The sequence below is a fragment of the Stegodyphus dumicola genome, chromosome 7 (assembly GCF_044657685.1).
Source record: "Stegodyphus dumicola isolate Sdum_Otavi_A_Nest chromosome 7, ASM4465768v1".
Taxonomy (NCBI): domain Eukaryota; kingdom Metazoa; phylum Arthropoda; class Arachnida; order Araneae; family Eresidae; genus Stegodyphus; species Stegodyphus dumicola.
The window spans coordinates 142,095,160-142,227,556 of record NC_140774.1 but is presented as its reverse complement, the minus strand read 5'-3'; the positions used below and the strand labels follow the sequence as shown (position 1 = coordinate 142,227,556).

The 132,397-nt window shown below is 32.3% G+C and overlaps 1 protein-coding gene across 1 annotated transcript; it reads left to right on the top strand.

The window, feature by feature from the left end:
• Positions 1 to 10,905: 10,905 nt before the first annotated feature.
• LOC118187662 (uncharacterized) lies at positions 10,906 to 100,948 on the top strand. The gene is made up of 2 exons (XM_085820873.1): positions 10,906 to 11,156; positions 97,511 to 100,948. Exons 1-2 carry the CDS (start codon positions 11,142 to 11,144, stop codon positions 97,691 to 97,693), a joined length of 198 nt encoding a protein of 65 aa, XP_085676999.1. The 5' UTR covers positions 10,906 to 11,141; the 3' UTR covers positions 97,694 to 100,948.
• The last annotated feature ends 31,449 nt before the right edge of the window (positions 100,949 to 132,397 follow it).

Here is a 132,397-nt window from a genome sequence, read left to right as displayed (position 1 = left end):
CATGTATGCGTCTATAAGAAACAAAAACGCCCCTTTTGGCGTAAATAAAGCCTGAAACTTTCAGATTTTTTCTCTCTGATAATTATTGCATAATTATATTGGTATTGCTTGAATATTTATTTGAAAGAGTATAACCATCACTCTTTTGCACTTGTAGCATCTGCAACTGCCATTCACACAAGAAAATAAGAACGCAAATCGACAAAATAACGTATAGTAGGAATAAAAACAACCTGCCAGAGAAAAATTCACATAAATTTTCACTTCCATGATACATGAAGTAAAATACTTCCATGTTTACAGAAACTAGATAAACACTCTTTTATTCTGAGAAAGATCTCATTTAAGGTCCTAATAAAAAGAGTTGCTTTATTTACAATGACTCATTCAACTCTATTTGTAATGCTGACTTAATTGACAAAGCATTTTGTATAACGATTTGTTTTTTATTCTTTCTGCATTGCACAATTTGTCACGCTTGCAGTAAAAAAAGACAGATCCAATACTACTTTTATTAATGGATGTTCCGCGACAGTTGACAACTGCAGTTGTGACTGAGAATGCTCAAAAAGAACAAAAAGGTGCCGAGCTGGTGACCCACAGACCATGACAGTGTGGCAGGGATTTATTCAAAGGAAATTTCAATTTCGGCCAGAGTGGATCATAGTGGGTCAGTGACACTGCGGAAATGTCAAGTATCTTTGCGTGTGGCAATTTTATCACATGAACAAGCTGAAATGTCCGCTTCTAGAGTTTTTTTTCCTCTTTTTCATTGCTCGAGTGATGTGGAGTAATTAAGATGATAATAATAGGATTCAGAAGTAACGCAAAAGAATGAATGCTCAGTGTAGGGAGTTCAGAATTTTTGCATTCAAATAAACTGAAATAACCAGCCATTTTATAAATCCGGATTCTTTTTGCCACAGTGATGAATAGTTGGTACTATTTCCAAATACTTTTGTTATAAATATTATTTGACCATTAACTGTTTATGTTAGCAGGTAGGAAATAAGATAATCATATACTACAGTGTCATATAATTTTGAATTGAATATCCATATTCATATACTATAGTTTGTAGAGACATTAGGTTAACTGGAAGCAGGATAAATGAAAAATGAGCAACGCCCTCGCCGGGAATCGAACCACAGACCTCTGGAATACGCGCCTAGCGTGCAGACCACTACACTACGAAGACATGTTAAGAAGGCGGGAAAAATACCTTATATACTCCCCGTTTTAAAAGACTACTGGGGTTTTTAGGGGATCCAGTCGCCAAATCCTGGGTATGAAGAATCAGCACCCACCACCCCTTTACTTCGGGCGCCACTACAGAGACATTAACCCATGACCCTTTTGCACTAAGAAGATCAAGCGTTCGATCCCAGCCGAACGAGGGGGAAAAAATAGAATTTGGGACTTGTACATATTTTTTATTTTTGTGTTATTGCTTATATTTTTCTGTTATTATTGCAAGTTACAGTGTATTTTTACAAGCTTTTTTTATTTAATCTAGAAATTTTTGAATTTATGTACTTTTGAACCTTAGTGCAATTGACTCCAGATCGACCAATGATCTTTTACCGAGGTTTTTAATAAGAAACCTCAGAAACTTACGAACCCATGAAAGGCTTTCGAATTGATATATAGTAGCAAAAGCCGTTGGGGCTGAAGGCTACTTATACAACTGATGATCTGTGATCTGTGAGAGACATTAAATTATTTCAAAGCAGGAGAAATGAAAAATAAGCAATGCCTTCGCTGGGAATCGAACCACGGGCCTCTGGAATACGCGCCCAGCGTGCAGACCACTACACTACGAAGGCATGCTAAGAAGACGGGAGAAATACCTTATAAGTTTTCCATGATACTATAGTATGTGAAATAATCATATATAATAGTGTCATATAATGTCCGACTGAATACTGTAGAGTAGTGATCTCAAACTGGCTGGAAGCGAGCCCCGCGCGCCCCGAAATAATTTTTCATGAACCGCGAAAACTTTTCCTGCAAATTAATTAGCCTTATTATTTAAGGATCTAAAGAATATGCTTAAGATTTTAAAGATTTGGAGCCCAAGTTTTGCAATATTTTCCCTGCCATTAAAAATAAACATGAGTAACATCCTAAAAAATCTACAATCTAAATTTGTTTCGGGGATACAGACTTGAGTAATTTTTATTAGTACTTGTTAAAAGAAGCAAATTTTAAGTTAAGAATTTTTGAAATAAGTGCAAGTGCTTTGATTGGGAGTACATCTACATGTGAGCATTTTTTTCCGTAGTTCAAAATTAGTAAGTCTGAGAAACAAATTGATCGATGAGTACCTACAGTTTATGAAAGGATACTTCTAGTAATTTTTGTCCCAGGTTACAAACTTTATTCTCATGTTTTGTCCTACAGGAATGTTTAACGTAATATGCTTATTTTTAGTTTAGTGGTTAATTCAACGTATTAGAGTTATTTGAAATAAATGACAGTCCGAAAATTTCATATTTAGAAATCAATGCGTTTGAATTACAAAGCGTTTGTATCAAATTCAGTACGTTTGAATCAAATTCAAATAACCAATTGAGATTTCTTGAAGATACCAATATTTAGATTTCAGACAGAAAATAAATAAAAGTTGAAATTTTTCTTTGCTTTAATATTATTACATTTTATCTATGTTTTCATAAATATTTAGTAAATAAAAATTAAAATTTAGTTTAAAGAGTTTTGATTTATTAAAAGAATTTCATTTTGCTCAGAAAAATTTCGGCTTGTTGGCTGTTTTCTTAACATACGCCCACATGCAATTTGAGTTTGAGGCCACTACTGTACAATTTGCATTTTTTTTTTCAAATTCTGCAGCTTTACAATAGGAAAAAAAAAAAGAAAAGAAAAATTAAAGCCTTCAAAATTTTCAGAACTATGAAGTATCATTTAAGTCTGTATTAAGAACATTGCTTTCAAACTGAATATTGAACTAGATGCTTCACTTAAATAGTTTTATTTTGCTATTTTTTCTGAGCTTCGAAGACTGAAATCAAATCATGTTAGTCTTGCTACGTGAAAGTGTTTTTGTTCAATTAAATATAAAAGAACTCCGTATTATGTAATATTATCCACTAAAATCTTAGTAAGTGCAGATGATAAAATTGTCGTATTTAATGCTGTTTTCGTGATATCACATAAATATTAATCACAACTTTGCGTTAAAATTTCTGATAACCTAAAATTTTATTGACTAAATATAGTGTGAATTTCCAGTCGCATTGGCTTATACATGTCTATAGCCTAGTTTTATAATTTTTTTTCAAAAAATAATGCTATCAAACTTCTTTCCACTCACCACTTTCGTGCACTAAGGTTGTGTTCACACAACGGCACTTCGGTTATAAGAGCTATAAGTCGTGCTTCTTTGCTAGGCAACCAGATCTTCCTACTTCACAAAACCTAGTGAAAGGATTTTTCCTAGATGTTATAACTTTTCAACTTTATGCCGGCTTGGTATAACAACCGATCCGTCACAACGAAGCAGACACGAACTGACATTCGTTTGACATTACCTAAGTCAGTTACATTTACGCCGGATATCTTCCTTGATTGACTTAAACCCTGTTGCACAAATGTGAACGGATTTGATGATTTTTGCTCCTTAAACCACAAAGCCTTATGAACGAAAAGTCTTCGTCTGAAAACTTCCTTTAACCCTCCACGTACGGCACGCGCGATTTCCACGGGATACGAAATCCGTCTCGTAATACGGGTCTCGTGAAAATAGCATGCGTAAGTTTATTTCTCTTATTTTCAATAAGGATCCCGCTTTTCTCCGTGTAAGCTAAGCGTATTGTAATATTCATATTTTACATTTCGTTTTGCACCTAGATGGCACTACAGATTGATAGCATTGTAAGGGTGTACTATCGTTTACATTTTTATATTTTTATTCCACGCAAGCTAAAATCGCGTGAGCCGCACTGTATGTTTTTAAAATTAAAAACTACTAAAATTTCTGCATAAGACTAATTTTGCTTATAAAGATGTGAATATATAAAGATAGAGAATATAAAAAAAAATGCCCCCGTATCTCAGAACCATTGTCCTTCGCATCTTTATATTTTTATTACATGCACCCTAAAATCGCGAAATCGCGTGAGCCGTATTGTATGTTAAAAAAAAAAAAAAAAAAAAAAAAAAAAATCTACATTATTCTAATTTTGTTTATAAAGATGTGAATAGTAATATATGAAGATAGGGAATACAGGAAGAAAAAAATCATATTTCAGAACCAGAATGTGCCCGAATCGCGCCGTATGCGGAGGGTTAAGAAACCAACTGGCACGAAGGCCAGTAAACAGCTAATTCTGAGAATTATCAGTGCATACCGTCTTAGTATTTTACTTCTAAAATTATGATATTACATTTCTCTTCGGCGTATCAAACTTGGAGATTTAATAATGATATACGTAAGTCTTATTAACCCTTGTTGTTGCATCATGTCCACTCTAGTAGACAAAAGTTTAAATTTGTTTATTCTTCTGTAAATGTCTTAACAGATTCCATTCCTGTGTTTATTCATTCTATATTATTAGAACTTTCAACTGTTGATCATAGATGGCTGTATAGCATCACTAAGTAAAGCATTGCTATTTGGAAAATGGCTGCTACTTCTATTTCCAAGCTAAGTACAATTTCTCATAGTAAACATTATATAATATTGCTTACATTTTCTTATGCTGCCATTTTTTATTCATAATTAGTAATTTTAGACATTTTATTTTAAATGTCAGTTTGAGAAAACTGTGGAGTGAATAGATAAAGATCCAGAAAGTGAATTGAGACCCAAATGTACTGCTTATCAAGCCAAAACACCACTGGAAATGTTTATGTTTGGCAAGGAATTTCTAGAACATTTGACATTTGAATCCAATAGGTACATGTTACAGAATCGTAGCAAAATGAATTCAATCGCAATCGATGAAATGAAGGTATTTTGGGGGATCTGTACGTACATGTCAGTTGTAGATTTACCGTTTAGAAGATGGTGATGATCACTGCAAACAGGCAGGAAAGGATTTCAAATGCAATGACCATAAATCATTGGGAAGAGATTTATATGCATGCTGTCTGTCCACTGTAGTGAACAAACTGTAGCAATTATTTAAAACAAAATTTGAATAAAATTGATTTTTTTATTATTACTAAGGTTATTTTAAGTAGAAAAAATACAAACATTTTCGTTTAACTTCTCTAGATTATTTGTATGCAACAAAGGGTTAATAATGTTTGCACCTTTATAATTAGTTATATATTGTTACGAATTTGGTATTTAAAAAGCTAATGTTAGTTCAATTATAAATTAAATGGTTTTATTTTCCGCGCAGTGCAGCGCGTGACGAATATTAAAAGAAGAAAGCTAAGCCGGAGAATTAAAAATACAAGAGCACGTGCATTTAACATTAAATAAATAAATATGTCTTTTTGATTTCGAGAGAGTACCAGAAAATTCTAGCGCGTGATTTTAAAATCTTATAAAAGGAGGAAAACATCTCAGTTCGTAGTAGTTGCTTAGTTTGTTGTTGTTTAGAAAACTGCTCTTATTGATTGTAGCGAATTCGCGGATTAGCTTTCTTTAGCTGTTTTGAATTAAGTTCTATTGAACGTTTGAGTAGTTAGAAGATAACTACTGTTGTATATTGTGATACTGTACGATTATGTGAGGACATTTAATCATTTTTTATTGTGATAATAATAAAATTTTGTGCATTTTCCATCGGACTTGTGCATTCATTTCGTAACGAACCCGTACGCACGCAACAATTTTTGCTGTCAGAAGTGGGATTTTGAATGCTAATTACAAGAGCGATGGAAGAACAATTCAGGCAAATGATGACTGCATTTACTGCTTTCCAAGAAAAGATGGAAGGGGCCGTCAACTCCGTTAAGGAAGAAATGAAATTGGGCCAGGAATCCCTTAAAGAAGAAATAAAATTAGGCCAGGAATCCCTTAAGGAAGAAATGAAAGCGACACAGGAACAGATGAAATTGGGCCAGGAATCCGTTAAGGAAGAAATGAAAGCGGGACAAGAGGAATTAAAGAGAGAAATTACTTGCATAATAGAAAACAAGTTCGAAGCTATGGAAGGAAGAATAGATACAGTTGAAGACAAAGTTGAAGAAATTCAAGAAAGAGTTTCTGCGGTAGAACAACAAATTGAACAAAGAGTTTCTGCGGTAGAACAACAAATTGAACAAAGAGTTTCTGCCGTCCAACAACAAATTGAGGAAAGGGTTTCTGCTGCTGTTGCCAAAGAAGTTGACACTTTAAAGAAGAGCATAGCGACAGAAGGAAGCAATTCTGAGGGTTTTAAATTCTTACCGATGCCTGCTCGTCCATCTCTGAAGCTATCCACATATGTTGGTAAGACATCCTAGCAAGTGTATAAAACACAATTTTCTATAGTTGCGGATGTGAATGGATGGGATTCCCAAGCTAAGGACTGTCATCTCGCCGCTTCTCTGAGAGCAGACGCAACGGATATCCTGCAGACGCTTCCCGAAAACCAGAGACTAGACTTTGAAGCTCTATCCGGCGCATTGGAGCTGCGCTTTGGTGAAAAGTGTTTGAAAGACTACAGCAGGCTTCAACTAAAATCCCGTCAGCAGAAGCCCACCGAAACACTTCAGGAGCTCGCCACGGATGTTGAAAGGCTGTCACATCACGCCTTTTCGGAGTGCCCGACAGAAACAAGAGAAATCCTGTCGCTGCAATATTTCATCGACGGCATCCGGGATCCTGAAATACAGAAAGCTCTTCGAATGGCAGATGTAAAGGACATAAAAAGCGCTCTGTTGTATGCCATGAAGTTCGAGGCAGCCCAGCAAGCAACTAGTAGGGATCGCTACCCAGTTAAAGCTGTGCGAGTCCATGAGCCAGTGGATCAACTGATGGCTCGTTTAGATGATTTAGCCAGACAAGTCGACGCTTTGATACGGAGTAGGAGCGAGAAGAAAGTGGCTCTAAGGTGTTGGAGTTGTGGTAGTGAAGGTCACCTAAGACGGAATTGCAGAACACCCCAGGGTACGGAATATAAAGCAGATGATTTTACCAGACAAGTCAGTGGCTTGAGATGGAACAGAAGTGAAAAGAAACTAATTCTAAAGTGCCGGAACTGCGGAGTTGAAGGCCACATACGAAGAAATTGCAGAACACCCCGAGGTACGGAAAATAAGACCATTTCCCAGCAACGACGCAGTAAACGAATTAGTGACCATATCGAGGAACGGAGGTTGCCAGATAATGAAAAACCTTGTTTTAAAGCGCTTAAAATTTATACAGTGAGTGGCAACAGTAACGGAATGTCCATTAATGGGAATATCGATGGAGTTCCTTGCAATATGATCATTGACACAGGAGCTAATGTTACCATCATTAGGAAAGATTTAGCTGAACAGTTTAAAGATAAACTTATTTGGACGCCATCCTGTGTTACCCTTCAGACTGCGTCTGGTGATAAGATCGACATAACTGGGAAGTTAAACGTAAGCATCACGTTTGGAAGTGCCGCCTACCATCACACGGCTTATGTGGCGGATATCACAGATCTATGCATACTCGGATTGGACTTTTTAAGGAAATACAATTTTTCCTTAGACTTGAAAAACAACAAACTATCTTCGCCTGGAAATGTCGACGCCTTATCCGACAGATCCAGCTCGGGAAGCTGCAAAATCATACTAGGGTTGAAAAGAAACGCAAGACTACCAGCTATTCTCCATCTCAGATGCTCTTCGGTCGAGACCTTCGTCTGCCTTGTGACCGCCTGTTTGATCGCCATACGGATGCGCCTTCATCGCCTGAGGAACACATCCAAGATGTCCAGGCCCGTTTTGAAGTGATGCACCGTTCCTTACGAAAGCGAGTGAACTTGGTCAGGGAGAAAGTGAAGACCAGATACAACACGAGAGCAACTGGACATAGATCCAACAAAGGAGACAAGGTGTAGTTGTGGAACCCGATTCAACGAAAAGGACTCAGGCCTAAATTACAGTCACCTTGGGATGGTCACCACGCAGTCCTAAACAGGCTGAATGACCTCGTAGTTCGGATCCGTAAGTCTTCGAACTCTGATTCTAAAGTCGTTCTTTACGACAGGTTAGGTTAGCTCATTACTATGGCCATAGTACGTAATGTAAATAATTGTAGATAGTATAAGACCATGGTCCTTTTTGTTTTTAAATGTGTATTTGATTTGATTTGTATTTAGTATTTGATTTGCATTTAGTATTTGATTTGTTTTATTTATTGCATTTATTGTTCATATTGTTTATTATTGTAATGTAATGCTTATTAATGCATTCATGCCACAGTTGTAAGTTTAGCTTCCTGTCCAGGGATTGTACTGCCCGGGACGTGCAGTCCTTGGGAAGGAGGCAGTGTTACGAATTTGGTATTTAAAAAGCTAATGTTAGTTCAATTATAAATTAAATGGTTTTATTTCCCGCGCAGTGCAGCGCTTGACGAATATTAAAAGAAGAAAGCTAAGCCGGAGAATTAAAAATACAAGAGCACGTGCATTTAACATTAAATAAATAAATATGTCGTTTTGATTTCGAGAAAGTACCAGAAATTCTAGCGCGTGATTTTAAAATCTTATAAAAGGAGGAAAACATCTCAGTTCGTAGTAGTTGCTTAGTTTGTTGTTGTTTAGAAAACTGCTCTGGTTGATTGTAGCGAATTCGCGGATTAGCTTTCTTTAGCTGTTTTGAATTAAGTTCTATTGAACGTTTGAGTAGTTAGAAGATAACTACTATTGTATATTGTGATACTGCATGATTATTTGAGGACATTTAATCATTTTTTATTGTGATAATAATAAAATTTTGTGCATTTTTCATCGGACTTGTGCATTCATTTCGTAACGAACCCATACGCACGCAACAATATATTTATAAAATCGTGCATTATGTACTTCACAATAGACTTTTTTATTTTGAAATTTGTTCTTTCCCTAAAAGGTTTGTAAACTTAGATTTTGCCCCATGCACCCCTCTCACCATTGCTAGAAGATCATTCCTACTTCCTTTCCCAAACTTGAAAAATATAGGTAAACATTTATTTAGATTTAGTTATTTTCTAATGTGTTTTAAAAATTAAACAAAAGATAATATAGAAAGTGTTGATAAAGACTAAAATTTTAATAAATGTAGATTTATATTCATACACTAAAGCTAAATACTCAACAGCTAAATAAAAGTCTGACCGCATTCGTCCCTGAAAGTATGAAATTCCCCATTCCCGGTTGAGAATTCCTATTTTAACAATTTAGGGACTTTTATATTTTTTAACTCAAGTAGTTGCTTTCGCCATCAGCCACCTAATATAGCTATTATAATAAAATAAGAAATCATATAATTATTTCAATGAATCCAGCTAATGTTATTTCACGGGTTTAGCTACTAATGAATAACAACTGGAATAAATCTGCGTTTATTACTTTGAAATCACTGAGTTGTAACTTTATAACAGAATAAATTTGAAAAAAAAAATTAAATATTGTCTTTCGTTTTCCTGAATGACAGCATATTGCCGAGTAGAAGATAAAAATATTTTTATTCGGGCTATGGCAACACACTTCTTTTAAATCGATAATTTTTTTATTAAATTTGAAACTTAAATATTTTAGGCCTTGCCAAGTGGCAACAGAAAGCTTTATCGCTGACGTTTTAATTAAATGTTCCTTAACTTCGTGCAAAATACGAAATAAATAAAAGTCAAATTAAAAATCAAAATTCGGCTTTGCGTTATAAGCTGCATGCGTTCGTGTGGAAGACATGTGTGCTCACAATTTGGTGGTCTTCGATACCGCTGTTTTTCCACAATGCGAGGAACCTACATACAAATTATTCATTATGTAAATATAAGAAACTCAGTTTTAATAAATAATTTGCTAAGAAAACATTTTGGGATTATACAACAAGGTACGAAATCAGGAATGAAAAGCAGACTATTGTAATAACATTTATATCTCATGTTACGTGTTGCTATAAAAGAGAGAATGCTCTTTTTAATTGACTCAAAATGATAACTTATCTTTTAAATAAAGAAAGAAATTGGTTGCTTATCTTAAATAATGAAAGCTTTATACTGCACTGATAAAGAACTTTTTCTCTTATCTTTTGTCTGGAGATTTTATTTGTTAAGGTGTGAGTGATTTCGAATAAAAAAATAATTTTCTTGAAATATTTTTATCGATGTAGGAAATGATTCAGACATCGGATACTTTAGCCGTGCTCTATGGAATAAAGAAGATTAAATAGTGTTACAAAACATACGTGACTTGTAATTCAAGAAACACTAGAATAAGGAAGGAAATTAAATGGCATATTAACAAACTATACTTTCTTCTCGGAACTATTTCATCACTACAGTTAGCATCAGTTGATAAAGTAAATACTAGGGGGGGCAAGGAAAGAAAGAAACCAAAGTGTAAAGTCACTTTGTCGGCATCCAATAAGAAGGCGTGCCTTTCAGCTACGGGATATTTTAAGAGAAACTGAGATTGATGTCAGAGTCATAATTCAGGCCGTTTTTAGGATTGGGGCTGTTTCTAGTAGTGGCATAGCTCTCTCCTTCCCTCTTCACTCGCTTCCACTCCTTGCTTTCCGAAACCGATCCTGAATTTCGTTCTTTTGTTTAGAACGGCAATAAAATTTTTCATCTGCTTGAAACGATGTCAAAATGTTCTTTTTGGGTGCCCTCGTCTGGTTGAAAAATAAGAGTGGGTAGGATAGAATCGTCTGCAATAAGAGATGCGGGAGGCAAAACTGGCTGTTCTGCCACCTGGGCCATATCCAGAAATTCACATTGCAGTTTGAAAAAAAAAAAGAGTGAAAAAAAAAACTATATTGTTCATTCCTTTTCATGCATAGCAAAAGAAAAGGTGTTTTTACATTTTGGCACACCTCGGCGAATTTGTTTGATATTTAAAATGCTGCTTTGATAACGTTTAATAGTAACTCAATCCAAATTAGGCTCAAAAATCCAAAATTAGGCAACTGCAATTAAGGAATTAGTTATAAATTAATTTAGATTGATGGAATAGAAGGCAGAGTGAACATATATAGCGATAGAGGGCACTGACTACATTTTGTGAATGCTGAAAATGAAGGTAAGACTCCTTTTATTATTTAATGTAAGACCATCATAATTTGCGAAAAAAGCATTAAACGCATATTGCAGAACCTTCGGATGAAACTTCAGAAATCGTGGCCGTGATAAGAAAGGGGTAATATCCGTCACCAAGGCTAAATGTAAAATAGAACGTGGTGTTTATTTAAAAATAAAGACCTGTGGTGAAAAAAGTGGACCAACGATATTTGCTGATACGATAGCTCGAATTGTGCATCCGAAACGGAAAACTACAGCTAATTAAATAGCAATGGTTGAATTGCCAATACGAAAATTCCAATTTCATATCGGAGAGTTTGTTGGGAACTCGATTCATATGCAGAAGAGATTTCAGATGCATTGCCTGGTAGTGACTTCAAAATAAAGGCATCAGTATTTGCGAATTTATGGTTTGATCCGATGATGAAATTCAAGAGGGTTTATGAGTTTAGAAATCTTCCCACCCAAATTCTCATGCTAATTTAGTTCCTTTGTTCCAACGCTAAAACTTTGGCTGTTGAGGTCTGGTTGCCTGTGCAGTTTGAAAGATCATATTACAACCGCTTAACATTCCACAGAAGAATGTACAATCCACGGTGGAAACGACACAAATATTTTCCTTTCTTTGTTTTTGATTCTCGCTGGAATCTCCATATTGCCTATATTATTCCAACGGTTTAGTCAATATGAAGAAGTAATCTGGTATTTATTTTCTTTCTTTATTTACCAGACTTTAATATCATGCAGCAGCTAAAAGAATTCTTGAAGCATCGGCTAAGAACTCCATATTCGCTTATTTCATCGCGCTTGCATTTGGATGACATTTTTGAAAGGAAAAGGTAAAAGAAGATACCTCTATATCATGAATTATATCTTTATTCAACTAAATAATCCTATGTGGAAATTACATGACCTGAGAAAGCTACAGAAAAAGCTAAAGAAGAAAAAGTTACAGAAAACTCGCATATATTTGGATCGTACGTACCTCATTGGGATTTGATTATGAAAGCATCACATGTATCAAGACTTCTATCCATATGAAGTACAAATTATAAATGTCTATAAAATATGATGAGATTAACATTAACACTCAAAACTGTTAGTGAATTATCAATGAGTTAAGAATGTCATTCTGACGCTGAAGATCGCTCTGTGAGTATTTTTAGGAATTGAAAATGCCGCACTATTGAAATAATAAGGGTCAAAGGAAAAATCTGAAGCACGTGTATCTAATAATGATTAAACACGTAGACTACGCTGACGAATATAGAGTACAAAAAATACGATGCAAGAGAAAAGTTCAGAACCTGGTAGAGGGGCATCTTAAACAAAACAGCATTTTATTCACTGACAAACTATGTAAGATAGAACTGGAACATTCCGGCAGTTTTCAAATGCTATTAAAGCCATTCATATCTTCTGCCTTCTCGGCTACCATTATCTGTCGGACTGCATGGAGAATCCTCAGCTTGTCTTCCAGTTACTCCGTGTTATCGTGAATGTCTGAAGAGGTGCAAATAAAGACTCGGTTGGACAGAGGAATGGTAACGTGTCATCTTCATATTACATACGGTATCACACATGGCATATTCTATTTAAACCTTAGTAGTAGATGTGCATGCATGTAGAAATGTACTAGCAACAGAGAATTATTCAATATGCATCTCGAAGAACCTATCATACCTCGACGAATCCCTGGTTTCATAGCAAGGGAAGCCATTAGTTATAAACATAGATCATAATGGTAAAAAATTACGGTCGAATGCACCTTGATATTTTTGGCGATTTTTATGTTATTAAGAAGGGCGCCAAGAAGATGTGTGTCCAAGATAACAGTCGCCCAAAACAACGCCAAAAACTTACGTTACTAAAACAAAAAAGTACTCACCTCGTATGTTGTTGGCTATGTTTCATCTTCGGAGTCGGATAGCTGCTGTACACACATAATGTAAATCATAAAGTACGAAACTGATCCTCCTTTTCTTGATCCCAGCACTGGCGACGTCACTTTAACTACGCAAAGTACGAACAGAAAATGTCATCCGATGACAGCCGAGGACTCCTCTTATAAAACTCGAGCTTAATGTGACTCTAAATGCCCTCAATGGCGCCACTTTCGGTCGTCTTCCTCACTACAAACCCTTATGCTCGACCAGATGCATATCTTTCGTACAAACTTGACATTTATACCGCAAGCGGAATGATGCTCCGATTTTGCACCGTTATCCAGATTTTAATCCAATCCTTAAGTCCTATTTGAAGTCATCGTCAAACATTTTAATATATAGATTTACATATATTTCAGAAATTCTTGAATAAAAAACTCCTGTGTTTGGAAATATGTCTAAAAATATTTATTTTAAAGTGATGAGCAATATAAATTACAATTAAAATTTTTCTTTTAGAAAAGTTTATACAAATTACTTTAAAATTAAAAAATTACATAAATCAGGGGGAAAATATTGAATTTTATTTGTATCAAAAGTAAATTTCAGGTCATAAAAGAAGAAAGTAAAGAAGTGTAATTTTAAAAGCGATATTAACACATGTATGTACCAAATTCGATTAACATTACTAAACCAAAATTTTTAAATTTTAAGCGCTGGTTTAAAAAAAAAAAAGCACCCTTGCGATTTTTATAAAATTAGCGCCTTTGCATTATTTGAAGAGTAGAATCAAATGTTAGAAAAAAATTGGCATGCTTTTCTGAAGTCTAATCTTCTGTAAAACTATGTATGTCAGAAAAGTACTATATACAAATCTGCTATGTATCTAGTCACGCTTTCCAGAGATGAAAACGCGAATAGACTAATCGGCCAATTAAAACGGGAGATAAGGAGCCGTTCCTTTTTACCTCCCGCTAGCCTAGAAGCATGATTCAGTCCAAAAATCAGATAGCAAATTTTCAGTAAATAAACAAAATTAGGATCCCAACAACGCTTTTTTATTAGTTTTACAATGTTGTCTTTTTGTTAATATATCTGGATGCATGTAACTAACGATTTTTTTCATCAGAAGTTGTAGTAGTTGTAGAAGTTCATTTGTAGAAGTTCTTGTATCATACTTCCAAATACGTCCGTCTTCCGTATTTAGGAGTTCTGTATTTATATAAAGAGCAAGTAGATTTTGGATAAAATTGGACAACCGGAATGGTATCTGAAGCTCATAACAGTTTTCAATGGACAACCGGAAGTAGAAATTTACTTGAAATCCTTAACAATTTTACATCAATCAGCATAGTTGCATACATAAACCATAATATGTTGTTGCAATTGAAACAACATTGTTTATATATTTCTAAATATAGCGGAGCTGTACAGGCAGACCAAAATAAATTTAGATTTATTGATACTAAAGGAAATAATATAGAGGAAAATTAAATTATTCGTCTGAATATATTTATTTTAAATATATTATTATATATACTTAATTTTTCCTAAATTAAACACCAATTAAAGTATATGTTATTCAACTGCCCAATAGAATACAATTTTTAAATAAAAAAATAAAAAGGGGAGAACATTTGATTACATTCATTTAAATTTAGAGAAATTATTTTTTACGTACGATGAATTATACCTAATAAAATATCATCCAGAGTTTCGTATTACAGAACCTTCTATTTATAGGAACAGCCAATTAGATTTTGCTCCCATCGATCAATCGGAAGTACACTTAAGCTTATTTTCATTTAAAAAGTGGGGTTGGCGAGAGGTTATGCGCTGGCCACCTCAAATTTATTTTTTTGTTTCTCTTTCTTTCTTTCTTTATTTATTTTCTTTATTTTACTTTTTTTTTTTTTTTTTTTGTTGGGGATCTAATTGTACATAATGCATGGCAAAAAGAAGCTTTTTTTATTGAATTTTAAGAATATAAATTAAATTTATTGTTGTCGAGAAGGATCAAAATATTATCAGAAAGTATCAAATGTTTTAATATGTTTTATTACACAATAAGAAATGGCGTTTGGTTTTTAATTTTTTTGTAATATGGGAGATAAATGGAAGATTTTATATCAGGAGGAGTAACAGGTTGTCATTTTTATTTTTAAGATGATGATTTTCTTCACGCAACGCCCATTTCACTGAAAAAATGCTCAAGATATAAAATTTCATCCTTTCGAAATTCTTATTCGCATTTTTAATATGATGTTCATATTGAAAGCTGTAATTCAAAGTAAAGTTACATGAGAGTTTTATAAATGTATTTCGCTTTCAAACGACAATAACATTAATATAGATGGGTTTAAGGTTGACCTATCCACAAGCAACCGACATTTCTAGGACGTTCCAGATTGCTCACAGCTGGAGCTCTTGATCTTACGTTTTGCCCTTAGTGGGGAGCATCCTGTTGGGGGCCTGTCGACAGCATGCAGGAAGTTAAATTTTTTTTTTTTTTTTTTTTTTTTTTTTTTATTTGCTGACATTTTCGAGGGCGGTGAAATTATCTCCTTATATGGACGATAACATAGACATCATACGAAATTCTGTTTACAGCCGGCGATGAAGCTATTGAACTGAAAATAGTATCCAAGTCAAATATACTATTAGAAATATAGTTTAAACGTAATTTTTTTAAATTAGATATTTATTTGAAACACACTTACCCGAACTATGGACTCCTATTTATAAACTGAAATACAACTAAAAAAATTGTGCAATAAGTTTTATTTAAAATGAATATGATATTTAAACGAACACGAAACAGAAAAATGACTTAGATACTTTCGTATGGAAACACGAGATTAAACAATTTTCTATTTATAAACTAAAATACAACTAAAAAAAATTTGTGCAATAAGTTTTATTTAAAATGAATATGATATTTAAACGAACTCGAAACAGAAAAATAACTTAGATGCGTTCGTATGGAAACATGAGATTAAACAATTTTCTTTACATAATTCGTGTACAATTTCATATCATGAATAATAAAAGTGTGGGAGCCTTTGATAATAACGTATAAATAACTATATATTACAAATATATTTAAGAATTTATTGATTATTATCAAGGGCGCCCTAAGCTTTTATTATTCCTGATGTAAAATTGTGGATTAATTTCGTAAAGAGAATTATACAATCTTCTGTTTCCGTAAAAATGTAAGGTATTTATTTTTTTGCTTTAAGTTCATTAATTATTATATTCATTTTAAATAAATGTTTACTGCATAAAAACCTTTTTTAATTGTATACTATTTTCTGCTATTTAGTCTCAATTATTATATGTTATTACTAAAAACTAAATTAAGCGATAATTAGTCCTCTTGCTTTGAAATAGTAAATGCAAAATTATCTGTGCTTAAGCAATAAGGATTATGTGACGTAATGACATCATAACCTTGAAAGTAACGCGTCTGTCTGCAAGCGGTGGAACGATGGCCGGAAGAACCGATTTTTCCTCCGTCTGCTTGAAACTGCATTTCCCTCTCTTCTGTTTGAAATCGCAACATATTTCTTAAAAAAATGAGTAGAAAATCGCCTATTAGTATTTTTTTATTACTCTTGCTTTAAAAGAGGCCGAAGAATTTGTTTTATAATCTACGAAAATTTCAAATTTTTATATCCGATATAAATTTAGATGTTGAAATTTTAAAATCACGGACGTCAAACAATCGGAAAAAAAAAAAAAAAAAAATCAAGTGATTTTCGAAAATTTGCTAAAACTTCAGTAATTAAGTTACACAGTAATTAAGTTACAAGTTTCATTTAAAATATTTTTTTATTCCTTCTTGTTCGATGGTGCAAACAGTAAAATTGTGATGTTTTTAGTTTTTCATTATACGAATATATTTGCAAAAAACCATTCAAACATTAAATAAAAAAAATGAAAGCGAATTTTGAAAAAAAATCGCTTTATCACAGTGCATTTTCATCGATAATAAATGCGCATACAAAATTTGATCTCAGTAGCTTATGAGGAAGTACGTTGAAAATTGACAAAATTCCGAGTATAACAAAATACCAGAAATTTTATTAAGTGTTAAATCACAAATATCTTGTATTAGATTTTACCATAAAAAAAAAAAAAAAAAAACTGAAAGTTTTCAGATTTCGTTCAAATAGGCGTTTTTTAACATTTGTGTGTCACCTTTATTTATTAAATATAATGTTCTTCCAACTCAAGCCATAAAATTCAGTTCAAGAGCAATAAATTTGTGCTTCCAGATGCCCATATTCGCATTACGTTATTCAAAATTTAATGGCTCTAGGTACCGTTGTTTTCACAATGCGAGAAACATACATACATTTATGCAGATTCTTCATTATTCAATTTCTTTAAATGTAATACAGGGCAATAATATTTGGTGGCAACAATTTGAAAAATGAATTAGACATTTATAGTGAACCAACGCAAAATGCAAAAACAAAATTAATAGTTCTGGGCAAATTGCCCCTTTGGACTAAAAATCTTTAATATATCGATAAACGCTTCAAGATCTAGAAGTTATTTATGTTAACAGTTTAAATTATTACCTTTACTAGTTTTTTTTAGTTATTATTATTCTCCTTTCGCTTCTTAAAGATCTGTCTCTTGCTTCAGTATCTTATCCAACGTAAACCTTACGATGCGTTCTTTCGTTAAGCCGTTTTCTGAGGTAATTAATCTCTTCAAACTGTTGTTTTACAGTTGGCTTCAGTCCATTTGCTGTATACAAGGTTCGGAAATAAGAAAGGGGTTACAAGAGTAACAATAAAGCTAAAAACTCAAAACCTAGAAGGTCAGTTTAATTTAGAGGTTGAGATTGCTAACAGTTGAACTATTTCCAGCAGTTTTATATCAGTAAAAGCTAAATTTTTATTAAATTATATAAGCTTTTCTTCCTGAAAATTTAAGGCGTTTTACCGGTGATGTAATTTCTTTTCTTTTTTTTAATTCTCTAGTGTAAATTGATGTAAAAAATATTAATCACTACGACATCGATGTTCATAAACAAAAATTACACTTTTGCATGGAATCCTCAATTCAAGAAGCACATTTTTTTTTATTAACAATCTTCTTATCAGTGAGTATCAAAATACGCTCCTGCCCCCAAAGTAAGCAATAAGGGCAAAACATGAAATAAAGCAAAACCTATTTAATGGATATGCGTGAAATTGATCCAAGATGTTGGTGTGTCAGAACTAGACCACACAGCCAATTGTGCCAATTTATGACAAATGATCGAGAATACTCTCTGAGAAGATACATCTCTAATTGCGTGTGGAAATCATCTTCACAAGTAGTCTGTTGAGATGTCATATATTTCCGGCTCTGCATTTTCTTCACCTAAGTGGTCATTGCAGTGAGCGATCCAACTTAAATGATCAGCCCCGCATAAGAATAAATTATCTTAATAGTTCAACGAAAAATACAGTAAAATCCCTCGTTGACGGCACCCAGTTAACCGGTAATATCAAAATAACGGCACTTTGAATGTATAAATTTAAATCGGAAATTTGGGTTTATGTGATAAAAAATACTTAATGGGGTAAAAATTTGAATATTTAATTATGTTACGTTTCTGCTGCCCAGTGTATCAAGCCTTATTCATCCAAGAAATTAAGGACTTATCCAAAATATAAAGTTGAACTACCGAGCCCTTTTTATGCGTTGATGTGTAAATTGTGAAAGTAGTGTTCATGATATTTCAGCAAAACTTTACAGTAAAATATGCCATATTTACATTGTCTTTTGCTTGGGAAGAAGTAAAGAATATTACTTTATATTTTCTTTCCCTTTCCGCATGCCTTAGTGGTGTAATTGGAGGCATACTCGACACGTATTCGAGAAGTCCAGGGTTCGAGTCCCGTTGAGGGAATTGTACATTTTTCGCATATCCAGCTTCAAAATGACTCTACAAGTGACGCCCGAACTAAAAGGAGGGGGACCATAATTCGTCATTACCAGGATTTGGCAAGTGGGCCCCCTAAACCCGAGTCACCCTTTAAAAAGTGGAGTATATAAGGTATTTTCTCTCTCTTTTCCGCTATTTTCTCCCTCCTTTTCTTTTCCGTAATTGGAAGCATACTAGATTCACAATTCTTTGGTTGTACTATTATACAAAGAAAGATATGTAGGTATTAGGTATTTCCACCCTCCTTTCAGCATGCCTTCGCAGTATAACGGTAGCATACTTGACGCGCATTCGAGAAATTCAGGGTTTGAGTCCCGGCGAAGCTTCAAAAGTCCAGCTTAAATAATAATAATAATAATAATGACTCTACAATTTTACTTCGCTTTCGGCGTACATTGTGGCCAATGATTTTGTCCGTAGACGATGAGTCGAGCGACAAATTCTCCTGTTTGTTAAACTCCGGCGTTCGCGACTGAAATCTAGAATTATTTACATGTTCTGAGAAAGTTACATTGAAGACGATTTGCAGGCTGTTGGATGCAAATAATGCTGTTATCGTCACACTCTCCCAAGATGACGCGAAGTGATAGAAGAAAGATGATGGGAAGTAATGAGGAAGATGAAAATGAAGACGAGGAGACAGGTTTTCATAAGACTTGCACAGAAATGTTCATCTATATGAATATATGATGTTATGAAGCTTCATTGCATACACAGCGAATTTCTAAAACTACGATGATAAGCTCGTAAGCAAGCAGAGATTCGAAGTTACATAACACGATACTAAGAAATTCGTAACTTTCGTTTGATAATATATATGGTAATTTTAAAATGCTATTTAATTTTGTTTTTCTAAAATATAAAAATCCATGTATTTTAATTTTAAACAATCTGTATGATTTTCATTATTATGTAGCATATTGTGACCGAGAGATCAAAAAGCACGACTTCGTTTTCTGTAATTTATGTAGATGGCATCACAAAACAGGAACAGGTAAATTATAAATATATATATTCAATAATCCGGAAAAATATCTTATCTAGGATTGTTGAGATACTATTGATGCAGGTTAAAATAGATTCTGCTGTATACTTTTATTTAAATGTCGCTTGTAAGAAAAATTTATTGGCGTCTTTCAAAGAACGGCTCAATACGCGGCTGCTTTTGTCGCGGGTTTCCATTTAAATTCAATAAAAGTTATCTTGCTTTAAACTACAAAAAAATAAAATAGCCATTTGTGTTAAGAAAGAGAAGCGAAATGGTAAAACATTTATGTGCTCAGTGTCGAAATGTCCAGATGTTACTCTATTTACAGCGATACGCTGTTTGTAGTGCAGAGAAATGATGTTACGCTGTTTACACTGCTCAGAATTTTCAGTGCTCAGAATTTTTAGTGCTCAGAATTTCAGCGCTCAGAATAGTATTTTCAGCTAATGTTTTGCTACTTTTTTTCATCTTTATAAATACGCTTATTGTCTGTAATATTTAGGAGAGATTTAATTTGTTCGGTTTTTAATAAAATTTGCGTATTATTAGCAAATTTCAATTCGTATGAACTAATTCTTAATCTGTAATTTTTAATAAAATTTTAATTCGCTTAGTTTTGATTTTTATTATCACTTCGGGATAAATATTTCAGATGATTTATTTTCTTTCTTTTTACGGAGGGTGGAGGAGGGAAAAAAGTGACGTAATGATTTTTAGATAGATATTATTTAAATAGCGAATTAATAACAGTATGAGATTTTCTAAGTATAAATGTCAAGAGATATTAGACTCAGCAATTACATTTTTGAAAGTAAGCTCAGGAGTTTTTATAATAATATAGTGAAGTCTGGGATCACGTAAGACTTATTTTACGAAAAACATCCTTTTAGTAATTTATATTTTTTATCCTAATTAATGATGTCTGGTAGCTTTTAGGCCTATGAATTTGGTCTGAAGGAAATTATTATCAGATAGGTTTGCGGGAAGAGACTTTGAGCACTTTGACACTTTTTGTTATCTGTGAGTCTCTAGGCAAAATCACGAACTAGGAACTTAATAATGAAGACGTGGAGAAGTTACCAAAGAACAAAAATCAGCTCAAGTAAAAGAAAGCTCATGTAAAGAAGCATAAATGAGAAATATCTTCAGAAGAGAGAGAAAAAAAAGGAAAATAGTTTTCTGATCCGCAAAATTTACGAAAGGTTGGATAAGATGCAAAGTTTTCACGTACCGATACCAGAATGATGTAGCAGTAGCATGCTATAGCATAAGTATTTTCGATGACAATTCTATATCTTGCTTTAGAAATAATTAAAACGTACGCAGAAACAAATTACATTGGACAAATTTTGAGTGAAACAGAAACTTAGTAAATCTCAGGCATAGAGGAGTGTCACTTAGAGACAAAGGAACGATAAATAAGATGCTCTCTAAATACAGTTGCCTGATGTTTTTATGAAACAAGAATTTCGCTTTCGAACAAAAAATATCTTCTTATTATTTCCCACTTAATGCCAGGAACTGTTCTACTTACAGGAAAAGCAAAATTAAAGATTTTGTTTAGTTTATTTATGTAAATAAATTTGATTTCTTTTCTCTTTTATATTTAATTTTTTTTCAACGATGTTGGGTTATGAATTTGTGCAAAAAATTCAGTTGTAAAGTTTAAATAATCAGCTGTTTGTCGTTCAGGAAAGAATTCATTTATTTTAGATTAATTGCTTTGTAAAAAATTGTTTCGGTTTATGAATGTTTCGTTTAACGAACGGCACTCAGGAACAAATCAAATTCGTGAACCCCACAAATTCGTGAGTGTACTCACAGATGCATCATAATGCGTAACTGCATTATTTAAGTTATTGCGTTTGAAGCTGGATTTCACTGTCCTACTTCCGACTGAAGAAAAAAATTTCTTTTTCAAAATGTAAAACACAAATTGGCGAAAATGGGACAATAGATTATTGCGACATCTCGCAGATTCTTTATAACTATATAATTTATAATGCATATTACATCTGCCATTTCAGTGAAGGCTAATATTTTCGCGTGAAAGCTATTTTATCCCCCACGATAATTTTAAAATAAACGTATTTGACACTTTACAGAACTGGATGCTCCCCATCATCATTAGTGAAATGAGGCCTTCAAAAATTGGAGTAGCTTTCTAAACGTCTGATGAGAGTTGGGAGACTTCCAAGAGAAACTCTTCACTAATTTTCAAAAAATAAAGTTCGAGCAGGTCCGGATAAAAACAGAGTCTACCTTTTGAGGATGCCGATGGTAGTACAGTTTTTTCTTCATAAATTGCATTAGAACTTTACTTCATTAACGTTTTAGACAAGTAGCATATTTAGTAATGAAGTTATTTTTGACAAAAGGAAATGAAAAAGAGAACATAATTTTAAAAACATTTATTACTTTTATTTTCTTCATCCTTTAAACTATTTTTTTTTCACTATTAAAGCATTTTTCGCAACGCAGTATCAGTTCCTTTTTTTTTTTTTTCATGTCTGTCATAAAATTTGCATCATTTCCATTTACTCAGTACTGCATTTTCATTTCTTCATCATTCGAATCTTTGTCCAAAGAAGAATACCTTCACATGAAGAAAATGATAAAAATCATTTGGCGACAAAATTTAACTGTAGGGAGAATTATTCATTTGTTTCTAACTAAATGACTCAGTGGACTGTACTCTATTATTTTGTAACTGCTAAGTACTTCTATAAGAAGCACACTTTCTGGGAAGGCATTTTAACGTTAATTCGCCCACATCTACTCTACATATGAGAAAAATTTCATATATACAGATTGTTCAGCCGCGAGTTGTGGGAGCACCAGAGGCCGAGAGGTAAAGTCGCTTTGGTCGTTTTGACTTAAGCTCGATTCCGGATGAACAGCTGGTTGCATGGGTGCTTTCGTGGTTTTCCTCATGTGTAACGTATGTACGAACCAGTTTTCCTTAGAAAATCCTCCATGAAGGCATCCCTCACCTTAAGCAGATAGCCTTCGCTTGCTTTCCCATAATTGAATAAACCAAACCATGTTAAGCCGCGAGAACAGATATTAGTTGAACTATCAGTTGTTCACAAAGCTTTAACTATTTGGGTATTGCTCGATCCAAATCCATTTATGAGAACTCGAGTCTGAGTAGTGTTATGCGGCTATTGTAATACAGTAGTGTTACACTTTCAAACAGTTTCCGCGCTACTTGCTTTAAACGGATAGATAAAGGTTTCTTAATAAGTCACAGTAAAATTCAGACATTATCACTTTATCTTGAGAAAAACGTCCGTCCATAAGAAAAATTCTGTCTTTTTCAAAACTCGTCTTCTAAACCTTCTCGGTTAAAATCTTTAACACGAATTTTCGATTTTGGGAGAATTCGGGTTTCCCTCAATCAATAAACTGAAATTTCAGTTTTAGAGTCATGTAATTCATTTGTATTTCATCATTTGGAATGATATCAGCCCAGAATTCTTTGTGGCTTGGAGTGAAGAAGGTTAAAACAGCACCAGTCCTTTTTTCTTATATTTTTCATCTGTAATTTTTAGAACTCGGAGAGAGAGAAAAAGAGCTTAATTCAATCAATAACTTAATACAAAAGAGTTTTGAATGTTTCTGAAGCACTGATGGAGAACACTAGTTATGATTTTTTTTGGCCGACCATTATAATCATATCTTCGTTTTCAAGAGATGATGACCATAGCATTGTTCATCGATTATTGCTGTTTAATAATCTCATTTATCTTCTCATTATTAAAACATATTTGAAATTTGGCCCGTAAAATTCACAATTTTGCTAGTGATTATTTGCCAAAAGCAAGTTAGTTTGCTTTCAAAAATGAATGACTGAAGGTATTTAGTCCTCGATGGAATTTTTATTCCTCGAAAATGTTTCACAATCCTAGAAAAATATTAAAATATTTTTCATTTAAAAAAAAACTTTTTGTACCCAAAGTCTCAAAATATCATTATACAAGCACTGTTTAAAGCAAACTACTTTTCGTAAAAAATATTGCTAAGCGGAACTAAATTGCTTAAAATGACTCTTCATTTTTAATTATTTTTTGCAGCTGATAAATCCTTTCATTTTACCTCCTAAATGAAGACTTATTTTCATAAATTATTTACTTAGGAGGTAAAATGCAAAACGAGCCGAACGATTAGAAATAAATCTTGTGTAGCGATCAAAAATAATCAACTAATCAATCAATATATATGGGTTTGTCATTAAAGTATATGACTGTTTTGAAACTATTAAAACTTAATAAGCACTTCGAAAACTATTCTAGTTATTTCAGATTTATGCCTGGGTCGAACACTTTTTGAAATCCCGATTTTCTTGTAGTGGACGGATAATAATCCATTGGGGGAGAGGAAGTAGAATCTTGAATTCCATAGTGTTACCTTAAATTCGAAGCTTTTCAATTCGAATAATGCCGAAATAATTTTTTTATTCTTACTAAAGTTTGAATTCTTACTATGTATAAGGCAACTAGGTTCCTAAGAATATTTCTGATCTCAACTTTAAATAATAATGTTTCTCACAATGTATTTTATTCTTGGTATTGCTCTGAAGGAAAAGAAGTTTTAAACAGAAGGCAAATATTTAATTTTTAAACCAAAGGGCTATTAATTTGGTTTTGGAATTTTACGTTGAAAACTTTAAATGTCCGTTTCACGTTTCAAATTGTTGCCACCGAATATTATAGCCTCGTGTTATATTTAAAGAAATTAAATAAAGAATCTGCATAAATGTATGTATGTCTCTCGCTTATGATAAAACAACAGTACCTACAGCTAATAAAATTTGACTAACTTAATCCTCCACCGAATACGGGCATCTGGAAGCCCTAATTTGGAATTTGTTTTATTATTTATTTCATATTTTGTAAAGCATTTACGAGCTTTTGATTAAGAAACTCAACGATTTCAAAGCCAGCAGTGGCAACACTGTACGGGAAAAAAACATTTTTATCTCCAGAGCGCGAGACTGTGCGTCGGAAATTCTAAAGCATAATAATATTCTAAAGAAATAATTATTTTAAAATTATTTTGCGATATTGCTGTTGAATTGAATTTTATGGTTTAAGTGGAAAAACGTGATATTTAATAAATAAAGATAACACGCAAAAAGTTTAAAAAACACCCCTTTGGGCGTAGTGTAAAATCTGAAAGTTTTCAGATTCTTTTTATAGTATTACTGACAATTATTAAACTATAAGGTAAGTATCATGAGTTTTTACGACACAACTGTTTGATTTATGCGCTGATAATTTATAGAAGAATAATGAGGGAAATTATTCAACTAGGGTTAGTGTATATTAAAATACTAGCGATTAATTTAAAATTTATATTTCGATCTTTATAATTTTGGAAACAAATGCAAAATCTTACAAGCCTAAGATTGATTACAGTATCTTATTTAATTAACTCCTGAAAATTAATTTGAATTGTAAACATTCGTGGCTCCCAGGGATCAGTTTGAGAAGCTCAAAGTTATCAGCATTCTATATATTTATATAGAACCTTATAGTTGTATTATATTTTATGTACCACCAGACATGCACATTTATAGTATTATTTACATTTATGTGAATGTATAGGTTTGCATATAATCCGCCATGAAAATTTTCGAAAAAATTCTCGAGCGAGGAAAATCACTGTAAAAAATATATATAATACTTTTACTGTCTACATAATGCTTTTATTCTAAAAAATACCAGACTACTGATGAGAAGTAAAAATGGCTTTTAATTGTTTCATTTTGTTGCAATGAAAACTATCGTTTAGCAAAGATTGGCAAGAGGTTCACTTATGGCCTCGGACGTGATCTAAACAAAATGAAAACAATGACATCTGAAAGAGCCTTAAGATTAAAAAAAATGGTTTCATGCTTAGAATATTTAATTACTTATTACACAGTACAAGGACCTATTTACAATGGAATTAGATTTCTATTTGGGAAGGAGAGAGACAATTCATTCGTATGCAACGCTCGTGCTTAAATAGAAACTATTTTTAGATACATACTGTGAAGCTTTCGGTTCAGATTTGAGTATTGTGGTTTTAGAAGAAATTAGTTCGCGTCCTACTAGTTTGCATATTTCTTCGAACACCTGTTGGGTGCAGCTTTTAGATTTAGAAATTGTGTTAAACAGAGTGATGACTAGAAATGTCATTAATGACATCATTTCTCAACAGACTCTTCTCGTTAGGCATTAACGCAGCGTGATGCCATTTGAGGATTCCAAAGCTATGAATTTATAAACATTTCAGTGCAGGTTTACATTTTTGTTAGTTTATATTAGAGGCTAAAATGAAATGAAGTTTTTAAAACTTTTTTTATTGAGTTAACAGCTTTGAATAGTTACTTGGCTAGTTGAAAAATAGTACTTTGAGTTTTGAAGTGTTTAGATTCTTGGCTGCCTTTATATTTTGCTGAAGAGGATAGGCTTTAACTTGTTTCTGCTTTACTTACTTCTGCATTTTATTTAAAAGCTATATAGTTTTTTTTGGAAGAATAATTACTAAATATTTCTTTTACACCAGAGCATTCTGTTCTTAGGCTAAATTACTTAATAGTTAGGGATTTTGTCACTGGAGATTAATTAATAGAAAAATCTCTTCACTGAAATTTAACGAAAATGATTTTTGATTTCGGGTATAATTTTTTGCGTTGAAGTTGAGGTAAAGTTTTCCCATGTAATTAATAACGTATTTTAATAATCAAATGTTGATTTTCTAATGTCAGTGCTACGACGTTCTATATTTTTAAGTCTCTGCACTATTTCTAAAATTTATCTTTTTACGGCTCTTTTTATTTTTTATATTAATACTCTCTTTCCAAAGCAAATATTTCTGTTTTTCTCCTCTCTATACTTGATTTGAAACTCACTTCAATACAGCAAAATACTGAACTTTTTCGTAATCTGTAAAGGATTTATTGGTTAATCCACATTCTATATGTTTATTGCAAAAAAGCATATAATTTTAATAATTTTTAAAAAATACAGGGAAAGATATCATTATGAAATTTTAAGAAGTATGTTCACATAATTACGACGGTTTTCCTAGGTTTCCGTTCAATGATGTAGCGATCATCATATATCACGTGACTGAGTTGGCAAAATAGCCACATCTACAGTAGAGAAAAACGTGTTTTCCTTCATAAAGCTCATTTAAGTGCTGCAAAAGTTGCAGTATACATTTAGCAGCTTCTACAAAATTGTCCAAATTTCAGTTTGTAGAATCTGAAGCTTAAGACTCTCCGTTGTTGTTGATTACTTTGGAATTTATTGGTAAGCGCTGAGAGTACGACCAATTTTTTTTCAGATATGCGAAGTCGTTCAGGACAAACAAACCAATATCTTTTGCTAGTTGCAGATAAATTTCTTGTTTTGATGCCTTGATCTACATGTTGATCGAAATATGCATTGTACCACCAAGTCGCATGCGGTGATCGCCTGCGTTTTCAAACGGTAGACGGAATGCTTGGTAAAACATTGTATTTTAATGCACACCTGCTTCAAGTTTCATTCCGATATCATTCACGTAGAACTTTTTACTAAGTTATTGGAGTCTACTTTTTTTCATATAATGCTAAATATTTTTGGCTATTCTGGTAAGTATTTTCTTTTGATGCAATTTCGTTTTCTGAACCCATCTTTTTTTTTCTTGTTTGGTTTTCGTTACGAGGAAGGAAAACTTTTTTATTTTTCACTAATTTGCTTTTTTTGGAAAATTTGCTGTGTTTCGGTTACTCAAGCACATTATACATTTAATGAGAGTTTAAGAAAAATTTCTTCACATGATATACTAGACCCAGATCCGGATAAAATGGTAGATTCTGTCAAAACAGAAAGTTTCTGTGACGTTGTTAATAATTTTTGGCGTTTCATTTTGTTACAATTTTATTGTTGATATCCTATTACAGTATTATTTTAAGCTATTTCTGTGCTAATTCGTGAAAAACTGCTACCAGATTTCACTATACTTCAAGATAAAAGAATGGATGTTTTTATTACATCCTTAGAAATATAGATGCTGCCGTATATAGACATACATAGTTGGACTCTCAACAAATCTTAGATTGTCAGATGATTAGCTTTCATAACTTGGTATCACCGTCTTTAATCTGGCCATAAAAACTGTTTTTTCAACAATTTATTAAATTGTATGCCTTAAAATTTCCTCCTTGAAGAAAATATGAGGAAAGTAGAAAGGAATAAAGGTGACCCTGTCACACATAATTACAGGTAGAAAAATGAGCTGTAATTCCTTGATCTTTTGAAGGATTAGTTATAAGTCATAATTCTCAAGTTTAGTCTTTCTGAAATTTACTTTAACTGTGACTCTTGTCTCATGTCCAAATTAGGCTTATATAGTCACACAAGTATTAGTTTTGTTTCCTAACTAACAATGTGAAGAGAATATGTGACCAATGCTTTAGCGCATTGTTTCTTAAACTATGGGTCGCGAAGAATGCGAAATCGAAATTTTGGGGTCTCGAAAATTCAATTTGATAGTTGAATTTAAAGAAACTGCATTCATAAGACTTTTAAAGAAATTACATTACTAAGATTAGATTTATAAAAACATTACATTAATTGTTATTAATGAGATTAATTACCTGTTACATAAAATGCAAAAGGGATTTGTAAAGCTATCTAGAGAATCAAATCTAAAACTTGGATGAATTCTGGATCGGATTTAGAACTAGATTTCTCATTATTTCTGAAATGGCATTAAGTGTTCTTCTGTCATTCAGCACCACATATTTTTACAAAACTACTTATTCAGCTTTAACGCTAATTAAGACCAAATTTCGTTCAGTGTTGAAATATGCTGAAGATGCTTTATGTCCAGCACTGTCAAGTATCGCCCCAACATTTAATTTGTTATGCAGCAGAAAACGAGCACATCTGTCTCATTAGAATTTTCTTTAATTTTTGTTCGGTTTGTTTACCAAAGAAGTAAATTATTTACGGGAAGATATTTTTTTATATCCTTATTTTATATTTAATCTTATTTTATATTTAATATATAATAACATTTCAGTGATAAAAAGGGGTCGCGATTGAAAAAGTTTAAAGAAGCCCTGCTACTTCCAGATTTCCGAACGCGGTATAGTTTTCATTTTGTTTCAAGAGGGGAGTACATTGTGCCAATGGCATTAGAAAATTCTTAAAGTGCTGCAAATGACAATCTTTTCTCTGCAAATATATTAGTCTTTTTTATATTTATATTTTTATATTTATATAGTCTTTTTTATATATATATTATTTATATTATATATCTCTTTTTTCTAACTTGAAGTTTCTGAACATTTCCATGTAAAATAATGAAATAAAAATCAATGCATTCTTTAATAACAAAAATAATGTAATTTCTTTACTTGTATAAGCTAAATATATAATGCAGTAAAACAATAAACAATTTTACTACTCTTTTTCCCCCTCTTTTCGAAGAAGATAGTTCTTATTTTTATTTCCAAGTGTAGTAAATTAGTCATAGGTCAAAGTTTCTTCTGAGCATCATCTAAAAAAGTAAAACTAAAACTGACGTTAATTTAACACAATCTTAGAACATTTCTTTTTGTATGAAATAAGATAAATTTTTACTGCAGCAAAAAGATGGAAATACTTGAGCTCGAAAGAATCATTTCATAACTATTGTCATAAGCATAATAAGAAAGTTACTGTGGTCGCATGCATAATGAAAAATATGTATATATATATATACAATTAAAATATGCATTTGCACTCGAATAGTATTGTATTTTGATTGAGATTAGTAGCAGCTGCGGAAACATTTACTGACAGAACACGAATTTAAATAACTGGTGTTAAAAAAAAAAAAAAAAAAGACACGCATTTGCAGAAGAGAAAAATCCGGATTATGACTTCTAAGTAAGAATTCTTATATATTCATACCTTTTTTTATCATAATAATATATTCATTTCTTAGTTAAAAATGGCTGCTTTACTAATATATATCTAATTGTAATTAGATTCAGATATACGTATTTTGAACATGCCTGCAGTTCATTATTCTGCTTAGAATAAGTTTTCTAAACGAAATATTCAATAAATATTAGAAATTGAAGGCGAAGCTAGGTCAAAGCCGTAATGGGCCACGGCTAAACGTCTTTTAATTGACGAAAATAGGCGTTTGCTGTATCAGTAAACAGTTTTTTAAGAAAAGGATGCATGGGGAAGAAAAAACAGTGAAGGGAGGTAGTGAGGTAGTGGACGAATCAGCACAATTTTGAGCTGAGAATGAATCGGGAAAGGACGAACTGGCTCTAAGCCTGAAAAATAGCTTACGAAACATATAGCTTCAATACAAGTGATAACAGGCTTATTTGTTGTCTAAAGTAAACATGATTCAACAACTTGTTTGCCTTACCAGAAAAGTGTGATACTAAAAATATATAACGTTGATAATCATTATATTACGAAACATAAAACATTTAGTGACACGATTCCTCACGAGTGTTTAATGAGAAGAAAAAAATTAGCTTTCTTCAAGAAATATTTGCAAAAACAAAAAAATATGAAGTTGGCAACAATTTCACAAGATACAGTGCTGACAACAGCAGTATATGAAATTTGTTACATCCTTGGCACACATGAAACCATTTATTGATGTAAAAATTTTTAAAGAATGCTTCATGAATGTTTTTAATGTATTATTTGAGAAATTTAGGAATAAAATTTACAAACTAATTCCGCAAATTAAAAATATGTAAATCCCAGATTCTACTTGCATTAGAGACATTGAAAATGTTGCAAAACACATTTCCGATCACATTATAGAAGATTAAAAAAGACTGTACATATTTTTCTTAGCTTAACCTTTGATTCTAGTACTGATATTTCAGCAATATCCCAATGTTTCATGTTCATTCGATACTGTAGTAAGCAGAATTCAATTCAAGAAAAAATCTTTTAAATTAATTTTTATGAAAAGTCAAAATGCAGGCAAGTATTGTCTCGGTATTGCTATTATATTGCTGGAAAAGAATTATATTGATATACAGAAATTATTTTATATGTGCAAAAATGGATGTTTCTTAATGATGGATTTCAAAATAAATTTATTTCTTTATTAAAACAGAAACATAATTAATAATTATCTTATCATTTCACTGTATTATTCATCAGCAAAACTTGGCAGCACATGTTTGACTGAACTAGACTCCTCAAAGGAATTGGAAACTATAATTAATATAGTGAATTTTATCCTTCATATAAACTGCACCATACCAAAATGCTAAATTCGTTGGAAGAAATTAATACACTGGCTATCATAAATTAAGGAAAAATTACAAAAATAGCGATATCTCCCTAAAAAATGAGCCAAACCGTGTAAAATTTGAATATGTTGCCAAGTAAGAGTAGCTGAGTAAAACTCCAACATGCAAATTAGTGGCGCTGCACTCGGAATACGTCATCTGCGAGGAGCATAAAAGTCCATGTTTGAGAGCAAGCCCACATATTTCACTGTGATAGTGGCATCAGAAATCTGAGATAGCTAATTCGTAACAATGATCTCCAGGCATCATTTGCCTGCAGAACTACGACAGAAAGCCATTGGGAGACTAGAGGCAGGACAAAGTCAAACAGAAGTGGCAGATGGCTAAATGTTAGGGGAGTCCTTCTGTGGTTCATAGACTTTGGAGGCAATTTCAAATCGCAAATTCGGCACCTAGGAGGTTCAGCCAAGGACGGCCAACTGCTACGACGAGCGCCGATGACCGATATTTGACATTATGTGCACTCAGGAATAGAACCGCTACTCCGATAAAGAATTATTGAAGCTTATAGGAAATCTCTGGAATGCAGAAAGAACAGTTGTTACAAAGTTATACGAGTTTGGATGCGATTAGGCAACGCTATTTAACGAATTTATCGATCTCGAAAAATGATAAGAATGTAGACACATAATTTACAAAAAGAGAAGTTTGCTTAGTTTTGTAACTCAGTACCTAAAATGTATAAAACTAGAACAAAAGTGTACACAAAGTTTTTTCACCCATATATCTCGGTGAATCATTCTATTTTAAAATGAAATACATCAAGAGCTTATATAGAAATCAACACTAATTCTCACTCAATACTGATACTAAAGGAATTAGGAGTAGAATATAGCAAATATGAAACTGATTTGTCAAAAATTGTAAAAATATGTGCCATGTCAAAAACATAGTAGTTTATAAATGAAAGTTTGAATATATTAGATTTAACTTTATATCCTTAAATTATTACCTGTAAGGTATTTTGTATAATGTGCTAGCCCACATAATGTAGCAAATATGTGATACAAAATAAAAAAAAATGACTTTCAGGCCTTCTTTAATACTGCATTAAATTTAATTTAAGTATTTTTTATTTTATCTGTTAGCTAAAATGACTAGATTTATCAATTGAGGTATTTAACTGTAAACTGAAATATTTTTGAATTGTATAGTGAACGATCTTATAAATTGATAAAAGTGTTCTTTGGCTTAAATTTAATCACGTTGGAAAGGATTAAAATGTTTACGAAGCTAAAGCATACTTTAAAAAATTCAGTATGTTGAAAATGAAAAGAGGATTTTAATTGAATTTTGAGCTGTACAGAAATAAATACTGATTCGTTGTACATTTCTGCCGAAAAATATTTTTTATTAATTTTTTTGGGAAGGAAATAAAGGTATTTCTCATTTTTTGTTTTTTAATTATGTAATCTTTTTAGAAATAAAATACTGTAGTTATAGGAAGATTTAAACTCGAATTTCCAGGTACACGTATTTCACCGTTCATTTATCCCGTAAAAATTCGATGACAAGTGCTTATTCTTGCTCAGAAAGTCTATGATAATTAATGAAGCAAAACATGTGCGGGGGAAGAACAAATGAAATTACCAGAAATTAGATATTTTATAAAGGAAATTCAAAATCCTTACTTACTTACATACGCAGTTTTGAACTGGTTTCTTCAAAATATGCAAAATGCAAAAGCTCATGAATTCAATAGAAGTTTAATATTAGTTTTAAAGCCATTACTTTAAGCTTATTTTACTAGACACGTAATCGCGAATGTTCACACGTGTGCACATGTACGATTAAACATAGAAATTGGAAAACAAAAATGCTTATACAGGGAATTACACAAAACAATATTTTTCCTTTTACTTCATGAAAATTAATGCATGAATATAATATCTGTATATTTAAAATTTGTACAATTTGTATAACTTTACAGTTATCCGTACATTTAAAATATGTTTCTTGTTATAGTAAATATGGATTTGAACAGAAAAACAGACAACTCAGTTATTTCGATTTCTCTGCTATCCGAATGATTCGTGATCTCAGATAATTGAAATATTTGAAGTGGTAAAGTCAATTTAACTTAAAAAGAGATAACAATATGGTTTCTTGATTTTATTATTAATATTATTATTTAAACTACAAGTAAAATTTCACTTATTACCAACATATAAAATTTCATCGAACTGAGTTGAAACAAAAGTTGCAAAAGTCCTCTTAGAACGTAGTATACTAAATATAGTAAGTTTAGTAAATAAAGAAACTGAAACCTTCAAAATTTTTTTGAGTGAAGAAAAGCAAAACTGTCAATGTTTTTTCAAGTATAAAAAAAGTTTAGAATTTTTTCTCTCGTCAAACAACAGTAATACTTCCTCATTCCAATTTAGCGTCATTAAGAAAACAGCCGGAAAGTGTAACTAAAAAACGAGGAAAAATTTAATGAGACATACCGTCATCGTTTAAAGAAAGTACATGTACTTATGCATTCTATAAGTTACTTTATTCGTCCTATAGGGTGAACGCTTTTTTGGAGGGGGGGGGAGTTTGCTCTGTACTAAAAATACAGGTAAATAAATAAAAAAAATAGGTCAGATGTTAAAAACACTTTTTAGAAAAATTTTAGCATATTAAGCTTAAGGCAAGACCGAAAATAAATATTTGAGCATAATTCGCTGCTTTATGAGATGATGAAAAATACGCTGGCGAAATCGTAAGAATGTAAGGCGCATGCATTAAACACTTACTAAACGCGGGGGTTAGGTCATTAATTCATTCCGCGCACGGGAAAATCGCATTCCGCTAAGTTAACTTGTTATGGGAAAAATGTGTTAGGTGTAGTTCAAATTAAGAAAGTATGTATAATTCGAATAAACTTAAATATTGTCGTAACGAAAAGGGGGAAGATGAAAAAATGTTGACCGAAAGGATTTTTATTACTGCATAATATGCACGACACAATTATTGTTTTAAAAAAGCTAATGAATTTTACTTGGGACAGTGACAGATGCCTAGTCTCTAAAAATTTCGCGGTAGGAAACGCGGAATTTTTCAATGCCTCTGTATCTTTTTTTTTTTTTTTTTTTTTTTTTTAACCATTCGTTTAACTTCTTATAAGTTAAAAGTCGTTTTATCTTTTAAATTATCGCTTGCTTTCATTGTCGACTGATTTTATAAGATAATCCAATTTTTAGGATTATCTATTTCAAATATAAAATTCACTATTACTAATTTGACCAATTTTCAAACAAGATATTTATCAGTTTGGAAATCATTCAAAGCTAAATGTGATATTACAATTAATTTCAAAATCAAATCATGCACAATCAAAATATTTTCAATTCATTCAACTTGTAGAGACATTAGGATTTTTTTTTTTTTTTTTTTTTTTTTTTTAAGCAGAAGTCATGAAAACTGAGCAATGCCCTCGCCGGGACTCGAACCACGGACCTCTCGAATACGCGCCGAGCGTGTTGATCACTACCCCAAGAAGGCATGCGAAGAAGGCGGGATTTGTACAACGTAATGGAAGCAATTAAGATAACACTTACATGCAAAATCGCGTTCCGAAAATCTGCATTCGGTAGAGGTTTAGTGTATAAATTTAATAACATGTATCTCTTTAGAGGCACATGAAACTGGACTGTTTTCTCACAACAAGCAGACAAATATAATCTTCCCTTCGTTTTTCATTTTACATGAATTCCAATTTTAGTTAATTTACAGTGAAATATCAACTATTTTACTCTTTTGAAGTAGGCATATTAATAAGAGTTTAACATGAAAGAGTAATAACGGTTCCCAAATAAAAGACAGAATATCGTAGTTTTAAGTCTAAATCTTTGTTCACATGATGTTTTTAAAGTAATAAAAATGTCTAAGCCGATCTTTGTTGCTAAGCGCCCAGACCTTGCTACGTCACTGATTTAAAGATTTTGCATAACAGTTTTAACTTCTAAACTGTATGCCAACACCAGTCACAGCGAAGCAAACGTCGATTTCGCTCAGGTACACATTTACACATGCGCAACTTTCTCTTCCCTGATTGGCTACGGCTTAAGCCCTGTTAAACAGGTGTGAGTGAACTTAATAACTTTTATGCTTTAAACCACAAAGCATTACGATGACAAAAACCGTTGTCTGAATGAATCCCAAATGAAGACAATAGCGAAATGTAGTGCTAAAAGTGCGAAGATACAACTGGCAAACTTCATAAAGCAAGAAGAAACATCGCAATAAATAAGTAAATAAAAGCCGAATCATCTGCTATCAAATTTACAACACTCATATGCCGCTGCAAAGTCAATATCTCGAACATCGAACTTAAGATTAGACATTCGGTTATCGAGCTCTTGTTTTTGAGCTAACTAAAGTGTAACAATTTAGTCCAGTTGACTAATAAACTGGTTTTTAATTCGTATTTTTACTATCACTTAGTAACGCAGCTCGTTCCATTCAGGAAGTTATGTAGACTTTTATTAGACAAGCGTAGGAACATAAATAGGTTTTAACTGGAACCATACAAGCCTGTCTGAAAGAACGTCAGTCCCAGTCTATATCTAGGTGTGTCTGAGCGAGCGCAACAGTGGAGCCGCTAGAAAAAAGCAGTTGCTGTTTAATCAGGCCAATTAGGAAGATTCCATAGAAGTCCTGTCCAAAACAGTAGGCTGCAGTTGAAAGTTGAAAGCGTTAATACTTGACAAAGACCTGCAGTTTCTCTTAGCGTAAAGATTTAATTGTGAGTTACTCGATATCAAAAGTTTATCCTGAAACTAATACATAGTCAGTTAAAATCTGTATTACAATTTTAAGTTAAAACTCAAGTACAGACTTATCAATTTTAATTAAATTTTTATTCAGTGTTCTTGTTTGCATTAATTTTGATGGTTCACTCGCATCATAACAACTCGGGTTCGGAATTTATTGGCACATAGCAAGTAGAATCCATAGAGATAGCTGTAAGTTTAGAACCAAAGCAATTCCAAATTTAAAGGTATCATAAGGCAACTCCAAAATTTCAAGAGATTCCGTTCTTTTGTGCAGGTCTGCTTTTTCTATTCTGTTCCCGAAATATGAGGGATGGAGAGAAAAGAAAGTGATATTTTCTACTTAAATCTTTAAAAGGGCCGCTTACATAACAAGTTTTTGAAACAGCCTAAAAACGACCTCAACTTCTGCAAAATTATGAAAAATCTCACCAAACAGAATAAAATTTTTTACGTGGGCCCGTTAGGTATAGTGGGACGTATTTCAGCTATTGTATTGGGTAATGGGAAAATTTCAGCTGAAATTCAGTAAATAGAATTGGACAAAGTCAAATATGAAAACTATTTAAATACACAAAATACTAATGAATAATTACGCACAAGTTAAAAGGGAAGAAAATCAAAAGCGTGCCCAAATTACAATTGAACAAGATAGAACACAAATAAATAAATAATAGCAAAAATCTGAAGGGTTTCAGATTTTAAATTATGCCCATAGGAGCGTTTTTTTTAACACTTTGTGTTACCTTTATTTATTAAATATCATGTTCTTCGCACTTGAACCATAAAATTCAGTTCAAGAGCAATATCCCAAAATAATTTTAAATTGAGCGTATCTTTAGAATTTCCGATACACAGTCTTACGCGGTGGAGATAAAAAATGTTCTTTCTGTACAACGTTGCCATTGCTCGCTTTGAAATCCTTGAGTTTATTAACCAAAAATTCGTTACAGTTTTACAAAATATGAAATCGATAATAAAACAAATTCCAAATTTCAAATTTTGGATTTCAGATGCCCATATTCGCAGTTGAATCTTCGTCATTCAAAATTGGATGGTTCTAGGTACCGTTGTTTCATCACAATGCGAGAATACATTTATGCAGATTCTTCATTATTTAATTTCTTCAAATATAATACAGGGCGATAATATTTGGTGGCAGCAGTTTGAAAAGTAAAACGGACATTTAGAGTGATTCGACTCAGAATCGCAAAACGAAAACAATTGTCCCTCAGGGACAAAGCCCCTTTGGATTAATAAATAAAAAATATTGAATAAAATGCAAATGAAGAGTAGCATACATTTACAATAATGTTACTTGTTTTATAAACGTAATAATTTAGAGCTTTCATATTCAAACTGAATACATAGTTTGAAAATGAACTTTAAATATTTAAGATAAATATTCGTAATCGAAGTCGTGTTTTCTTACTCATCACTACCCTTAACTACTCACACATAAGTTAAAGATTAAGCAATTAGTTTGTAAATAATGATTAACGTGAGAAGTTAGTTCATTCATGAAAAGTGAGTTAATATAATCAATTTACTTACGTATTTAAAGTAATGAAAGAAAAATTTTATTTGAAATGAGAATGTGTATTTTGATTAGAATTAACTTTATAGGGTTCCTCACTTTGTAAAGGCTAAGTTGCTGTTGAACGTGAAGAATCTTAAGAACTGATAAACGAATAATCGCTTGAGCTCGTGTGACAGGAAACAACAAGATGGAAGGGTAAATAACCCTTTATTATTCAAATAAGATTTAACAGAACTCCGTCTTGGAGTGTACCATAAAAGCCGACACTTGGGCTTGAACTTAAGAGGCTAAGAAATAAACTAAAACTAATCTAAACTAAAGATATATAGCTGAAGCTATCAAGATTCTAACCCAGTTGGCCCTAATTGACTGCGAAGCTATCAAGGGCCTGAGTACGGCAGAGCGTAATAACAGCTTTGAGAGAGAGTAGCCAAAAAGGCAGACGCGCGCAAATCAAAAACGATTCTCTCTAACTCAGCAAGCAGAACTTCGCGGTTAAATACCGCTCTTCCTCATTATGTATTCCGAGTGATTCTAAAACTACGTTCTGGCCGGAAGTAGTAAGTTGAAAAATCGACAGGAAAAGAACTTTAACTCAAAATTTAACTGTTAATAAAATTAAAATAATCGTTATAACTTCAAGGATCTGATCCGTATCTTTACTAGCAAATAAAGAAGCTTTCAACTTACAACTTTAAGCTATTCATGTATGAAATTTGATTAAGAAATATTACATTCCGAAAACTGTTAGAATTCACTTATATAATACAGACGCTACTTACGACCAAATATTTTTTTTGTGGCGTTTTGGCTCCTAAAATGCATATTTTGAGCCAGAATAATTCCCCGTATGGAAACCTAATCAGCAATAACTTTACAAGATGCTTTTTCTGCGTTATTCTGTAAAGTTGGCGAAAACTTACAAATTTTTTTTGTTGTTGTTTTTCAAAGCTTAAATCTGCCAAAAATGAAGGGAATTTACAACAGAAAATAAAATAAAAATGACTTACCATGTACCTGATACATATGGAAAGGCATTTAAAATTTGCTTCATTCGGAATGCAGAGTGTTTGAAGAATAAAAATCTAATTAATAAAAATATACATGTAAATTGTATTATTTTGCGCAACGCTTTAATTAGTAAATTTGTGAATATCGAATTAGTGTCATAAATGAATTTTAATTGTTAAATTACCTGAATAATAATTTACTTTGTGTACGTTCTTGTATCCTTATAAATTTATAAAAACAAATTACATTAGAATTCCTCTTACCGGCAACAACCGGGCACAGCGTATTCCAGACAAGAGATTTTTTTCTCGATAATTGAATATATGTTACTATAACTTATTTGTTCATATTTTACGATGACGTATGTAGAAACTGCAGAATGTGAAATCGATCGGTCGTATTTTTTATCCAGTATTTGCCCTAATGAAATAAACAATATCGAAAATCATATAGATTATTTAAAATTAAAGTCCACAACATGATTTTATATTTAAAAAAAGAACAACTTTTTAAAATTACTATATTTATTATGACACGAAAATTTACGAATTTTCATATTTTCGAATTGCATGATGATATACATCTTCGAATGTCTACCTGCTTACAAGCCTGAACATAATTTTAAACATTCGCTGTGTATACAGTGAAGCTTCATAATATCATGTAATAATACAGATGAACATTTCTCAGAAAATCTTCTAAAGGTCTGTAGACGATGTCAGGACCACTAGATTATCCACACTACCTCTTTACTCTGCATGCCATCTTTATCTTCATCTTTCCCCTCCTAGCCTTCCCAGATGGTAAAGTGGTTAGAAGAAGTGACTACGATACTAAAGGGCCCGGGTTCGAATCCCAGAGGAGTCATGGTTGTAACTGTCCGTCACTTCATAGGAGGCCCACCTGTTAGGAACCTCCATAATTAAGTGACCATCGTTGCTGAACTTTTAATCCTCTTTTCCATCCTTTTTCTTTCCCAATATATGCTTGGTTATTTTATCGTCATCATGAGAAAGTGAGACGGGAAAAAGTTGTCTGTATCCATCCAAGCCTGCACCTCCTCTTCAGCAGAACGAATCTTTTCCGAACATGTAAGTAAATCCAGACATGTTTTAAAATCTTCGAATCTGTCACTCATAGCATCTTCTACAAGCATGATCATAAACCCCACAGTTTGCACTAACAGCGATGCAAAGCAATGTTCTTCACATCTTTCCATCAAGAACCGCCTAGATGGTATAGTGGTTAGGGAACCGCCTAGATGGTATAGTGGTTAGGGAACCGCCTAGATGGTATAGTGGTTAGGGAAGCTAACTGCGATACCAAAGGGGCCGTATTCGAATTACGGAGAAGGCATTGATGTAAATTTTCTGTCTCTTCGTAGGAGGTAACTGTGGCCTCCTGTTAGGTGCCTCCATAATAAAATGACCATCACTTCCAGCCTTTGACGAAAGCCTAAAAATGGCTAGTGCTGCGGTGAAGAAAAAAAAACTTTTCAGCAAATGTCAAAGGAAATATGGCGTTTTCGCACGTGAATTGTTTCTTTGTGTCATGACACTGTTTTAAATGTTCACTGATGGATGCATAAAAAGAGATTGGTAGTTAAGCTTTAAATTCGGGATAATTCATTGATTGGATAAGGGTTGCTACGTTGGGAGGCAAAAAGATAATGCAAGTGGTTTACTCATTTAAACATCCAGATTGTTAGACCCTCAAAAATTTTTTTAAAATCTCATAGGCCTAAATTTCAGTTTTAAATTAAAATTAATTTTCAAACGTGCAGTTATTTCGATATTGCCGGTTAACCGAGTGTCAGTTACGAGAGATTTTACTGTTTATTAAGATTTAATTAAATAATTTTACATTATTTGTTTGAAAATAATTAATTTTTCTTCCGGATTCTTACGTCAAGAAGTAATCTTTAAAATTTTGAATGCACAATGTTTTCTTGGGTTCGTACTTTCGTATTATTTTAATATTTAGAGCGGCAGAGTAGCAACAGCTGCAGTCTTTTATGCTCCAATGAAAGCGATGAGGATATTTGAGTATATAATACACATGGAAGTAATATTTTGATGATACACGATGAAAGTAAAATTTTATGCATAGAATATCAATTCCCTACTTCTTAAAGCAAAAAGGCAAAATTATCTTTCTTTACCATATATATAGTACTGCACCTATTTACATACAATTAGCCCTAATATATGATAATGGAAACATAAAAAGCAGAAATGCTTTTGCATTGAGAAAAAGTATGTCTCTTTACGAAAAATGGCATTTGCGAAAATTGTGCTTCTTTTGTAAGATAATATTCTCTAAAATAACAATAACGCGTTTTCCATTTTCCTAAATAAAGAGAGGGGAATAAAGACATGAACATCTGTTCAACCATCGTCAAACTAGCATAAATGTCTCTATTTGGTAACAGATAACGACCCCGAAGCGTTATTACGGTTTCTTGTTCCTTATTGTCCCCCTTCCAAGCGATCGTAGGTGTGATAATTCTGGGCTCCAATTCCTCCAGCCTGACGTAGGTGTGGCTCTGATTTTTCAAATGCAGCGGTTTCGAAATCTTGCGATTTTCACGACAAAACACAACATCGGAATTAGAAATTCGTAGGGGGTACTCTTTTCGTCGTAAATCAATCGTTTGTGTGGTATAGGTGACCAACGGTACTAGCGATCAGTCCCCTTTGCCGCTATGATACATCAGGTGGATACGGAAACAAAAACGCACTCTGCGCCCACGCTGTTATGTTGGAGGACACGTGACATGACATCGGTAATGACGAAATCTTATTCAGACATCCCTAAAAATGGGATTATTGTGGATGGAGGCCACTTACTTGTCTGCACAGATTACATGTGAAGTGGAATAGCGTGGATAAAAATTTGTGAGGGCACATTCACATATTGAATTCGTGCTAAATAAGTTTTGAATTTGGAATAATATTTATTTAAACTCTGTATCAATACTGAATTTAGACGAAGTCTCATTACTGATACTGCTCTACTCTTTATTTTATTTCATTGATTTTATCAACTATGATACTATTCAATTTCTGTATGAATTTAATACTGGGCTTATATCGATGCCTCATATGTATACATATATTGGGAAGACAAACCCCCAGCAAGAATTTATAAAAGTGATTCTATTTTTAGTAATTAATATATCGTGTCTTTCAAATCAAACTAATTTCTATCATTAATTTTTTTGTCTTCAAATTAATGCCATCTGTAATTCCAAAGCAAATTTTGAGAACATTTCATCTTATCTTTAATTTCCGTTCGTATTGCTTCTTTCTTATTCTGCATTTTTCTGTCCCTATTATGGGGAAAATTAAATTTGAAAATTGTTTTTACTTTGACTTAAGGTTAACTGACAATTCTACCCGAATTTCTCCCGTCACAACCCAATGCAAACGACAACTTTATCAGCAAACCGATCTCAAGTAGTACTATTTGACTATGATAGAGAAAAGAAACATAATTGGCACAGAAGGTGCTTTGAATTAGAAAATTGTCTTATATACAAAGTGCATAAACAAAATCCAAAATATGACCAAAATGATACCAAAATGTTTAAAACCTGACCAGTAGCATTTATCAACAAACTCAGAAATCTTTTTCTAATTTTCCACTATTTACCCGGATATTTACCCATGAAAAAGAGGCATTCTAAAAGTTTCATCGTTAAATCAATTTAAGAACTTTATTTTAAAAGAAAATTTAAAACCTGAAAATTAAGATATAGGAATCTGTTGTTTTATGTGGTTATTAAATACGTATGCAAAACAATTTTACATTAATTGTATTATTATCAGTAACCATACAACGGCACTCTAATAATTTTATGTAATTTTAATTTAATTAATTAATTTTTATGTAAATTTTTTTGTCTAATTTTTTACAAACACTAAACATTTTTTTGAGTTAATGTGAACATTGATTTCCTTGAAGTGTTTTCTTCTGTTAACAGATTTGAAAATTTGTATTAAAAGTAATTGTTTTGGCATAATTTTGCGTAATGTAAAGTTTCTGAGCATTGCAGTTTAACCTCTTTTGCAGAATTACTGCTTTTAATCCAATTTTTCTCAGGTATATGCAGTAGATTTAAAAGATTTTGATAATGGAATTGTATTCTCAAGTTTGGTGATGCGAAAATGTGTTCAGTTACAGTACCATCAAAATCTTGACGAGTTTTTGGTGAATCATTGCATAACATCATTCGAAGCTGTTTCCCAGCGAATTCTTGCAGAAATTTTGCTTAAGGAGTGCCATAAATAAATTAATGCCTGTGGTTTCTTCCGAAAGATATAGTTCTGTGCGTACGGGTTCGCAATAAATTGAATGCACAGGTCCAATGATAGGTAATAACATTTATTTTATCAAAAGAAATATTTCAGAACTCTAAAATTTTCCACAGATATATTCGTACAAGTTTTCACAGTATCCCACAGTACAATCAGTATTTACACTTCATACTACTAAGAACGTTAAATACAACGCAATGTAAAGCGCATCTAAAGAGAAAGCTAACACGGATATATCTCAGTTCGCGCGAAACTACAACTCGCAGCAACAATAATTAAGCAATTGAGAACAGATGTTCTCTCTTCGGCCTTAAATAGTTTTCAACCGGCCACCTAGTATTCCCTTTAGAATTTCTAGTAGTTTCTGCTTCTCGAAATTACTGCAAAGATATACGAGGGTGGAATTACGATTACAGCTAACATAGTGGTCAATTAAGTTTATTCAGTTTCATTACATATTACGGTGATACAGGGACCGGACCAAAATGTCGCAAAATGGTCCTCAAATTTGGCGATTTACTGCCAAATTACAGAGATACCCATTTATTCAATGTTAAATGCATTTGCCCCTGTGTTCTTACTTTTCCGGTATAGCTTTCTCTTAAAATTCGTTTCGCCTTACATTACACAGAAAAATACAATAATTTCACATGTAATTGCGTTAATATCATCTATCTATGAACAAAATTCGTAACAATTTCAAACATTAAACTCTTCTTCAGAAAATTATTATTTTTTTTTTTCCCATGACTGTTGAGTAAATCGCTGATGTAGAAATTTCCATCGGCTTCGAAAAGAAAGAAATTCCAAATGAGCCGTTTCAAGTTTTTTGTAATGATGAAGATGTGTACCGAAGGAAAAACACATGCGTTATAAGTTCATTTTACACGGTGTATCAGTCAACGTGTTGTGTGAATGGGAAATGATTCCCATAAAGTATCCGAAATTAAGTAATAGAAGGTTGCATATTCTTTCATAATGAAGTCATAATTATTTCTTACTTATAACTTAACATGGTTGAAAAAGACACAGCAGTCTTTTCATATCTTTCTGTTTAACCATATATTCAAATCCGCGACTTCTCTAATGAAATGAAAGCACTGTTAGAGAAGCAATGCATTATTCTGAAAACAAGACAGACAAATACTGACATCAACGAAGTTTTCCAGAAATGTTTTATGCATTTGTATGAATGCTAACAGATGACTGTGATTGCAGAAGTACCGTAATTTGGAGATGATTATATTCACATTTTAATTTGGAGATGATTATATTCATTTCTTATTTCTAAAATTTGGCAATGCAGCATTGGACTCTTAAGACTGACTCTTAAGACATAAGAATTTTTGAAGCGACTATATGTTTGTATACGCCCTTTTAGTACTATAAAAACCATATATACCGTATTGTCTCATGTGCGAGCCGCACTTTGTTTCACAAAAATGTAAATGAAAATCAGGGGTGAGTCTTATACACGCTGGTGGGGGTCATTATAAATATGTATACATACAAATTTACTGCAATACAGTAGTACGTATTTAATGACTAAGTATAAAATTCATTGTTGTGTGAACACAACATAGAATTATACAAGTTTAGTTGCGGCTGCAGGTTTTATAAGGGAAATGCTGGGCAAACGATTTAGTTACGATGCGTATTTTATTCTGTAAGTTATCTGATTCTGTTAGGAAAACGGGAACCGAGTTGCAGCACATTATTTTGACGTAGAATTATTCTTGACTTGCAACGCAACTTGTAACATTGGGTTTAGACTATCCAGGCTTTGATGATGATATGCTATGGGATAACGGTACCAGAGATAGTGATACTGATAGTTCAGGTAACTACTCTGATGGTACCTACAATGATAATGAATAAGATGTGCTAAATACTGAAGCTATTCCTTTTGACCGATAATTTAAAAAATTTCGTCTCAGAGTGTGGTAAGTACTATTTTCATTTTAGTTGCTTTTGCAGTTTATCCTTGAGAATTTTTTTGGATGTAAAATGCCCTCATACTTCTTTTAATGGATAGTTTTGAAATAAGGAAGTAAGAAACCATTATAGTCACAAAATATAAGCTATTGTGACAGAGTAAACTATTTGTGACTGCTTGGTAATATATGGGACCTTTTATTGGCTGCGACTGTTTGCTCGATCGCTAAGTCGCTTACTAGAGCAACTTAATAGTATATGAATTAGGAGATAGAAGTTTTGGGTAATACATATTTCAGTTTTCAGGTGTTTGAGGAATATTTTCCATTAAAATAAATTTTTAATACATGAATATAAATATAATCATATAAATTGAAATTTGAAGAAATTTATTAGAATTTAATAGAAATGCAGAATTTCCTGTTTTATCTCTAAACTTATAAGTTGCGAATGATTCATGAAGACAGTTAAACTAAATATTGGAGGAAAATAATATTCAATTCAATGAAAGTGCCTTTCTTTTTCGGCAATTAGATAACATATTTAAGTTTCTTAGTTTTATGCCAGACTTCTTTATGGATTTTATTTAGCAATTTATAAGTACCAAATCTGAAAATTCCTGCAAATAGATGTGCTAAACGTTTTACTTGAATCGAACTTTCATCTGCAATTTAGAAAATGATTGTTAACTTTTCGTAACTATAAGCCAATAAACATCCGGTACTAAGAGTTGTATGGATTTTGATATAATCCTCACGCAGGGCTTACGAAAATAGACATTTAAAGCGATAAATAGGATTTCAATAAAAAAATTTCACTTTTCCACATGATATATGGATTAAAGAACCAGCTACCAGTTTCTAAAAATATGTAAGGAATGTAAGGATTTTTCTTCTCCCTTAAAGCGTGCCTTCATTGTGTAAGTGAAAGGGCACCTGCCAGCACCCCCTGGATGAGTTAAGCTCTAGGGGGTGTTGCACCTGAGATTAGCATCGGAAGAAGATCCGGAACTAGAATTGCGGTGAGGACAGTGCTGATTTGTCATGTTTCTGGCTTGAAAAATTCTAAAAGTCTCTACAAGTGGTGCTCGAACCAAATCTTAGTGCACGATAATTCGTAACTACCAAGATTTGGCGCCTGGTTTATCTCCTCTCCAATCGCCCAGAAGGAAAAAAAACGAAAGGAATTTTCTCCTTCCTTACCAAGTGCCTTCGTGGTGAAATTGGAAGCACAACGTTTTAGGATCAGAGGGTACGCAGTTCGAATCCTAGAGACGAAAGTCCTGATTTTCATGATTCTTGCTTCCAAAAACTTAGACTCTAGAACCTAAATTACTTGTACTACTTAATAGCCTAAATTACTTATGAAATTTAGGCGGTTCAATAACTGAATTTATTTACTGGTACAATTAATTTATTTACTGGTACATTTAGATGACGTTATGCATTTTAAAATTAGATATTCCCTTTATTTTTGTCATGCTTTACAAGTTTATTTTTACAGAAGGTACAAAGTATAGAAATGAACCACGGCAATAAACAACGTAAGGAAAGTTACACTTTATCGGGCTACATGACTAACTGCAATATTAACTAAGCCTTGCGAAGCTTCGAGGCTTGGTTCATACTAAGTAGCATTGCAGCATGAAATTAAAATGACGAATAGAACAGGTACTGATTATTGTGTTGAGAATGTTATTAGGCATTTTCTCCCTCCTTCTAGCATGCCTTCGTGGTGTGACGGTAGCACACTCGGTGCGTATTCGAGAGGTTCAGGTTCGAGACCCGCCGAGGGCATTTCTCATTTTTTAGTTCTTTTAAGTAACTTCATGACTCTATAAAGTAAACTAAATAATTCTTTAATCAATCTGAAACATTCAGATCCCTCTGAAAAATGTGTGACTCTCTTGTGTTATTTTTAACTCCTACTGAATAATTCTGTTATTATTGCAATTTTCAGCTATTTTATTCGGCATAACTAACTAAATAATAATACTGAGTTTATTTAAATCTACTCAGTTGTGCTCAGCTTGTGAGTCATTATGAAATTTCCCCATACCGGTATGGTAAAATGCATTTTAACAGGGTGAAAAAGCATGATTTTTGACTAAATAACCTTACAAAATGTGTAAAATGTTTTCTATTTTATTCGAAAAAGCTATCATTCAAACTCTGAAACAAAGCGGAAGGGCTTCAAAGCTGTTCCTTCTTTTTTTACCCTTATCTTAGTATTCAATCAAATGTCGTCACTCCCTTTACCTTGGAGATCCTGAACAAAACGCTAATTTCTCATTAGGCAAATTCAGAAGAATCAACACAGAAGGTCTCAGAGTAATCCCGTTCCAATTTAAGTCGAATAACAGGTATAGGGAGTTCAGTTTGAAAGAGTATCGGAAAAATAATAACCGTATGTATATGTCAAAAACTTTATATGAGACAAAACTGAAATAATATAGGAATTGCATATTATTTCAATTCACGAATTTCATCTGAACTCTTTTATTATCTGTGTTTTTAATTAGGTGACCTAGAACACAACTATTAATGTTTTATATTATGCACAAATTTAAATGGAGTAAGAGCATATTACATAAAAATAAAAGTTATTGATGTATGTTACGTCCTTTTATTCGATTTCTCCTCTAAGTGACAAAGATCGGTTTGGAAAAAGAAACGTATATAAGGTATTTCTCCCGCCTTCTTCTCATGCCTTCTTGGTGTGGTGTTCTGCATGCTGGCCGCATATTCCAGAGGTCCGTGATTCGATTCCTGGCGAAGGCATTGCATATTTTTCATCTCTCCTGCTTCCAAAAAATATCTAATAGCTCTACAAGTATAAAAGATAATGAGCTCAAAAAGGAATACTGTTAAGAAAAGAATGATATGAATACTAACTTAACAAAGCTTGACAATTGGTATGCATCTTAAATGATTAATTCTAGCATAGAAAATTGATCTCTGAAATTTTGGAGCATTTGATTCTCTTTAGTTTTAACTGACAAGACGGAATCTCCCAAACGGAAGATTAATTTTTATGCCTGGTATAAGAATATGATCCAATAATAGCAAAAGAAAGTGCTAGGAATATGATCTAATTATATACCTTTCAGATTATAAGATACGTAAGCTTCTTTCAAGTATAGAAATACAACATTTTTACAAGAAATGATAAAAATGATTAATAATAATGGAGGTATGGTAAGCATTGAGTGAGGCATGAGTGATAAATATCGGTTTAGTTTAACAACAATTATTTTCATTTCACATTATTTATTGATTTGTGTTTCAGATCTAAGGGGTAAAGACGCCATCGCATTATATGTATTTCGTGCATTGTTTTTTATTATTTTATTAAAAATTTTATTTGTTTCTCCCTTCTTAAGATTTTAAAATTATTAAGCTAGTTAAATTTAGAATGGTTAATATCCCTTAAACGTGTACCACTGTTGGTAAATTACTGTAAAGGAAGCGCGGCTGGTCCCAATATCATCTTATAATTAAACATTGATTTGGCCAAGAAAGTCGAGGCCTCTGTCTTAAATCAATGCAATTCCTCTTTAATGCTACTAAACAACTGAGAAAATATCCATATAACATTAGATCTCTAGAACTCAGTTTCTGTTTAACAGGAACTCACCACTAAATAAAATACATCATGGTTCTTTTTGTTTTACTCTTTATGCAGAGTTTAAAAATTTGTACAGTAAAGACATTTTTTAAAATATATTAATTTTATGTGTGAGGTATTTTATTTTTCTGGAGTAAAGAAGAAATGCATACACGAAAACCTGAAATTTAAATTAGGAAAAAAAAATAAATCTGCAAGTACATAAACAGAAATTCAGGTGACTTTCTACTGTATAACGTTTTATTTTCGGAATAAAGACTGCTTCTTCCTGAAAGCTAGTAGTACTGGAGCTGGAAAATGTTTTCAGAATTTGGAACGATGACAGCTTTTACATGTTATTAGTGCACTTTTGTTTTATTTGGGAGTTTAATTCATGCATTATTTCTTTGTTCAGTATAGCATTTATTCTTAGCTTCGGCACGGTTTCATAACGTGGCGTTTTCTAGGAATGCAATCACTGTGTCATATTGAGGATATATTTTAATGATAGGTGGAGGATATATTTTAATTTATACTAGCATATAATTCATGTTTATTAAAAATTCAAAACTTACAAATGAAATTAAAAAGCCGCCAATCATTAATTTTTAATCTTTAAAAGTTTCATCTTTAAAGTTGCTTTAAAGTTTCAGGCACTTACACATAAAGAAACAAAACTTACTGAATACATGTAACAATGAAAAAGAAGAATGTAACAAACTTTATTTAACTGAAAAACTCTTTTCTTCTTGCTTTTATTACGTAAAAAGCGAGAAAAAAGAGATAACTCAAGTGAAAAGAATTGTTAGGAAATTAAGTGAGGAAACAACCCCTACATGAGATTCCATTTCCGGAATTTCCTAATACATTTATTGCGTGACAGTCCGAGAGCACGTGGGTGTAGTTTTTACCTGTAGATTCACGAGATACACATTTATCAAAGAAATATGTGTCACTTACGAATGAAACAGATCCGTTAGATCACTCCCTCTTTTACAAGTCCTAGAACAGCCTTTCTCAAACTTGACTCGCGGAGCCCTTTTTAGAATCAGTTCCTTTACCGGAGCCCCCTTAGGCTCATCTTATGTCTTACAAGCTAATGATGTTTAAGAATAGCATTGCAAGGGTAGGAAAACCGTATAGATAGCAAAGGAATGTAAAGTCAGGAGGCATAAAAACAGTTGTGAAATGTCCATGAAATGAAATTATGTTTTAAAATTTTAAACTGATAATGTATATTTATTATTTATATCAAGGAAATAAAATATCTGTATTTATTATCAGTGTGATACTGTTAACCATACATACAAGGTCTTACAATGCTCAATATTTTTAATTAAATTAATTATTTAATTAATTTAATTAAAAAATTGTATATTTATTATTTATCCCAAGGAAATACAATATCTGTACTTATTCTTAGCGTGATACTGTTAGCAATATATGCAGGTTCTTACAAAGCTCAATAAATCAAACCAATTTGCGTTCAACGCATGTTTTACATTATTGTTGAAAGAATCATTAAAAATCGTTACATAAATTCGGCTCCTGTAAGTTAATCATTACTTGCAATACCATTCAAATACATACTCGATTATTACTTTTTATTAGAAATTTGTACACAAGACAAATTTATTTTTGCTGTTATGCAACTATAGTGCGATTTGTCTTAAATTACCAGGTAGTACAAAAAGGCGTGGAAACGTTTAATGACACACTTGCATTTTAGTAAACAGTTTTCTAATTTTATATTCAACTTTTGATAAGTGCAAACGAGTGCCATGTTCTGCATTGATGCGGATTTTGTATTCAGTAATCCCTTGCCAAATGTGGGGGTTATGTCGTAACGGCAAAATCGCATTCCGCAACGTTAACTCTCTATGGAAAAAACGGTTGGGTATAGTTTAAGTATGTATAATTTATTCAAGTATATATAAAGAATAAATAAATAAAATAATATTATAGTAATTAAAAGGGGGGAAATGAAACAAATGTTAATTGAAAGGATTTCTTTTACTGCTTAATAAATAAGTACATAATTCAGTTATTTTTAATAGTTCTGATTTTTGCTTTGGACAATGTCTAACGAACTTACTAAGCGTTTCGCGGTAAGGAGTGAAAAGTTTTTCAATACCTCTCATGATGAATCTTCTTTCTTCACATGGGTTAGTCTCCATTACAAAATTAGGGAGTTCCTGTGCCTTTCTGAACAATACGTTTAATTTCTCACACGTTAAAAGCTTTTTATGGTCTTCATTATCGCTTCTTTCAACGTCGACTGGTATTATAAGATCATCCACTTCTTCATTTGTCATTTGAAAATCGTCGTCATTCTCGATTAATTCTTTGATTTCTCTTTTTTCCATGTTTGAAATTCCTTCGGCGTCTACTGCTTTTGCATTCTGTACCATTTTTTTGGCCTAATTTTCAATCGATGGAAATCCTTTAAAATTATTTTCAACTTCTAGTCAGAACTGATGCAAGCAAGCATTCATTGTTGATGAATTCACTTTACAGATGGGTAAAACCGCTCCTTTAAGGGATCAGATCGCAACCGTTCACTCACTGAAGTGAATTAGTTCTTTTTTAACGATTCACTGCTCACTAACAATGACCCTGATGAATGCGTTCGGAACAGGCATGGATCAAGAGCGGTGTGCAAAGATGGGGAAAAAGGAAAAGGAATCGAACAAGAAGTGGGATTGCTGGAATCTACTCAATGAAGCCCATCACTCCCTGGACTGATTTCGTCAACTGTACTTTTGAGATTCTTTAAAAAAATTTTCTACATAGAACAACAATAAAATTATGTAATAAAAAACGCTAAAAGTTAAAATTAATCAAAACTAAACTCACTTTTGTTAACGATTACATTATTTTATTGCTACAATTGATATTTTGTTGCTAATACAAAGCACAGTGTAAAAATAAATTTTTAAATTGGAGGCAGATCCCAAAGAACAGGAAACTGTCTGCAGACAATTACGGCATTTTCCTTTTTTTTATTATCTAATTTGATAAAATGATACCAAATATCGTTCGACGTTCATCTGTTCGGTAAAATCCACAATTTGTTCTGCAACCTTAAAAAAATAAATTAGGTGGAAAAATTTATAATTATGTACAAATACTAATTCTAAAGAAGATTAAAGAGAAATTAACAGTTCTTGATTGCAAGACGTTAGTAAAATAAGTAAATGAATAAAAATATAATTTATTATTTTACATAAATGTTATAGTAATATTGTACAAAAAAAAAGTAATACCAAATATATATAGCTATACTATGGCACAGTATTCAAATAATCGAAATGAAACTCAAAGGAACAGCTCCAAGGAAGCGAAAAAAGTAAATAATCAAGACTCCATCGGAATCAGATCCACGACTAAGAGCAGAAGCGATGAAAGAGCGAGTAATCACGACTCCGAAGGACCCAGATCTGCGACTTGTGCCGGAGCACGGAACGCTATTAGCTGAGAATCCGAGGAACAATTTCCTGTAATATACAAACTTTAAATAGATCCTTGCACTGCCAGATGGTGTTGGGGGGAACTCCATCCATTTGCAAACAGGGATGGCTAGTTTCTCTGAGTTGCGTCGATTTAATATTTGTTTTTTAAATACTAGATGGAATACAAGCAAGACAAAAGCACATACATATACATTAATAACACACATAAAAATAGGTTCAGAAACATTTCCAGTAAATAATAAAGGAAAGAATGCTAGTGTTTACATTAAGAGGAATCAAATTTTTTGGCACTCTTCCCAACAACACCTCTCGGTGAACTGTTATACAACTGCCGTCCAGTTTCCATCGGAGCGCTGATCATTCGTTCAATAAAGTTAATCGATTCTTTGAATCAGTTCTGGAGCTGATCGTCCATCTCTAATTCCCTTGTTCCGAGACAAGCTTCATTATTTCTCTGCAATGACTTTGTAGAGACATTAGGTTAAAGCCGGAAGCAGGCAAAAATGCCTTCGCCGGGAATCGAATCACGGACCTCTGGAATAACCGACCCAGCCTGCAGAACCACTAGACCACGAAGGCACACTAGGAAGGCGGGAGAAATGCTTTATAACTTATATTGAATTGCTTTCAAAATGCCATTAATGTGTCATGCGTCGTGCTTTCCTTCATCTAGTGCTTTATTTACAGAGATGTTAACATGGCTTTCTTTGATCCATTGGCTGGATTAAGTAAATGGTGTTCGGTGGAAGGAAGAAAATGTGTATATTTGGATGCAGTGTTGCGAGAGCTTCAGCACCGTGCCCTGGAGCATCATTGAGAAATTGAAGAAATTTAAAGCTCGAGTTTTTCTGCTCTAATCATTGTTTGGCTCTTTTAATGAATGAACTTTCAAACCAGTCATTAAAAAGGACTATTGCAACTTGGCCAATCTTATATAGTATACCGTCTATAACTGAAATTTTCACTTTCGACAAATTAAATGGAGATATTTTAGATTTGTAAAATTGAGTTCCGCAAGTCCGTGTTCAGCAGGGGTCTGTATTGTTTTGGTATCTGTATACAAGAAGTTTCCTGCTTTAGAGGGATAATCAGTTGAGAAAGACAGAAGCAATAATTTTGCTTTTTAAACCAAGATTTTAAATTCAAATTGTATACAGTAGACTTGTTTGTAGTGATTTGGAAACGCGATTTTTAGTACGCTGTGGGATGTCAAATCTCTGACGACTTCATACTCCTTTAAGATGTATAGTTTTTATTCACAATCAACACATATAGTATGCATTCAAACTCTGCCAAGATTTGAAGTTCAAACAGTTCTTTCAAAGATTTGAGATGGGCCTGAATACTTTTCTGCATTTTGCTTTGAATCTTGATGTTATTATCTTCCACGAGAGTCGTTGTAAGGTAGATTATCTTTCTCTTCTACGCACTTGAATCAATACGAGTATATATACAAACAGTTAGTTTGCCCATCATAAAATAGTTAAATCCTTTTTTTCAGCTTTGTAAACCTTGAAGTCTGAAATAAATCTTCTGAATCGGTAAGCAAAGGCCTCAGTAAAACAGAAAGTAATAGAATCAGTAAAACAAAAGTAGTGAATTAAAGATGGTAGGCGCAGAACTGAAGTGAACCGTTAAATGTTCAACAATTAACTAGAGGGCCTAGAACTTTCAATTTTGGTTTTTAATAATTTATTAAAATAACTATATCTTTCGATGTTGAGACCTGAACAAGAGACTTTCTTTTCTAGGCCTTTAATAGTATTTAATAAAATTTAATTAACAATTTAATAAAATTTTTCTTCTGAAGATTTCATAGAGTCAACAAAGAAAATTTCAGATATGAAACTCATTCTCTTGAAATCAGTACCGATCGTGAAATATGAGAATAGTTATTTGAATAGAGTGATTTTATTTCGAAATTTAAATTCAATAAATATCATTTGAAGTTCAATATTTAAACGCAAGTTATAAGAATAAATTTTATATGAGATTTGCTTTTATGTAATTGTCTTGAACGAAGTTCATAATTTCTCTCAAACTGGAGTATACAAATGAGAAAAAGAATACAGGTTTTAAACTCAGAATGAAAGTATATACTTCATCCTGAGTTATTCTTACGAATGAGCATATATCTATATCTATACAAATGAGAAAAAGAATACATAGATTTTAAACTCAGTATGAAAGGTTTTATATATATTTTTCATTCTGAGTTTAAAATCTGTACACTTTCCTAATTTGTAGGATGTTTTGTAGAACCATTTAACGTTTTATGTGTCAAAAAATTGTTTCTACCTTGCAGTGTTTGCCAGGATAAATTTTTATTTACATTGTGTAACACAAAGCAAATAAAATTAGTGATAGCATTTGGAATATATGCAACAGCTACTTTTAATTAAAATAAATATCTTGAATAACTCTTACAATTTATTTTGCGGGGTATTTACCGTTTCCAGTTCAATGAGAAGAACAGTTAAATTTGTATAGAACATAAATTTTTATGCTTATCTGCCAAAAAGGTTTAGACATGGATAATAATACACAGCAGTAGACTGGCATCTAGCCGCCACTGTCGGCACAAGGAGCAATTAGCTCCCAGCTGTCCAAGAGGCTGATACATTTTGACAAATGCGAAATGTCCGACCTTCACCAAAGCCTCTTCGCCTCCAGGTTTCAAGTCGGAGTATAACACGCCTCGGGGTTAAAAAGGAACCCATTCTTTCCATCGAATGTGCGTGCCAAGTTCCAACCGTTGCTAATGAAGGCATGGAAATAGTCCATAAAAACAGACAACATCCATCAGGCGCATGAGGAGCAAAAAGGTTTACCTCATTTATGTCTTTGATCACAAAATTAGTCAGCTGCCATTTAGCAATACAGCATTCATAAGCAAACCAGAGAGACTTCAGATGCTCTGCCTCAGCTTTGTAACGAATCATATTAAATTGCACACGTGCGAAGAGTTAATTTTTCTGTAAAATTTAAGCAAGTTTTTATTACTTTCATTTCGAGAAAACAATAATATTTCTTCAGATAGAAAGTAATAACAAATATTTAGCTGGCATTATCATGTTTCACTTAACATTACAAACTGTAGCTATGCATTGCTTATTAATGGATCAAATTAAACCAATGTAATTTTTTTAATGTATTGAACTAAACGAGTGGTTAAGATAACAGGTAGAGGTAGTACGACCCTTATTCTTATTCCGGTAAATAGACTGATTACATGGATTTTCATGTCTTTCCTCCGTATGTTAAGTGAATGAAAGTTGTGTTCCTTAAAAAGTTTTCTCCGAATGCCTGCATTATCTTTGAGAGATATGACTTTTCATATTTTATTTTCAGAATTTTATTTTCATTGCCTTTTCACAGTCGGTTAAGCAATAACAACATAATGGCAGTTTTCGATTGGTGTTAATTTAAAATTTAATTTTATATGATATTTGTAATAATTATTTAACGATAAAATTTATGAATGTTTTTAACATCATTCGTGGTCCGTGTTATTTTTTACTTTTGAATAAAATTTTAGTACTACCATAATAAACTAATTCTAAAGTAATATTCTTAAAAACACTTTCAAGCTATAGACTAAGATAAACCGATTAATTAATTAAAATTTTAAAAAGGGGGAAAGCGACAGGTTTATATTTCTCTTTCTCCTCAGCCGATTGAGCAAACTCAATTTCACTTTTCATGTCTTGCAATTTAGAATATATATGTCCTAAAATTATAGTAGGATAGCGGATTATGTATAGCATAAGTATTAGGTTACATACAGTATTTTTCTAGCATACATATTTTGACTCAAAACCGGACTGTCTCTGAAATAATATTCCATTTTGTATCTCATATTTAGATTCTACACTTCAATTTTTACCTAAAAACCAGATTTTGTAAAATTTGGTTAGAAACTTACCAACAAAAGAATTTTGGAATTAAAGAAAGGAATTCCAAAATATAGTTTGCAATATTTTTCTGATTTCAAGCATGAGTAATTCATTTAGCGAACTTCTCAGTTTACGTTAATAATTTCGCTTTTCTTTTTATTCTGGAACATGAGGAAAAAATGCCTCGTTTCTTCCTTCTTGGAAATTTTTGTGTTATTATATTTTTTAATCCCGCTTACTATTTTTAGACTATTTTACTTTTTGAAGAATTTGATTTTCAGTTTTTGAGTTGTTTGGTTGAATTATAGTTCTTAAAATTAATTAATTAAAAAATTTCTGATTATTATTTCGCATTTTGTAATTTAAGCATGTTTGTTCATATAAATGTTCTTTTTAAATCCGATTTTATTTATTTGAATAGCATTTCTTTTGAAAACACTTTGTGACTCAGTATTCGTCATAAATTGAATTTTGAAAACTGCATTTTGTCTTTAAGCAGCAAATATCGTTTAAATAAAGCACGTTTAATACACCAATTAATGGGCCATTTAGAAGAGATATATAAATGTGAAAGATTTATAATCTACATTTCATTTTTTCTCCAATTTAATTACTGTGGTGTTGTTATACACAGTTTTATCACTCTATATTTAGTTTGGTGAAATATCATCCATATTTCCTAACACGTTCAAATTTTTCGTGTTTTAAATTGCAAAAATGAAATAGACTAAATTTTATGTAAAATAAATAAATAAATGAAAATAAAATAAAATAAAAAAATCAGTTAATCAAAAAAATATTTTATCTCTTTAATGACTTGAATTTTTCTTTTTAACGGCTTTTTGTCTCGAGAAAACCTTAATGTCCGAATGATTTTCTTGAATATATGCAGATATATCCACAATCATCTTCCCTTTTTTATTAACTATATACCATACACACTTTTGTAACAGCTTGTTTTCTGTGACAGTCTTATGATTAGAGTGTCGCCTTTCATTTTATGGGTATTTGGCCAGTAAAATAGTGAAACGATTTTATTCATGTTACTGGAAAGTTTTCAGAGGCTAGACATTTTGAAAGGAGATGAAAGAAAAGACTGGTTTCATGAACACTGAAAACAATTTTGTCTGATAGCCCTATATACGCCTTTGGATAAATTCTTGAATCTTCAACAAATTCGGTTAAGACATCTTTGGATTCTCCATTTACGGTATGATATAGCATTCTATGACGTAATTTAAATTTCTACAGCTCTCCAGGGAAAAAAAAAACCAGTTGCCCTTCGCGATGTTACTTCTTCCGTCTCTTTCGTTAGACTAGGACCATTTGCTGGCATATTTGAGGTACTAACACTGAGTGAAAAACCTCAGCAAAATATGGTTTGGAATTCTAAGCATTTCGCCTTGAATACGCAGTTTCTCTCAAGCTGTTTTCCTCAAACTGCTGTTCTTTTTTCTAATTGTCTTCTTTCAGAAAGCTTTGTTTCTAATGTCGACACAAGAATGCCCAGTTTTTCCAACAGTTATATTTCCCTAAATTTCGTATTTTTATCAAACTATTTTAAAAGTTTTGTTTATCATTCAGGGGGACAGCTTATCATTTTCTAGACATTTTAACTGCAAATTAAGCTTGAAATAAAATTCGGAGGACAAATAGCTGAGTTAAAAATGTGCTTGTGCTTATCAAATTATACAGGAATTAAGCATCTGCCAAAAAATTTTGGTCAACATAATTCAGCATTTATACTGTCCCGTCTAATGATCCTATATTAATATTGGATTGAACTATTCTAAACCATATAATTTTAATAATTTGTAAAACTAGTAAATGACATATTAAAAAGCATATTTTTAAGAAAATTATTATTTCAAATAATATAAGGAAAATCTAGTTTTTTAAAACAGTCTTTGTAAGATGGTTAATATCTGAAGTTAGCTCTGAAGTTTAGTTCATATTGTTAAATACGTAGTTTAAAATTATGCTCTTCAGTATTGGCATATCGCGTATAAGAATTTCGTTTTTGTGGAAAAAGGCGAAGAATGAATCCAAATATAGTCAAGTTCAGTAAGCCAAAATTGAAGGAATACATCCTTTAAAAAACAAATATAAAAACTCGGCTTTGAATCAGTATCAAATTCAAATAACATGTTTCAATATTCATTCTGACTTGGGGGCTTGTAGTTTGTTTTTGAAACAGCTCTATAAATAGACTGTCGTATTCTTATTATCTCTTCCATGCCAAGAAAGCTTTCCGTTGAAAGGTTATTATACTTCAGAAGCGAAAATAGTCGTAAAAAGACAAATCTGGAGAACGTGCATGATGATACTTATTTTCAGGACAAAATGGTTCTGCGAAATGGTTATTGACCAATGAAAAGATGCATTATCGTGCAATATAATTGTTTTTGAGTGAACCGCTTGCTTAATTCTCAGCTGTTTAAGTCAGCTACTCAGTGAAACATTGAACTTGCAGCATTATTTTGACTGCTCAGCCTGTAAAGTAAATGTCACTCAAACTAAATATAAGGTGAATAACACAGTGAGATAATCATCTCATCTTTAGCTTAGTTTCCAAGAATATCGTGCGAGTAAATAATAGCAAATGTAACTAATTCAGTGTTCATTTGCACTCCGGCTTGGTTGATTAAAAACTAACGCATTAACAAAATTCTTCTAATTGTGCCTGAGAATATAACAATAGCTTAAATTGCAAATCGAATAGTAAATTAGAATCTGATAACCTGGCGCCTAATTTAAGCGGTTCCACCAGCGGCTAAGTGATGAAAGATTGCTGAATACCGGTAGTTTGTCCCAAAGCCCAACGCAGGCGAACGAGCTGGCTGCGCAGTTTCTGTAATTTTTCAGATGTGCAAAATGAATACGAGCCACTTTTCCTTAACAAATTTTCCATGAAGGCATTCCTTAACTTAAGCAGCTATGCACCATATGCTTGGCCATATTTAATTATCCAACCAACCTAATTTATAAGATTAGTTTTAGACTGCGAAATTTCTAAAATAAGAAAACCAAAAACTCACCAAGAAACACTGGACATGCTTTCTCTGGGATTCGAACCCGAGCCCCTAGACACGGCAGTAAGCGTCGTTAAGCACTATCCCGGTTAGGTGGCACACATTCAGAATTCTTACCTTAAAATGTACTTCATTTGCATTTTGAAGAGATAACGGAAAGGAATAAGTTATAATAAATATTTAAATCATAAAAATCGGCTAATTAGCATAAAATGCATTGCCAAATGATTAAATTTAATTTTAGTCAGGTTATTTAAATCTGTTTACTCTAGTCATTATAATCAAATGAATATTTTAAACGCTTGTTTAAGAAAGTGCTTAACCTTTGTAAAATTTATAAAAAGTGTTATAAGGTATTTCTCTCTCCTTTCTGCATGCCTGTTGGTGTAATTGGAAGCATACTCGGCGCTTATATGAGAGGTCCAGGGTTCAAATCCCTGGCCAAAACTAGGTTCCGCATCGACACAACTTCATTTATTTACTTAAGACTTACTCAGTATTAATTACAGTTGTAAATGTATAACATAATTTCAGACAGAACCTAATTCTAAATATATACGATATTTTCTGACAGAGCAAGTATTCAAGTACTGTATAGTATAAACATCGTTAAAATAAATTCAAAAAGTTAAAAAAATTTTTTAAAATTTTGTTTTTTATTTTATTTCTATTTATTTATTTGTTTTACTTATTAAGCATATATATATGAAATTAAATCAGTAAAATCTATCATAAACACTGGAAAGTTAAATAGGCATTCATTGGTTATACAACATACATTCTTTACAAATTCTTAAAAATTAAAATTATAAATGACAAAAGAACAGTTCTTGTCAAACTTGATGAAAGATTATTTCAGCATACTACTCATTTTTGCATGGAAAAATTAACATAAATATTGCACAAATTATCGTAAATCAGTCCAATATCTGTTCACTTACTAACTTTATAAACTAAATAAATTAATAAAATTTCCTAAAAATACATATTATTCATATAAGAAAAATTTAACAGGCTGTGACTTTGTATCCGGAAACTATTAGTTTACCTCTAATGAGATTGAGTTTTATATCGAAATTTTAAAATGCAAATTCTTATTAAAGGCTTAATGGAACGGAATCTCACTTGATTTTACTATATCCATATTTTAGAATAATTACAGTACTGGGGCTGAGATGTTTTCGAATATTGGTTTTATATCCATATATGTTTTATAGTTTGTGCTACACATTGATTATATATCCACATTTTATAGTAATTACAGTATTGGAGCCAAGGCGTCCTCGAATAGAGAAAATATCAACATTATTAACGAAAGAATGATTTACAAACTTCTGAAAACTGCTGTGTGAAAAATAAAGCTAAAATAGTTTAAATATAAGAATAAAAAAATGCATAAAGTGCGCGGAATATACAACGATCAATGTTCTAGCAGTTAATATAATCGCAGTAAAACCATAAATATTTAATAAAAATAATAGCTTTGGGATGATTAATGAAGACATGGAACTCATTAAGAAAGAATTGTTTCATTTACATCATTCGAAAGAAAGCTTTAATTAAAATTATTAGAATTAATCAATGACGGCAGCCATTCATACTGCATTACGTAATAAAGTTAAGTTACGAATCTTATACTGCCGCCGGAGTGGGCGAAAGATCTGTTTCTCCGATGCATTTGACTCAGGTCTTGGTTCACACAGTAAACCTGCTTCTTTAATCTCATGTGTCCATTGTCAGCAATCCTGGTTCATTAATTATGTACAACGTCTCTCATAATCTCGTGTGGTATCTTTCAGCATCCACAGTTCTGTGCATTACTCCCGTGAGATGTCAGTACAATAGTTTGTTTCCCATTGACTTCAGCCGGTGAATACGCTTGGTGTGTACAGAGATACTCTCAATTTATGATATCTGATTTACGAATGTATGCGCGGTTTGTGTTCGTTGTTCCTATTTTAATACACCTTTCTTAATATGAAATAACAAATTTCTTCTTAATATATATCCAAGAGTTTTTTTTCTCCGCTAATAATTGAATATTCTATAATATACGAGCTTTTGTATAATGTATTATTTACTTACCTAACTATAAAATGTTACTTAACAGTTTATTGATCTGCCAGTTGAAAATGTTTCTTTTCTGCTTGAAGCCCGCCAGTCACAGAGCGATAAAGTCTCTGAACACGGGTAATTATTTCAGGATTCTAATCACTGCGAATGGGCTGGCTGCATATGTGCGTTCATAATTTTCCTTACGTGCAACATCTATACAAGCTATTTTCCTTAGGTAAGTCCTCCAGGAAGGCATCTATCCTTAGGCAAATATCCCTAGAGCAATTTCCCATGATCATCTAAACAAAATCAAACCTTTCCTATTCGTTATGAACATTTTATAATATGATACATTTTAATGTAAATTCAGAAAAAAGTAATGTTAAATATGCAAAAAATATATTTGTGATCAAATTTTTTTCCCCTCAAAAGCATTTAACATTTAAGCACATTTAAAAGTAGTGAGTATTTTAGAATTCTCAGAATTAATTTCTTTGGAAGTAAAATAAAACTTTGCACTATTAAAGAGCATTAAGTACATAGCAAGTGATACCGGCCACGCATGCGCAGTTTAACATTGAAGTATGTGGGTAACGAAAAAAAAAAAAAATCACTACATTTAATATAGGGAGTGGATTTCGAAATTATTTAAAAACATATTATATCCCGCAACGTGAAATAGATGAAAATGTAATGTCGCAAAATACTCAATTAAAAAAAAAATTATTTTGAGGCTTTGGGCCCACCAGCGGCCGAGCGGTAAAGGCGCTGAACACTGGTAGTTCGGTCTGAGGTTCGAATCCCGCGAACGGGCTGGCTGCATGGGCGTTTTCGTGGTTTTCCCCATGTGTAACGTGTATACGAGCCAGTTTCCCTTAGAAAGTCCTCCACGAAAGGCATCCCTCCCTTTAGGCAGATAGCCCTCGTGTGCTTTGCCATAATTAAATACACCAACACTATTTTGAGGCTTTTTGACTGCAACTGCTATATCTTTATTCAAGATGGTGCAATTTTCTAAGCTTTTATTTAGTTCACTCACAGTGTTTTATTGTGACTGAAATGTTGTCACCGATTTTCTACCTACTTCCAGATAAGTTATTGAGCTCAAATTTTTAACACACACAGTTTGTCAATGACAATGCAATGTGGTGAAGAGTTTATTTATTTTTTTTTTTAATACTCGAATAAAGTTTTTTCATTTAATGTTTAAACGATTTTTCGCACATATCTTCGTTTAACGAACAGATGAAGCACATCACAATTTCACTGCACCATCGAATGTAGTGAAAAAAATCTTTTCAATGAAGTTTGCATCAAAATTTTGATTTACATTCTGAATTCTTGGTGAATTTTTGAAATTCTCTCGATTTTTTAGTCTATTTGACGTTTATGATTTTAAAAATTTCAAGATCTGAAAATACATTGAAAATAAAGTTTTGAAATTTTCACAGATTATAAAATAAATTTTCGCTCTCTTTTAAAATAAAAATCACAAAAATTTTAACTGAGCAATTTTCTAATTAAAAAAAAATATGTTGCAGTCTGAAGCAGACGGAAGACGTTTCTCGCGGGAAATTTGCTTTTGAGCTTGCTATATTGGCACAACTAATGAGGAATTTTGCCTCATGGAGCTCTTAATAACGAAATGGCGATTTTTTTTTTTAAATTTGTTTCAATTAAAATGCTTGTTGCAACATTGCTATTGTATCCAATTTCCAAAAATGACTATTCAAAGTGATTTCTTCATTCTCTGAATGACGCTCCTCTACTTTTCTTTATTTCGTAATTTCCTTATAATTTATTGCTTGTGTTTTAATGACGAAATTTCATCATTGATAACATGTGAGACTTAAAAAAAAGTACAATTAAAGGATTTTATACCACAAGCTTCCATTCAAAATGGATATGATAATTAATGAACTAAAAGGGGAAACAGTTTATCTAATGGAAATAATAGATTAAATACGTCTCTTTACAGAATTCATCCATAATTTTATATCGCGAATAATAAAAACTTTGAGCTCTTAAATAACGAAATTTATTAAATTAATTGAATGTATAAACCATAATCTTTTTAAGGGTTTATCAATTTAATAACGTTCTCAAATGAATAAACCATTATATTTTACACATTTTCATTCAGCTAATTCAAGGATCCTGGTTTGTTGATTGTGATTCTTCAACATACATTTATCCTGCAAAAAGGATCTGCTGTGCGTAATCTGAGATTAGATCCTAGGACGATGATAATAGCGAAAGATGATGCACTAAGTGAGATAACAAATACTATATAGCAAAATTCGAGCAGGGAATAATAATGCGAGTTATTTAAGCGATCATATGAGAAACATAATTTTTATTAAACCACATTAGAATGTACTGATCCTGAGCGTGTGATATTCATGCGACCGTTGGATCATATTACCTGAATTTAAGGATTTTCTCTCACTGCAGCTCGGAGTAACGAAGTCTTTGCAGGGTAACAGAAGAAGTATTTATTTTTTTTTTAAAGTGCAAATATTTTATTTGCGCGTTTGCAAATTTATAGCAGAAATACATTGTTGCATATTTATATTTTAATACTAAACCTCTGCAAAACACATTCGCGAACAAGCATATAGACATGGTAAAGAGCTCTTTTCTATAGAATGAAACTTTGGGCTAAACTAAAAATAAGAATTTTTATTCTAAAACAATGGTAATATACTGCGTTATAGTAAAAAAGCATTTATTTTATTTTTAGTTAAAGGAGCAATTTGCCCAGAAGGACTATTAATTTCGTTTTGGCATTTTGCGTTGGTTCACTCTAAATGTCAGTTCACTTTTCACATTGTTGCCACCAAATATTGTCGCCCTGTATTATATTTAAAGAAATTAAGTAATGAAGAATTTGCATAAATGTGTATATGTTTCTCGCATTGTGATAAAACAACGGTACCTAGAACCATCAAATTTTGAATAACGTTCGTTTCCACCCGAATAAGTGCATTTAGCGCTTGCAATTTGTTTCATTATCTATTTCATATTTTGTAAAACTAATGAATTTTTGATTAATAAAATCAACGATTTCAAAGCGAGCAATGGCAAAACTGTACGAAAAGAAAATATTTTTATTGCCAGCGCGCGAGACTGTGTAGTACTGAAATTCTAAAGATATGCTCATTTTAAATTTATTTTACGATATTGCTGTTGAACTGAATTTTATGGTTTAAGTGCGAAGAAGGTGATAATTAATAAATAAAGGTAACACACAAAACGTTAAAAAAGTCCCTTTGGGATTAAAGTGGCGTCCTCTGAAAGCTTTCAGATTTTTATTATTTAATAACTTTATTGTAACCTATAGGTATAGTGATTTTTCATGTTAAAAGACCTACAATTATGTATATATATATATATTTTTAAAGGTATGGGCATTAGGTGTGCAATAAAAAACGAACCGTATAATTAAGTGTGACTGTGTATTTTGCTTATTTTTAATATTTTGCTTATTTTTAACATAAAATTAAATTTAATAATATAAAAAAAGCAATATTGCATTATATATATTTGCGAAAGCTTTTATATCTGTAATTTTTATCTTAAATTAGGTTTATTTCAATATTTCTTTTCTTTCTTCAACATATACTAAAGCAAAACAGAAGATTTTATCAAAAATATAGTAGAACTGTAATTTTTCTTAATTTTTATGATCATGAGATTACATTGTGAGAACAGAGCGTAAAAATTAGTTCTTTGGGGCAGCAGTTGTTGAATGCTCTTCTTCTTTTTTAGAAAATGTTTAAATATGCATAGTTTTTATCAGGATGGTAAGAAAAAGATACAAAGGTATTCATAAACATTAAAAGAAATGTGCATTGTTTCTCTGAAATTCTAAGTAAGCTCTTTCATAAAGAATTTTTCATTTATGATAACTTACTTGCTATTCAGTACATGCGATGCAAAAATTCTTTCGTGTTTTCATCATAAATACATCATAAATTAATCACAACTCTTTGTATGCAAATCACAATGTAATAAATTTTCTTTAAAAAATAAAAAAATAAGTAACCAAAAGTAAAGTAAAAGTGCTACAAGCTTTGAGATTAGAATTCACCCTTTCGTTTTTAACTATGTACATTCTAAGAAGATCATTTTAGACTCCTGACACAGAAGAGTGCAAAAATATGTTGTTATTTAGAACTTTCAACTCGATATTCCTGCGGAAATGAGAGAACTCGGTTGTGGCAAGTAGCCTCTAACTAAACATAGTTTGGTGAATTCGTGGAATTTTAGTTCTCTCTGCATGAACTAAATTTTCAGCTTTCCTTTGCATAGCATCTTGATTAAGAGACGCATGATCTTCTCCGTTGCAAAGGAGTTTCATGTTTGTTTAATTCAATAGAAGAAAAGTAAACTTACTTGGAAAAGAGTTTCTGTATAAATAAAAAACAACGCTTTTCTTGTATTTTAACCATTGGTTATGTTCTTCACATGCTACTAGCAATTATTGTCCACAGTAGTTTTGAATACGATACGCGAATATGATTTCTGTTCTCAGAACGATCTTCAATAATAATGATGTTTGCAAGTTGCTGAAATTAACTTTGTTTTACCTATAAAAGAAATATTTTGCGTTACAAGTTTCAAAGAACATCGATATCTGTTAAAGAAGTTAAGTCCTTGGAGTTTGAAAAGCACTATTTTTGCAGTTAATCCTTGAATGGTGGATTATTTTCCATCCATTATAATTTCTTTTGGAACGTTTTGTCGTTTTCTTTTGAAAGATTAAGCTCGCACCTGTTCATGGCACTTTTCCATCATAAAGAACACGCTTCGATGCTCATTGTCACTGTGGTTTATAAATAAAAATTAAACGATAACATGGCGTTCTAGTTTATGAAACGCCTAAGTGAACAATCGAAACCTCATTCGAATAAAGTAAATTTAATTTTAAATATTTTTTTTAAAAAATCTAACATACTGTCGATTTGAAAATATATAAGTGAACTGAAGTTATTTAACTTAGTATTTGATCTTAATACTTACTTATCAGCCATCTTCCCTTCTATCAAACCACACGAGAGGACTTTTGGCTCGCCGCATATTTAGAGTGCCGCCATGCCGCACCGACACTATACATTTACAAACTTCTCCAGGGTTCGAACCTGGGCCCTTCGGCACGACAGTCAGGGACGCCAACCACTATATCGGTTGGGCGGCTTATAGTCTCTATATGGTTACAATTGATTTTGTCCCATGTTATGTGTATATAACAGTGTAAAAGACAGAGCCGGGACAAGGCCACTTGCCTCAGGTGAATCATTAGAAGGGGAGCCAAACTGATTATAGGAATTCGAAAATTACTTTAATTATGTTTTTAAATTTGTTAGTATTATTAGGGTAAATAAACTTCGGCAAACTTAAATTAATAAAACAATAGGAATAATTGCAAGAAAACCTGGAAATTAATGCAGCATGCATTTCGATGTTATTTCTTATTTATCAAAAAAGAATTTTTTAGCATTTTCGTTTGAAAGTTATATATAATTGGCTGTGTAATTTTTCTCAATTTATAAAGCTACGATTAAAATATACTTTAAGAATTATGCTATAATTAGAATAAGGATTGGATTATTTAATTATGGCAAAGCACACGAGGGATATCTGCCTAGAGGGAGGGATGCCTTCGTGAAGAACTTTCTAAGGAAAACTGGCTCGTACACACGTTACATATGGGGAAAACCACGAAAAGGCCCATGCAGCCAGCCCGTTTGCGGGATTCGAACCTCAGACCGAACTACCAGTGTTCAACGTCTTTACCGCTCGGCCGCTGGTGGGCATAATTAGAATAAGAATTATGATATTTTGTTTTAATACATTTACTTTTGTTTAATACAAATATAGTTATTTTGATATATATATATATATATATATATATTTAGGGCGCGCATTTACTTTTTTGCCTAAGGTTGAAAAATATCTTGGCACCGCTCTTTTAAAAGATCTAGTGTAAATTGAACAGTATAAATAATAGCATTTTGTATTAAGTCATACATATCTATCACATTCATAGTGTATTTAAGGTAACCGTCAGTGTGATTGGACAGATCACAAATTTCATAGGAACGAAAATCCTAGAACACAAAGTTATGAAGAGTTTTATTAAAAGCGATATGAATGCCATATGAGATTTAATCACGGAAAGCCATTTTTTACACTATGCATTGGATTTAAGCGGTTTAAAAAAAACGAATTATACTCCCTTGAACAAAGCGTTTAAATGCCAAATCTGTTTGAAGTAAAACAGAAAGAAAAAAAGAAAGTAGCGATAAGGTGGCTTCAGATTACGCTTAATAGCAGAACAATCGCCGTTATTTTGGTCCTTGCGTTTCTCTTTATTTGAGCAGAGGAAAAAACAATAGGAAGTCTGATGAGTTTTTGATTGACTTTCTTTTTCCATTTTGGAAAATGAATTTTTGGGTGAATCTTTTTTTTTTTGTTTGTTTTGTTTGTTTTATCAATATTCTTTCTCTCTCTCTTTTTTTTTTTACTTGAGAGTAAAGAAATATTGAGTGATTGAGCTATTTTGATCCATTACGAATGATTTCTTAATGTCAGTGGCCTTATCCATTTCCCCATTGGTAGGCCACCAAAAGAACAGGGGTCTGAAGTTCAAAAGAAGGATGTGAATTTTATCGAGCAGACATTGGAATTTTTAGGCAATTATTCTGCTGACAAAAAGAGTTCATCAAGAACCTTTTACAATAAAGATCTTGCATTTCTGCATTTTTCACACAGTCGAAAGTGTTAAATTTATTCAAAGTGATGTGAGAGTACGCATCAATAATAATTACCAGATAAAAACCAGTTGATATAGCATTTCTACGCGGTGGTACTGCTAATGAAAAAATATCACGAAGAGATGCAGCACTGCTTAAATTAGATTTCAATGAATTCCATAACTAAAAAAATGCAACACCAGCTTTAGAAGAACTAGTATAAGTTAATTATTCTCATTATTTATGACAGCCGCCCAGACGGTATATTGGTTATTGAAGCCTACTGCGATACCGAAGAGCCCGGGTTTGAATCCTGCAGAAGGCATAGATGTTTGTAAATGTATAGTGTCCGTCCAGCATGGGGATACTCTAAATACGCGGCGAGCCGAAAGTCCTCCCCAGAGGTTGGTGGTAAGGAAAGAGGGGTGAGAGACCCTCGGACCCGTCCCCTGGGGTGCTCTTCACCAAAATTGGAGCCGCAACTAAGCGAAGTCGTACTGTCACCTGTATAGTGCTCAAGGCTGTTGGCAAAGACAGGCGCAATCTTGCTCTCCTCCCCACGATGAATTTCGTGGGCTTGTTTCGATGTTATTGTCAGATAAGTGAGATATGTCACAAAGACAACATTATTCATTACAATCTTTATATTTCTGTGCTTTATTCTACAGCAGGCGAGATCATTTTATCTGATGCATGGCAGTACCTTTTATCTTTCTGAAGTAATCTTTTTTTTTTTTTTCCGTCCAAAGGAGTCCAAAGGAGCTTCTTTGTCCGTTGAAGGACTATTGTTTTTGTTTTGCGATTTTGCGTTGGTTCACTATAAATGTCCATTTGACTTTTCAAACTGTTGCCACCAAATGTTAGAGCCCTGCATTATATTTGAAGAAATTAAATAATGAAAAATCTGCATAAATGTATGTATATTTCTGGGATTGTGATAAAACAACGGTACATAGAGCCATCGAATTTTGAATGACGTAATCCTACTGCGAATATGGGCATGTGGAGGCCCAAATTTGAAATTTGGAATTTGTTTTATTATCGGTTTCATATTTTGTAAAACGTTAACGAATTTTCGATTAACAAACTCAAGGATTTCAAAGCGTGCAATGGCAACGTTGTACAGAAAAAACCTTTTTATATATACAGCGCGTATGACTCTGTATCAGAAATTCTAAAGATATGCCCAATTTAAAACTATTTTGCGATATTGCTGTTGAACTGAATTTTTTTTGCGTTTAAGTGCGAAGAATGTGATATTTAATAAATAAAGGTAATACACAAAATGTTAAAAAAAAGCGCCTCTTTGAACGTAATTAAAAATCTGAAACCTTTCAAATTTTAATAGTTTTTACAACTTTTTTTGGGGGGGAGGAGGTTCCCCTGAATTAGATGTACTGTTAAGTAAGTATAAAGATGAGAAGTATCCTTTGAAAATAAATATGGAATCGATTATGAGTTGCGACGAAAAAAGCAGTAAATGTGAAGGGATGTATTTAACTTCTACGAAAATATGGAAATAAAAAAGTAATGTGATAACTTAAGAATAATTGAATATTTTATGAAGGCTGACGAATTCATATAAATATATTAATAAATTTACACCGATATTGTATGCATTATCGGATATAAGATCCAGTAGAATGATCTTGCAAGCCTTTAAGCTTAAGATCTTGCATGTTTCATGCAAACATTTGAAAATAGTAAAATAATCAAAATAACCAGGTATCACATCTGATATTATACAAATACAGGAACAAAAAATAACTTGCAATCCATCTGACTGAAAGTAACAGAAAGATGGTTTAACACAATCGTATGCAATGAAAGGGGGAAAAAAAGTGGTTTTACTTGATTCTACTCAATGAATGAAAATCGCATTAAGGAAGGAAAACTGAAATGAACTTAGCATTGAGTTATTTTAAGGGCTATAGATAACTTACAACCCTTGTTTTAAATCTCTCTTCTTTGCTCTTTCTTGAAATAAAAAAGAATATGACAAACTTCCAAAATTTTCAGTGCAAAGAGGCCTACCACAGACATAATTCTGAAAAAGATATATATGCTATTTCTCCTGTGATCTTGAAGGGATAAAAAAGGCCTGCTGAACAAAAGAACACTGTGACAATCCTTTCTCTTTCTCTTTCTTTTGATGAAAACGGCTTTTATATTTTTTTCTTACAACATTTTTTTCCTCCCTGAAACATCTTTAAAAATCATAGGTAACCATTCTCCCTCAGTGAAAACATCCTAATGTCATTTCTACTGTCTCAACTGGAAATAGAGTTTCTTTTTTTAGCATAAAAAGTTTCATGCTGTGAGATAATCAGTGTTTTGGTCTACAGTACCCCACCCCATTGAGGGGGGATAAATAAAAAAGTAAAAGAACTTCCCTTGAAAAGTATGGACTAGGTCCAAAGATTCTGCATCTTTCGTATTTATTAGGCAACTAGGTTTTTGTTTAGGTTCTGGTAAGGTAAAAATTATACCCTTCAGTTGAATTTGTTAGCTACTTAGTGTCAACGAAGTGATTTCAACGCCCGAAGACTCATGCATAACTCTGCTGTCTCTTTTGGAGCCTATATATACACTCACATATACATTCAACAGCAATGAAGAGTTATTTCAGACTTATTTGCGTGAAGACGTTTGGCCTATTTGTATCACATTGTGACTTAATTCTATAGTGCTGTTTATGTTCTGTTGGTTAAGAAAAGCTATCAGAATGCCTTCAAGTGTTGAATCAAGATTTTGAATACAGAATGAACAAAAACCGAAGCAAAATAACCTGGTTTAGTTATTATTATTAAACTTCAAGCTTTTATTATTAATATTACAAAGCGTGTCTCAGATAAATCACTGTTTTTTCGACTGGAATTTCATCCTGACGGTTACTGAAAAATGAAAACATTTTCTGCAAACTATGCGAAACTAATAGTATTCCCAGTGACATGAATACGAATAGGTTTCCCTTAAAACATAATTTTTTCTACAAGAAATGAGTCTTCCCGTGCTGCTTCTTTATAATCACTTAAACAACAGGTTTTCAACAAACGAACAAAAACTAAGATTTCGAAGCTTGCTCCTATATGACTGAATTGGTAAAAATGCATTTTGCGAACTTGAAACTCTAAGCTTTCTAATTTATTAGTAACCAACGTTCAGTTCGCTTTTTTTGTAAAGGATGGTAATCTAACATTTTAAATAATTGTTCTAGAGTAGGTAGCTATGATAAAGCTATGATACTCTGCACCGCAATGGGAAATCAACTAATAAAAATCTAAAATCTCTTAGCATACTATGTTCTTTTTCTTAATGACTGTGAAATAAATATCTGATTTATCAAGATTATAAAAATTAATAAACAAGCAGTTATATTTTGCTTCGAAATTTATTTAATGTTATGCATCTTAAGTAAAATAAATGTGATATGGGATACAGGACCAAACAGGATTAAGCATACGAGACACCAGAACGTTTCCATATGGTGATACAGGTACTATTTCGTGATGCCGTGATACTACTGATACTACAGATACTACAGAAGCATCATAAAGAAGCTCCATGCAAACTTTCCAAAGTATTTTCATACAGTTATTAGTTAGAAGAATTTGGATACTAATATAAAGATTTTGCGTAATAGTTATTTCTCACAAATATTTTGTTCTCGTTCTAAAAGGTGTTTTACAATATTATTTAATATATATCTTCGAAGCTCGACTTCGTTTGTAGTTGGTCTAACGCTGTGATGTGCTTGTGTTAATGAGTGAAAGAAAAGCAAATATTCTGAGGATCATCTTTTGCCCCAAACACAATTGTCTGAAGAAGAGATAATTTTCTCGTAGTAATAAGAGGAAAAGGATCTATGTACATCTCGAAGGCACGTGGAAAGGAAGGAGAAAATCCCTTACATTCTCCTCCTTAGAGGGAGACGGGGACCCAAGCGTCGAATCCTGGTGTGACAAATTATCATCTAATACATTTTAGTTAGAGAGCCACTGCAGAGTCATTAATTTTGTCTAAGCAGGAAAGAGGAAAAGTATTCAGTAGTCATTCAGATTCGAACTCCAGACCAGCCGGTTGTGAACCGGACGTGCTTCCATTTATACTACGAAGACATGCAATAAGCAGAAAAAACCCTTTACAGTATACTTGAAACAGTTTAATTTTAGAAAAACGTAGCGCAATTCAATTATAAATGTTAGATCCCCGATAGTGCTAATCCGGAATTATTGATATGCCTGAACTGCGAGAGACAGATTAGCGTCAAAAATGATAGAAGTGACAGTATTCACTAGCAGCAACCAGAATGTTATTTTCATTTTGCGTCGAATCTATCTAAAAGTTTAAATTACTTTTCAAAATGTTATCACCAAATATTATTACCCTGTTATTATGTTTCAAGAAAAAAAATAATGAAGAATCTGCATTAATATGTGTATGTTTCTCGCATTGTGAAAAAACAACGGTACCTAGAGCCATCAAATTTTGATAATGTAGTCCTCCACCCATGGAGGTAGGAAGTAAGAAGGAGTCGCCCTAAACAAGTTTCTCCGTACCCTGCTCTGAAGCACCGGCGATCCCTACGTGGTGACCAAAACATTGGGTCATTTACCATTGAGTTCTATGGGATTTGACGCGTTCGGGTGTAAATATTTTGTAATTACGTCGCAAATATACATATAAATGTATATATTTTCTTTTTCTACAACACTTCAGAGTCCTAAGTATGTGAAAACAACATATTTTTAAACAACATTTCATTCTGAACGGAATTAAATGCTATACTTTTCACAGGACAGTTTTCTCAGAATGGTTTAATTTGAATGAAATATTTTCACAAGTTTTCGTTAATTACATTAGAAAAAAAAATTAAGGTAATTCGATTTTATTCGGTTAAGGTACAAAAATTAAGATCAAAGTTTATTGAATTATTAATATTAAAATTATGCATTATTTCTTTTCTATTTATAGAGAGAGCTTCTTCCTAAAATACTTTCTTAAATATGACATGATTTTTTGGCTTCTTTTAAATCGAAAAATGTAAGTTAATTTATAATTAATTCTCTATTCGGTTCATTTTAAATTAGAGAATTATTAGGAAAATAGTATTTGACTTTCTCTGAACATTTCTGAAAGGGAATAAAATAAGGTTTTTTTTTTTTTTTTTTTTTTTTTTTTTTTTTTTTTTTTTTAAGTATTATTTAAAACTTGTAACTGAGTTATTATAAAATGTAAAGGGAATAATTCTTTTAATTATACTTATCAGTTTTTTTTTTTTTTTTTTTTTTTTTTTTTTACCCTTCATTTCAACAATACATATTCCAAAACTCTTTATTACGTTCTTAAGTGCGCATCTCATAGCATTTGCTTTACAATACCTTTTAACAGATTGCTTTCCAATACGAACAATTCTTGCTTAAATAGTTTTATAACGTATTTGTCAACAGGATTTCAATTTATGTTTACAATTCAATATTAAGGTTATTATATATTTAGATAACATTTATAATCATTATAAATTAGATACATTTAATCATTAGATTTCTTCATAGTACTATCACAGTTGTTTATAAGTGAATAAATTCTTCATTTCAAATACATTTATAAATAATTTAATGAATATTTAAGTATTTTGTCAAAGGCAGATACATGCTTTTTGCAAGCACATGCATAAATACCCATACATATTTCCTATTTATCATTTCCGGCATGTGCAAATCTTTAATTTCTGTGCATTCACTATATTTTTCGTGTAAAGTAATTTACACTAATTTAGCATACACCCGAAAGTTTTACATAAAAAATATATATGAATATAATTTGAATGAAAATTATAAGTATTATTTTTAATACCCACTCAAAGGTCAGTTTTTCTTCAAAATTCCCCCACGATGGCATCTCTCTCTTTAGGCAGATAGCCCTTGCATGCGTTACTCTATTTAATAAAAACTTAATCTGACCTATGTGCCTAATTACAAATATTTTAACATACATAATTTTATATTTACATTTAGCCATCAAGTTTCAAAATTTTCAAATCTTCTAGAAAATAAATTTTGGCAGATCTCTTTTAGAAATTTTCTTAAAATCTATATTTTTGTAGTGCAACGGCTTAGAATTTTATAAAACAAATTCATAATCAAAATCGCTGTTGTTAGTTATCGAAAAATAACCAAGATGTGATTTTTGCGTAAATGTCAGTAAACTATACAAATTGCTATTATCCATCACACTATGAATGTTTCTTTCATCGAGAGTGTCCCTTTTTCGATTTCTATGGAACTGTCGTGTGTCGAAATACTTTCAGAATCTTGTCAAGCGAGCTTCTGAATGTAAACAAAAAACACCCCGTCTGGTGACCCAAGCTTCAAAGCAATACTTCACTTCTAGCGCGGAATGGCCCCTCCTCCCTTTCCTACCTCCATGCCTCCACCCGAATCTAGGCACCCGAAAGCCCGAATCATGAACTTCGAATTCGTTTTATTATTTACTTCCCATTTTTTAAATTTTAACGCATTTTTGATTAACAAACTCAACGATTTCAAAGCGAGCAGCGGCAGCAGACAATATGGAACAAAATATTTTTATCTCCAGAGTGCGAGATTGTCTAATTCTAAATTCTAAAGATTATATCATTAAATATTATTAAATATTATCTGTTATTAAATATTTTTAGCCCAATGGGGCGTTAGTCCAAATGCTATCGCAACGTGTAGGTATGTGTAAATGGGGGAAAAAACGCACCTAATGGCGCAATATAATAGCTGAAGGCTTTCAGAATTTTTTAAATATTTATTACACGATAATTAAAATGCACGAAACCAATCAAGTCTAGCTTTGGTCACAGTTTACAAGGTAAGAGCTCCGAATGTACCTTCCACGAAAATCTATAGTTGATTATCATCTCAAATTTCGGTGTGAATTCAGCACAAAAGCAAAATCATTTATAATGCACTGTATATTTAGCAAATTTAATCATAGTTTATTATAAGGTCTCGCATAAGCCTGTCGTATTTTTTAAAGATTTTAGGAGCAATCTTTTAATCAAGAAGAAATTTTAAAACCCTGCGAACGATAATTAAAATTACGTCCTGCCTTTTCCTTTGTACCTATCTTCTTTGTCTTAAAGAAAGCGAATGGATCTCTATTAAATCTTGAAAGGAGCACTTGAAGATTAAAATTTCAGAAGTTGCGATTGAGGAGGAGCTTCCGCATTGTCTCCCAAATTGTACGTTGTACTCTAAATTACACGTTGTTGTTATTCTAAGTATTGCAGTCTTACGAGGTGCTCCTTGTAAGATTGCAACATTTAGAATAGTCACGAGTGTTTGTTTTCTGTTTGATGCTATCCGTTTTCAAACATTACGCATCACTGCGTCACAGAATCATTACAGTCAACGGAATCAGTTTCACTGAGAGTTGATCATAGCACGTGTGGCTGAAACTGCCTAACAACGTGAGAGAATAAGTGATCATAGATACCGGATTTTGGTTGGCAAATCCCCACAAAGCGGCACGTGTATTCCTCAAAGATTAATGAAAGCTGTAAGTGATTAAACCCGACAGCTTCTCTAAAAAGCTAAAAATAAATCCTGCAGTGAGTTGATGGATTTCATTGTTTTTTCTACATTTTCTCAATTTAGGGACAGCATGTTGTCATAAGAAAATAAAGGGCGAAAAATGGCTACTAGCCAAACTTTTGAGCTCTTGGGTTAATTTTTATCTTAAATAAAATCAAAATTATTTTTTGCTGTGTATAATTTAAATTTGTCTTGACTAGCGTAGCTACTGCATTTCGAATTTTGTCTTACCTGATGAGTTCCTATTTTGAAATGCTGTATCAAATATCACGGAAGTTTTGCTGTACATTGTTTATCGACTCAAACTCTGCGTGCTAACCAAATATCGCGAAAATGTCCTGAATTTAAGTTATTAAGTTGTGGAAATTATAAAGCTTAAATACAGTTAAAAACGTAAGAAATCTATCTGTCTTTTTTGTCAAGAAGTTGTTTAAATTGACACAGAAGCGCAACGTCATACTTAGAAGTCTGTTTTACTATGAAACAACTTTATTTCGTTATTTTCTTAAGTTAGATGCTTGAAAATCAATGCGGGTGATCTTTGGTTGTAATCGTTTACAAATGAAATTTAGCTAAGCTTGTGTTTATTCAATATGGTTACGAAATGTACAGGCGTGGTAAGATGGCTTCCCCGCAAAGCAGGCGTGGTAAGAAGGCTTAGGGTTGCCATAAAATTGCAAGAGAAGGGAGGGTTGCCACATTTGGCGAGAAATCGTGCATTTGGCGACAAAAATGGCGATATGCCATGAACGGGTGGAGAACCATCTGGAATGAATTCTTACAGGTTTAGCGCAGAATGTTCTCGAACGCAAGCCGAAAGCTATATAAACCCTGATGGTCCGCAGTCAGTTAGTGTGTATGCCTCGTCTAGAGTGCGAGTTAGTTAGTATCGAGTTGGTGTCTCGTCTAGCGAGTCAATCCCTGCGGAGTCGATCGAGTTGACAGCCGGGAAGCGAGTGCCGAGTGGGTCGTCGAGTGCACCGAAGGAGTCTGTTAGTATATCGCGGTTAGTGCATCGTCGAGAGAGCGTGTTGAGCTCCGGGAACGACCGAACCGAAGAGTCGGGAGCTGTGCTCGTGTGTCGTCGAGTGCATCGCGAGTTGTAGCGTGGAGAATCTCGAGAGTACGTGGAGTTCCGAGAACGACCAAGCAGAGTCGGGAGCTGTACTCCGGAAAGCAGAGTCGGGTGCTTTGCAGGAAGCTGTTTCCACCGTTATTGCCTGACAGGTGTGAAGGCTGTGTCGCTGATTGTTCCAGAGTGTTTATAGTAGATCTTTGACGACTGTAAAAAATGTTATTGGAGCTGTCCTGATTAATATTGGCCAAATAAAGTGTGTTTCGATACTTCATCAAGTGTCGTCGGTATTCACTCCAAATCTACGAACCCCGTACGAACTAGTGTCAGAAAAGAAAAACGCAACAATATATTAATTATGACTTAACTACAATGCGATTACTTACCTGTAAGCAGGCAAAGGGATTATATTTTACGGGTACTGAATTTAAAATTTATTTCACGCATGCTATTTGATGTGAAAGTTATCGGTCAATTTCTCTTCATAGAGATGCAGTAAAATGTAATTCTAGTTCTCCTATTTTTTATATGCTTAATATTGTGTTAAATATTGGGTATATATTAATTTCGTGCATGTGTTAGATTTAACTAACTTCATCAGTTTGCGTTACGAATTAACATATAAAGTATTATAAGGAATCATTTCGGGTGTAGGAACGGAATTCATTTTACATTAAATCCTATCGGAAAAACTGTTTCAGTTTACGAATATTTTGATGACGAACTGTTTTCAGAAAAGAATTAAGCTAGTGAATCAAGATTTCACAGTATTCTTGGATAAAGGATTCTAGAAATTTGAGATTCGAAAAATTCAAGAAGTATTCGGATTCCAGGAAAATTTCATCTTCTTCCTTTGCTTTTTTGGCGAATAAGAAAGTGATACTCAAAATGAATTACCTTTTATTATCATGGATTATGACCCCACTTTTTAAACTATAGCGGATAAAATAGTCTAGATATAAAAACCTATTCTTAAATCTCTGACATTTATATAGAAAATTGAAAAATTATCCACATATTTGCCTTTTAGTATGAGTGTATTACAAAAACATCTGAAATTCGGCAAAGAAAAGAAATTATTATTAATAAACAAAATTAATGAAAATTAATTACACAGTAGAATCTTTTTTAAATGGCAGCAATAGAACCTCACCGATTCCCGATAAGTGATTTTTCGGGATAACTGAATTTCTAAAATCTACTGCTTGTTTCGTGATGTCGTCTGTAGAAATTGCAGCATAAAAAGTCCTTCGGTGGAGTTCTTAGATCTTTCGACCACAATTACATGACAAAATGATTACATGAAATTTGTGAACATCTTAGTGGAATTGCATATAACTTCAACGATGCGCTTGCTTATTGTTGCAGTAGTCTTAACACTTCCTGTGTATACAGTGAAGCTTCATAACATCGTGTATTCACATAGATGAGCATTTCTCAGCAAGACTTATTAAAGTCTGCAATTCTTCCTCTACTTCCTTCCATACACTTGCTTTCCGTATTGTTTTCTTCACCATCCTGCATCCTTATTTCATCATCATCTCGAAAGAGAAATAAATTTAAATATTAATTAAGAAAAATAAATTTGTCTGTACACAACAAAACCTGCATTTCCTCGTCTTTAATACTAACCTTGTTTGGATGTGCAACTAAATCCAACAAGCTGCAACCAGCGCCTAACGAGTTTCAAAATCAAGAGAACTTTCGTCATTCGTTAGCCACGAACATGACCATAGGCTGCAATGTACGCCAACATTGCCGTGATATTCTTTTACATCTTTTTTCGAAACAGGAGACAAAGTGAATCTGTACCTTACATAAAATTACATTGTTTCTAAAAATCATGGGCATTACTTTTAAAGTTAATGTATTGACGTAATTGCTTCTCTATATTCTAGATAATTCCTTGCTGCATCGGTTTGATAACGCTTGCTAAATTCAGCGTCAGAAACATAACATAAATCGTTTCCTCATTTAAATATCCAAATTGTTAGCCCCTTATGTTTTTTTTATCTCAAACTAGATTTTGGATCAAAATTTAGATTAATCTAAAATCAAATGCGAATGAAATCTTCAAAAATGTGATCATTTTGATATTGCCACTAACTGGGTGTTGGTTACGAGAGATTTTACTGTAATTCTAATATTATTTAATATTATTATTGTGGGATGGCATCGTTCATTATAATCGGATAACGCGACAAGCTGTGAGAATAAATCTTTTACTTTCTCGATGATAGAAGGCAGACGATTCCGCCATTAAGACGATGACGCGATTAAAAGATGTTTGCATATTAAAGACTATTCCTTCTCTTCATTTGTAAATAATCTCATCTATTTCCTTCTACGTATGTAATTACTTTGTAGTTTGTAGCAACTATTCATGTTTCATTAAATATTCAAGTTTTACATAAATCGGACTAGTTTATTAGCCCCTAGACAGCCACATCGGAAGTAAGTTTACAAACATCATATTCCTAGACAGTAAGTACCGATCTTACATTATATTAAAGAATATGCTTGTGATTCCTGATTCTGATTTCGAGCTTCATGGCTGGGTGGAATGGTATGGAGTATATGACTAAATAATTTTTTGAATAAAAATTTCAATTAAAATCCCTTAAATTCATCTGAATAAAAATAAATTTAGAAACAGTATTTCGTGAAAAATCTTGAATTATTGTTATCGATTCTAAAATTCGTTTCGATAGTTCTTCAGTATTTAAGCAAATATGATTCGATGCAATTAGTCGAGAAATAGTCGTTGACTTAGTTACAAATTTAGAAAAACTGAGAAATGAAATGAAGCAACAGCTTTTTTATACATTTCAAGAGAACGAGTATAAAAAGGCAACAACATATCATTTTAACAATGTCTTCAAAATTTCGCTTACTGTCGAATCCCGCAATAACAAATCTCCGGATATAACGAAAGAAACCTTTGGTCCGATCCAGTTCCCTACTGTTTTATATTGCTATAGCGAAACCTCCAAAGGTATGAAAATAAGATAAAATGAGCTGCACGAATATCTTCGTTTGAAAGCTTTTTTTTTAATACTTTTCCAGAATTTCTGTAAGCGAAAAAACTATTAACCTTTAAAATCATCCACGTTCAAGAAATTAGGATCCATCCGAAAAGCCAAACATCTTTATGTTACCTTTCTTTTATCTTACCGCTACTTTCCTCTGTTCTAAACAAAGACTTTGCTAGACAGGGATAAAAACAGTTATAGGAGAACGATGACACAATAACGAACCTGTTATGACGCCATATAGCAGTGGTTCCCCAAAACTTTTAAGATTTCATTTTAGCTGCTCATGCCGTACAGCAACCACGTGTTCTCAGGAATTTGCATGTTATAATATGTTTAGATAATATGTTGTTATGTAGTTTTTCAGCAACCTTTCGACCCTAAATTGAGTCGCATCCCCTAATTTGAAAACCATTGCCATAAAGTGTCATCAACCTTTGAATCAAAGGATATGAATGGGTTCTCTGACTAAATTCATGTTTGACTGAATTATCAAATTTAGCTTTATTCAAGACTGATGCGATGATGGAAATTTTGAAATTTTCGCTATTCAGGGAAAGAGGAAGCAATGAATCATAATAGCTTGGATTACAGTTCAGAAAACGAATAATTCGTCTTTCAGAGAATGAAATTTTTATCCTTATAGATTTGTCTTGTGCGTGTTAATGTTCCTTCCAATAAGGGTTTTGCATTCTTTTGGTCTTTTGCAAGACATGGGATATTTCTATACCAAAGGGGCAATTTGCCCAGAAGTGCTATTAATTTCATTTTGGCATTTTGCGTTAGTTCATTATAAAAGTCTGAATCATATTTTAAATTGTTGCCACCAGATATTAGAGCCCTATATTATATGTAAAGAAATTAAATAATTAAGACTCTTCATGAGTGCATGTATTTTTATCGCACTGTGAAAAAACAACGGTACCGAGAGACATCAAATTTTGAATAACGTAGTCCTCCACTCGAATATGGGCACCTGAAAGCCCAAATTGAGAATTAGTTTTATTATCTGGTTCATATTTGGTAAAACTTTAACGAATTTTTAATTAACAAACTGAACGATTTCAAAGCGTTCCATTAACATTAGCATCGCGTATATTTTCCAAGCACCAAAATTTTATGCCCGAGGTCACTTTTTTTGTGATACTGCTGTTGGATTGAATTTTATGGTTTAAGTGGGAAGAAAATGATATTTAGTAAATAAAGGTAACACACAAAATGTTAAAAAAAAAAGTCGCTTTGGGCATAATACAAAATCTGAAATCTTTCAGATTTTTTTTTCATAAAGTTATTTAATCTTTGCTTTGCAACTATGGAAAAAATGCTCTTGCAATCCGCGTTCATGGCAGCGGAAGATTACAGATTATTTTTGAACTCAAATTAAGTAAAAGGTAAATTCGTCAATATTTTTGGTTATTCATTTTTTAAATTTTTATATTTTTATGGATAATCGATTATTCATAGTTATAAATGGAAGATTTAAGGGAAGGATCAGAACAATGATATTTATACTAATATTAACGTGTAGTGAAACTGGAAAAGAACAATCAACAAATTTTATAGCTGCGAGTAATGATAACCGTAATTAAATCTTAACATGCTTCTTTTTAAATTACATATACATTGTACTTCCTCGCGACTCTTCACCTTTTTAACTAATTTTATCATCCAAAAGTCAAAGGAGGAAACGTTATGCGAGTAATTTAATTTCGAAGAATGCGGTTGGAGTAAGAACATAACAAATGAAAAATAGTCATGGAGAAACTTCTGGTAACTATCACAATATTATTTCATCAAAATAAACTAAGAATTCGTTAAGAATGCATAGTTATATTAACACTACAGTATCTGACAGATATTGAGCCTATACTTAATGGTAACAGCCAGATGCGTCGCGCTCAGGCTCAGTTACCTTGTAATGCCCTAGGGGCCCCTCACATAAATAAGCCTTAACATCAGTTCAAAAGAGGGATATCCGTGGAACGAAGGAAAAGAGGGTTGAACAAAAGGCATGATTTGCAGCAAACATAGATAAGGCTGCAATCATTTGGATTGTAAATAATAGAAGCAAGATGGAATCCTATGTTTGGAAAGTTACTTAAGTGTGTGACAACACCTGCCACGTTCAGGCAGCTTAAAGGGGGATTTGCATAAAATGTGTTTCAAATAATAAATGCAAGGGAAAATAAAATAGATGAAACTCTAATACAAAAATACAAATAGAAATTTAAATAAAAATAAAAATAATTAAGAAAATATAATTTACCGTTAAACTAGTGTAACAATATTCACACCTCTGATAAACATTCGCTTAATTAGAGAACTTCGTGTTTGTCCAGAGACTAATTTTCAGTTAGAAATATCTGCGGAAATGAGTTAAGGAAATCCCCTGGGCAGTTTCCGGGCGAAACTGTCATTTTTATGTCCGCTAAATGGTCAAAGTGCTCAACATGTCAAAAACAAAGACGATGTCGTAAAAGACGCCCTCTGAAGCGTTCCTACAGACGTTTAACTTAAAAGGAAAGAAAAAGGTTTTTGTGTGTGATTTTATGCAGAGAGAGACTTGAGTGAAGTCGCGCCCGACGAGAAGCCACATCCAGCGGCCGGTTTTTGTATTATGGCTGTACCTTTTTTGATTATTTACTTTTTATTATTCAAGAAAACCTTATTAAGTTTCAAAATAAATATTTAAAAGGCCGATGTTATGTTTATTTATCCATCACGGATTAGCCCTCACAGAGAAAAAATTACGTATATAGGAAGGGCGAAATTAAAAAAATTTTCAGAACCTAGCGCTAAAACTTAAAAAGGAAAATATGGGAGTGGAAAAAATATGCGTGGAAATACAGCATTATTAACTTCTTTTAGTAGATGTAATAATATTAAACAGTTTTTTTTGTTGTTGTGTTTTTGTGATTCATCATTCAATTTTTATATTTTTGTGAAATAATCCTTTTCTCTTATCGGATCAGACACAGAGAACTAAATTTCTGGTCCCTTGAAGTTCGATTGTATACGTAGAGGAAAAGAAAATTAAGTTGCTTTCAAATACGAAATCTGCAAAATACGGAGAGAGAGAAACGCCAATTAGGCCTCTTCAAAGACAAGCTCCCTCCAAAAAAAAAAAAAAAAAAAAAAAAAAAAAAAAAAAAAAAAAAGTGAGAAAAAAAGGGGAAAAAAAGCCCACCCCCAAAAAAGAAAGGAAGAAGGGAAAAAAGAAAGGAAGAAAGAAGAAGATCAAAGTCTAATGCTGACGCAGCTTTTGTTCATCAGATTTTATTTAGTTCAAGAGGATTGTCCCTTCAAAGTCAATTAAATCTGTTTACAGCAGAAAACTTCGGAGAAGTGAATCTAACCTTCCCGGAACATATTGTAGTCTCCTGCCCTTACCCTAGAATTTGGTATTTTCCAAATGACTGGCAGGAGAGCAACAAACTAAGGATTATGTTGCCTATGGCTAAATCTGTTTAAACCACGATGACAAAATTTTCCTTAGTGCTAATAATGAAGCATCAAAACACAAATTTGACTCGTTAGTTTACTTTTAATTCATTACACTTTAAAAAAATAGCTTAAAATAAGCATTATATTTTTCAGATATTATATTTATGAGTGTAATAAACTTAAATTAAAAATATTTAAATTTTTATCCGTTTAAAAACATTAAAGCTAAGTAAATATGAATAAATTTTTGAAATTTTCTTAATTACTAATTTTTATATCTTTGATAATTATACGAGTTGAAAATTAAAAAAAAAAAAAAAACATTTCTACAATTAGCGCCTTCATTTAAATACTCATAACAATCTGCAAACAATTTTTCGAGTAAAAATAAATGAAAAGAAATTTAAAAGAAGAAACTGTTTTCTGATTATGTTAATATTCATTTACGACAAACATAAATACATATAAATGAATATGTATAAGGTTTACTTAAAAAAGATTTGATTTCTTTAAAAATTATCTTATCCGAAGAAAAATGTGTTGGGCCAATTAATGGTGATAGTACTTAAAAGTGGAAAGATATTTTAGGCTTAAGATGAAAATCAAACTTTTGTTATGAAAGCGAAAAAAAGAAGGTAAAAGGGGATGTAAACAAGGAAATTAAAAGATGATAAAAATAAAAAATATCAGTTACCTTTCTTAAATGCTTCAAAGAGACCTTTTCAAAGGTTTAGTATTTAAAACATTAAACTGGGATTATTAATGGGTGCCGAACAACATCTTTCGTTTCTCTCGACCCTATAAGACTACTATAATCGTTGTAAGTTAATTGTCTTCTTTGTAAAATTATTTTATTTAGTCTTTCGAATGGTCTTATAAAGCTATTTGAAAATATAAGACTTCTAATATATATAAATGAATATAAAAATATGCATATATAAACAATATTATCCCTTACTATTTTTGAAAATTTTTTATAACTTAAAGTGGATATACCAATCATATTAAAATTTATAATAATGCATAAATACACACACACACACACACACACACATATATATATATATATATATATTTATAAGGAATTAAGATAATTTTATATGTGCCATACCAAATAAAGGGGAATTTATGCTAAAGAAGCAAAATTAATTAATTATTAATGCAAAAAATTGTTAAAAAATCTAAAACCTCCTCGAAAGACTATAAATAAAAAAATAACTGACGAAGAGTAATTAACGGTTATTCTGCTAATTTTTTAACCTTGTAATATTTAAATAAAAAAATAAAATAAGTAAATAAAGAGCAAAGGAAATAAAGGTTAAAATAATAGAAGGATATTGTTTGTTTTAAACACTCTGTCATCAGAGAAGACATGTTTAAATTAAAATGCAGTTACAATAAATTTTTTTTATACAATAAGCTTTTATTTAAAACGGATGTAATAATTAATGAGCTAAAACGAGAAAAATAGCTTATCATATAGTTTAACGAAGATAATAGACTATTGTTTATTATACAATATATATTATTAATATTAAAACATGTATTATACAATATATATGCAACATTTTCTTTATTTTATATCATCTTGAAAACAGTCTTACATATTATATAACGCCTACTTATGTATAATTTATGAAAATAATGTTATGTAATTGTTCTTTTGTTGAAGAATAATCAATACATGAGAGAATATGAACCTCTCGTTGCCTCCAGGGCGATGGAATTAAGTGTATTAATTTTGTTCCCTGCTGGCATCAGTCAACGAGACCGTGGTTCACCTCAGAATACCCACCTAAAGAATCTATCAAAAGGATCTGCCGCAGCGAATGTAGACAAAGGGTGAAAGTGTCTTTCTTAATTAAGCGTAGACTTCGAAAAGGCATTCCCCCAGGTGAAACACCCCTTCGCTTCTACCCACCCATGTATCTTGGCAGAAGAACAATGATCTTCGTGTTCAGATTTCACCGAGGAATCGAAGGAGATTGCGCAGAGCAGAAAGAGGTTGTTCACCTGCGGTCGAAGTTAAGGTTAACTCTGAAGGAAAACCAAGAGAAGAACGCAGACACTTTCGAATTAAAAAGATTCGGAAAAGGTAACTGTATTTTATGTGAAGTAATCTTCTAGAATGACATGGCCCGAAAATACATTTATAGTCCTAAAGGAGTCTTCCTGTTCCCGTCTGAATTAAGCAAGAGGCCGTAGAAAGTTTCTTTCAGATGTTGCTCAAGAGGTGAATAACACACACTTGGAATTGTTCAAAAGACATGGTATCGGAAAACTCGGATTATAATTCGCTAATGATTCCAAAGTTATTTGAAGATATTGAATCTTCGTTCATTTGGTTTACGCGGAAAGTTCCATTTTTCATTATCAAACAATCATGTAAGAAAAAGGTAGCATCTATTTTACTTTAAACAGTTTTAAAGTTTCTTTTTTAATAATGAGAGCGCGATTAACTTCTTCTAAGAAACTAAATTTTACTTAACGTATGTTTTTTAGTTGTTAGTAAAGAAACGTATTTAATAAATTTATTTAAATACTTCATTAATAAATTTGAAGGTTAGAATTTATCCTTTCCATTAAAATACTGAAGTGGAAGAAATAATTATTGTTTACACTTAAATTTACACACTCCATACTACTACTTTTTCATATAGTTTAATGCCAATAAGAGATTAAATAATCCTCTTCACAAAATTCATTTACAATTTTATATCACGAATAATGAAAGGATGGGGCACCTTTGATAAGTTTATAAAGATAATGACTTCTGCTTTTGGCAATGCAATTGGATTAATATGTTTCTTTATTTGGACGAATTATTCATTATCGATATAAATTATAGAAGAATTTTTTAAGAGGAATTAATTTAATGGCTTGTTCCCATGAAACTATATGACAAATTATTTTTCTTGTTTTAGTTCATTAATTATTTTATGAGTTTTAAATAAAAGCTTATTTTATATAAACATTTTTTAGTTTTATCTGTTTAGACTCCATGACACATTGGCAATTAAAACCATTTTGTATTTCCAACAATTCATTTATGAAAAATGGTCGGAAAAAATCCAGTGATACTTTAAATTTCGCCAAAAATTCGGAAACTACATTAAAATTTTTATGCAAACTTCATTTAAAAGGTTTCCCCCCCTTCTGTTTGAATCAGAACAAGCCAACGAAATTCGTCTTGGCAAGGAGTATAAGATAATGCATGTCGTTGGCAAAGGCCTTGAGCACCATGCAATGGGAATACTTTGACCGTAGCAACAAATGGGTATAGCAGACGGAAAAAAGCTTATAAAAATGCGGTTCGTTTTAAAAAATTATAAAAAGATGTCTAATTAATATTTTTTTTATATAATTCTTGTTTTTAAGGTGTTTTATAAAAGGGTGAAGAGTTTTTTTTAGAACTGTCGAATATTTAAAATTTTTTAACCGATACATTTTTTGATGTTAGAATTTTAAAGTCCGTAAAAGAAAATTACAAAAGGACCAGTTAAAATTTATTCCCTTTATAATACTAATTTTTTCTAAGGGAAAAAAAGATTAATAATTGCATACATTATTAATTAAATCAGCAATCTAAATTAAAGTAATATCTGTATTGTTGATGGCTAATATTTGTAGCTAAGCTGCGCATTGTTTTAATTTTTAATACTTGAAAAATTTATGCTCTAAAATTATCATTTTTACTTACTTGTACGAAGTAAAAAGGGAGTATTGTAATCGCGAAAAGCTTCAAGTAGCATATTTCAACGAAAATATCCACTTTGACTGCTTTCGAATGCAATTTAACGATGGTTTTGCGTGATATCTGTACGTTAGGACAGAATAAAAGACTCTTTTCCTCCAAAAAAACTAAAAAACTGCTTTAAAATGAATTCTGAAGAGAATTTTTCGTGGCGTCTGTACAAACGTATGTACGTACGTGCGTACGAATGTACGTACGTACTTACGTATCTAGCATAACTCAAAAACGAGTAGCCTCAGAACTTTGAAATTTTGTATATAAGACTACTATAACATGTAGATGTGCACCTCGTATTTTGGTTTCAATCGGCCGCGCCAAACGTATATAAATATATTTATAAATATATCCACTCTGTAACCCGGCTCAGTGATCTCAGTTTCTTTACTCTTATATGTTTGTAAATTGTACATTTTTTGCTTTAAAAATGATTGAATTATGTTGTTTTTAATCTTCCGGTTAAGGGTTTTATGCCTGTAAAGTAAATCTGTATGCAATATTTTTAGAATTATGAACAATTTTAAAATTGTTTAAGTGCCGCTAAGCCTAATTTGATGGCGGCCATTGCTCTTGTTTACATTTGAAACAGCTGAGTAGCGGATTTGTTGCCAATCTAGAGAAACTTAGCTTCGCAACAACAAAGATAACGCCTTCATTTATTATTTAAATCATGCTTAATACTTTCTGGAATTTTTTCGAGGAAATAAGCGTTTAAGATTTACTTCGTAATTTTTAATACAGATATTTTGAGTTTTTATGTATTTTTGCCTTGTCGCGAAGTGAAAACTGAATTAATTGAATGAGAAATACTTAATCGTCTGTGAAAACTGTTTCTTTTTTGTTTTGTTTGCTTAATTTGTTTTATACATAGTTCTACCTTTATTATAGTATTTGAATAGAACATGTGGCAACGATTAGATAATTCTTTAAATGATATAAATTTGGTGCATTCTGAGTTATAATATGAACGAAATATAATACTGTTAGGTAAACCTAGCGCTAGAGTGTCGCTATGGTAAGCAAAGTGAATTTTAAAGAATGCATTTATTCTATTCTGGTTTATGCACTGTCGGCGAAGTAGGTTTAATTCAATCTAATAAGTTTAAATGAAATGCAAGAAAAATGCGTATAATTTAATATTTCGTACAAATAAGTCATATGGTGTACACATCAGATTTTTTTAATATCATTTCCGAGTTCAGGTTCCAAAACCAAGATCGAAATTTTTATCAATCCACGCATCATAATCGTTTTCATTTATTTTCATTATGATAAAAATAGGTTGCTTATCAGTACAACAAACACAGAGAGAGAATTCACTGAGTTCCTCATTATCCGTGCATCGTGCTCTGCCTCTTGCCACTCCCCCCCAAAAAAGAATATTCTCCATCTACTACTTAAGAGAGATAATTTGAGTTATTTCAAAAGAAACTCCCCATTTTTTATGAAGTGAATCTTTTTGAAAAGGTTTGAAATTAAATATAAACAAAACATAAATAAAAATACAAATAAAAACAAAGGTGTAAATGATAAAAGACACACACACAAAAAAAAAAAAAAAAAAAAAAAAAAAAAAAAAAATTGTGATTGCTGTAGGATTTTATACATCTAAAATACTCTCTGTGCAACCGCAGGAATAGAAAACTAGGCAAAAAATAAGCAAAGACGAAATAAAGGCAGTGATAAAATAGTCACGATGGCCTCGATGAAACAATGGAATCTGTTCTAATTTTTAGACTGACTGTACGAGTGACTTAGTGGATGATATAGCTGGCTAGAATTGAATGATACGAGTATAGCTTTGCGCGTTGTTTATTTGAAAAATACAACAAGATGTCTGTTACAAGATGCAACAAGATTTGTCTGGCAAAAAAGACAGGGGAAGAAATCTTTCAATTTCATTTTTTACATTTAAATTAAAATAATATCTTCGCTTTCCACTTCATAAAACAATTATATCTTTAATATTATCTTACTTATAACAAAAGAAATCCCTGCTCGAAAAGCATTTCAATTTTTTGAAACTCCTCCGTTTCTTTTTTTTCTTTTTTAAATGTTAAAAACATCGATAAGTCTTGCCAAACTTTTGGGACGGTACGTTACCACATCATCCCCTGTCATGAACAGTGTTACCATTTCACAAAACACTGCACTATACCAACACTCCTCAATCTGTGACAAGTACCACAAGTAGTCCTCGAAGTCCTCCATCTGGTTGTAATTGCTTTGGTAAAACTTAAAGAATATTATTTATACGTATTTTTAATGGCATATCTGTAGTATTTTTTATGACCATAATTGCTCATTTATAATTTTGTATGATTTTAAAACATAAATTTGCATAAAATGCTATATAAGGAGCAATTATTCTTTCGTACAATGATGAAAAAATTTAAATAAATGCTGGCAAAATTAGAAATTTAACTGGTAGCCAATTTAGGTATTATATTTTTAGAAATACGTTTTTACTCGTTTATAGTTCGTTGATATTTAAAACAAGGAACTGGCGGGAGATCATGAGTTGGCCGCATCAGATTTTTTAACTATAGCATTACTTTTGTTCATATTTATTGTTGCTTTCCCGACATGAGGGATTTATGAGCTTACTTGCCCAGTGCAAGGGAAATCATCATGTAAAAATACATTTTTGTGCAAAGTCAAGATGTCTTTCAATTGTGTAAAAGGACTTACAAATTCTGATATGTGGGGTGAATTAGCTTTCGAAATACAGAGTCACATATAACTGTTTTAGATTTTAGTTTAGAATGCTTATTAGTTTCTGCACATAATGAATCAGAATCAGCAGCGGTATTTACATCCATAATGCTTCATGTGTAACATTACTGACTGCATGGATGAGTGGAATTCGTCGTATACCTTTTGCAATTTCGATGCAGTGGAGGAACTTAACGATCATTTAAATGATTACTATTGTTTATTTAATATACCTGAAATATAACCTCAAAGTCTGAATCATGAATTATATGTACTTGTCACCAGCAACTAGACCAATGGCTCCAAATTTTCCATACCTGGTCTAATAGATTCCTGCGGCAAAGAAATGGAGGTGAAAATGATGAATTAAATCTGTGTACTCAAAGCTCACATTGCATGCGAGCCGAAATGCACAGTCTAAAAACAGGTGACGCGCCGAATTTCTTTTATTTTAGATTTTATTTACTAAAATATCCATAAACAATGAAACAATGATACAAAAAAAAAAAAAAAATTCCAATTTATAGTAACATTCTGTGTGAATTGTAAAGGTTGAGATCTGCAAGAAATTTTTTTGGTTACGCTTTGTAATTCAAACGGATTGAAAGATAAATATTAAATTTTTATGCTGTCATTTATTTAAAATTATTCTAACGTGTTGAATTAACCATTAAATAGCAATTGGCATTATACTTAAACTACAAATAAACAAATTAAGATTAACCTTTTCTGTCGGACAAAATTTGGGAAAAATGAATATTAATAAAATTAAATAATAACTTATTAATTATTTTCTTTTATTTATTACATTTTTGTTCGACGCATGCGGAAAATATATATGGAAAAAATATCTGTATACATATATATGGAAAAAATACTTATATGTATTATGTTTGCATGTAAATTATAATCTTCTTTTTTTATAGCAGCTTTTATGTACAACATTTCATGGCGTTTCAATTTCGATGAAATTTCTAACTTTGGAGAAACGTTGCTAAAATCTATCTTTATCATGAATTACAGATGCTCTGATCAGCCTGGGTTTTATCCTAGACTTAAAAATTTTCAGTAGCGGAGGGAAAAAAAATCTGTTCATATTTAAATGTATTCCCAAACAAAGCGATTAATTATTCTTGCTGCAAAACTTCATAACTGAAGGTTTTTACAAATACGAAAATCGGTTGATTAAATCTATGTTTACAAATATGTGAATAAGATTTATATCATAGTGTGTAGAGACATTAGGTATTTTTTGAAAGCAGGCAAGATAAAAAATATGCAACGCCTTCGCCGGGAATCGAACCGCGGACCTCTCAATTATGCGCTGAGCGTGCAGACCACTACACCACGAAGGCTCACTAAGAAGGCGGGTGAAATACCTTACAAGTGTAAATTAATTAGCCTCATATGTATATTTTCTGACGCATTATGTACATTCATTTTTTATGATAATGAAAGTAATGTAAAACTAAATTTAAAATCATTACAATCTGAAATCTTTTATCAAATTCTTGTCGTAATAAATAATGTTATAATAACTAGTCGATTTACGGGAAATGTATTCGCGGACTACATAAAATTGCTTCGGGAGCTACATGCGGCCCAAATTTGAGACGTGGGGCTATCTCAAACGGGCTGCCAGCTTGAGTTCACATAATTAAGTGACCTAATAGTTGTAGAAAATGCTTTTTACTTTTAAAACGCTTTTGGTTTCTTTGTTTCACTTATGATCGCAGTTAAATTTTGTGGAAATTTAACCAGAATGTGGAGGTGAACCGCAGGAATGTGGTTCATCATTAAATAATTTGGCTCGTCATCTTGGTTTATCTAAAAGAAAAATTATTCGCTTCAAGTCTGAAAAGTTAGAATCTGCTACACAGGGAGATGAAAGTCTGTTTCTTCTATCAACAGAAAATGTTTAAACAAAGGAGAGGGAACGTTTTCTGCAATAATATCGAAAGCCGATTGGAGTTCCTGAGCTACAGCATAAATCCGAAACATCTAGTCTCATTGATTCCTCAAAAACAAGCTTGGATAAGGTATTTTCTCCCTCTTTTCAGCATGCCTTCGTGGTGTAATTAGAAACATACTCGACGCGTGTTAGAGAGTCCCGGGTTCGAGTCCCAACGAGAGCAATGCACATTTTTCAGTCTCCTGCTTCAAAATAACCTAATGACTCTACAAGTGGTGCCGGAACTAAAAGGTGGCAGACGATAATTCGTCACCACCAGGATTTGGCGATCCCCAATCGCCTTTTAAAACGGAAGAATATAATGTATTTTCTCCCACCTTTCAGCATGTTTCCGTGGTGTAATTGGTATTCGAGAGATCAAGGGTTCAAGTCTCGGCAATGACACTGCACTTTTTTCACGTCTCCTGTTTCAAAATAACCTAACGACGCTACACTTGAAAGTGTTATTTCAAGTGTAGCGTCGTTATTACACACTGCTATTTTATACTTGAAAACAGAGTTCTTATTCAAAGAGAACCAATACCCATCAGCTTCTGTAGCCTCTGCGAGTAACTTGGAAGAAATCATACGAAAACATGAATTATTTTCCAATCTACTGTCCAATGTGAGCAATATTCTTGATATATTTATGATGATTTGAAAGTGTAACCCTTTTACTAGTATTACAGTTAGAGTAAACTAAATCTTGTTACTTCATATATTCGTACAGTAGCTTAGATAAAAAATTATATTAAATAGAAAAATAAAATGAGAGTCACTTACTCAGGGCAGGAATATCGTTCATCTTTTGCTTGTCTGTTCTAAAAATATCTTACTGCCTTCATTTCGTTATACAATTAAGTTTGTTTAAGAGTTTTATGAAAGCAGTGGGTTGTAATGATATGCACTTATATTTACAAGAATGAACTTCTAAAAATCAGTAAAATTAAAATTAAAGAAGACGTATTTGTATTAATTAAATTATGGAATTTCTTAGACAGGTCAGGAGTAGGGAATTTGCAAACAACTGAGAAAAACAGAATTCCTCAATCGCAATGCTGCTCCGAAAACAAATCACCGAAGAGAGTGACTGCAATGATAAAAGAAACGCAGAACTCGAAACTTCCAGGGGTTGAAGACATACTATTGCAGTAATTAAAATTCCCGAGGCTGAAAACGTGTTAATTTTTTTAAAAGCAATCCTTGAAGAAAAGCATGTTAAGAGCGTATCTTTAAAGTAAGAATATGGAAATCTTCAAGGAGTACAATATGCACTGCATGTAATGTTTGCGCAGATTATTTTAAGATTTTTTAAAATAAAATTTAAGAGTAGAAAAGAAACAAGTTGCAGGAGTAGCAACCAGCTGCTACAGGGAATCATATACTTCTTCATGTTTAGTATGAAGTAACGCCTGGAAGGACTATATGACTACTGGGAAGACTATACGACTGATTATAAACCGATGTTTACCTAATTTTTTGTTTGCAATCTGTGTTTCAGATCTGTCTGCGTACACGATTCTTTTGCACGCATGATCTTGCTTGTGTGATGTGATTGTTTTACAGGGTGTATCAGTACAGCGGTGACAAAATTTCTGTACGAAGAAAAAGCACTGTACGAACTGCAACACTGTACGAAAGAAAAACATTTTTAACTCCAGCGCGCGAGACTATCTATCGGAAATTCTAAAGAAAGGGTGTTTTTATATATTTTTAGCCCAAAGGAACATTAGCATTCTCTCGAAACGTTTATATATAAATAAAAAAAAAAAAAAAAAAAAAATGCCCCTTCGACGTAATATAAAATCTGAAAGCTTTCAGATTAATTTTTTAAAATTATTTTTATGCTTTATGCTAGATTTACTGTTTTTGCTGATTTACTGTTTACTTTATGCTCAATTTACGCAAGAAATGTTGTTCCCAGAACGTGATTTACAAACGATTAGTATAGTAAGACGATAGTCTGAGGGGTGTCAGCCGAAAACATCGCGGAGAAAACATCGCAATGGAAAAATGTCGTGGAAGGAAAAAAATGCGTGACGACATCGCAATTCTACACTATCGTTGTAGAAAGTAATGCGGCTCAAAACTTCGTGATTTTAAAACATCGTGGTAAAAAATATCGTGATGAAAAACGAAGCATCTACAATTCATTGCACGACGATAACACTGCAGAAATACGTTTCTGACTACAAATTTTAAGCGAATTTTCGTCTAGTGATTTTTGAGCGCAAGAAGTTGTATTTTTACAATTACAACTACCATTTACTCTATATTTCGTATTTTTATATCAAATAATAAACGTTTACTTAAAAAAAAAAAAAAAAAAAAAAGACAGAAAACTTAAGCATTAATAATCTGGAAAAAATTACAGCTACACGTAGCAGTTAAAAGAATTTTAAACTTATGTTTCTCAAAGTTATTTAATTAACCTCTTTTATTTAGACGAATTAGTAGATTGTTTATAAAAATGCATAATATTAAAAGTATTAGAAAGAGGAAAATACAAAAGTTTAAAAGTTTATCAACTGCTATATGTAGCATAATGTTTTGCTAATTTTCAGTGCTTAAATTTTCTTTTTGCTTTTTCAGTAAAAGTGTATTAGTTAATATAAAAATGTGAAATACAGAAGTAAAAATGTAACCTATTTCTTCATGCGCTCAAAACTCATTACTCGAAAATTCACTTAAAATGTTTTCTGTCATAAAAAGCATATCTGAGATGATTTTGTAAGTTTTTTTATTTCCACTTGCGTTGTTTTCTCAGCGAGTTTTCGTTCGCGATGTTTCCACTTGTAATCGTTTGGGGAACGATGGATGCGGAATAAATAATATTTGTTAGATAAAAATCTGTCATGCGGGAAAACGATCGTTGCGGGAATGACATATCGAGTTTCTACTACATCCAGTTAGTCGACATTACCATAGAGAAACTATTGCTGAATTCTTCTAAATCGACCGGTGGCAAACCACTGCAGTTCCACCACTGCATCTAGGTATGTTGATATGTATTTTTTTTTTTTTTTATATATTTAAGAGCATAAGGTCGCAATTGATTATAAAGACAACAATAATATTGTTTTCAGAGAGAGATGACTTTTGTTTATTGCAGAGATACGTAACAGTGTTTCCAGGGAGGTATTTGCAAAATGTTACCCAGTCAGTCATGATGTAAGGCCCATTGTTTTAAAACTAAATTTGTTATTTATAAAGTTTCAACAAAATGTTTTTTTGGAATAGCGAATTTACGAACTGTTCTTTTCACAGTTCTATTTGCGTTTGGAGGGATGTCAGATGTTAAAAGGTCTTTCGCACTTAGTGTCTAGCTAAGGGTGATTTATGGTTTGCCACCGGTCGATTTAGAAGAATTCGTTTCGACGCTGGTGAAATCCTCCCAGACCATCACCTCTTAAAACTCTGCATAGGAAAGCGATAATTCTGTGTTGAAACGATCGAAAAAAGTGTTTTTCTTTCGTTCAGTTTGTCCGCAAATTTTGAAGATAGAAAAAGGGGGCAGGAATAAGGGAAGGGAAAAAAAAATACTAACGTCACAGGAGAGAGGGTTACATGAGCGCGTACGTCTCCAGATCAGCAGACGTTTGCTATTTTGAGATTCAACTCAGCTTGAGGTTTTTCGCCGGCTATAAGTAGATTCTCTCTTTGCAACTGTATATACCTCAACAGAAAGTTTCGACTTCTCGCCGTGGACGAAATAAAATAAATATAGTTTATTAGAGTTTTGATGACGCGGTGGCCCTCCCGCTTGAGAATGTTTACTTTTCGCTTCTATATTCGCAACAAGGAAACAAATGCGCGCAGAACGTGAGGCTCGGAACTTCATACAAATAAAAAAAAAATGGAAGAAGTCGGTTTGAAACAACTTGGCCCTTCATTTCAAACCGAATTTACGCAACGTTTCACGCAAACTTTAAACCCTTGTAAATCTCGTTCTGAGCAGATGGAAGAGATACGATGGTTCATATGATAAGTATTTTTTATTGGTTTTTCCTCCTACTTAAAAACATAAATACATAAATGTCAATTAATATAAACAAAAAAGAAGATTGAATGCATTTGCAGAATGTACTAACTGTAGATGTATCTTCCCCAAATATTTTACTTACTAAAAAAAAATGTAATCAAACATTATATATTATTATTATATTATAAACATTATATAACAAGATGAAGATATATATCTTTTATTAAACGATAACTGTCATTGTGATTGTAAGCGTCAACTGTTTCCTACAAAAAATAAATTACGCTGACAGTGGTAAAAATAAACTACTGGGATCATGACTTAGTATAGTACGAAATCAAAGAACACTGGACTTGCATTTTGAAGGATTTGTTTAATGTACACGAATTTTAAATCTACAACAATAAGAAAATCTTCAAGAAATGAAACGTGCTGTATATTTTCAATATTATCATTTTTGATATCTATCTGGTGTGAAAAAAATATTAATAGTGTAATGGGAGCATTGTCACTTCATAATTTTTAAACAATGGAAGTGTCAAATCTTTCGCTCCGAAGACAAATGACATGCAGAATGTTCAGTGGTCCCAGGCAGCATTCAGATCTGTGGTTTTAGACTTATATTGCATGTGGACCGAATGCACAACCTGGAAACAACTGAGGGGTCGAAAATGACTTTAACAAAACGGAAATATTTTTTTAAACAAAAAAAATTTTGTTTAAAAAAGTCGCTAAAAAAAGCCTAAATTAAAAATTTTATTTACTACATACTTTTCAAATTATACATATGAACAATACTGGTAGAAAGGAAAAGCAATCCAGTTTATATTTATTTTCTGTCCGAAATCTAAAGATTGGTATCTGAAAACATTTCTGATGTTTACAATTTTCATTTCATACATACTGATAGCTAAATATTAAATTTTTAGAATGGCATTTATTTTAAATAATTCTAATTTACTTAATAAATCTCTAAATAGCCACTTAAACTAAAAATAAACAAATCACGAAAATTTTCCAAGTGGGACAAAATTTGAGAAGAAAGAATAACGAAATATTTCTCTTCTTTTATTTATTAAACTTTTTTTCGACGCATACATAAAATAAAAATTTTTTTATATAAATAATTGCAAAATATTTTATTTCTTGTAACAACTTTCAGCTACAACACCTGACGGCGTTTCAAGTTTGATAAACGAATTGTTGATGTTCAACGATCATTCTGGTTCTTTTCTTAGACTTATTAATTTTCAACTACGAAAAAAATCTATTAACATATAATCGTTCTTCCAAGCAAAGCGATTATTCTTATTGAAAAATTCCGTAATGAAAGTATTTACTTTTCGTAAAATACGAAATAAAAAAGTAATCAGTCATATTTTGGAATAAAATTTATATCATGGTGCAAATTAATTTGCAGATTTTCTGGGTTATTACACTGGTTCGTTTTTAACGGTAATGAAAATAATATAGAATGGGATTCCAATAAATAAAATCATAAACAAGTAGAGTCAATAGGATTTTTGAAGTAGGAAGCGCGAAAAATGAGCAAAGCCCTCGCTGCGACCTCTCGAATACGCCTCTCGATACGCGTTACACCACGAGGGCATGCAGAAAGGAGCGAAAACACCTTATATACTCTCCCTTTGAAAGGGAGACTGGGGATTAGGGGACCCAGTCGCCAAATCTTGGTAGTGAAGAATCACCGTCCACCAACTCCTAGTACAGATGCCACTGCTAGTCATTAGGATTTTTTGAAGCAGAAGTACTCTAAAAATGGGCCATGCCCTCACCGGGATTCGAACCTGGACCTCTCGAATACCCGCCGAGTTTTCTACCGTTACTTCACGAAGGCATGCAGAAAGGAGGGAGAAATTGCCTTATAAAGCTTTCTCCAAATTTTTTACGTAGTAATTAATGTCATAATACTGCTATTTAATTTAGGGGAAATAGATTCGGGATCTGCGAAAAATAACTTCAAGCGACGCATGTGGCCTGCGTGTGTCCAGTTTGAGATCGTTGCTATATATATCTTAGAACCAACCGTGGGATTAAAACTGAGTATTTATCTTACGAAGAATGTGAGGTGACGGGAAGAAAATGCGTTCAACTCAGAGAAAGAGTTTGACTAATTAAATGTACATAAATTATTGGCTGTGAAAGATTCAAATTTTATTAAAAATATTAGGTTACTAAGAAAGTAATTTCGGTTTGCACAAACAGACACCGTTACATTCGTTTCGTTATTTTTCTGTCAATCTTATATATATATATATTTTTCTCTTTTCAGGTTTGGCAATCGACACTTTATTTTCATAAAGGCAAGAAAGCGGCTGAGGCTCACAAAGTGATATGTGAAGTTAATGGTGCTGATTACTTAACAGAACGAAAGTGTCAGAATTGGTTTAAAAAATTCGTTCTGGACATTTTTCACTTGAAGATGACCAACGTTCTGGCTGAGCTTCTGAGGTAGATGATGACAAAATTATAGCCAGAACTGAATCGAATCGTCTTCTAATTGTGTAAGAGATTGCAAAAAGGGTAATTGAAACACAACACACAACAATTGAAAACCACATAAGATGTCTTTGAACTCGTTAAGAAGCATGATATTTGAGTTCCGCGTGAATTAAAAGAAATTAAATTAACATGACGAATCAATATCTGAGATACGCATTTCAAACGTAATGCAACAGAGAGTTTTCTGAAATGAATTATCACTGGTAATAAAAAGTGGACCGTTTATAACAACATTAATCGAAAACGATTATATTCCAAGCATGATGAGTCAGCATAAATCATATCGAGCTAAACAGCACAGAAAAAGATCGTGCTGTCAATTGTGGGATTAGAAAGGTGCTGTGTATTTTGAGCTGCTTCCAAGCAAGCAAACGATCAACTCAGATGTTTACTGCAAAACAACTTTTAAAATTGGAGGAAGCAATAAAAAAGAAAAGGCCAGAATTGGCAAATCGCAAAGGAATCTTGTTCTATCAATGCGAGGCCTCAAGCATCTTTCAGTAACACGAAATTATTGGAGCTTCGTTAGGAAATGATGTCGCATTCCCCATATACCCCGGCCCTTGCGCTGTTGGGTTATCATTTATATCGAAGTTTACAAAAGAGCAAACCAAACCACAAAAAAGAGCTTCAATTACTTCTCTGGAAGCGATGCATTTACGTAAGCCTAACATTGCGGCCTACGAAAGCACTCACTTCGAACTTACGCTTTTGTCTGAACAATTGTTTAGAATACTTTCCTTGAAGTCTGATTAAAATTAATGGATTATCATTCACGATATTAAATAAAAATGTAGGGGTGTTTATCTTTTTTTTTTTTTTGGAGACTATTAAGAACAAATAATGGTAGACATATAACTTTTCTTACTTGAAATGGCGTTCACGGATACTTAGCCAAAACCCTCTTAACCAACAAGAATACTTAGCCGACAGGACATTTAATTAATAGCACATTTAAAGGACAACATTTAGCCACCACATGTTTAGCTGACAATGGCAATAGGACGTTGACAATGGCTTATGAAATTTAGCCAACATAAAGTCATTTTCTGACTGCACAATGAAGGGAGCACGTTTTTTGACAAGTACGATATTTTTTGTCTGTATTTAGTACTTGAAGAATAATATAAATATGAAATTAGGTAGAAAGTGATCTTAAGTTTCTGAATAAAATTTTAACCGTTTCGGAGACGTTCGTATATAGATCTCCTTTTCTTAGAAGCAAAAGTTTTCTGTGACGGTATAATTGATTTCTGAGAAATCAGTTATTCCTTTCGGCTCTGAAATACCTAATACGGCTACGCTCTTCCCATTAACATAAGTTTAAAAGAGATAGCCTAAAAATTACTAGTTTCAAACCAGCTTTATAATTCAGAGAGAAGAGTTTCTAGTCTGAGAAGAAGTTTGAATCTGAGAAGAGTTTTTAGTGGATCTTGTATATTATAAATACTGATTATGGCTAAATTAAATTATTAAGGAATTCATACTATCCCATCTTAAAAAGACATAAACTATTACATTGAAAGTTAGTTAAACATTAAGCAAAATAATTAAAAACAAATGTTTATAACTTAAATACTTTTTAAGTCTGCGTTTCTATTTTATGCTAATTCAACTTAGTAATCAAGTATTTAAAATTTCAGCATGCCATGTTAAAATCAAATAAGCTGATTTACACTGAAATTCAAATTAACAGAATTTTTACATCTGGTAAATCATCTCCGAAACTGAAGGATAAATGTTAATCAAACTCAGTATGGAGTTAGACTGATAAATGCAAAAACAATAAGCAACAATCATGGTACATATGCATGATTGGGCGTAAGACTCATCGGCGTAGGAGGGTCTGAAACAGTAGCAAGGTCGAACAATAAAAGAGGTAAATATGGGTTGGATTCTCTCTCTTGAAGTCATGCAGGTATCATAACGTTACTTCATGTTAGAAATAATCTGTTTATAAGTTCTTGTTTCCGTCGATCCCACACCTGCAACAACGCTATTTCAAGACCTTGGAAGTCTCTGGAACAATGTAGATATGTTGCAGCTGCTACCTCAGACGCGTGTCAGACGAATTCCGTAAGATCTTAGATCTTTAAATCTAGTTGATCAACCTATCCGGTTAATATCCTTGCTTTCCAGAAAATCATCTACTAGTAGCTCTATGTGGACAACCGTTGCCGTCCATAAAATTTTCTTATTTTCTTCTCTTGATTTAAAGCCCAAGTGAAGGCTTCCCTGTAAGCCCGAGAAGTGGCCATCTGTTATTATTGAGTCAATGAATAAAAGGGTATTTTAACCCTTCTCTGGACTTTGTCGTTATACACGTCAACTCAGCGATCATTCGCTTCACAGCTCGCTCATTAGGTTTGATAAAGGCGATTGTTGTAAGGTGCAGGAAGATATCTTAAGGCCTTTTCTACCTTTTTTTCAGCGGTAAAGTTGGCTCCAAGCTCATTTTTATGGACGACAAGGCTACTTTCCATAATGATAGCCTGGGGAATGATTTTGTGGAAACTCAGATATTAATTGAAGGGACTGACCAACCATATCTGAAGACACAAATACTTTAGAATATGTCTAGAGCATTCTTAAGTGGACAATTGTAACAAGTCTCTTCCTTCCCCAGAAACCTAAGAGACCCGAAAACAGCTTTGCTACAAGAGTAGGATTGATTGCCACAGGAATTTGTAAACTGCACCATTTCCAGTATGAAGTAAATTGTGAGAGTTGTGTGCCTGTTAGAAAGAACCATACCACTTATTATCCTCTTTTTTTTTTTCCTTGAAACCCTTGTTTTAGAACTTTTCTACATAAGATCGTGCTTGTGTATCATGATTCTTGTATGGTATGACTTTTCATAATACCCAATGTATGCCAAATTTAAAAAGAAACTATCCTTAAGTTCTGGAGATAATTAACCAAATGTGAAATTTTGTTTTATTTTGAACTCTAGTGCGTATTTAAAATCAGTTTCCTAAGATAACTGTCAAATCTAATAATTTAGATGGAACCGCGTGGAGGAATCTAATGATATATGTCTGTGATTATGATAAACTTTAGTTTCTAAGCTCAGAACATCAGTAATTAATTGCATATAAACTATTATTTGAGCTGGTAATTAATAGAGTCATAAAATTATGTGCATGTAAACATTGTTTCTGCTACTTATGATATTGTTGCATTTATTAAACGCCTGCTTTTGTATATGTATATGCATTTTGTATATTTTATGCAGAAGTCATTAGGAGTCATTCTGGATCATGTTTCTTCTGTTTAACATATATCGAATAGGATAAATAGAATGAATGTGATGGTTAAAGTTAACCATCACATTTTATTGTTAAGATAACAAACTATAACATTTATTTTCTGAAGGACAAATTATTGTTCCCACTAATTCACACTTCAGTTGTAATTTCTTAGAAGCTACTGAAATTTCCCAGCATAGCAACCTTATGGATCACAACTTTAGTAGTAGCTTCAACATTATACAACTTGATTCTTATCGAAAGCACCCTAAATATGTTCCGAATCCTAGAGCTCGTTTTTTTCCGGTCACACAAACTTTTGTATGTTTACAAGACAATTTCTACGAATATAACAACAGCACTTTGATAACAATGCAGTAATAACACTGCTTTGAACGCTACCGTAACAACAACGCTTTGATGACGTTGGGCTGAGTTCCAAAAAATCTGTTGTCAGCAACAAATTTCGGGATCATTTGTTCCAATTTTTACCTCTAAACATTTTAGCATTAATTAACAGAATTCTTCCTATAATAATGTCATATACGTTACATCCTATAAATTATATGAAGTTACGTAGCTAGGAGTATTTATATACGTTACGTTTATATTTATATACGTTACGTTACATTTATATAACTAGGAAACTTAAATGGTTTGAAAAAAACGTAACGAAAATTGACATTGCTGTGTTCTCACTGCAATTGACATAATATTCCAAATTTAATTAATGACAAAAAAAAGTTAACTTTCTTAAAAGAATAGTAAACCTCAGATTGTGTAACGAATCGAAAAAGAGAATGCGTAAAAACTGCCAAAATGCTAATGTCACTCTTAGCCGCAGAAATAATAACTTAAGTTGTAGAGACATTTGGAAGCAGGAAAGATGAAAAATGAGCAAACGCTTTTGCCGGGAATCGAACCGCGGACCTCTGGAATACACGCCCAGAGTGCAGTCCACCACACCACGAAAGCATGCTAGGAAGGCGGGAGAAACACCTTATATACTCCCCCTTTTAAAGGGCAATTGCGGTTTTAGGCGATCCAATCGCCAAATCCTGGGTGTGGAGAATCATCATCCAACACCCTTTTAGTTCGGGCGCCACTGTAGAGACATTAGGTGATTTGGAAGCAGGAAAGATGAAAAATGAGCAAATGCCTTCGCCGGTAGTCGAACCGCGGACCTCTGCGTTGTGTAATGCTTTGCTGCGCCCAGCGTGCAGACCACTACACCACGAAGGTATGCTAGGAAGGCGGGAGAAATACATTTTAAAGTAACAATAACTAATAACTTAATTAAATAATAACTAAAGTAGGCAATTGATGCCTTAGAGGTCAATCATCTCGTATCTTAAAATAACACCAGAAGAGTTCTCAGAATGCAAATCATAAAATTAGATCATAATAATAAGGCTTATAACATTTTAGTAGATGTATTATTGGAATCTTAAAATTCACAATTTGAAATATATAAAAATAACAACTTAGTGTTTCCCAAAATAAAAGCCTGAAACTTAGGATTCCATTTAAATTGCTTTACAAACCATTGCCATCCACAGCTTCATAACAAAGATTAATTAAACTACACACTTAGATATTTTCCAGTGTTTTCAAAAACCGAGTTTGTATTTTTGAGTGTTAACAGTTCGCATAACCTTTGTCAATAAACATACCAGAAGAGCTAAAAAAAATTAATAAAAAATTCGGTACCTTTTCTTACAACCCCAAGCAGTAACAATTTTGCAGGTGAAAATATCTGCAGCAAATCTGGATATCTTCATCAATTTGCATCCCCAAATTAAATGTTACAACGAATATAAAAAAATCTGATGTGTATACTACATGACTTCCTCGTACGGAATATTAAATTATACGCAATTTTTCTGCATTTCATTTAAACATATTGAATTAACAGTTAACGAGTTTTGAATTAAATCTACTTCGTCGACAGCGCATAAACCACAATAGAATAAATGCACTCTTTAAAGTTCACTATATTTATTTACCATAGCAACACTTTGGCTCTAGGTTCACTTAACAGCTCTAAATCTCAATTATTTTATAACTCATAGTGCATAAAAATTATATCATCTGAAGAATTACCGTATGTTCTATTCAAATACTATAATAAATCTAAAATGACATATAAAAGAAATTAAACAAATAAAAAAGAAACAGTTTTTCACAGACGATTCAGCACCGCTTACCGAATGCGCATGCGCTACAAATTAATTCAGTTCTCACTTCGCGGCAAGGCCAAAAATACATAAAAATTTAAAATATTTTCCTTAAAAATTGAAAGGTATAGAAAAACATAAAACATCAATTAACGTTAAAACTATTAAAAAAATTTTTACAATTGAAATTACAGTTTCTAGAAGAAAACAAGCAATTCTGCCAGCGGGCAAGATGGCAGATTTTTCAGTGCAAAATACTGAAAGTTTACTTTTGGTCTCACCCGGCAAAAACACGCCGAAGGCCTAGAAATTGCCTTAAATTGTTGTGGACGCTATGCTAAGTCAATACGTGGGATAATTTAGTAACTTAAATGATAACTCCAAAATGAATTAAACATAATTTGATTCGCAATAATAAAAGAAGACGTTTCTTTTTTGTTGAGAAGCTTAGTTTCTCTAGACTGGCAAAAAATAAACTATTCTGCTAAGTTTCAAATGCAAACAAATACGGCTGCTATGTAAACAAATTAGGCTTAGCCGCACTTAAACAATTTTGAAATTGTTGATAATTCTACATCTATAACATGCAAGTTAACTAAAATCATAAAACCCTTAACCGGAAGATAAGAACAACATAATTCAATCATTCTTAAAGCAGAAAATGCACAGTTTACAAACGTATAAGAATAAAGAAACTGAGCTCACTGAGCCGAGTAACAGAGTGGATATATATATATATATATATATATATATATATATACTTTTGGTGGGGCCGATTGCAACCAAAATGCGAGGTGCACATCTACATGTTATAACAGTCCTATACACAAAATTACAACGTTCTGAGGCTACTCGTTTTTGAGTTATGCGAGATACATACGTACGTACAAACACCACGAAAAAATCCCTTTAGAATCCATTTTAAATCAGTTTTATAATTTTTTGGAGGAAACACGAGTTTGCATTAATTCATTTTAAATGCCATACACTCTCAATGCTTTGTTTCATTTTTCTTTCGAGTCCGTTGCCATTCGGCAAAATGCAAGATATTTATCTTCCCAACTGTATTATTGATGAACAAGTTATAAATTATTTAAAAGCGATAGATGCAGTTCTTATGAACATTATTTTTGTACTTTTTTATATGATTGATTTATATGAAAATGCATTTAATTCATGATATATATAATTAAAAATATTAAATATTTTAATAGAGTATTATGGTACATATTTTTTCACGTTTTAAATCTGCAGAAGGTACACTGAGGGGAAAAAAGGGGGGGAGGGAGGGGATAGTTCTATATCTCTTGTTCTACTGGGCCGACTGACGAAATTCAACTTACGTGCGTTTTATATGTCTCGAAAGCGCGACTTAGGATATATATTAGATTTTTATATAGCATTGATCTAATATAGGAATTTTGACTCAAAATCGCACTTTTTCTGAAATAACATACCAATTTTTTTCCATATTTCAATTATACGACTTAAATTACTCCAAACTACCAAGTTTAGTAAAAATCGCACGAGTAGTTTTTAAAAAATCAGCTCTCAAAAGTTTAGTTCCTCAATGTTAATTGAGTTTGCTATATATTTATTAATCTCTCTTTTATTTATTAAACTTGTTTGATTCTTCCTTTCACATTCGGAAATTCAGCTTCATTCCAAATAAAATTCACCCATTTTTATGACTTATTTTTAAAATTGTATTTTTAAATAATTTTTATAAATTTTTCAAAAATAAATTTGAATTATAATCTATAAATTTTTTACCATCACCTACCTTAAAGTAGACGTAGTTCTAAGCATACCTGCCTAAAATTACAGTTTTTTATTCAAAATTTCCCAAAATATACGTGAATTTATATACTGGCGTGTTTTGAGATTTGGCATATTTGTTGAAAGCGATAAAACATCAAATGTGGTTTAGATGCTTTGCTAAAATTGTTTGATAGGAATGAAGCGACTTTTCCTCCGCTCCAGCATAATGGAAATTAAAGGAAAATTGGTTGCCATAATTTTAAGAAGTTCGCCAAGTGAATTAGTATTGTCGCAAACTGAAAAAAATTGCGCCAAGATAAATTTTTGTATTTCTCCGTAAATTTCGCATTAAATTTTAGAAAATTTAATATCTAGATATAATTTGAGTCGTAGAACCGAAATATGGAAAAACATTGGTATGTTATTTCAGAAAAATTCAGATTTTCTATCGAAATACCTATGTTAGAACAATGCTATACATAAATCTAATATATATTTTTAGTCGCGCTTTCGTGACATGAAAAACGCAATCTGAATTTTGTCAATCGGGCCAGTAGATCGGGAGATATAAAATTGTCCTCTCTCTCTCTTTTTTTTTTTTTTTTTTTCCGCAGTGTACTATAAGCGTTCTATGTTACATATCTTTATGTATCTTCATCTACATCCTATAAAATGTTCCGCTATTCCACCTGGGCCATCTCTATTAATAGTGTCTATTGATACACACACCATACTGAATTTTAAAAGAGGCCTATTAGTCAAAGACAGCTTTATACTTTCTCTTCAGATTTTTTTCTTTTTTTAAAAGAATTATTTTTTGGTTTTATATACTATGAATTAAATCTGTAGTGCTCGACAAGGATGGTTATTAAACTACCAAAAAAAAAAAAAACATAATATAAAATAAAATAAAATTTCAGATATTTTTTTACAAAAATTCGTGACAAGTATACTCATTACGTCATTAGCCCTGTGACGTCAATGATACGAATTGGCAATAATCCTCTGCATGCATTTTCTTTATCTTTATTGAGCTTTAGGTTAAAGAAGGTCAAGCACAACGAACGAGCTCCGTTTTATTAATTTACGTTCTTTTGCTCATTCAGCGTGCACTTTAAAGTCAATTACTTATTATGCTGGATCTATATTAATAAACTCGAGCTATAAACGGATCTAGAACTTGCTATTTTATGACACATGAGGACCTAGAAACGAACCAAAAATTATACATCAGAGTCAAAAAAAACAACCGGGAGAAATGACGGATGAAGAATTGTTCTTTTTGCTCGTTTTAGATAGCAATCCTTTGAGTCGTGGTTTCTTTGGGTCGATTCCAGAGCACCCGATGTTTCAACCGCGGAAGCGGAAACGTAAATGTTTCCTTTAAAACCATATGTTCAGCAGTCGGTGGCAGTTCATATTTACTGTAAACTAAACCTCAGTTTTTGGTTTTCTTTAAAATAAAAGAAATAAAAATTAAATAAATAAATATTTAAAATTTTTCATAAGCTTTGCTGGCTCTCAATTTACTAGAAATTAAGGTTTTAGAAGCCTTGAAATTCTACAAAAAACCTCGATTATCCGAACAGAATGATACCAGGAGGTCGTTCGGAAGATCCTTTCACATTTTTTAACAAGCAACCTCCTTTCAAACAATGTGGATGCAAGATGCTTTCAATAAAAGGAAACGTGGATTTTAGAAGCGTGGCACTGGTATAAAGAACTTAGGTAATCAGAAGCGAATGGTTCTAGGAGGAGTTCGGAACATCTTTTATCGAACACTGGTTAATCCGATTGGGATGGCTGCATGGAAGTTTTTGGTTTTCCCCATGTGTTGTACAAGGTGGACATGAGCCAGTTTACTTAAGAGCATCCTCTCCGAAGTCATTGCTTCACTTCGACAGAGCTCTCACGTATTTTGCCATACTCAAATATACCATTACAATTTTAATTACAATTTTCAGGGTGCAAAAGTTTTCCGAGGTGGTATGAGTACTTACCATATCACGTTTTATCCGTTTCATCATCTTTTCTTTGGTTTCTCTTCTATTTTCGCTCTGGAAAATAGTATTTATATCGTAAGAATCTGGGGCGTCGAAGACAAAAGTATTTTGTTTCAAACAATGTTGCCACTTGTCGCTTTCAAATCCATAATTTTATTAAACAAAAATTCATTAAATTTGTGTAAAATATAAAATAAATCAAAAACAAATTCAAAATTCGTGTTTCGAAGTGCCAATGTTCGGATGTGTATTAAAAAATCTACTTCCTAGGTGCCGTTGCTTTTCAATACATGCATACATACAGACTTTTCATTATTTAATTTTTTGAAACAGTATATCACAATAACATTTATTGGCAACAATTTGAAAAGTGATTCAGACACAGATGTGGAACGAGCAGCATGTGAATTTCGAGACTAATAGCCCTTCTGGTGCTGGCAAAATTGTCGTTAAATTTCATTATCAAGAAAAATATTATATGTCAAGAAATTTAATGAAATTAAAACTTTAATTTCAGAATAACATAAGCTTGCAGAATAAATTATTATCTGATAGTCCTTCGGAATTTCTTTCGATTAGAATAATCGTACCGAATTACATTTAAGCATTTACACGCAAAGAATGAACAGGAAAGACTATTAAGCAGTTTTTTCTTTTCTGTATAACTTATCGTTTATACAAAGAACTTTTTCTAGATGTTAGTTCTCTTTTATCCGTATATAATTAACTTTTTATAAGAAAATCTGTTTAAATTAAAATCGAAATTGCAAGAAATAGGTCGAAATTGATGTTTGCAAATATGCATCAAGATAAACAGCCATTTATTCTCTGTGGTCTTTCCTTAATGCAGGAAATATGAAAATATTTCTTTATGAACCTTACTTAATCATTATTTTTTGTGAACATCGCATTCACAAAGATTGATCAACATTATGCTCTTAACGTATGCTTTTATGTAACTGAACTTTTATCTGGTTTATTTGTTTTAAGCGAGCGTATTTGAAAAATAAAAAACTTCGATGTATGAAATAATAAATTATAGATTGAATGTTAATTAATTATATTTTAAGTGAAAGAAATAGTATCTAGCGTCTGTTATTTTCCATTTATGGGAAATTTTGACTATACATTTCATACATGGGACATCTTAGCATTAGAATCAATGTGAAATTTTGAGAAATTTATGTGATTTCTCATTTATGGGAAAAAACTGCGTTACTTAGCATTATAATCAATGTGGAAATTTTTGTTTGTATTTTGTAATTAGCCTTATTATATGTCATTATTATGATCGCAGACCTGATACTTATCTCAAGAAAACAGAATTCCCTGCAGTAAGCGAAAATATTTATACAGTTAACAATTTTACTGTGGTTAAAAAAAAAGAAAAAGGCCAGCTGTAATTATTCGATTTTGCGGTCTGTCCCACCAATACTTTAAATCTGATGAACTGGTAAGTTTATTGAGCCAGCTCATAAATGAATATTTAATTGTGTACTCTTCAACGATGGACCATGTTTAATTTAAATTGACTGTTCTTATTTTAATTTGCATTTCCAAAGCTGTGGTAATTTGCGGCAGGAAGTCGAGTCTGTGTTTCGAAGTTACGTTTAAGTAAAAAGACTGTTTTTATTGCCTTCCTAAGACTTTGTTTTTCTATCTCAAACATAGCGATAACTTGTTTTATGTGTGTTAGGGTTATACGAGTATTACTAAAGCAGTATTACCGGATCAAGTATAACCCTATTACCTCATAACAAATCCACAGTGTAATCTCTGCAAAGTTATTTAAAGATAGCAGAAGGGTAAATACACTGCCTTTAAACCATATGAATACAAATTTATTCGTACATGAGAATGTTACTCTGAGAGATTCCACCTGACGGCAAATTTCATCGCTAATATAGAATATATCATACATTCCGCAAATATGAACAAATTATTAGATTGGTACTTATCATTCATTATTCGTCTTCAAGAGCTTTGAGACATATCAATATGAAAATGTTTTGGCCAGTTCACTTACACTGAACTAACAACTGCACATTTCTTCACAGTCCTGTTTATCTGCTGTATAAATATGCAGGAGTGCTCTTCCTCCTCCACCTTTCCATGCCAGTTTAGATACAAAGGTCTCAGATATTAAGTACTTAAAATGTCGTTGCATTAAAATCACGTTTAACAGATAACAACTTCCGGAATCAAACTAATAAAAAAGAATCTTTTGTAAAAAGATGCAACATTGAAGATAGGTTATTTTTGGAGTCCTCGTACTTCTACTGATCACTGTTTCCGAAGATAATTATCACTGTGTTTCATTTGATGTTACGCGTAACTGGAGAAAGTATTAAAAATGCTGTGACCGTAACCATTATCAAGTCGAAAACGTTGTGACGTTCACAGCAAATATATTTTAATGACACTTTTACGCTATCTATTACTTACACATTTTCATGGTTGCTTGTAAGCTAAATATAGTTCTCTGCAACAGAGTAAGGGATACTGATAATGAAATGCTGGATTAAAAGTAAAGCTAAATTTCGTTATGATTAGAAGCATTTTATGTAAACTTAATTTTTACGGCAGTTTTTACGCCCGTAACATTTAGTTTTCATTATCTCATCATTACATGCAGGTATTTTTATATTAGACTTATAAATTATAAGCTCTCTTTGCGGGGTTATACATATTTTTTAATTAGGTGCATTGTTGATTATGCATCTAATTAAATTAAATTAAAGTAAGAAGGTGCATCTAATTAAATTAAATTAAAGTAAGAAGGTGCATCTAATTAAATTAAATTAAAGTTTTGGGAAGATGTTGTAAGTAAATCTTCCTGTCTTTTCTTCCTGCCATCGTTATGACCATGTCTCTTGGAATGTTGCCTTGAGGAGCCTTTTCGCAACTTCTGCGGAGAGCGAAACTTCCTTGTCAATTTCTGGTTTGAAAGCTGAGGTCTTAGCTCGTTCGCTGCCTTTCTGCCCGGAATGTCCTTTTATCCAGTTGATCTTTAAAGGGATGGAGGAGCCTAACCTCAAGAGGATGTCTCTAAGTGCTGCTGTGTGCAGATGTTTTGCGGAAAAAGAATTTCAGCGCATTCAGAACGCTCATGCTATCTGTGAAGAAGGAAGTATGAGTTGCTGGTTGTGTACCTAACCATAGCAGGAGTGATGAAAAATGAGATACGTGCCCAGCGTGCAGAACATCACAGCACGAAGGCACGCTGAGAAGGCGGGAGAAATATCTTATAAACTAGTTCCTTTTTTTTATAGCCCAAAAAGGCTATTAATCTGGAAATAGCATTTTGCATCGAATCCCTATAAATGTGTCATTTCACTTTTCATTGAGCCTGTTTTCATTCTGCAAAAGCCCACCAGCGGCCGAGCGGTAAAGTCGCTGAACACTGGTAGTTCGGTCCGAGGTTCGAATCCCGCAAACGGGCTGGCTGCATGGGCGTTTTCGTGGTTTTCCCCATGTGTAACGTGTATACGAGCCAGTTTCCCTTAGAAAGTCCTCCACGAAGGCATCCCTCCCCTTAGGCAGATAGCCGTGGAGGCTTTGCCATAATCACACACACACATTCTGCAAAATGTATGATATTTATCTTTCAAACTGAATTTGTCTATTGGGGATTAAAAAACTAGAAATTTTTGATAAGCTTTTTGAAAGCAACGGATTGAATTCTTAAGAATAGTTGTAGTCATTTCTTACTTTTGAACCAGGCTGTCTTAAATAGTAAAAATTCATTTAATTGATGATCTATCCAATTAAAAATATTCAGCATTTTCATAGAACGATGTTATATAATTTTTATTCTTTATTCCATATTCTGTAAAACTCTAATGAATTTTTGTTTAATAAACTCAAAAGATTTGAAAGGAAACAGTGGCAACACTATACGGAACAAAACACTTTTATCTTCACTTTTATCTTGCCTGTCAAAAATACTAAAGGTAGGCTCTTTTTTAAATGTTTTGTGATTTCGTTGTTGAATTGAATTTTATGTGGCGTGAGTGCGGAGAACACGATTTTTAATAAAAAAAGTTAACGCACAAAACGTTAATAATAAAAAGACAAAAAAAAAAAAAAAAAAAGGTTTTTGTAAGACATCTTACTGAAAAAATTGAACATTGATATGATAAATTGAGAACAGAAAAAATGCATGCCAACACTTAACACTGCATCGGGAGTTCTAAACATATCCTGCTATGCAGCTTTTATAATTTTTGTAATTTTGCTGTTGAATTATATACGGCGTAAGTGCAAAGAAAATAGTGCTCAATAATAAAGCTAAAAAAAGGAGAAGTTAGCAGGAGTGACTGCAACAGCAGACTGGTAGACTGTGAGCTCAGCGAGCATGTAAAAAACCTTAACAAACCCTTTTGTGCGATAGCTAAAATCTCAAAGCTTTCAGATTTTTTTTAATACTGAATAATAAATAACATTTGAAGAGAGGGGAATTCAATAAAGCATAGCCTTCATTTTAAATGTCATTAACTTTCTCTGTTTAAGTTATTTTTTTTAACTTTGATAATTTCTAATATGAAATTTAGCAAGTTTCCATTAATCTATTCAAATTGCAGAAAACTTCAGTTTTTCTGACGAGAAAGTTTACAGAAGGAAGATCCTTTGCACATACTGTATATCCAAGAAGCATTTTCGGAATCAATAGGCATCAGACACTGCCCGGAAAAGCCTTCATTTGACTACAGATTTTTTCAGCTATATTTTATCTCATGCTATGTATGTTATGTAAAACTTTTAAGATACTTACAAGCTAATTTTTAAACAATAACTTAAGCTATTCTATTCGCAAACAGTTATTCTCGCCAAACTCCAAAAATAGTTACTGTTAAGAACAGCGTTACTTCCGCAACGCATATGTACAGTTTTAGATAAATTTTCTCGCGATTCTGCCACTAAAATTAAACCGCAGCTGTCACAAGAAACAAGACTAGATCTAATTGACATCAAACTAAGTTCTTTTTTTTTTAACGTTTCCAATGAAAAAATGTCGGAAAAGAAGCATCGAATTTTTGAGCAGATGCCATCTTGCATTCGACGGATCATCACGCATGAGATTTAGAATAGAACTGAGGCTTGGAGCTCTGGAGAATTATTCTTCAAATCTCGGGGGAAAGGAAATAAAATGGCATGCTCACTGCAAAAGGCGTATTCTTAGCTGTTTAAAAAACACTAATGGGCAAGTGAAACACTACAAATCACCGAACGTAGTTTCAGATAAAACGGCATGGAATTCTTAGCGGTTATTTGAGCCGTCAGACATTTAAGCACGGAAAGATAAAGCCTCGAAATAGAGAAGATGACTGAAGTTTTATACTAAAAGTTTCCATATATTCCTAAAAAAAGTTCATTTATAAAATACGTCGAAATTACAATCAGCGATTATTATCCAAGTTTTATTATCAAATATGTCTTATTTTAGTATAGTCTTCAATCAATATAAAAAACGGAGAAATATTTTTAAGTCCATAAACCCCCGGCTGAAAAGCAGTGTGATTCGTTTTCAATCGCCAAACTCCAAGAAGGTCCCACGACCCCCTGCATTAGGCGCTTGGCAAAAAATTTAGCAGTTTTGATATTTCTTTAACCAATTATAATAATTTTACAATTACCAAATATTTTTACACAATGTATCTGAAAATAAATAATACAATACAGACAAAGAAAAAAGGAAAACGTTTTGACGCATTCTTTTTATACTATTCTTTTTCATTTCGTCTGTTACTTATTTAAAATTTTACAGTGTTCCATGTCTTAAAATTAGAAATTAAAGTTAATGACCTAAAACTACAGTAATATATTACAGTACAAGTGAAAAAATTGAGTTTCACATACGCGTGTGTCGGTTTTGCGCAATGCATATGGGGTCTCACAAAATTTTCGTAAATATTATGGGGTCCTGAGGGTTGCAAAAAACTCTCAGTCATAAAAAGGGGTCGAGATTGAAAAAATGTTTAGGAACCCCTGCTCTAAAGTAATCAAACGATCCCAGACTTACATCCTATTTGAGCATATTTGGCGAGAAATCGGATGTATAATACTATTGAAATTAGTAATACATCAGATAAGTGTTAAACAAAATTTGGACAGAAATCAGAAAACATTTAATTGCCGATGTCAGAAAGAGTAAATCGTGATTTAGAAGTTAATATTAATCGAAAAAATGTTAGGAAGAATTTAAGAAATGCGCTTCTTATTTTCGTTTGATAGTAAATAAGTATGTGATTCCTTTGTGTGAAAAAAGAGGCTCAAAAGAAAAGAAATTAATTTTGCAGATGAATATTTTTTGTTGGAGAAAGTGTTCTGTGACAAATGGCTTAGTAAGCTCACATTTTGAAGGAGGCCGAGTTTCACGTTTCAATTTTATATTTCAAATTTTCGCATTGTTTTTAAAAGTTTCCGGTTATTTCTGTTGTTGTTTCTTATATATTGTCGCGCACGTAAGGGTTCATAATAGATTGAATGCACACAGAACAGATGAAAGTATATAAGATTTATTTTACCAAGAATGAACGCTTTACAGCTGTGAAGTTTTTCTCAATAGTTACACTTTAAACTACTAAGAGCACAGCGCAGTTATAAACGCATCTAAAAGGTGTAGCTCTCACGGATCCGAAGTCGTGTTGAGCTAACGACTGAAAAACTGATGCTCTGCTCGGTCTCGTAGTTTACCCCGACTGCCGAGAAATTTGTAGTACCTTTCACTTCACGAAGCTACTAGAAGGCATATGAGGGCTGGATATGGTTACGATTACGTAAACGATCAAATGCAATTATTAAGTTACAATACTCATTACAGTTACGCAGGGACCGGAGCAAAATGTCGCCAAATGTGACGACCTTTTGCGCTTTTTCGCCAGATTTGGAGATAATAATAAACGTGTCGTAGCACACTGGAGCGAGTGTCTACCTACACCGGAGAGGAATTACTGTGTTACCAGGAAAGAGTTGCTCGCCATAAAAACATTTCCGCCATTACCTGTAGGGCAGAAGTCTCCTGCTCCGCACAGATCATGCGTCGTTAACCTAGCTGTTAAATTTCAACCATCCCGAAGGCCAAACAGCCAGATGGATGCTGAGACTCCAGGATTATGTCATGACTATCCGCGATCGGAAAGAATCGTCAGACGAAAACCCAAATTTGGCAATAAAAGTAGTCGCCCAAAGCATCGCCATCTTGGGGATATCTCATCAATTTAGCGAGACAGGCATTTACTCGCTGTTAAATACACTTGCCCCTGTATTCTTATCTTTTTGACAAAGCGTCTTCTCTTTCAATCATTTCATGTTACATTATACAATAAAATACTACAATTTCATTAAAATTTTTTACATATGTATAAAATTTCCTAACACTAATTTTAATCATTTTCAAGCAATTGCTGGAACATAATAGTTAAAAGTTTGATAAACAATTTTGATTGCTCAAATATTAATTTCTACATTTCTAAAGACAGCACGTGCTGCAAGTTATGCTGTGAAAAAGAGCGCTTTTCCTTAATAATTTCGGTCAATTCGAAACGTCATTTGTTTGGCTTATAAATTTTGTAACTGAGTATAGAAAAGCTAAGCAACTCACATTTCAAAGAAGTAGCATTTTATAGTTTCAGCTTAATATATCTAAATTTTTGATACTTTCATTATTTTAAATTATTTTCATTTTTAAAATTATTTTACATTCATTTTTGCACTACTTTTTTTACTATTTCTCCCATATTATAATTTATTTTAAGCATTCGCTAGAACATGATGTTTAAATATTTGATTTAAAAAATTTAATTGTTCAGACAATGATTTCTACATTTCTAAAGACAGCATGTGTTGTAAGTTATAGCATGCCAATAAATGCTTGCCCTATTTAAGCGTTATTGTCAAAAATTTGAAACAGCTATTGTCTGCGAATTTCGGGAGAAAATTAGTTTAGTAATTTTGCGTATCATCTATGGCATTAAGAGCATCTTTAAAAGATTAAACAGCTTTAAGATTAAGAGTAATATAAACCTATTCACGTCTGAAAATGTTCATAAAAATAAATATGAGCATTATTTACACTAAGTATTGAAGAATATGGTATTCAAAATTTGATAAAATGTAAGCATAAACCACATGATACAATAGACATGGTTGATCATCACATCACTAAGGGGCGATATGCTATTTTTATTAAGAAAGAACGCTCTTCAGTCTTCACCTCGAATGTCATTATAATCATATTATATTTGAATATAATTTCTAAAATTTAATCCTATAAGCCATAAATTGAAACCTTTGAAAGTTGTTTTTCACGTTAAAATTAGACTTTCAATTATCATTCTTTGCGAGCTTGAAAATCATTTTTCATATTTGAAGTTTCAGATTTTTTTACGCTTAATTTTATAGATACAGTAATTATTTGCGTATTTTTCCTGTTAGCTTTTTGGGAAAAAGTTCTGAAATATTTTAAGTGTTCACGTAATTTGCAACTTCTTCAAAAGCTTTCAGAAAACCAGCTTCCCTAAATTTTAAAATAGATTGGTCCATGTGACGGTTATTTTTATCTATCTAAAATGGATCCGTCCATGTAATGGTTATTTTTATCTTACTAATTGCTTTCACCTTACTGATAGGATTTTGGATGCATGGGCTCTGACTGACGAAGCAATAATAACGAAGAACTTGCATAAATATCTCTTGATGATTTTGAAGATCATTGCACGTTAGCAGAACAGACTGAATGATAACTAAGGCGATGGCAATGTTGACTATGGAGACGACTTGCAAGCTGTCGCAAACTGCAAAAACAGCAGATGCAGCAGCTGGATGATCTGAGGCTCAAGGAGTAACAACGGACAACAATAAAAGTGTGTAATATTCAGGATATAGGGAAGTAGAAATCATGATATCTTATTAAATATTGCAATGGTAGTATCACCATGTATTCTTACTGGAATGTAGGTTTCTCTAAATAAGTAATATTGTGATAGTTATCGAGAGTTTATCCGTGAATACATTTCATTTTTCACGTTTTTACTTTAATTATTCGCATTATTTTCCCCAATTATTGGGCGATAAAATAAATAAAAAATGCGCGAGTACATACAGTACTTTTATTTTTTAACGTGCACAATATCGTAATTAGCCCATACAGTTTATATCTCTAACTACTGTGTTCAAACTGATCATAGATAGCGGAAGTAATCATATTATTGTTGTTATTAAGTATGCATATATTCGATTAAGAATGCTTATTTTCAGCTCATTAGCGATTCCTATGTTGTATGTTAAATTATATTGTTGCTGACATTTGATTTTTTTATAATAATCCCTTTTCGCCTATGTACATGAAGAGGCATTATATGTTTTATATACAGTTGTAATTATTAAAAATGTAAGTTTTGATTAAGTATTCCGTGTATAATTTATTTGAATATATCTTAGCAGCAGCATGTTTCAGAAAATATGAATTCAAAGCAGTTAAACACTCTCCCATATTCATCTACTTCTTTTCCCACAGTAGAGTACCTAAAATAATCATATCAATATTAAAGGGTATGGTATATTTAATTAAGGGATGCCTTCATGGAGGACTTTCTAACGGAAACTGGGTAGTATACGGGTTACACATGAGGAAAACCACGAAAACGCTCATGCAGCCAGCCCGTTCGCCGGGGGCAGCTGCCAGTTGACAGTAACTTTGCCGCTAGGCCGTTAGTGGGCTCAATGAAAAAGCTATCAAAATTGCAACTTTGCTCATTTCATTGAGAAATTATGCTTAAAAGCTAAGGAGGCATTTAATTTTACAGAAATATTTTAATCACATGGTAGCTTATTTTCACATGAGAGTTTTATTACTCAGTCCTTTTCAATACAATCGTTTAGCGTATTTCAGAGCAGAGGATTCTTTGGTAATAACAATTAGAAAAATAATTTCCGGGCAGTGGTTTCTTTGGTAAATAGTAATTAAAAAAGTAACCTTTCTCCTTTTATCGACTACTCCTGACCTTACTGATGACGGTATCTCGGCCTTTGTTAATTTTTCTATGACCTGAAAATTTTGTTTTCAGAAAACTAAGGAGCCATCTGGTGCAGATATGAAGAATACGATGCAGTTTGAAGAATCATTTTAGAGTTTAGAACGTTATGAAGTTCTAGGGAGCATGGCTGTAATGAATAAGATAATCATGGTTGAGAGTATTACAAGCAACAGACGAAACGTGAGTATTCTGATAAAAAATATTAAATCTATGGTCAATTATTCTGAAAAATGCTGAATTGTAAATTAGCGATTGCATAATAAATTAGTTAATTTGGTATTTGGGCTATCTGTGTGAAATTAAACCGATACTCTAAGTGATATCCTCGTGTATTTATCACATAATAGTATATTGTTGTTATGCTGACTTTTCTACATATTTCAGAATTTAATTTGAATTAAAAAATAAAATTTCTTAATTGAAAACTTATTATGTTTTTTACTCTTTAGCAGCAAAAATAAAGCTTTTTAGATATATGTTCAAATACTGGAAAAACTTAATTTTTTAAATGTAATTGCATCTTAAAATTAACATATGATTGCCAACTTTCTGTTCTGTTCCGTCCAAAGCGAAGACAATATGACGCTGTCTCATTTTCTTTTCTTCTCCTTTTTTTCCTCCACCACTAGTAAATCACTGATACCTGATAGGAAGAAACCGAGGCTTTTTAAAAAAAGGAAACACAAGTGAGATATTGTACATCAGTCAGTTTCATATGGGGTGTAATTCTCAAGAAACTGAATATAACACAGTCGCACCTTTTACTTCTCCCCTACATGCAAAGTAGAATCGTGTTACTGAACCACGGAAACAACTTCAAAAATAGCAAATTCGGAGGGAAGCTAAAAATGAAAGAAATAAAAGGCAAAAGATAAACTGTCTAATTCTGTTTAATAACACGCCGATCAGATTAATTAATTTAAGAATAAGCCGAATGAAATTCATTTTGTTCCAGTTGTGTTTAAATGCCTACGTGTGATTTAACGATTTTTTGAAACCGTATTCAAATGTGTAAGAGTATTTGGAGATTTTTTGGAACTGTGATGTTTGAAACTGAGTTTTAATTGTGTCATCTTTCATTGTTAACTGAAATCTAAAATTTGCCAGTGGAGAAGTCTGGTCAGCGTAAAGGATCATAGTTTCTTGTAGAACCGCCTATAGTCTTCAACTTTCAGAACTGAAGTACAAGGGGGCATTCTTTTACACGACAGAGCTTTTTATAGCCTATCAACAGGACTAACCTTGTATTAATTGAAATGCACACTTAACTTGATCTTCATTTCTCTTTCTCATTCCATAAACGTCAGAAACACGAATGCTTATAATAAAACTATCATGAAAAGTTAACTTTCATATTTTGAGCTTGCTTATTTAACCTGAAACTATAAGGGTTAACCACAAAGATAATCGATGTTTAAATTCTTAATTACTGATACTTACATTATTATATTTATTATTAATTACCAATACTTAAATTATTAATACTTAAATTATCGATAGTTAATTTATTAATACTTAAATTATTAACCATAAAAATAATCTATCCTTAAATTTATCGATATTTAAATTTTTATAAATATTTATAATAATAATTCCTATTATAACTTAAATTATCATTACTGAAATTATCAGTACTTAAGTTATTAAATTATTATTTAAATTATCGATACGTAAATTATTATTGACGTTATCGATACATAAATCTGCTGGCGAGTATTTTACTGACTCTTCAATTTCAAATCAAAATACCATATTAAACTAATTAATCCATTGAAAGGTTGGTTTTGATTTATTCAGTTACGGCAAAGGATTCGAGGGCTATTTGCCTAACGGGAACAATGCTTTCGTGGAGCAGTTTCTAAAGGGAAACTGGCTAGTATACGCGTTACACATGAGGAAACCACAAAAACGCTCATGAAGCCAGTCCGTTCACCGGGATTCGAACCCTGGCCTGAACTACCAATGTTCAGTTTCTTTACCGCTCGGCCATTGGTGGACTGATCCATTGGAAGATGTTGATGAATAAAATACATGACAACGTGCATTCATCGGATGAGGTTTATACGGAAGTTGTATTAATCACTTATGGATTAAGCTTTGGCTACGCTGAAAAAAACTTAAAATTAATATCGCTATACAATTACGTAACAGCTAAAGATTCTCAATTTTACAGTTTATGAAAATTAGGCAGGTGAAAAAGTATGTACTACTCTGGTTTTTCTTACAGCTATATAAATCAGCAATCTGTTTGTGAAGTAAAAACCCAGTGCAGATATTTAAAAAGGAAAGTTTAAACTAATTTATTTAAAATTCTATCATTAGCAATCTAAAACGTCGTTTCTCTGAAAATAGTTATAACAATATTTTTTAAAATACGAATGAAGTCATATGTTTTTTTCCGCACATAGATTAGTTTTCTTCTGCTTAATTTGGGACTGTAGTAGTATTAGCAAACCGATTTACCCATAAATCGTGAAAAATAGTCTAAAATTTTCCGACAAATCGATTTTTTAAAATTTGCCAGTAAGTTCTATGTATTTTATTTTTCTGTCAATGTTGCGTGCTAGAAACGGCTTTTCACAACAGTAGCATGAATTTGAATTAAAAAAAGTAATTCATAATGCTCTTCATAAATGAAAAATCTGCAAATCCTTTTAATACCTATAAATTTTAGTGAATTTATTGACTAATTTATTCTGCAATTTTATTGTTTATTATATTTTAGCCACAATACTGTTTTATTATTTAGTATGTTTTCAATACTTCCTTTACATTCGTTTTACAAACGAATATTTCTTTGCGTTTTTAAGCATTTATGTTCATAAAAAAAGAACGCACAAAACTGATGCTATGTTATATTTAATCAATTGAACTTACTTTTGAAACAATTCGTTGTGAGAACCCTAATTTATACATCGTTAAAATTCATTTGAAATTAATATTCTTGCAAAAATTATGTACATTGGTAATTAATTATACATATTTAATTAAATTTTACAAATATGCTACATTTAATGGGAACTTTGAGCCTTTAGGGCAGCAGTCAGTAATTTAAAATTCGGATAAGAATTTTAAAAATGTAATCTCAAGTAAATTACATTGCATTAACTTATTCACAGGATCGACACTGAAAGCAATGACATTGCATAAAATAGACACTGCGTGGACAAGCCATAGAATCGACAGCGGCTTACAGTCGACATGATTTCAAATAAATTTTGACAATAGAACAATAAACAGTACGCAAATTAATGCCTATTTATTACTTGCACAGAATCTTCACAGGCATACGGTGGCTACTGTGTAAGATGGACTTTGTCATAACATTGACGCAGCCATAGATCAGACGCTACGCAGAATAGACACCGGCATGGAATGGACGCAGCATAAAATCGACACAGCATAGGATGATACCGTCATACAACGAGCTGCTTGGGGTTCGGAGTTAGTTTCCTCGGGGTAATTTATCCAGCTAAGAATAAAAGAATCTGATTCACATGAAGTTTTGGAACAAAATTTTTAATTAAATTTTAAACAAGACCTGGATTAGGTCTAGACCAGAATGACAGTTCCGGTTTGGTATTATGACCGGAATTTATATAGCTAGGATGTCTAGGGCCTATTATCATTATCATACAGTGTACATTGGCACTGCGTAAACAAGGCAATATCTAATGTATTAATCTTTAAGTAAAAATTAATTAAATTAGTTTTACAGTACTTTTTAAGGACAATTATTGTTGCAGGATCGACACCTTCAAAGAATCGCCATCGGATCGAAACCAGTTTTTTACCTTCATGTCAATCGCGTGCCAGCAGAAAAGGTGTTCATCCCATATTGTGTTGATCCTGTGCATTCACATTGCACGTTTCGTTCAAAACTCATAGAGTACCAAGAATATGTTTTAAGGCTCAGGGAAAACATTTTCGTGACTTCTAAACCGTGAATCAGGACATTTAGGCACCCTAAGCATATTTGAAACAAGAATAGTTTCTTGGGTTTTTTTTTCTTTTCTTAAGTAAACTAAGGGGCAAATGATAAGGAATTACCCAAAACGAACACAGGTGTTTAAGGAAGAGCGAATTCCGAGTAAATGGTAGCTGTTGTAACTTCGTGACACTGTATTTATTTAACCGCTCCTTTTGTTAAACCTAGAAACGCCCCGAAGAAAATATTTGTTCGCTACCGAGAAGGCCAGAAATGCCTTTTGTTTTTTATATTTGAAAGTGTAAGTAAAGCAGCAGGAGTTAAATATAGCTCATCTAAGACGCCCAATTCTATTTCCAGCCATTTTTTCCATCAATTCCAAAGAAATTTAAAATAAAAGGCACGATTTTAAATGTTAATTAAAGGGCCCTATTCTACCTTAAGGTAAGGTTGACTAGGCACCTCATATTTTGATCTAAAGTTGCTGTCGTATAATAATTGCTTATTTGTATGTAATTTTCACTTTAATTTGCCATTCTTAGTATGAATGACAGTATGTGATGGAGGGAGGCACAAACGCAGACATTTCATTTTCCCCAAATCAATGACGATGTAAATTTTGGAAAGCCTGTTGATATGGTATGCCATGCAGTTAAAACTAAGGAAGTTTGAAAATATCAACATCCCTTAGTTTTAGATATTATGAGGAAGAAAAGGAAATGATGCTAAGAAATCTCAAATGATGACGTTATATAACTCATCTAAGATCCGTATTTTATCCGTACAGTATCCGCATTTTTTTAACAATAAATTGAAGCACATAAAGACCTCGCCTGTAATGTTTCAGTCTTACCCAATTCAGCTTCTCAAGGAATCTGTAGTAGTTAATGAAAAGTTAAGAATATAAAACCAATATTTGCAATGTATTTCTTCTACGTAAAAAAATTAGTAAAATTCGCAGCGTTAACTAGCTTCCGACATCAGCAAGCAATGATATAGGGTTTTGCTCAGCTTTCTATACTGCTTATCATGAGAAAAATCGGAGTCTGACTAGCATAAAATCTCATTAAATTTGTTTTTATTTATATCAACATGATATATTGAACTGTTTTTTACTTTTATTTTCCTCAATATATATTTCTGTAGTATTTTTTACTAAGAAAAGACAGCAGAAAAAGAGATAGTAAAGACGTATTATTTATTGGCATTTCTTTATTATTTGATCCACCAAAGGCCCAATGATAATGTCGCTTGGTAGTTCGGTCCGAATCCGACCAACGACCTGGTTGCATGGACGTTTTCGTGGTTTTCCCCCATATGTAACGTATATACGAGTCAGTTTCCCTTAGAAGGTCCTCCACGAAGGCATCCCTCCCCTTAGATAGATAGCTCTCTTGCGCTTTGCCATAATAAAATAAACCAAACCAAACTTTATTACGAGCATTTACTAACAAACGTTATTTCTTTTTATTTAAAACCAAACTTTATACGTACCTCGGGTCCGGCGATTTAAACGGTGCCAAGTCTACCATCAAGTTCTAACTAAGAAAATTTTAAAAACTTACATTGTAAACATTTTTGCAACTCCTATAAAATTTGTGACTGCCATATTTCAGTGATTGCTATTAATATAACATGAAAAGCATTTTCATGTTTTAAGAATTTCCACCATGCATGCTCTATGCTAAAAAGCTCGTATTACTCCTCGTGTTCAAAACGGCAGCCCTTTCTCGTAACAGGCGATGTATAAGTGATTGTGATTTAGACTGCTGGCTATTTGGCGATGTTTGCAATATTCATCGGTGCCTTTTACATGACAAGTGCCGTAATTATAAGAAAGTATCTACTTATCTATAAAGCTGTTCTGTTTATTTCCACTATGGATAGGCATGCATCGCTGAACTAAACAAAATTTACCCGAAAATTTACTGTGATAATAATTATTGTAGTAAACTTTTATTTCAGTAGCAAATTACAGATAATTTTTACGATAATAATTAAGAATAAGATTCGCTATTTATTATAAGTACAGTTTCTGAAGACAAATTCTAAATTTATTCTATACGCTAACTATAGTAAATCTGAGATTTGTTCAATAACTGTGAAATGAGTCGTCTAGATAAAAAAAAAATTCAACATTTTATTTTATGGAATTTTTGCTCGATAGCATACAAAGTGAAACTCAATCTCTTCAGATTTCGTAGAATTTTGAAGAAAATTTCGTAGATAAAATATTGATGTAATGTTGCTTTTTAAGAATGCGATTTTAACTGTTTTACGACGCGTTTATGGTATTAATAATTGAGCCCTTACATTTGATAACATAAAGATGATGTATATGAAAATTTGCATAACTAATTATTTTACATAGCCAGTTATTGCGTAATTTAGATCTTTACTACCACTTCTTTTTCCATTTCCTCACCAGAATGCAAATATTTAGTATTTAAGCTTTGAAAGACAGATATGTTTCTGGTTTTTCTGCTGGTGTGAGTGCATGTTACGTTTCTTTCAGCTCTGATAACCTGAATTATTCAGCTTTGCACTATTTGCTACCAAATATCTCAATACTAACTCCAGTTAGATTCCTGAGCCAATTTCGCGTTAAACTGAATTGTGTTGTCTTTGACTACTAGCTAGTTAAATTTTAAATTGACTATTACTTTAAGTTATCTCGCCACAAGTGCTGGTTGAGTTTGTCAAGCACAAAACGTGCTCTTCTGTTACAATTTTCATTTTAATAAAAAAAAAGTTAGTAAATCCTTTGCAACCTCTGTATGTTAACTTCCAGATATAGATTAACGAGACGTTAAGCATAGACTTAGCCAGTCGTATGACGTTCAGCATAGACTTAGCCAGTCGTATGACGTTAAGCATAGACTTAGCCAGTCGTATGACGTGTTATTCACACAGAGTTCAGCACGGGAGTCTTTGGAATTTTCATTCCCATGGCAATATTTTCAAGTCAAAATTCTGTTAAGAAGTATGCTGAAGAATAGACAAGTGTCATCTGCACTGTGTAGTATCGCGCGATTCATAATCCTTCAAAAAATGGCAGAATTTTAGTATCCTGCATTAAGCATCTTGGAAGCCAGATTATGTTGATTTTCGAATCTACTTACCCAGCCACTGCATATATTAAAATTATTTATTTTTAGATGGGTGGCTATAATTCCCTTTTGTTTTTATCTCAGTGCTATCGAAATGTTGAGAATATTGAATGTCCGTGCTTGCTGAAATCAAACAAAGAACACCATTTCCATTTCAAATATTTCGACATCTTACAAATTTTTCACTTCTTGGGCTCTCTTTGCTACATTTTTTCTGTTGTTTGTAGATCTTAACTTTCACAGCGACTATGCAGGCTTATTGTTCTACTGGACAACTTCATTCATTTTGTGCTTGCATATTTCTCCTCGGGATTGTTCTTGACTTTGTAGAGACATTAGGATTTTTTTTAAGAAGGATACTTGAATAAAGAGCAACACCTTTGCCGGGAATCGAACCACGGAACTGGAATACCGGCCCAGAGTACAGACCACCACACCACGAAGACATGCCAAGAAGACGGGAGAAATGCCTTATATATTCCCTGTTTTAAAGGGCGACTGGGGTTTTTAGGGAATCCAATCGCCAAATCCTGGGTGGGGAGAATCAACATCCACCACCGTTTTAGTTCGGGCGCCACTGTAGAGACATCAGGTTATTTTGAAGCAGGAGAGTTGAAAAATGAGCAACGCGCTCGTCCGGAATCGAACCACGGACCTTTGAAATACGCGCGCAACGTGCAGATCACCACATTACAAAGGCATGCCAAGAAGGCGGATCACCACATTACAAAGGCATGCCAAGAATTCTTATAACTTTTATGTTATGTTTTGTCGATTAACTAAGAACTTCTCTCTGTTCTTCGTCTTAGACACGGTTTTATGAATTAACGGGAAAAAAATTAATAAAAATTAAGAAGCTAAGAAGAATAAACTATTTAGCACCCACATGAATAAACTAATGCAAACTGGAAGAAATAAACTTTTTAAAAGTTTCAAAGAAACAGCCTTTGATATTGACGCAGAAACGGAAACGGAACTGAGTGCAGCCTACGAAATGTTGCTACACTGTTATATAACCGATTTTTATCGTTTATAAGTAGGCAACACAAGTAATAAATACATACTTTGCGACATTCTGTTTGAGTTGCAGTAACAAATTTTATTTTAATTTGCAACCTTCTTACAGCCTCCTTTGGTCATGGACTTGGTCATCCCACACATTATTTAAATTTGAGTGAAAAGCTATTTAGTATAAAAATAGAATACTTCAGAACCATATGTGTCTTTAGATCAACATTTACTGATTCTCATCTCTTTTGCCTATTTGACATAACATCTTCTCGCAAAGACTTAAAATCTGACATTTGTTAGTAAGTTTAAGACTTTGAGTAGCTGTTAGTTTTCAGTTCGTGATTTTGTAATCTCTCTTAGAAAGTATTTAAATATTGTAACTACAACGTCTTTTTAAAAAGGCCAGCTTACTTTCACTATCAGGTTCAGGTGTCTTTGTAGAGACATTAGGATTGTTTCGAAGCAGGAAAGATAAAAAATGAGCAAAGCTTCCGCCGGGGCTCGAACCACGGACTTCTCGAATTTGCGCCGAGCGTTCTGACCACTACACCACGACGGCATGCTAAGGAGGCGGGAGAAATACCTTATAACTTATTTTAACTCATGCAAGTGGTGAGGTAAAGCAAATTTGAGTTAATTAGATACTTATACCTGTTTACTTTTCAGAAAGTAGTTAAGCTAGCAATGATAACTTACTGGAGAATCTTTACGTAACATATAAGGAAGAGGATTTGGACATGAGTTGTTTAAAAATAAATTAATCACCTAATTAGGTAGAAAAACTTCACTTCAAAATTTCGTTTTAAATAATTGGTGGGGGATTTGCTAGAAGGGAAAATGATTTATAAAAAAAAATAATGCAGTAAAACGATAACTCGGAAGAAGATGGCCACTGGAATAAATAACATTATTTATATAAAACTTCATTCGGTATCTAATACGGTGGGTAAGGATTGTTACGGTAGAAAGAACTGCTCTGGTAACAATAGACTGATGTTTTCTATTGTGTTTTCAGATTGAAGAATATTTTTCTGAAGCGAAAATAAAGGTTGCGCCTTTCAAAGCAACATACCGGTCGGAATTCTTTTAAAATAAATATTGACAATCATACATTTACTATCAGAAAACATGCGCTTATTTACTTTAGTAAACGTGCTGAGATGGTGGCATTTGAGATAGAATTATCAGATTACATTTTCTGATTTCCTACTTTTCAGTCATAACTAGCTTATCATGCGTAAGTTATAGTTGATATGTAGGTAAACCTAGATAGAGATAAGATTTTGATTTAGCTGTAACCTATATCTGGAAATCTTTTGTATATACATTTATAATTTTTTTTATTTATATCTCTGAATTCTTGTAATCTAATTGCACATACTATCTTGCGATATACGAGTATATTGCGTAATAGGGACAGTTTTTATCATCTGGAATTGAACAATTTTACAGAAAGCTGACGAAAGGAAGTACCATTTTTGCTTTCAGCATTTCTGAAAAGGAAATACTTAGAATCAGTTTAGTGGAACTCCATTTTTTAAAAAATAAGAAACGAAATGAAAAAACAAATCTTAATTTAGATTCCTGATTCTGTTGTTTTATATGCTAATTAAATTTAAGCTGCGGTTTTTAAGTATTTTCATTTATATGTAACACACATTTTGAGTAGAGGCTGAGACTGTTTATAACGGTAAGGCACACAAGAGAATCTGCTTCAGGTTAGGTTAGGCTATTTGAATTTAGCAAAGCCAAAAAAGGGCTGTCTGCCTAAGAGGAGAGATGCCTTCGAAGAAGACTTTCTACGGGTAACTACCTCCTATTTATATTTCACATGGAGAAAACTGCGAAAACCATCCATGTAGCCAGATCGTTCGCCTGGGTTCGAACCCAGAGCAGGTCAAACTACCTGTGTTCAGCGATCTTAAACAATCGGCCAACGGTGGGGGTGAATATGCATCAGAAAAATGCTTTCTGAAGTGATCTCTTACTGCCGTCTGCCAGAAAAGTATTACTGGAATAATTTTTAAGGGATGTTACGTCATTTTCATGTTATACATAGAGAAAAGAGTGAAAAATCTCAGCAGCTTGCCCATTGTTTGGCTACATTATGAATTGTTATAAATTCAACTTAATACTTAAATATAAGCTTATATAAATAAAAATAATAACAGTGTAATTAAATTCACATTATTATATCGAAATTAATTAATTGAAAATAATGTAATGAAATTTATCTGATTAATTGTTTTCTCTAATTATGGGATGATACTGGACTAAAATTAGCACTTTTATGGAGATTGTTTTAATTGTGAGTGATTAAAGTGCGGAGATTGAAATTTTTAATGAACATATAAAATTAACAGAAAAAATGGCTATAAAACAATGAAAAATACCTTACTGAAGGATTTATTTTCATTTCGATTGTTTGTATGGCACTGAAAACCTAATTAGATTTAAAACTGTTTAATGAGTGAAATATATATATATATAATTCAGATAAATACTTTTTTATAAAAATTAAAATTTAAGCAGAATTTCTGAACAAGAGGACATAAAAAAAAATTCCCACATATATTAGTCAAATATATTGCTTCGAGTTCTTAATGATTACCATACAGCAATTTAAAAGCAAACATGCTAAAAAGAGTTTATATTCTCAGTCCGAAGATAAAAAAGTTCCATATACCGTTTTAAAAACCTATAACTCCAAGAAAACACACAGTCACAGAAGGTGATTCAGAAGCATGGAGAGACAGAATCGTTGACTTCTCAGAGAGAAGTCGTAACTCCTGCAAGAGTCGCCGTAAATGGAGAAAGAAGGGATCACATTCTCTCCATTTTCTGTCGGCAGACTTTCGAGGGATATTACTTTAGCAGTTCCGGGCACATGCCCTAAATGCGTGGAGAAAGAAATATTAATAACTTCGCTGCTTTGTGCTTAGATAATGAGTAATTCGGGTTTATTAAAAACATCACCTATTTCGGTGGTTACTTCGGTGGTTACTTTGCGTCTTAAGTTTAACTATTTACTAGGGTCTAAAATGGAAGTTAAAATTGCAGCAGTTGTTTTTGGCTATGTAATGTTTGTTGTTTTGACAAATATTTAAAGGCCTAGTTAATTTTTCCATGACAAGTCATCATATGTCATGTTAAATTATTTAACTTAATCTCAAAAATTTGTTTTCTCTAAAACGTTTGCATTATGCTGCGTGTTATTTACCATAAAATGGATGTTAATCATTAATATTTGATGATTATTTAATCAAAATATCTTCTTATTTTTCAAATAGTGTAATCTGTAATATATCCAATGCAAATTAATTAAATAAAATCGATTTATACACATTCTTATTGCAGTTGATTTTGTAATATTTTTAAGTAATAATTTTGAAGTGCATCTTATTCTTCATCCATCTTTTTTGTAATTCCAATAGCACCCAGCTCTAAGAAATAGACAAATTAAACAGATCATTCCGGAATTTCTTTCAAATGTCAAGACAGCATTAAAGCATAATGGGAGCAAAAGGATTTCATTATATATTTAATATAGATATAAATAGAAATAGAAAGCCTTAAAATTTTCTTTATATCAGTAATATTCTTTTACTAAACGTTTATTAATTGCATATTGTAAGAAAATATTAAAATGCAATATTTACTTGCATCGTACAAGAAAGTTTTAATTACATATCCAAAACAAAATCTCAAAACCTTCATATTTCTCAAAAGGTATGTATATTTCATGCGATTCTCATTCAAAGCTTTATTTTTTAAATGAAGTATTCTAAACGTAATCAATCAGTCTTGGGAATATATTCATTGCAGTAGAAAATACAAAAATAAATTATGCAAACATGTAAAATGAAAAAAATCATAAATTTATATAAAATTATATTGCCCAACATGGATTGGATATATCTCAGAGAAAAAAGTAATATAATTAACATATTTCAATGCAAGTTACATAAAACTTTTCTGCATTACGGTATCATGAAATACTTGTAATTTTTTTTTAGAATTATTCATTTATTATGTTTTGTTGAATCATAAAATTAGCAACACATCAACCTTGAGTTTGGCGTAGATTTATGTCAAGATCTCAATCGATTTCGAGGGCAAACAAGTACAGGTCCCTCTTCGTAAGAAGTAAAGAAATCTGCAAGAATTACTGAATGTCTCGATATATATATATATATATATATATATACGGCACTATGCTAAAACTTTAGGAAGAAAATGAATAAATTTAATTTTTCTAGGATAAATCAGAAGAAATTGATTCTTCACACAAAAGTAATCGGATGATGAAAATTTTGTAAAAAACGCTTGAAAATTTCAATCCAAGCAGTTAACTAAAAAATTCTATATGGTTAAACAATAATGGTATTTAACGAAACTCAAATTGCGCGTGTAAGCATTGTTATTTGAGAAAGAATTTTCAGGATTTTCTGAATGCGTCACGTAGATAGAACAAGTTTCTCTTCGCAAGCCTTCTACGAAAACATCGCTCCTTTCAGGCTGATAGCCTTACAATGATTTGCCATAATTACAGGAAACCATTTGAGAACTGTAGTTATACTAAACCAAACCATTTGCAACTGTAGTCTTCTAACTACAGTTGCAATCAGAATTTCCCTGATTTCCCATATTTCCTATTTTCCTAAGAGTTACTTAGAGAAATACACAATTACGAGAAGGTGAAAAAATTCAAAGTGGTTTTTTAGCATATTCCAGATCGGGAGTACCCTTTCCTTGCTCACACATACTATTTCATAAATGAATTAATTTGTGCTCCCCTTTCTTAATCAAATGTCTAAAATGTCATTATGAAAGCGCTAAGCAATCATTTTAAATTTCAAACTTAATTACCTTTCTAATTTCTGTAATTTTTGCATCGTGTAAATGGCGGTAAAAATAGAAAGTCACCAAAACTTTTATTTGCAATAAAGCTATAAATTAATAGCATTTAATTTTTTAGTTGAAATTCATTATTTTAAAATCAGTTCATCATTTGTATCACACACTATATCAAATTATAATTATAATATAGTAATAATATTATGATAATTCTAATCAATAATCATTGTATAATATCCGAGAAATAATTCAATATTTTTATTAATCCGTTTGACTGGAAACGGTAACAAGTAAACTGTTAAATTCTTTTCTGTTGAAAAAATTAACTGTTTAATTAATATTAATAACCCTTTTAATAAATTTGATTCTTTATTCAATATAGCACAATGGTAGCCTCAGCATGTTATGAAATAAATTAAAAAGAAAGAGGCCATTTCTTAACGATTAGCGGTTATTGTTCTTAAGCTTTTAATTTTATTAAAAGATCTCGACACTAAATCATTAGAGCTCCAGTGAATACTATTACTGTCTGTCTAATAGTCAAAATCTCCATCAGAATCACAATAATACATTTACTGCTACTTCCAATCTGTAAAATATAGGAATATGATTCCAGAGTTTCATGAATACACCAGAATAGACCTAAATATAACTGTCCTCACTAATGATACGGACCCTCATGGTTAGATTCAGTATCTCTATAGGAGCGGAGGCCTAAGAGAGGGATGCCTAGTGCCACGGGAGGGAACAACCCTCCCCAAATATAGCTATCTCCTCTCGAGACGTTATTCTAGACATCCTACGTCCGTAGCATTACAGAAAAACGGGAGAAAACGGAGACAGAGATATTTTTAAATCTCAGCCTCTGATCTTGATGCTGTCTGAGAGACAAACGACAAGAACTTTCGTCGACAAACACAGGAATTTGCGTAATGATCCAAGCGTCCGACAAGCATCCAGTGATGGAAGCCTTCGACAAGCTAGGCTTCCGGCCTTTTCGCTGTCGTAATTTTCTTCAGAATGTGTTCCAATGATGGATGGAGGTTGAATTGTGGATGGGTATAGAAGTTTCGAGTGGATGACACGCGTGACGAAGATAGAGGAAAGGTGCTCATCTTGTTCTTGTCCTCAGGCTTGAAAACAGTTAGAGTTTCCGTGTTTTCGATGACGGAAAGAGATCTCGCTTTTCACATTGTTGCTCCACGTGCCGGTTTGCTTTTCTTCACTTCAAAACAAGAAGCATTGAAACAATTTTATCTTTAATTAAAATCTGTTTATTTAGATTTATCTCTTTGAATAAGAACGGGAAAAGTTTGAACCACATCAATACCAAGATGAGGACTACGCATACAACAAACCATTCTTCTTATGGTTGTATTATTAACTTAACATTAAAAGTGGCAGCCCTAGATAATCAGCTTTCTCGTGGATAATTTACAGCATCAGTTGACTGGTATTAGTATATTCTAACATTCATAAGTTTCTGTCAGATCAAGGTAGATTTGAAAAACCTGAATGTAGAAGCTAAATTAATTGGAAATATAAAGTACAACTATCATAAACTAAGACAAAAAATATTTCCTAGGAAAAAAAAAAAGAACATTCGATCATTGTTCTCAAAACAAAATTGAATCTTTTGTGCATGTGCTCACAAAACTTCACATTGAATAGATCTTTTTAAGAGTATTTCAAATTTTCATAAATTTCAAGTTAAAATCACAGTCATGGTTATTTGAAAGCAATATAAGAATAAAAGAAAAGTTCTAAAATCTAATGACTGAATTAAATTCATTGACGTGCTAGGTTTTTAAAATATTTTACAGAGGCAGGATATTTTGATTCCTCAAATTCCTCTAATCTGTAAAATGATTCAAGATTCGACAACTCGAATCTTCGTGCTTTGTTCATCATTTGAATCTTGGAATCTAACCTAAGAAACCGTAATATTTCTCGCTCAAAATTTTGAAAAGATCAGTTTTACTGACTTCTAATAGAACATAGATAAATTCAATGCCGTAATAGTAGAACAGATCATCTAAGAAAAATTCATTAAAATAGAATGTGTTTAAAAATTTTCTGAATTTTTTGGAATTAAAAATTAAGAATTTTATTAATGGATAAAAAGGAAAAAACTTCTGATTTTCTTAATTTCCCGACGAGAGCTCAGGACTTCAAGCTTAGTGTTTATACGAGTTAATTTTTTAAATAAATTTTCCCTTCTATATATGCTTTGATTAAAAAGAGTTGTAAAAATATGTGGAGAAATGTACAGTTACGTGATTATTTTTGATTAAATCATGTTGGAAAATGAGCCGTAAGTTTAATTTTATATTTCTTTTATATCTTTCTACAAGATTAAATTTTTATATTCATTAAATTATCTTTTTCTTGTTATTGTTCTTATATAAAGAACTGAAGAGAGTATACACCTTTCAGACTTCGAATTAAAAAAAAAAAAAAAAAAAAAAAAAAAAAAATAGATTTCGTTCACCTTCTAGTGTTAAAGATATGGTTTTTCTCTGTAT